This window comes from Danio rerio, chromosome 8 (assembly GCF_049306965.1).
Source record: "Danio rerio strain Tuebingen ecotype United States chromosome 8, GRCz12tu, whole genome shotgun sequence".
NCBI lineage: Eukaryota > Metazoa > Chordata > Actinopteri > Cypriniformes > Danionidae > Danio > Danio rerio.
Window position 1 is genome coordinate 13136350 of NC_133183.1, and position 121896 is coordinate 13258245.

The 121896-nt window shown below is 36.5% G+C and overlaps 2 protein-coding genes across 8 annotated transcripts; one reads left to right on the forward strand and one right to left on the reverse strand.

Annotated features, from left to right (window-relative positions):
• Nucleotides 1–11595: 11595 nt before the first annotated feature.
• fnbp1a (formin binding protein 1a) lies at nt 11596–80719 on the reverse strand. 7 transcript variants are annotated; one of them, XM_009303784.4, is made up of 18 exons: nt 80448–80719; nt 77495–77610; nt 65778–65834; nt 64779–64926; nt 60475–60537; nt 56356–56460; nt 53214–53228; nt 47638–47766; nt 44344–44490; nt 31323–31502; nt 29372–29554; nt 26580–26594; nt 25891–26000; nt 24765–24897; nt 24547–24674; nt 21790–21932; nt 18826–18984; nt 11596–15578 (listed from the first exon to the last, which is right to left on the reverse strand). In XM_009303784.4, exons 1-18 carry the CDS (start codon nt 80520–80522, stop codon nt 15571–15573), a joined length of 1914 nt encoding a protein of 637 aa, XP_009302059.1. In that variant the 5' UTR covers nt 80523–80719; the 3' UTR covers nt 11596–15570. The 7 variants fall into 7 exon arrangements, 6 of the variants coding, with proteins under 6 accessions (XP_009302059.1, XP_073765682.1, XP_073765681.1 ...); XR_012383746.1 differs by lacking the exons at nt 26580–26594; nt 53214–53228 and having other exon boundaries at nt 11596–14122; nt 15124–15578; XM_009303783.5 differs by lacking the exon at nt 11596–15578 and having other exon boundaries at nt 15919–18984.
• Nucleotides 80720–82532: 1813 nt separating this feature from the next.
• ift81 (intraflagellar transport 81 homolog) lies at nt 82533–121523 on the forward strand. Its single transcript, NM_001002313.1, is given in 18 exon segments — nt 82533–82949; nt 84577–84680; nt 85136–85316; nt 86907–86996; nt 87076–87141; nt 88693–88803; nt 88920–89004; nt 89124–89287; nt 90400–90495; nt 92342–92485; nt 102142–102291; nt 110527–110655; nt 113373–113462; nt 113607–113693; nt 114875–114946; nt 115026–115111; nt 118402–118447; nt 120656–121523. Coding segments are annotated over 18 exon segments (2028 nt in total). The 5' UTR covers nt 82533–82805; the 3' UTR covers nt 120839–121523.
• The last annotated feature ends 373 nt before the right edge of the window (nt 121524–121896 follow it).

Sequence of the window (121896 nt, forward strand, 5' to 3'; positions counted from 1 at the left end):
GACTCTATTCAAACTTAATGAACTTGTTTTGAATTCCGAGCCTACAAAATGGCAAAGCATTCCAATGGCGTGGAAATAGAGAAAGAACAAACGGAGGAAGTGATGCAAGAAATTGTGTTCTTTATCTGGCATTCCCAGTCCTCACCTGCTGAACCGATCACAGACCTTCTTTCCTTTCTTCAACCCTGAGCTTCAGGCCACCCGTTTCGTTTTTAGGAGCAGGAGGAAGCCATTCATCTGAAGCTCAGGGTTCCTGTTAGAGCAGACAGGCAAAACACCACTCATGCCCCATGTTCCTGCATTGGATGAGTGAGGAAATGACCCGTTACAGGTTGTGCTTGTGAAGCTTTCTGAGAAGAGGCGCCTCCTCAGATTTGATGTAATGTTGTTTTGCGACAAATCTCATGATGCTTAGTGTGAATTATTGGAGTAACTTCCATTAAACTGTAGCCTAAATAAATCAGTCCAAAACTGATTTATTAAACAGATACATTTATTAAAATAATATTTCAGTCACCAAACATATTTAGAAATTGAAAGATAATACAATTAAATTCATGCAATATATATATATATATATATATATATATATATATATATATATATATATATATATATATATATATATATATATATATATATATATACTGTGTATATATATAACTAAACTAAACTAAAACATTTTTTTCTTTTTTTTTCTTCTCTTGATTTTTCCTCTTTTCAAAAATTTGTATTTAATATTTTTCTATAACATGTAAATTTGGGTGTACTAGTTTTTGGACCGATATCATAAGTTATTTTGTTAGATTAGCTCCAGATTAGGCTTCAGTACTGACTAATCTAATGAATAAGCAAAAATTTTAATTTTGCATAGCTTCCTAAAAATATGAATTCAAAAGATAGATTTGTGAGCGGTGCACTTATATATGCTGAGCACTGTAACTGTAAATAAAGCAGCACAACAAACGCTTAATGCAAACCACAAAACTGACATTTATTGACTTAAATCATTTATAATAAATTAATTTGTAATCTGTGCAAATTATACAACTTAATTTGTATAAGTACCCGAGGAAAAAAAATAATATTGTCATTTGTTTTCGTACCATAAAGTGAAGTGTATTACACTTTATTTACAACTCTTTGTTGATAAATCCTTCTGCAAAGTAATAACTATAGTTAAATGTATATAGTTAATAACTATATATTCTTTATATTACTAGTCTTTACTATAAATACATGAATACTTTACATGAATTTACTATATATTCATTCATTCATTTCTTGTCAGCTTAGTCCCTTTATTAATCCGGGGTCGCCACAGCGGAATGAACCGCCAACTTATCCAGCACGTTTTTACACAGCGGATGCCCTTCCAGCCGCAACCCATCTCTGGGAAACATACACACACACACACACACACACACTACGGACAGTTTAGCCTACCCAATTCACCTGTACCACATGTCTTTGGACAGTGGGGGAAACTGGAGCACCCGGAGGAGACCCACGCGAACGCAGGGAGAACATGCAAACTCCACACAGAAACGTAAACTGAGGCGAGGTTCGAACACGCGACCTAGCAACCTACTTGCTGTAAGGCGACAGCACTACCTAATGCGCCACTGCATCGCACTGTGTTATCGCATAAATCACTGTGTTATTTTTATATTGGTTTGTAAAATTCTATTGTTTACATTATATAATTTATTTTGTTTATATTGTTTACATGATCTATCTCACAGCAAGAAGGTCGCTGGGTCGCTGGTTAAATTGTCCGTAGTGAATGAGTGTGTGTGGATGTTTCCCAGAGATGGGTTGGGAATGGGCATTCGCCGTGTAAAAACGTGCTTGATAAGTTGGCAGTTCATTCCGCTGTGGCGACCCTGGATTAATAAAGGGACTAAGCCGACAAGAATATTAATGAATGATTTATTTAAAATACTGCAAAAAACTTAGTCACCTGACACGACCACAATTTACCAAAAAAGTGTGAGATGCACTTTTTTTATCCAGTTTTGAACGCACACAGCTACTTTTCTATTCTTCCCAACTTTAAATTTTGAAATTTTCTTATTAGGTAATATTTTTTTATTAAAATTAGGTAATATTTTCTTATTTTCTTGGTTTTAAAAAGAAATATGTTTTAAAAATCTCTTTTTTTGCTTTCTATGACAAAGTAAATGGTTTGGGATTCTAGAATGTGTAACATCATATTTATCAAAAGACTGTTTCTGTGCATGTAACCCCACTGGTCCGAGCAGGGAGCGAGCCGGCAATACCGGCATGGGAGACAAATGCTCTGAGGAGGCTAAAGATTGCAGAACAACGTCTGTCGCTTGATTCAAGGAGTGAGGTTTACGCGATCACCAGCTGGCTTCAGTTACATGAGGGCAAATATAGATGACCAAAACATAATTTACTCATTTTACTTATACTCCTTTTATTACTTATAATGTCCAAGGCATTGATATTAATATTAATTGCCACTTTTGTGCCGTTCTTAGCTTTTTCTCGCATATTTGCTGGGTTAAAAATCCTAAATTATTTCATCTCCACCTGCTGGTGAAAGAGCAGCTGGCGAAAAGATGCAGAGAATACAAAATATTCATTAACTTTAAAAATATGATGTATAATACTCAAAAGGCAATTTTCAGTTCTTTTTAATTCAGTTCAAGTATTCGCTTCCATAAATTCAGTGGTTCAAATTCGACTGTTAAAATTCAACATTACATCCAGGAACTGCAGGAAAAGCAATAGATTGCATATTGAAGATGCCCAATTCCGATTTATTGCCTATATCTGATTTTTTCCCCCTGTCTGTTTACACGTTCTTTTAATTGTGACCCATATCCGATTCATGTGTTTACACTTGCCATACAATTTACAACGTCACACAAACATAAAGGCGAGTTCTAGCATCTTATTTCTACATATTAAGGAGGCCTGAAACCGATTTCTGAATATCCGAATGTATGATTTTTTTTTGTGTGTTTACATAGAATAGATCCAATCTGTGCCACATTTGAACAAAAAAATCGGAATTGGGTCACATTTAACTGGCAGTGTACTGTAAATGGGCCTTAGTCTTTTTTTTTTTTAAATTTCCTGACGTTAAAATAGATTTCAAATCCCTAAAATTTCAAGGCCGACCACATTGTGACATGAGTGCGGTTTCCCCGCCCACTGAATTGATTGACAGCTGCGTATTAACACATCATCATAGTTATGCGTATAATCATATAAAAAAACAGGACTTGAGCAAAGCAAGCGGGATTAAAAGATCTGTTCTGCTCGCTGTGATCATCAATCATCATCAAATGTGATCAAGAATGACTTTTACAAGTTTAAAATGTTTTTAAAACAGTGCATGTTTGTAATGAATTGCAGCAATTTTACTGTCTTCATCACCACAGCCGCATAATGTTAGTACAATTATAAAAGAAGATGCAATTCCAACTTCAATTCCAGTTCATGGATGTTAAATCAGATTTATTTTGTACATTAACATAACGGATATCCATACAGCGGTGGATATTAACGTGTATTCTGTCACATTTTCTGTGCAAAAACAGTGCAAAGTTAAATGTGCACCGTGTGTGTGTGTGTGCACGCAAGCGCAAGAATTTTGTAATTGTGTGTGACTTATCGTTCTCATCTACTCATTAACTCCACAATCAATACATCAAATAATCATTGGGAAAGCTCTTACTGTAGTATTTCTCACAAACGCTATGTGGGATCAGCTTCCTTCATGTCTGTCACTGTGCTGTTTATCTGACGCAGCTGGAGTTTAAGGCACACTCTGACACACGTGGGAACGGTGGGCGAGGAGAACTAGCTCATTTGTATAAAAAGGCACAGGCGACATAAACAGCTACATGTGTTCAAAGCAAACAAATCCAACATTCTGAAAGGTATAATAAATAATCTGATGGGTGTTTTGTGCTGAAACTTTACAGACACATTCTGGAGACACAAAAGACTTATATTACATCTTGATAAAGAGGCAAAATAGGTGCCTTTTAAGGTATGATGCATTGAACTGTATGCTGTTAACAAACTGAGTTTCTTGTTTTATTGCGTTGTTTGTGAATACACCTTACCTACTACAGTAATATTTGTGTAAAATCTGACCTGTTTTAAACTTTATTACCTGCTGATGATGCTAAACCTCAGATAGCAGACCTTCGCTGAATTAACATCGAATCAAAAGTTAAAAGGTTGAAACGACAACGTTGTAAAGATGATTTTCACTGATAGAAACGGATACAAAAACACAACATTGATGAAGTTGAGATAATGAAACTAGATAATTAAGTGATTATACAGCACTGTGGCTCAGTGGTTCGCACTGTCGCCTCACAGCAAGAAGGTCGTAGGGTCAGTTGGCGTTTCTGTGTGGAGTTTGCATGTTCTCCCTGTGTTCGTGTAGGTTTCCTCCGGGTGCTCCGGTTTCCCCCATAGTCCAGAGACATGTGCTATAAGTGAATTGAATAAATTAAATTGCCCATAGTTTATGTTTGTTTGTAAATGTGAGAGTGTATGGGTGTTTCCCAGTACTGGGTTGCAGCTGGAAGGGCATGCGCTGTGTAAAACATATGATGGATTAGTTGACTGTTCATTCTGCTGTGGCGCCCCCTGAAGAATAAAGGGACTAGGCCGAAGGAAAATGAATGAATGAATGAATGAATGAAGAGATTAACTGTGTTATTGAGAGTTTATAAACACCCGCTGTTAAAAAAAGCAGTATCAGTTTGGGCCTGAGGGCTCATGAGGGCTACAGGTGAGGGCTATCCATGTTGTTCCAGTACTAAAGGGCCAACGTTTTGCCATTCAGCAAACTCTTACTAAACTTGCACATGGGGGATATGTTAACTCTACGTGGGCCCATCCAGGACTAGCAAAAGCATGTTTGCAGGGCAAATCTGGGCTGTCTGAAAATCTAATTGACAATGCTCAGAAAATAGAGTATTCATCAAATAGACTCCACATGTACAGATATAATGACAGGCCAAAATTAGAATGGTTGTTTGTCTTTCAGTACAAAAAAAAAAAAAAAAGATTTGTTTAAGATCTTACCTCACACTCTTGCCATTAATATCTGAATTGCCTCGCTGGTTCTTTGATTTGATTGACCGTCAGATATTTTGACCTGAGGGCTTGACTGATCAACAGCATTTCATTTTTTAACTCTTCATCATTTTAACTATTAATAGAGCAGCATTAATATTAATTATTGGGCAATATTTGCACCTAATCATATAACCAAACTTAATACGCAGTATCCTTTAAAACGCCTATATAGCCTTTAAGCCCAGTAACCTCAAGATTAGATATGGATACCATTCTTTCTGTATTTTCTACTATTTTTCTAAAACATTTCCAAGAGATCATCATCTAGCTAGCAGCACAGTCTGATTAAAAAAGTAACATTTATGATTACAATGAAACACATCTATAATATTGACCCGTATTGCAGACTTATTTTGGGATCTGATGCCCTCTTGTGGTCATTTATTATTAGCGGGTTTCAGCTGAAAATGGGTGACCGCTGTTTTGAAATAGTTGCAGACAGCAGGCTATAAGTGCTATTTGCTTCTTTTTTTAAAATATGTATTACATAATGTTTGGTAATATTTAAAGGGACAGTTCACTCAAAATTTATTTAGACGTATCTTAGGCTACTTCTTCCATACTTGTTTGAATATCGTTTGAAGAAAGCTGGAAATCGGTAATCTGCTTCTATTGTGTTTGTTTTGTCCTACTGTGGATGTCAATGGTTAGCAGTTTCTAGCTTTCTTCAAATTATCTCCCTTAGTGTTCAACGGAAAAAAAAAACTAATAAAAGTTTGGAACCACTTGATGGTAACACTTTACAGTAAAGTCTTTAAGTTAGCCTTACTTTCATTACAGTTTTTCTCAGTCGCTTTGGTGCGTTTCTCACAACACCAGTGCATTTTTAGTTAATGCATTTCTCAAAACAATTAGTACAAACTGCAAAACCTAGCTAATAACTTGCAAAAGTGTGTCACATGCTCAAAATGGATAGTTCATTCCTCAAAAGCAAGTATCTATGTCAATCAAAGTGTCAGTATCATCAAAATGAAAAGTCCTGACACCATTGTTTATGAACAAGATAGTCAAAAGCCTTTGTCATGTTTTCATTATGACAGTTTACTCTGGACATTTTTTTTCAATGCAAAAAAAGTCAGATTTTGGTGGCACTTTCTGAAAATGCTCAAGACAGCACTTTATACTATTTGCACAGCCATTTGAAAACTACAGTAAAGTTGGACATCACTGGATTTGGTGAGGTATCTGAGTACAAGACACTGAATATGTATGTTTCACATTTTTACTCTGCATTTGCTCTTTACAATTCTAATTTATTCACAGCATTGTGCAAAAGAATAAACACACCTTATTTACAATAAACAAACTCCCTTTGGGTTGAACTGTGCACAACTGTAAACAATACAACACACACAGGTCTGTAAATCATTCATCAAATTGTTCAATTTTAAAGATATTTTCAGGAAAATAAAGATAAAATTTTTTTTTTTAATAAAGTTTGCTTGACCGATTTTGACATCAAGTTCAACATTTTTGTATGTGATGACTCAAGTTATGAAATGAGGACTGTTAGTTTTATATGGAATGACTATTCAGCATTCACAAGTTTAGTTAATTTTGACTGACATGACATAAGCAGATGATAATCTTATAAATAGCAGAGAGTAGAATGAAAGCAATTGATGCATGTCCGAAAGCATTTGCAATTTGTTGAAAGGAATGAGAAACTGCTACTAGGATGTGCACAAATGACTAATTGTTTTGAGAAATGCATTAACTGTTGTGCAAATGTAAATAGTGTTGTGAGAAATGCACAAAAGAGTCTGAAAAAAACTGTAATAAACTTGAACATTACACCTTTATGTTTCTTTATTAATATTTAAACGTGTTTTAATTGCTAGTTAATCAAAATAACACTGAACACTGTACACCGGTCTTAATACAAATTTTAGTAGAACCCATTAGTAGAATTCCCATTAATAAGAAACAATGATTAGTTTATAGTTAGTTAATGTGATGAACACTCAACTCATCACATTAATGGTCAATGATCAAATAATGGTAATAAACATGAGATTTTCATTCATTATTTTATTTATTCTTGTCTGTCAATTTCCCATTTATTTTTATTTTAGTTCTAGTAATTGTAGCACTTGCTAATCCAGTTATCTTTAGATGTCAAAGCATACATTTATCCATCTAAAATGTATATTTTATTTAAAAATATATTATTATTATTATTATTTAAACTTTATATTTTATTTAAAGGGCACCTGTAATGAAAATCAACGTTTGTAAGCTGCTTGGACAGAACTGTGTGTAGGTATAGTGTGTCCACTGTAATATTGAAACACAGTAAGTCTCTTTTAAAATATTTCCTGACATTAAAATAGGATCCAAATCCCAGTTTTTATGAATACTTTCCGGGTCCACTGTATATTTTTAATGACATTACAATATTGATGCTTCAAAAGGAACCTTATGAAATTGAAAAAAAGTCATATTAAGCTTTCATCAGAAGTTTTATCATTGGCTGAAATCAGTAAATGCATATAACCCATTATTTTTAGTGCTTATTTTGGGGACATTCAGTTAAACAAAAAGATTGTATGTCTGATGATCAGAGTGTGAATGAAACGCAAAACATTACACACACAACCATTCAATTAGTCGACAAACAGGACAAACAAATAAACATTTTCAAATGGCCTTTAATTTGTTAAACTTCTACATAAAAACTGCCCAGTTGGACAGACATACAGTTTTGACTTGTACAATATGAATGATCTGATATCGGAAATAAAACTCAATCGATGTCTACTTATACTGGTTAGCATTTGCAAAAAGTCACAAGCCTTTCACACTCGATTTGGCAGTTTCATGTTCATGAGGTCTTCGTAAGGAAAGGGAATCCAGCAAGTTCAAAAGCACAATATACAGAAAAAACACAGACAACTCAGCTCTGCAGTAGTGTTTCTTCATGAATGGATATGACTATATTCGTCACGCTCAGAACCTATTATTGAAGAGCAGCCCAAATCTATCCCGAATGAGGTAAATACTTGTATTTAACATCAAAAATGAAACATCAGAATGATTTTGATGGGGTCCAACATTAACTCTACAGAATCGACCAGTAATAAATAAGTATTCTGCAATGTTTTACTCATTGTTTATATGACAATGCAATTATTAAGTTGTTTTTACTGATATTATATACGGGGGAAAATGTGAAAGAAGAAAAACATGAAAATAAAATGGTTTTGGTATCTTAAATATAAATTAAAGTCATTAATTGTGTTATATGTGTTATGAATCACATTAAATCAGCAATTTATTACTAAGCAAGTAACGTTTAATTTACCGCATGTTAATCTTGGACCCTTGATATCAATCATTCAGACTCCAAAAAGAATCTAAAACAGTGTAAACAATCGAAAAGAAGAACTTAGGGGGGGATGTGTAGACACGAGACCATGCATATCATTTTCCCAAAAGAAATTAAACACTTAAGAAGATAAAGTAGAGAAGGAAAAACAAAACAGGCACAAACACAATTGTAAAAAAATAAAAAGCTTAAGTTCAACCATCAGAAGTGGAAGGCTTGAACTTTATAGCGAATCGGACCCCCTAAGACTGGCACACACACAGAGACAGGGCAAGCATGCATGCGTCGAAACACAGCACCAGCTGAGGACCACCATCAACATCTACTGGACTGCACCACTACAGCTACACCAGACACAGCCACAGAGAGAGAGAGAGAGAGAGATACTGTAGATAGAGAGAGAGAATATGTGTGCATGTAATGCATGTATTACTGTATGCTTCCCTACTGTCTACCACAGTAGCCTTTTTTCTGTGTGTGTGTGTGTGTGTTTTTATAGACCATTTCAATGTGTTCATGTCATTGGCCCATGGACACTTCCTGCTTGTTGTCAAACTATTTCATATCTGTAACGAGAGGTGAATCAATCATAAATGAATGATATAAAGGCTACCGTAACATTATTTATCAATACAGTATGTGGACCTTTTTGGACTCTCAGAAGCTGTGGAAATTTAAAATGTAAAACAGGAAATGCGTCAGGACCATTGTTATTGTTTACATCCCTCAAAATGGTCTATATGTTGAACACTGTTTTAAAATGTTCTCCTTTTATTTCTTACATTTGTTTATTTGAGTTTATTATTTGAATTATTATGATATTTTGTTTTTATTCTTTTATTTTGATATTTTATTGTAGTTTTATATTTGTTCTCCTGTTTCAAGCTTTGGCAATGTTGTATCACATACAGTCATGCCAATGAAGCAATTTTAAATTGAATTGAATTAATAGAGAGACGGTTGTGCATTGTATTTGGTTTTATTATATTTTAATAACATTGTTTCTCTTTCATGATCTTTTTATTGCTCAGATTAGTATTTTGTCTTATTAGTGTGTGTATTTATCACATATCAAATTGGGTTTGTCTGTATGCACAGTTGAAGTCAAAATCCTTAGCCCTCCCGTTAATTATTTTTATTTTCTTTTTTTTAAATATTTCCCAAATGATGTTTAACAGAGCAATTAATTTTTCACAGTATTTCCAATATTATTTTTCTGTAGAAAGTCTAATTTGTTTTATTTCGGCTAGAATAAAAGCAGTTTTTAATTTTTTAAGAACCATTTAAGGTCAATATATTTAGGCAATATTTTTTCGATTGTCTACAGAACAAACCATCGTTATACAATGTCTTGCCTAATAACCCTAATTTTCCCTAATTACCCTAGTTAAGCCTTTAGATTGCACTTTAAGCTGAATACTAGTATCTTGACAAAAATCTGGTAAAATATACTGGAATGTACTGTCATTATGGCAAAGATGAAAGAAGCCAGTTATTAAAACTATTGTTTAGTGTGTAGGAAAAAAAATCTTTCCCTTAAAAAAATCAGGAGGGCTAATAATTCTGATTAAACTGTATATACAGTCAAGCCCGAAATGATTCATACCCCTGACAAATTCTGATTTGAAGTTTTTGTTCAAATGTAAATAAAAACAGACATAATTTTTTTCCCCACCTGATGTGTTATAGCATGTACATCCTGTTTTTTTTAATTTGGGGTGGTGGGGGGGCGGGGGGGGGGGGGGGGGGGGGGGGGCTATGAATAATTTCGGGCTCGACTTTATGTATTATATAATCACATTACACTTTTATATTCATTGTTTATGTAATTTGCAATGCTCTTGCACGACTTGTCAAATATTGCCAAAGTATTGCAGATTACATAATTGATGAATCAAATCGTAATGTGATTATATAATACATTTACACATACAGAAAAGAAAACAAAACACACGATTAGAATTCTGATCAATACTGTACATACACAAATAAGAACGAAAAAAAGACTAATGTGAGTATTAAAATGATAATGAAAGAGAAACAGTGTTAGTTAAAATAGAAAGAAAGAAAGAAAGAAAGAAAGAAAGAAAGAAAGAAAGAAAGAAAGAAAGAAAGAAAGAAAGGAAATGAGAGCTGAAGCACTATTCAGGTTACTTGTCTCTGTGCCTATTAAGTTAGAATTATTAATAGAGTGCAGCTGGGATTTGATGAACTGATTCATATGGAATCCAGTAGCATGATAATGCAGCAGTTGGTTCAAGGATTCTAATCTGATTAGTTGAGGAGATCTCCATTTTTCACTATACAGCTCTTGGTTTCTTTCCAGCCTGAAATGTAACTATTTTATGTCTTGTCAGTTAAGTGACTAATTAGTAAAAAAATCATATTTCCTAAATTGTGCAAATGAAATCATTCAAATTAGCCACTAAAAAGTTAGGAATTCCTGTGAGATAGTGTTGTTTCTTTGTCTAATCTGAGTGGCTGAAAGAAATTCCAATAAAAGTGACTTCTAATCTTTTTTGTTGAGCAGCATGATCAAGCAACAGTTGGTTTTAGTTGGTTTTTATCTGATTGGCTGTGAAGCCATTATTATAATTATTATTTATTTTTGTCTGTTTTCCAATCTATGACTATGAAATTCTGAGAATCTGAGAGGCATTTCAATAAATGCTAACAATTTTTTTATGCTTCCAATATTTGACTATAGAACAGTTAGGTCCTGCAGGCCTCTAATCTGATTGGTCGAGCAACCTTACATTTTAATTCCATGGAACAGTTGGTTTCAGACACTCTCATTGGCTGAGAGCCATTTCGATAAACAGTGACTATTTTAGTTTTTGTCTGTGTTCCAATATATGGCCGTGGAACAGTTGAGTCCAGCAGGTCTGTAATCTGATTGGCCGAGCAACATTCCTTTTTATTACAATAGAACAGTTGGTTCCACACCTCTTATCTGATTGGCTGAGAGGCATTCCATTAAACAGTGACTTTTTTAGTTTTGTCTGTGTTCCAATATATGACTGTGGAACAGCTGAGTTCATCAGCCCTCTAATCTGATTGGTCAAGCAACATTTCATTTTATAACTGTGGTACATTTGATTCCAGGCCTCTAATCTGATTGGTTGAAAGACTTTTTCTTTTTTTTTTCTTTTTTTCTTTTTTTTGCATTTCTGACTGTGCATGCAACATTTCAGACCAGACTACACTGTAAATATTTTTTGAAAGTTGTGAATGCACATTTTAAACTATATTTCACATTTCCTTGTTCCATTTTTAAGTTGCATTTACTTTTAATGTGTTACTTATCATGTGCTAAAGTTAATTGTAAAATGTATTACCAATTTATTATGTTTATTACTTGCTTATTTAATTTGTAAAATTTACTACACATTTCCGAGTGAAACTTTTCACATTTCCAAATTTCAATGGTTTGTAAGTGGCCTTTTTTTCCAAGTCAGGACACAACTATTACTAACTTAAGTTTACAGTAATTTAGAAAGTTGGCCAAAAAAAAAACAACAACCAAAAACTGATAATAAAGATCTATCACACATTGTAATGAGGCAATTTAGCTAAAATCTAAGCAAACAATAATTACCTACACAGTTAATTAGTTATTAGTTAGTAAAATTTACAAAGAAATGCCATTTTTAGAGTGGAAAGTCTTTATGTACTATTGCATTGTAAACATACTCCCCCAATCTTTCATGGACAAATTATAAAATTATTATTTTTACATCGCAAGCTACAGCCAAAAAAATAAAAAATTAAAAATTAAACAAATTGTTCTACTATTGTTTTGCAGGAGTTTGCTTCTGCAGAGCTCAGATGTACAGAAACAGGCCAAGAAAAAAGACAAAGAGGAGGAGAAGAAGCAAGAGTTTGAGAAGAGAAGGTGAGAAGAAAGAGAGACAGAAGGAGCAGCTGTGGCTTGTGTGCACACATCGCACGAAGAAAAGTGTGAATGAGTGAGTGAGTGACTGAGTGAGTGAGTGAGTGAGTGAGAGTGGTGACACTTCTTTCTTCTCTGGGAAAGAGGAAAGAGTAAGAGAACTAGAAGAGATGCTTACCGCTTCACCTGCCGTACACAACTACTCATCTACAACAGCACCTCACACAAAATGTAGGGGATGATTATGCATTCATCAAAACCTTGAATGTTGTAAGAATTAGATTTGCATTTCCTGATGGAAATATCAGTGCTTGCAAGGCAGCAAAAGAGGTTAATGATGGCTTGAATAGGATCGAGCTTTAAAACATACACACACACGCACGCACGCACACACACCGATCGATAGTAATTTGAAATGTATAAAAAAGAAGCAATTCAGTATGCAAATATTACAATGACTTTCCAAATTTGATGAGGTTAGTTTAATAAAAAACATTCTATAGTAGACATGAAAGTTTGGGTTCAGTATCAAAAGCCGCATGAATTGATTCAGTTTTGATCAATTAAAGAATGATTGCTAATTCAAAGTATTCATTTCATTCCAAAATAAATTCTTATTGACCCCAAATCTTTTGATATGTCCAAAATACACCATCACAAGAAATAATACTGCATTTACCGAGTCATATTCATGCTCTGTGATCAGTATCAACTATTACTAACTTCATTCAGCTAACTATTTAGCTAAACTTTTGGCAAAGTAGCACATGCTATTACTTTGCAACTGTTTGTGTAATTGAGTTATTTTATTTAGTTTTTTTTTCATTTAGTTTTCACAAAATCAGTGCAATGAGAATTAAGCCTTTGTTTGGGTAATTTTGTACACAAACAAACAAAATGGGTGTAAAAACCATTTTCACTCTTGAACTGCTTGTAAAATTAGAAAGGAAAGTCAAGTAACATTTAGATAAGTGTGAAATTTTGAAGTAGCACAGCCAAAGCAGTTCATACAGACAAGATATTTTAAAAGGTCTTTAAACTTCATCTTATATTTCTTACATTTAAAATTGGGTTAATTGTATAGTATAACAAGTATTTACTCTCTAGTTTACTCACCATAAGGCCATTCAAGCATTTAGGTGATTTTTTTTTTCCTCAGTATAATGTTAAAGAAAAATGTTGGCTGAAGATGTGGTGCTCTTATTGGCTTATTGGCACTTTGAGAGTAACAATAATTCAATAAATACTGGAAAAAACTACATTAATCCCTCTTTCTTCCCTTCTGACACATTAGGGTCTTATGCTATAAATAGGTTTTAGTTTCTCTCACAAAATGGCGATTTAAAGGGCTAGTTCACCCAATTGTTTTTGTTGTCACAAACCTGTTTGAGATTCTTTTTTTGTGGTGAACTCAAAAGCAAACTACATTGAATGTCAATGGTTACAGCTTTCTAACATTTTTCAAAATATCTTCTTTTGATTTCAACAGAAATAAAAACTCATTGTTTGGGACCACTTGAGGTTGAGTAAATGGTAAGTAAAAATTCAGCTTTTTAGTAAGTTTTTTTCTTCTGTTGAACTCAAAAGAAGTTGGAAAAGTGTTGAAAACCTGTAACAATCGACTTCCATAGTATTTGTTTGCTGGTTACAGCTTTCTAACACTTTTTTAAAAATATCTTCTTTTTTTTTTCAACAGAAAAAAGAAACTCATGGTTTGGACGCTTGAAGAAGAGTAAATGGTGAGTAAATTTTCATTTTTGAGTGAACTATCCCTTTAAATGCATTTCACACAGATATTAACTTTGATTTGCCTGTATCTTTATATAAATAAATAAATACAAGAACAACTAAATGAATCCCTCATGTTTCCCTTCTGACCATTCTTTAAGGTCTTATGTTATAAATAATTTTAGGTTTCTTTCACAAAATTACAATTTAAAGGGATAGTTCACTCAAAAATGGAAAATTCTGCTTTTTTTGTCGCAATCCTTTTGGAGTTTTTTTTCCTGTTGAACACAAAAAAAGTTTGTTTGAAAAATGTTGAAATCCGGTAATCATTGCCTCTTACTGTATTTGTTTTTCCCACATTGGAAGTCCATGGTTATAGCTTTCTAACATTTTTCAAAATATTTTCTTTTGTGTTTAACACAAAAAAGCAACTCATGATTTGGCAAAACTGGCGGGAGAGTAAATAGTGAGTACATTTTCTGGGTGAACTACCCCCTTAACTGCATTAGACAAAGTCATTAATGTTGGCACGCCTGTATGTTTACATACATTAATTAATTAATACAAGAACAACTAAATGAATCCCTCCTGGTTCCCTTTCATTAAGGTCTTATGTTGAAAATTATTTTAAGTTTCCCTCACAAAATGTCCATTTAAAAGAGTAGTTCACCCACAAATGAAAGTTCTGCTTTTTAGTGAGTTTCTTTTTTTCTGTTTAACTCAAAGGAAGTTGGAAAAATGTTGAAAACAGTTAACCGTTAACTTCTAGAGTATTTGTTTTATAACCATGGAAGTCATCTATTAATTTTGATATGCCTATTTTTTTTACTCTCAAAAAAGCACCACAAAAAATGCTCTTTAATAATCTACTGAAGAAAAACATCATTAAAATGAACTTTTACTAGGGTAAATAAATAAACAATCTCATTCAATAGAGACCCTATTGAAATTAAACTGCGCCAAAAAAGAGAACAAAGCAGGACTTCAACACAGCGCCGCCTTGCAAACACTGTAACAACTGAAAAAAAACAACATTAGCCTATAATGTATAAAACAACTCCCATTTATCCCCCACATTTTTCACATAACTGAACAGTCTGCACTGACAAATATTTATTAGTTCTAATGTCTTGATGAGAAAAAACAAAACAAACCAAATAAAAACTCCTCTTGGCTCTGAAGCAAGCCAGGCAATAACATGTAGACGGCACTTACTCTGTGCCTCAAACCTAAAGGCTCGGCTCTGACGGCAAGCAGCTACGGCACACGGCTAAATATGCTAGGTCCATACGACAAGCAAGCTTTTTGCAAATAATCAGCACGCTAGGCATGAAAAAGAGCGCTTTTTTCGCGTTTCCTACGGCAGACGAGAGGGCGTTGTGTTAAAAATGGATTATCCTTTCAGTTAGTCCCGTCTCTCTGACTACAGTTAGGACGTTTCACGCAAGGACGCTTGCCCTGCCACTCCTGTGCCAGCCAAACACTTTTAGGGATCTGCAAAAGAAAGGAACAGAAAGAAAAAGCAAAAAAAAAAAGAAACAAATAAAACAAAACAAAAAACATCACACAAGACATGTTAGAGATGTTGCATATACAGTTAGCATTGAATACAATCGTTGAATCATGGGTTAAAAATGTTCAGTAAACCACTGATCTGGATATGAAGACGGGTACAGTATAAAAAACCCATACAAAATAGTTTGTATATTCAGTTTGCGACATTATTAAGCGTATTTAACAGCTGCTGATAAAGCTATGGACAAATGACGCAGCAATAAATAGCCTATAGCATGCACACAGAGCGCTTTTACCTGCTGTTTTTTTGTGACCTTCTGGGAAACTCACAATCTGTTGGCTTTTCCAGCGTATGAATATCATGCATCTTTTGAATTATTGCTTCAACGCTCACTACACTGAAAGGCATCGTGTTAACTATGGGTTGTTTTTTTTTTTTGGACAGCAGTACATTGCGAAGCTACAATAGCTAAAGTCTCATAGATGCATGCATTGAGTATTTGAGCTCTCCCCATTTAGCGATATGCATTTACATTGCATGTGTTGAAGGTCATCTGCCGTGAAATAAAAAAAGGAAAAAAGGTAATTATGACTTTTGTGTCGCACAATTGTTTTGTAAATATTTTTGACTTTATCTTGCGATTTTCAAAAGATAAATGCTCTTGCAATTGTATAAAAATCATTATTATTGTAAAGAAGAAAATTCTTTGAAAAAGTCAAGGTATAACTAATCACGCAAAATAGTGGACTTAGGCACCTGCGGTTTACTTTCACACGGCAAAGTTTCTAAATGGACAAAAATAGTTAAAATAAGTCACGTTTGACGTGCTTAATTTGTAAATTACGAGGTCCTGGAACAGATCGGGGTAGCGGATCATGGGCATGTTACCCAAGTAGGGAGAGGTGTCGCGAACGAAAGTGAAGAGCAGAGTTTGGGGGGTTTCGTGTATCTTTTTTTCATTGGATTTTCATTTTAGAAATGTATTGAAGAACAAAAATTTGCCGTTTTTTTTTTTTTTTCGTTTTTTAAATTAAAAAACGAATATTGAAATACGAGGTGTTTTTATTTTTCATGGAGAAAAATGTAAAAGCAGAATATCAAAATGATTTGATTTTCATTTTTTATTTCGAATAACAAAAAATAAAATCACCAGAAAACAAAAACAAATTAATTCCCATTTTTTTAAACCAGATCCGCCGACTCATTTACGTTGACACAATGCTGCCACACACAGGCTAGCCTGCTATTTACCTTATTCTCCATGTATAAGCGGGAGCAGCCATTTGAATCTTTTTTGGCTCGAGACTTCCGGTTTCATTCACTTCCGTTCATTTTTAGACATTAAAAACAGCTTGTTTTGCTGCTTGATGTTGCAAACTGATATTTTCTTATTATATTATTATACTTTGTCTGAATAGTCATGCAAACGCTTCTTTATAGACCAAGTAGTTTGACCATTTTCTGCCATTTATTGTTCCTAGTCATTTCTTCTAACTGAATCGGAATATCTAAAACAATCGCAAAAATGAGCGCACTTCTGTATTGAAGATGACAGGTGCGTGTGTGTAAATATCTTTTTCATCTCTGTTTACGCTTCAACATGAACGCTGAAGTCTATTTAACTCTGTATATTTTAATTACATTACAGAATCGGTGCTGTAAAAGGAACAGTATAAAATGGAAAAAAGTCATATTAACCGTTCACCAAGTTTATCAGTATGGGAAGAAACACTAGCCCTGCATATATACTATTAAGCCCTGCATGTGAGTAAACTCTCCTCACATTGGTCAGAGTTTCAGGGTTTATTTTTCACGGATTCGACTCAACTGCCAAATGTCGGTATTTTAATTTATGATGATGAGAAATGAGATTTTATAAATGAAACGGTGCGCTTTTCAGTTTTGAATTGTCACCAAATATGAAAATCATAGAAGTAAGACTTTCTCATTCATAGCCTCATTTCATGAACAAATCAATCTATTGCCTGTCATTTTTTGTAACATTAAATTAGTTATTTTAAAATTAGGATAAGACATTTCAAAACTTTTTTTCACGTTGGCTAGAATTATGCATTATAGAGGAATAACAGATGAACTGAGATTCCAGACTCCTTTTATATGTTAGCACGAGATCTCGTCACACCCCAACTTGTTAGAGTTTGAAATATGAACTTACAATTCTGAGAAATTAAATCAGAATTTTATCAGAATATTATCAGAAGAGATTAAGTAATTAAACTGGAAATGACTTAAGCTTATACACTTAATTTTGAGAGCATTTTCAGCTCTGAAAAAAAATAATAATAATCTGAAATGCGAGATATAAACTAAAATCGCAAGAAATGAATCCTGAATTCTGTTAATTTTCCCCCACAAATCTTGCAATTCTGACTTTGTTTTTCCAGCGACTTTTTTCTTATTAGTACATCAAATTGTGTGACACACAGGTTTAATCATAAGGAAAAAGTCAGAATTGTCAGATATAAACTCAAAGAGACAAAAAAGTCACAATTACCTTTGTTTTTTGTGTTTTTCAGCGGCAGAAATGAGCTTCCATATGAATGTGATTTTTCCGCCGGGAAAAGCAAACGAAAAAAAATCCTGAATGTTCAGGATTTGAGGTACAAGGATGTACATTAAAGTAAACGTACCTGAGAAAATATTCTATTCCATCTCTCATGCAAAAAGATTCTCTCAAGTCAGCTAGTGTGACGTCTTAAAAAATCCTTACAATTAAAAACACTCTTTGACTAGTTAAAATGCAGGATTGCTACTTTTTTTCTGTCGTTTTAAGGTCAAAATAAGAATCGGTTTTATTGCCAGAAAGTTTCAGAATACTGTTTTATTTCCTGCTCGTATTCTAAAGTATCTGATCGCTTGTAGATCATTAAAAAATTATGAACATGAATATCTAAATATCTCAGCGTTGTAGCAGAAAACCACCATAGCGCCAAGCTGCAATGCTAATATGAACATGATATGTCAATAAAGCAGCGTTTTTTTTTATATCTGATATATCAAAATGACACAGCAGCTGTGTCTTTATTGCCTAATTTACCCATCAATTCTGAGAGACAGATAATTGAGAATGTAAAAAAGAGCACAACTGAAACATGGCAATTTGAACGTGTAAAAACAGGAAGTGCTGTATCGGCTGTTCCTCTGCTGTATGAACAGTTAAACGGCGTTCTCTAATGATGTGGTATTATATGTATGTCATAGCACCTTTGGCATTGGTGTCCAAAAAGAGTTTGATGTAGGATGTGGGCACGTAACCCTCCTCGTCCTCATTTCTGCGCACGCGGGTCCATCCGTCCCCTTTATCCTCCTCGATTACATACAGCATCTCGCCCTCGGCCATGGATATAGTGCCTTCATTCTGACCTACACACACAAAAACATGCAATTAGGCCTGTCACGATATCTATTTTTTTGCTGAACGATATATTGCACCAAAATACATTGCAATAAACGATATTATTGTCATATTATTGCTAATTATTAACAATTGGCATTTTATGCCACTCATTATCTAATGCCAGAATGACAATATACTGTATGTGCACTATATATATATATATATATATATATATATATATATATATATATATATATATGTGTGTATGTATGGTTTACATTCTTCCAAAGTACACTTATTATTTTATTATTAATAATATTTTCTTTAATTATAGTCATTTTAACAATTAAATAATAAGGCATTTGAATCATAATGTTAAAACACATATTCTAAATAAATACTAATAAATTTTAACACAAAAATTGCAAGGTAAAAATGTAACAGAGGCTGCGATATCTGCTACCAGATCTATTTTCAGTTGTCAGGCACCCACATAAAAATATACTATAGTAATTTATAGTTAATACTATAGTGTTTTTTTAAACATAATGACACCTGCAGTAGACATAGAGATGTTGCACGATCAGCTAAAATGTTGCTAGAATTGGTTTTTATGTATGGGCGATATATATTATGTATATATACAGTTGAAGTCAGAATTATTAGCACCTCTGAATTTTTAGCCACCCTGTTTAGTTTTTCCCCAATTTCTGTTTAACGGAGTTTTTTAAAACACATTTCTAATCATAATAGTTTTAATGACTCTTTTCTAATAATTGATTTATTTTATCTTTGACATTCATTAATTTTCTTTTTGGCTTAGTCCCTTTATTAATCCGGGGTCACCACAGCGGAATGAACCACCAACTTATCTAGCACGTTTAAAAAAAAAAAAAAAAAAAAAAGGTGTAAAGAAAATCCATTTTATGGTTGTTCTTATTTAAATTATTTTAGCTGAGTATATTATTTAAATTTTTTTTGTAGATTTATTATTATCATTTTGCTTTTTTATTTTATAATTGTTTAAGATAGTTTTTATTTATTTATTTAGATAACTGAATAAAAAAATAAAAATAAAAATCCAATTCAAAATAGTTAATTATAAAGTATATTATTTTTGTTATGTTATTTGTTTTATTTATTACTAAAATATGCAATCAAAAGATTAAAACTTTAAATAATATATTTTTAACTGTTTGTCTATATTAATTTATATAATTAGTTTGTTTTTCCCTTTTAATTTTAGTTTAATTAGTTATTTAATTTAGTTTACTTTTTATTTTTGTCATTTGTTGACAATGTTTGTATTTATATTGCTTGTATTTGATATAATTTGAATGGATATTTGTCAGAAAAAAATACAAAATCAGGTTAATAAATGTCAGATCAAATTTTTTATCCAAATTTGTTCATGCTCAAATTTACTTATAACAAAAGATTTTGAACCAGTCAAAATTTATATTTGACTTGGGGCCCAATTCAATTCTACTCCTTAGCCCTTCCTCTTACCCCTACCCCTCATTTGGCGCGTTCATGTGAAGGGGTAGGGGTATCCAAATTCTCTTGAACTTGAAGGTGTAGAGCTAAGGGGATACCCCTTAAAACATAGATTTTTTTTTAGACATTGTAGTAATAATAGTCGTGGTTGTGGCTGTAGTAGAAGCAGTAGTAGTTGTAATATAAGTAACTTTCTGTAGTAGTAGTTGGTGTAGCACTTGTGATTTATTATTATTGTCTGTTATCATTACTGTTGTCCTTTCTTTCTTTTTACTTTCATTTTTACTATCATACATTAATAAGCATTGTTGTTACTCCCTACCTCTGACTGGTTTCTTTCTATATGTTTTATTTATATCTGTGACACTTGCTTTATTTATTGACTCTTATTGTTCCTTATGTATGTACTCTGACCTGTCCACCAAGTTACCTTTACATGCATACACACACACACACTCACGCACATACCAGTACCTGACTATATTGTTGTTGTTTTTGTTTTGTTGCTTTGTATTTGTTATTTGTTGATGTTTTCTTGTATTTGTATGATTTTTGCATATTCTAATAAAAAAATAAAAAATATAAATAAATAAATAAAACAGATTTTTCAGGACCACACTCGAAAACAAGGGGTTCAAAATTTTCCCAAAATACACAATCTCCAACAATAGCATGGCTGCACACTTTTTTGTAATTATTACAAATTTTTACAATAAACAAGCACATATTTGAATACATTCATAATTGCGTTTGTGTTTTACCGTCATGCTTAAAAGAAAACGCTAAAATAAAAAAACGATAAATTTTGCTATCTACAATCCATAATCATAACTCCTGTATAGGAGTCCAACAACATTCTGTCACTCAATGACACTCGAATCCCCAGTCAGAAAAGTCTAGTGGCTGCGAATGACCTTTTCACAGTGTCTACTGTCGTGTGTTTACATAGATGAATATGGCCACGGAGTAAATGCAGAGTAAAGTTACGATCTCATTGCCACATTATATCGTTATAACAACGGGATATCATTGCCTTCAGTGATTTCCTGAAGATAAATACCAAAAAATAACGCAACTGGAATAACTACAGCAGTCACGATCGTTGATTTCATATGAAGCAAGAGATCGCGATGACATATAATGGTGTGTGCAGGTGTTGTAGTGCTGTCCCATTTCTTAGGGGCACATTTTGAAGTGGTATGGATTAGAATTGGGCCTGGGCCTTAATATATTTTTGATTCTCATGATCCCCCAAACTGCACATTTTCACCATAAGCAATCATGAATTCCCAGCACAACTTAACAAATTGATGTAGTCAGTGTTTCTCTATTACCTTCAAATGGATAAAGTGCTTTGCATGTTCCAATGGTGGGTAAAGGCTCCTCTTCATCGAACTCGTCATCAAACTCAGTACTGCGGGATTTGAACTGCATCGTGTTCTCTGTGCTGGGATCTTCCGTGTAGCTGCCATCCGGACTATGTGCAGAAGACATGCAATACGTAAAACAGACTCAATTAACTTTGGCGTTATATTCAGATTACGCAGAATATGCAGGTTACAAAGCCTCATGTGAAGTAGGGCTTTGTCGATTTTTGTCTTTCATGAATATATAAATATGACCTCAATCCTCCAGCCGATGACGTCAAGTACCTGTTTGATGGGAAATTCACTGAATCATTCATTTAAATGCTTTGCTCAAAATGGCTGATTCATTAAGAACAAAGCAAGTGACTCTCTTTACGAAAGAATCACTGAATCATTGATTTACTGACTCGATTGATTTGTTCTAAAGTGATTCATATAGAACAAAACACTGCAGTGTTGTTCTGAGAGGTTGTTCACAAATGTTCTGCTCCAGCTTTGTTTGCAACTATTTTCACTCGTGAAGCACAAAAGTTTTATTATTTTGTCTAAAATGAACTTTGATGTCATAGACACAGTAATGTTACAATGTCTTATACTGCTTGCTTGTAAAGTAGTTGACATCATTTATTTATTTTTAATTTTTATTTTGTGTCTGATACAAATGAATAGCAATAAAAACCACAGTAGATGGCGGCAATATCCTAAAGTGCCAATGAATAGTGTGATCAAATGATTTGATCAAAACGGCTGATTCATTTTGAATCACCTTTTTGTTGAATAAATGAATCATTGACTCAAATGATTTGTTCAAAAAGAGATCCGTTCAGTATTAAAACACTGCACTGTTACTCATAAGGTGCTTTCACACCTGTAGATTGATTGTTTTTTTCTAAAACAGGGATTAAAATTGTTGCAATGTTTAAGTTTGTTCTTGGTGCGGTTTACTTTCACACGGCAAAGTTTCTAAACTGACCAAATAGTATAAACAAGTCATGAGGGAGTAAACTCTCCTCACATTGCTCAGAGTTTCAGGGTTGATTTTTCAGAGTCCCACAAACTCCACTCAGCTGTCGTTATTTTAATTTATGATGGTAAGTAATAAGACATTATAAGTGAAAAGGTGCACTTTAATTTTGACAACCACATACAGCATCACCAAATAGAAATCAGAGACTTTTTCATACATGGCCTCATTTTAGTTGTCAAGTTTTGCAAAAATCTATAGAATCAATCAATTTATATATATATATATATAAACGTTGGCTAAAATTATGCATTATAGACTTAAATTGTAAAGAGAAATGACAGATGAAGCGAGACTGCAGTCAGATCATGAAGAAGATGACTTTTTTTCTTTCGAGCTTTCAGTACAGAAATGAACAAAACAATAAGCTTAATACAAAATATTTATAGAATAAATATGAAGAAATGATTAGATGGTCATTTCGGTCAATTTTCCTAACGGATAAACAGCACTCGCTAATATTTCAGCATGCTTTCACTATCATACTCGATAATTCATTTGTTTTTCCCTTTTAATTTTAGTTTAAATAGTTATTTAATTTAGTTTACTTTTTAGTTTTGTCATTTGTTGACAATGTTTGTATTTAAATTGCTTGTATTTGATTTAACTTTAATGGATAAATGTCTGAAAAACATACAAAATCTGGTCGATACAAAATATTATTAGAATAAATATGAAAAAATGATCAGATGGTCATTTCGGTCAATTTTCCAAACAAATAAACAGCACTCGCTAATATTTCAGCATGCTTTCACTTTCATATTCAATGATAATCTGCTTGGGCTTTGTTTAGAACAGGGTTGGCCAAACAAAGGGCCAAAAACTGAACTTGATAGAAGGCTGTGGGCCAAAGGTAAAAATACCAAACTGTATTGCGTTAAAGTTGCTGAAGTAATTTCCTCTTTTATTTCCTAAGACTTAAAACTAATTAGAAAATAATTGCATTACCTAATGCAGTAACATTTAAAAAGATTTTATAATGAACTTATTACAGTAAAAACATAAACAATCCCCATTTCTAACACATCAGAGTTCAATGCTGAATACACTAGTTATGCTGCACCTGCCTTTGCCTTTTCTTGCCGATGTCATCATCGAGTGACTATATTTACATCTTAAAAAATCGTATTCATTTACAACATTTCATTTTAGTTCGCTTTTTTTGTACTCAACAATAAGACAATCTTTTTTTGTTAAATAAGAAATGACAATCTCTGTCAAAAGCATTTCCTTCAAACATATCCCTATTAGATAATTAAAATGTTGTAATTTATTAATGAATTATTTGTTTAAATTCTGTATATTTGTTTATTTACTTAAATGTTCTTATTTTGCATTTCTTTGTTTCATTTCTTTATTTATATTTGTGTTCCCATCTGAGAAGGTGGGTCAAATCAAATAATACCATTGGCCAACTTTGGCCTGCGGGCCCTAGTTTGGGCATCTCTGATTTAGAACTATTTTCATAGATGCAAGAAAAAAAACAGACAGTATTGTGTCCAAAATGTAACTCAGTATTAACTTCTTGTTTGTTGAACTGTTGCATAAATCATTCTCACTTCTATTTATGAAAACAGCACTCCTGCTTATGAGCTATTGCTGAACTGTTATATCATTACATGACTCCTGTAAAGAAATCTAACACATTTATTCTGATGCATTATATCATGTTTGGCCCTGCTGTCTAGTGACTGAAGTACCTCTCTCGGTTTTGACCGTAGTTGTTTGTAAGAGGTGTATTGCCCTGCGAATCAAAATGGCTGCTCTGTCTTCTTTGGGACTCTGATCCCTTTTCAAGTAACTTTCTCTCCACCTCCGTCAACCAGCCCTGAGAAAAAGCAAAACGACAGGTCATGTAAAAGGTCCTGACCACCGATTAGCATATTGTTAGAGGTCTCCGAATTTGTGAATGTCACACCTCGTATTTATGTGCCTCAAACTGCAACTTCTCCAAGCTTTGAGTGATTTCTTCTAACCGTGGATCTATACTGTCTGGATCGCCCAAGTGAGGATTCTTAATGTAGACATCTTTCATTTTAGTCAAAGCATCCCTGCAAAAAAATGTAAGAAGTTGAAACAACAATTATAAGCATATGAACTCCGTTACTACTACCATAGAGTTTGATCATATATATATATATTATATATATATATTGTTGTCCTTAAACTCAAATGATGAAGAATAAGAGTTATACAACACGATTAATAACTGTGCATTAAACACTTAGCAGCCTAGACGTGTTTGTTGCCTCATTATAAACATACATGACAAATTTCACAATATACACATTAAACTAAAACAATATATATTTTAACAGACCATATTCCTCCTCTGAGTCCTCTAAAAATAAATGTATAATCCATATATCCAGCATTTTGCGTTCTGACATGCTGTGAACAGATGGCTGGCTGAGAATTGCTCACTGGATGTGAAGTGTTGTGTCGTGCCACGTCTTTTAATATTCTTAACATTGTTGTCTATGAGTGTATACATACCGGTGCCGCCATTCAGCATCAGTTTACACTGCTTAGCAACGTACAGAAAACATGTATGAATTATACACTACGGACAATTTAGCTTACACAATTCACCTATAGCGCATGTCTTTGGGCTTGTGGGGGAAACCGGAGCACTTGCAGAAATCCCACATCAAAACGGGGAGAACATGCAAACTCCACTCAGAAATGCCAACTGACCCAGAAAGGCTCGAACCAGTGACCTTCATGCAGTGAGGTGATCATGCTACCCACTGCGCCACTGTAATGCCGACTTCGAACTTTTGAATCTTTTTTTCTTTAAAGTAGCCTATTAGCCTCAGAATTACAAATCTTTTGCAATATTATAAATGTCTTTACCAACACTTTTGATTAATTGAATGTGTCTTTGCTAAATAAAATAACTCATTTCTATCAAAATATATATAAAACGTACAGGGTTTTGAACGATAGTGAAGCTTATAAATAGTTTTCTTGATGATGGTGATGTGGTATTTGGCATAAAGGCTGATACTATTAGCAGCATGGCAGCTAATGATTTACTGTACCTCTGATCCATCTCTTTCTGGATGTCCTTGTTAACGTCATTGAGTTTGGCTTGCAGTTTCTTCCTCCTCTGCTCAGGCGGTAGATGACTGTAGTCTTCCTGGCCTGTTCCCTGTGGAGTGATATAAAGTTTGAAGTAAGATAATGACTAACAGAACACAAACAGTGCATTAAAACATGAGATAATTTAAGGTATAGCCTAGTCATAGCCCTAGAAGAAACTTCCAGTCACTGCCTCGTGTGTAGTATTAAAAAATGGTATACTTTGCATTATTAGCATTAGAAACTATTGGCTGTTTACTGGTCAGTTAAGGGCCACAGTGGGCAGTTAGTAGAAATAATAGCTAGTAGAAATGAGCTGCATATACAGAGAAATAAAAAACATAAAATATTGCTACAAAAATCATTTTGTTTACACGTTTTTCTGCCTACATTTGCTCTTTAGTGGTAGTTTTTAACTCCAAAAGATTTGTTAATAAACCCTTAATAAACAAAACAAGGTGAATAAACCCTTTATAAACAAAACAAGGTGAAGTAGTAAAAGTAGTAAGTAAAATTAGAACATTGGGACATGGCCTAATAAACCTGCGTTATCCCTAGTCTTTGGAATTCAAGTCAGACAATGTATTCCCTCACTGGTAACTTTGGTATATCTGGAAGGTTTTGTGATTTAATATCAAGTCAGACTTACCAGCTTTAGAGAAAGCTGTGAATGTTAAAAGAAGAAAGATGTGTTAGGAGAATCGGTTAATACACACACTGACAAATGTTTATGCTGCTTGTTAAGACAGATACAGTATGTTTAGGATGGCACTGACAAAAAGCATGGCAACAAGACACTTCATGCATTCACACATCACTATATAACCAAACCAAGCTTACGATGTCTTAGTCTTCAGAGTCGTCCAATTAGATCCACGGGAAAGACACACAAGCTCTGTTTACACCAGGTATTAGGATGCATTTTCGGTCATAAGCGGCTAACGCTAAGTGCAGGTGTAAATAAGAGCTGAAACACTTCAAGCTTGTCCACCATACATGACTTCTAGTTTGGTGTTGTAGTTTAGATGAGTAAGTGGTTGAATGTACTCAAACAGCTGTATTTTTTGGCCTCATTAAGCTTTTCCATTCATCATTGTAAGTTGTATTGTCCTAGAAGTAAAAAACACAATGTTCTCTTACCAGTCCCAATTCTATCACAAATTAGTTTTGTGGCTGTTAAAGCAGGAATTCCTGATTTGTGGCATGTTTTTGTTCCTAAAACACTCAATATATTTATTAATTATGTTCTAAAATATTTATTAAACAAATTGTGAATGAAAACAGCAACGTATATGCATGTTAAAACTGAAAAAGTATAAGTTCTGGCCTTCCTCTCACTTTTAAGGGGTAGGGGTGTCACAATACTCTTTAGCTTCAAGGCGTAGGGCTAAGGGGAAGGGCTAGATAGCCCTTAAAACTGAGATTGTTTAGGACCACACTTGAAAACCAAGGGTTACAAAAATTCCCCAGAATAAATGTCCTATCCATAATTCCTAATAATAACTCCTGTATAACAGTCCCACAACATACTTTCACATCTGTCAGTCGATGACACTCGAATCCCTGTCAGAAAAGTCTAGTGGCTTGAAATGACCTTTTTACAGTGTCTGCTATAATGTTAATGTTGTATTCGTGTGTTTACATAGATGAATATGGCCACGGTGTAAATGCACAGTACAGTTACGACTTGTTGTCACATTATATCATTATGATAACATGATATCATTGCCTTCAGTGATTTCCTGAAGATACATACCAAAAAATAACACAACTGGAATAACTACAGCAGTCGTGATAGTCTGATCTCTTATTTTAATAATTTGAAGTCAATTTATCAAAACTTTTATGGATTTTTTTCTTCGGTTAAACACAAAACAAGATATTCTGAGGAATGTTGGGAAAAAGCAGCCAATGACATCCAAAGTAGGAACAAATAATACTATAGAATTCAAGGGTATATTTTCCTTTGCGTTTAAATAGGGTTTGGAACAAGTCAAGGGTAAGTAAATTACGACATACTTTTCACTTTTGGGTGAATCTATTTAGGATCCTTTTAGAGATTCTTTTTTTAAAAGTTTTTTTAGGTTATTAAAAATATTATAAAATTTTGCTTTCAAGTTAGAAATGGAGAAGAAAATGATTCACTGTAAAAAATGCAGAGGACCACACAATTCATTCATGTTGACCCAACACATCCGATTAAGTTAACTTAGCACTTTAACAAATTTGTGTGGATTGAACATAAAAAGATTAAGTTGTCTCAATGAAATCTCAAAAATTGTGTTGGTTCAGCTTATTTTAAATAAGTAGTTTGAACAAGCAAAAATAAATATTTTTTTGTGTGTAGTTAAGAACAAATTTCTTCTTAAAGTTTGCGTGACCTGGAAGCTGCATCGTTTTTTTCCATATTGTGATGCAGCTCCCAGAGAAATGAAATATTAAATGAGAACAGTGGGTGTGGCTTGTTTTTTTCTACAGTGAGCTGATTGGATGAAGGAAAGTAAGTGTTTCATTCAGAAAAGGTCTTCGGGAGAGTTATTACAACTAGGGCTGTGCTATTAATTGAAATCGTATCAAAATCGTGATTTGAACATCTACGATTTCTAAATCGCCTAACAGCACGATTTTGTTTTTGCGTGCTCCAGTCCCAGGTGATGCTTTTCCCGCAATATGCTGTTTGAACCAAACATAACGCAGCCTGCATAAACAGGGGTGATGAGTTCAGCACATGAGGACTTCAAGCCCAAAACATCTGTGGTGTGGGATTACTTTGCATACAAGAAGGCTGATGTATCGTAGAACCAGATCATTTGTAAGACCTGTCAGTCACATATCGCATTCTCTAAAAGCGTGTGTAAAGTGCGAGGCACAACGCTTCCCTTAGCATTTTCAACGCGTTTTGCGCTCGCGCTCCTTTGTCGTAGGTATGCGACCATAAACCTTTGATGCTTTCAACTGGGTGCGCCTGAAATATATGATTGCGTTGCTCCTAATATGCGCGCTCCTAATATGCGCGTGCATTCACACTGTAAAACGTTTGTGTGTCAAAATCCTGATTAAAATTGAAATTGCAGCGCTGTTCAAAAAAATCGTGATACATTTATTTTGCCCATAATACACAGCCCTAATTACAACCTAACAGACACCTCCTCCTAGATGTTTCCTTTTGTTGTCATAGCGCTGTCAGGATGTACAGTTGGATGTATACCTCAAACATACATAATCTGTAAATTTTATTGAAAACAAACAGGAAGTTAATGACATTCCCAGATTAATTTTTGACCACAAAACTAGCAATGTGAGCTAACTAAATCAATACAGTTACTTTTGATTTCCTCTGTACTTTAAGAATAGCAATCTGTCTCCCTTGTGATCTGATCAACCAAAAGGCTTCTTAAAATATCTGGTGTAAACAGAGATACAGAAGTGAAGTGAACTTACCCCACGTTTGAGGCTCCGCAGGCAGTGCATTTTGTGTTTGGTGCCCATGAAGTCATTGAGACGCTGGCTCAGGGGCTCCTTGGGCTGCTGCGGGGACTGGGGGCCGTTCTGGAGGCCGTCCGGGGATGGGGAGGTGGGGGGAGGGGGAGGGGGCTGACGGGGCGATGCTAACAAAGACATAAGCTACAGATGAGGGTGTGATGGAGCACATTGAGAAGTGGAATGGAGGAAAACGAGAAGAAAGACAGTGAGGAAAGAAACAACATTAAAGGGCAAAGACAATCTTTAGACATTTTTGAGTTTCGCACATTGCAAACTATAGTTTCAAATTCAGAAACACTTGTTAGTAGTGATATTTTTGGGTGAACTATCACTTTAACAACCTGCATAAAAAAGTTATAGTAATCCATGTTTAATAGCAATGAATTAAATGAAGGCTACATCCGATTCCAGCCAGAGATTTCACTATCCAGTCTTTTTTTCTTTCCTTTTTTTTAAATAAAAAGTACCAACCCAGACTCACTCTGAAAACATAGTCCTGTGGTAATTTCTGGATACTGCAAAATACGTCCCGGGAGGTACGTATTTTTGCAGTTTTTGTTTTCACGAGTCCGTTCGCCCCCGCGCTGTTCTCGCGTGAACCCGCCGGAGGCCGATGTTGACCGACTGAATGATTGACTGGGCGACCGGCCAATCGACCGACCCACCCTCCTCCTTTCCTAAATCCAACCAATTTTACCAATTAACTCGTCCGCCCGCTTACTTCCCTAAACCCAACCAACGATTTACAAAAGCCGTCCAGAAAAAAACCAAAAACCTTGTCTGATTTTTTAACACAATTTCTGATTTTATCACATTCTCACCCTGTTGTTCACTCTTTCGCTAAATTTTTTTGGATTCTGTTTTTATCTAACCTGATTTCTGGAACCCCGGACTCGAATCTGTTTGTCGTGGTCAACTCCTCTCTGTGCCTCAAGTCCGCCGACATACACGACGAGCTAGCTGGACAATCTGGTTGCGGCAGGAAAGCCCTCTAATCGGAGGTAAGCGGTCAGTAAGTAAGCACCAAAGGGAACGACGTCATACCGCCCCGTGGCGTTCACCTAAAAAAAAATGAAATGCAGCCGAACGTACCTCCGACTACGTAATACGCGTTTGCCAGAAACGTCTGCGGGACCACATTTTTAGATTAAGCCTATGTTGAAAAGTACATTTGAAACACTGAAACTGAATATAAACAATGTAGTTTACATGTCAGACCAGTATGTGGTGCTGTAATTCTTCCACAGAGTTATTATTGATTATTAAATAGCCAAACGGAATCTAATTGTGGAATCTAACCTAACTGCGGTTGTTTCAAATGACTGCGATTGCTGCAGTTATTTTAATAGCCACAAGGGGAGACAAAATTTTGCGATAGTGAGAGATTGTGGGTTTAAATTGCCGTTGTACAGCATCTCTCTACTAAAAAACTAGTTAAAAAATTTCAAGCACATGCAATAAAGATGCAAAATGACAACTAGAGAGCCACCAATCCAATACTTGGGTCAGATATCGGCTTTGATACCGCATATTTATGCTGGATTGGGTATCGGCCAGCTGAGACCGATCTAAATCCCATTTTGCGCGTGTGCTATATTCTGTAGAATTTATAAGCCAACAAAAGCTATGAAGGTAGCCTGTTATTATGAAGGCAGGCTAAAGACAGATGTCATGTAGGTGTACTACATCTCAAATCTTCTGAAGCCATTTGTGTTACCACTAGTCTCTCTTCTATGTTTAAAAGTCTCCGTACTCATCTTGACAACACAAACACTGCTGTCGCCCTAACGGAAACCCCACCTCTGCATTTATTTGACTGGCGAATGAAAAGACGCGGCTGACGTAGCAGGTTTTTTCCACTCAAAGTTGACTTTGTTTATTTGTGTGATCAAGGCCTTGTGCTCCTTACCTTATTTCTCTTGAGTAAAGGCCACAGTTTGCTCCTGCTCCGGCGTCTGCTCTCTCCGCGGGCGTTCAGAAAGCTAGATTCAGACACTGCTCTCTTCATCGACACGCTGTAGTCCTCAAAATCCACGTCACCCGGCGGCTCGAAGCCAGACTTGTATGATTCTACGACTTGCTTACTGTCCTGAGATTGAAAATCGAATGACAAAAAATGTCAGCAAGGCTTTGTGCATTGACAAAACCAGGGAGGTTAAGATAAAACCTCATTCTGTTATTAATACTGCATTCTGTTCACGGTAACATACACCTTTTACAAGATAAACATTCCAATTTGATTATTGCCCATGCTTGGTATTGGAAGCATTATTTTATTGCATTTTTTCTGAAAAACTACACGCAGAACTAAAACTGTGAAGTAACTGCAACTTTTTAACTCACAATTTGATAGAATTCAAAACCATAAACTGAAGACACAAGATCAGCACAATTCTGAGTAAAGCATTATTAGCTGACATCGGAATTTTACAGGCTCTTTATATAACTTTATATCTTACATTTGCCTATTATATCTGCTATGTTTGACTTTATATCTTACATTTGACTATTTTTCTAATAATTTTGAGATATTATTTTGCAACTAGGCCTGAGCAATAAACTGTCCAGTTGTGGTTGTGTTAACAGTTATATAAATAACTAACTACGATGCATTACAGCACCAATAACTATAATACTAGTGTATATTGAAGAGTAATATTACAATTAATGATGCTAATGGTATCATATTAAACAAAACCTACAACCAAAATATCACATTTTCACCACATCATTTTAATACATCTATAATTTGACAGTATGTCAATTTTCTTCATTCATTCATTCATTTTCTTGTCGGCTTAGTCCCTTCATTAATCCGGAGTTGCCACAGCGGAATGAACCGCCAACTTATCCAGCAAGTTTTTACGCAGCGGATGCCCTTACAGCCACAACCCATCTCTGGGAAACATCCACACACACACTCATACACTATGGACAATTTAGCCAAACCAATTCACCTGTACCTCATGTCTTTGGACTGTGGGGGAAATCGGAGAGCCCATAGGAAACCCACGCGAACGCAGGTCGATTATCTTAGTTTACATTTAAAAAACATATTAATTGTTTTATTTATTAATATGTGTTTAATATAAACTTTTGGTCATAGTATTCTAGTCCTTATTGAACTAACATTCACTATTATACATATAATAATATGTAAAATATTATAATATTATATTTATTGCCTATACATTTGAGTAGTAACCATCTTGGTTATATTGTTTATTAAATCATAAAACATTATATTATATTTTGAAAATAAAATGTAGGTAGCAGCGATGATGATGTTGATATTACCACTACTACAAATAATAATAATAATTATTATTATTATCAAATCATGAATAATTAAGTTATATTTAATAAAATCTAAATTAAATATATATTTATTATCTAAATATTATATTTATATATAAAACTATATATATATATATATATATATATATATATATATATATATATATATATATATATATATATATATATATATAATTTTATATATCAATATAATATTTAAATATATTATCATTATTATTTAATATAAATGTATTTATTCATTTTTTTTATAAATATTTTATTATTTGTACAAATATGTATTTATAAATATTATAAACATTTCTAAAAGATATACATATTTATTTTTCAAATATAAATTTCGTATTTTCTGCTATTATTCCTTTTCTAAATATTAAATTTTATAATTTAGAAATGTTTACCAGCAAAACATATGGCGGTTCATTCTGCTGTGGCGACCCCAGATTAACAAAGGGACTAAGCCAAAAAGAAAATGAATGAATAAATAATTTAGAGATGTTTGTAATGTTACTATAATTATTAAATCATAAATACTTAAGTTCCTTGTAAAAATACAGTATGTGTTAATGTGTATATACAGGAAAGCTTGACTTTTGAAACACAGCCCACACCACTGTAAGCTACAGGTTAACCAAAAAGCAAACCTTCAGCCTGACACTATAATCACAGCAATTATGTACTACAGACAACGAGATGCACATCCACCATAGAAATAAGACTCCAAATCCCCTCAATCTAATCCCTTGACTGCACTTCAGGTCAGAACAACACACTATTTTTAGCATATCAAAACCACATGTACATGAACACGAACAAATGACTTCAAATGGCAGCTTCTTTTCATGCAGGGCTGCTTCGTATGACTAAAAACACACATGCACATACACACACACATGAAAACAAACACACAGTCCAAAAGCCACAGAGAGGCTTAAGTCTTTGTTGCTAAGCCACTTCAAATCTGCTGCAAAACCCAGTTCGTATCAGTCAATTAGCATTGCGCTGGAAATTACACTTCCCATCTGCCATATTTGGACAAACATGAGAGCGCTGGAGCAGGATTTAGCAGAAGGGACACATGACGACAGGCGACCGAGGCACATGTTTCCCCCCGCAGCTGTAAATTATTGATGATAAACCTGGATAACGATGCTTCATGGTGATTGCCGTTCAGTGGTTTGTAAGTGGGCCAGTGGTGATCAAAGAAATCCAGTCAGCATTTTTTACTGCTGTATTATTCATCCGCTGGCTTAATCTGGACGTGCTAATTTAGCCTGCGGCTGGACAAATATTCATACTGTATGTGCTGCTTCTAGAAATCGCAGTCGTGCTGCAGCAGTAAGTCGTTGTACTGAATCGCAAATATGACTTGCTATTTTCTTATTTGACTGGATTTATTTATTTGTATTTTATTTTTGATGTTAAAAAACTAACAAAAAATATTAGTATTATTACACATTTAATAATGAATAAGTATAAAATTATTGTTAGATTTAGTTTAAAAAATATGTATATTATTTCAATGGTGACAGTACATTAGGCGGAGAATAATCAGTACTGAACTTAAACTGTTAAGTTTTACCATTTCTGAATCCATTCAACCAATCTCGAGTCTGGCAGGAGCACTTTTAGCTTAGCATACATCTGTTAACTCACCCCTGCTGAAAAAATCCAGCTTAAACTAGCCTAGGCTTGTTGGCTGGTTTTAGCTGGTCGATCAGCTGGGAGATAATCAGCTAAAACCAGCTTGACCAAAGTCCCTTTTAGGCAAGTAATTTCACTCTGCGGCAATCTTTAACACGCCTATCAGGCAGTATGCTCGGGCATTGTATTTGAATGGGAAAACATCAAATTCTTCAAAACTACTTGCCAAGCTTACAGTTACATTCCATATAACGAATAACCAATAAAAATAACTCTTTAGTTTAGTTTCTACATGTTCGTATCACACAAAATCTGCAGAAACTCATGTCTGGTCCAATCCTCTCCCCTGGAGAATTGACATTCTAGATTTTGATTGGCTCCTGTATTAGAAGGTGGGCTTTATTCACCATATAGCGATTGCTGATTGGCTCCTGTACTAGAAGGTGGGGCTTAACAGTTTTAGCTTAGCATACATCTGTTAGGTCAGCACTTTTAGCTTAGCATAGATATATATTTTATATTTTAGCTTAACATGGATGTTTTAGGCGAGGCAGAGGCGCAGTAGGTAGTGTTGTCACCTCAAAGCAAGAAGGTCGCTGGTTCGAGCCTCGGCTGGGTCAGTTGGTGTTTCTGTGTGGGTTTCCTCCGAGTTCTCCAGTTTCCCCTACAGTCCAAAGACATGCTGTACAGGTGAATTGGGTAAGCTAAATTGTCTGTGGTGTATGCGTGTGACCCAGAGATGGGTTGCCGCTGGAAGGGCATCAGCTGCGTAAAATGTGCTGGATAAGTTGGCGGTTCATTCCCCTGTGGTGACCCCATATTAATAAAAGGACCAAGCCGAAAAAAAAAAAAAATGATAGATGTTATAGTTTAGCACTTTTAGCTTAACATAGATCTTTTAGCTTAGCACTTTTAGATTAGTATAGATTATTTAGGGGCTACTCACACTTTGCTATCCGAACCGTGCCCAGGCCCGTTTCCCAGATCATTTAAAAAGTGTGAGTGCTCTGAATCGGGCTCAGCATGGTTCACTTGGGCTTTGGTGTGGTACGCTTGTGTGTGAGTGCAAAACTGAGAGCTAGATGTGACATTTAAGGGATTGTTTCATATGGATTTATTAATTATTCTTATTGTTCAATGAACGCAAACGGTCTTAGGTTGACGCAGACACATCACTGCATGACAGCTGCGCATCTTCAGCAGACCTCCTAATTCCTGCAGCATGAGGACTTTATGATTGTTTATGAGCGTCAAAAGTGGCTGATCTGTTCAGCGAAATATTTGATTGCGTGTCAATGCATATCAAACCACTAAAGCGATATAACTAAAGAAATATCCACTGATGACGTAAGTGTGCCCAGGACCGAATGTATTGTGAGTGCAGGCCTTCAGGGGAGGGGGGACAAGCATGCTTAGGCCCAGTTCAAAACAACTGTACATAGTGTGAGTACTTAGTTTGGACTTTTGGCTTAATATTTTAGCTTAGGACTTTTAAATTAGCATAGATATTTTAGTTTAGCACTTTTAATTTAACATAGCTCATTTAATTTAACGCTTTTAGCTGATCATAGACCTTTTAGCTTAGCACCTTTAGCTTAGCATAGATCTTTTAGTTTAGCACTTTTAGCTTTGCATAAATCTTTTAGTTTCGTACGGGGCTGACAACTTTTGGCTTCAGCTTGGGGTGATAATTTATGCTCCGCCCCTATGTCCACAAGCCCCGCCCACACAAAACCACGCCCCCATTTATTTATAAATCTATAAAAATTCTATATTATTTTAATAAATACTTTTTATAAAATATTTATTATAAATAAAGGTAGTATTATTATTATTATTATTATCCAATTATTATTCTATTCTAAATAAATAAATAAAAATATTCTAAATGTAACTGGAAAACAATGTAAAGACTGAAGTGATATGCTAAGATCCTTTAAGAATTTTTTGCATAAATATATTAATTTCATTAGAATTAAATTCTATATACAATTGTATAGAACACAACAAAATATGTTTTATAGAATTATCTGTTCCCCTTCGGGGGGAACTTCAGCACTATAAGTGGATTTGATTGTAAAATCCACGCATTGGGAGGTTCGGTTCAGAAGCTACTCGTCTGAAAGAGTATTGAACGGGCCAATTAAGAATGAATTGGCAGCGCAAGCCTGCGCAGGTGAGCGGCATAAGCAATCAACTGAGTATATAAGCTCACCTGGCGCCAGCAGACGCTATCCTTTTCGCTTCAGAGACTTTCTGATCGAGTCGATGAGGGTTCCTCCTGCTGTGACCAGCGATTCTGAGCGAACGAGAGCATTCTCCCGGTCCAGAGTGTGTACACGCAGTGGCAGACGGTCGAGCTGGGTTTCTCCCTTGCCTGGCGTTCTTTGGGTCCGGTCCTCCAGAGCGGTGCGTATAAAGTTGCAAACTTCACAGAAAGAGCAACACAGTCGTGCAGCACGTCCTTATCAGGACGGCGCTCTGACTGTGCGTTTCTGGATGCGGTGGTTTCCTGTCCTCGGATGATGGGCGCGGGCACTGCGTTACATGTCTGGGGGTCCAGCATGTTAATGCGCTGCTCGCGGGCAGTTCATGTCGTCATTGCGATGCCATGACTGTTGCGCAAGATCGCGGTTAGCCTTTGCAAAAGGGCGAACCACCCCAGTTGTCCCCTGCTCTGCAGCGGGCACTCGGGCAGATCTGAGGGTTTCAGCGAGAGATAATCCGTCGCCCACAGGCCCGCGGACCTCCCGCTCCTCTAAGCGCTCCATCCAAGCTTCGGGCGGGGGAAGCGATCCGTCTAACAGATGGTAGCCCTTACGCCCGATGACACCGGAGACCAAATGTCCACCGCGGCATCGGAGGGTGGGCTTTCATTGTCCGATGATGATCCAGACCCGCTCGCCCCCTTCGGGCTGGTGAGCGCTGTCACTACGGATCCTGAAACGGACATGTTAGCCGTGCTTTCCCGGGCTGCTTCGGACCGACTAGAGGGGCGTTCCCTTCTTCCCGGAGGTGCACAGTAGGCTCACGCGGTCTTGTAAAGCACTTTTTTCTGCTCGTGCTGCGTGTTCCTCCACCCTAACCACTCTTGACGGTGAAACAGCCAGGGGGTATGTGGCGATTCCTCAGGTTGAGTGCGCGATGGCGGTAAATCCGCGCGGCGCCTCTTCTTGGCGGGTTCGCCTCGTCTCCCATCCAAAGCCTGTAAGTTATCTACCTCCCTCGGAGCTAGAGCTTACATAGCTGCGGGCCAGGCTGCTTCCGCCTTGCATGCGATAGCCACCTACCAGCGCTACCAAGCGCAGGCGCTGGCCGAGCTGCATGAGGGTGGGTCCAACCCAGGCTTACGAGCTTCGCACCGCCGCCGACTTAGCTCTTCGGACTACTGAGTCCGCTGCGTGTGCGTTGGGGAGGACGATGTCCACATTAGTGGTCCAGGAGCGCCACCCCTGGCTGATATGCGCAAAGTCGACAAAGTCTGCTTTCTTGACTTCCCCATATCCCCAGCCAGGTTCGGCGACACTGTCTGTGAATTCACCCAGGAATTCAAGGCGGTGAGAGAGCAGTTGGTGGGTGATGTCTTATCGGCGGTCCGTAGCCCGCTCCGCCCGCCGTGCCATTCATACCTGCTCCTCGCCGAAGGCGCCCGCCTACGAGAGCTGCTCCGCCCCCGCACACGCCTTCGGCGAAGCGAGCGCGTCGGGCACCTCGGAAGCAGGCAGCCCCCCTGCCCAGAACGCCGCTAAGTCCGGCAACGGACCGCGAAGCGCCCCTGGGACAGGCCATCTGGAGAAGAGGGAACTTGCTCTTTCCCCGCTGGAGGGCGGGGCCCCATTTCCAACGGCACTTTTTACTGCCATGAAAACATTATGAAAGGGCACTTTTCACTTCCCCAGATGTGACAGCCCGAAATCTGCCAGTCTGGGACGCTATGCTTTCTAGCTTGCAGATTCGGTGCGTTTCGCCAGTGGCTCACGAGCGCTGGGAGGACGGTCTCCTTTCTCCCACCCCTCGAGCCTCCCCTCCGGAGCTCGGGTTTGGAGTGAGAGCAAATATCTCACCTCCAGCTTTTCCGTGGGACCCGCGAGCTTCCCGGATCAGCACACCCACTCCGCGCTGCCCCACTGCTGGTACGTCAGCGATTGTAGCGATGAGTCCATTAGCGAGAGCTCTGCCTGCCTGGTTAGCGCGGGCCAGCTCTTCGTGGTGGCTCATACGCACAATCAGACTCGGCTATGCGATTCAGTTCGCGAAACGGCCCCCCAAGTCACGGGTGTGTATTCACCAGGGTCAGCCCCCTGTCCGCCCCTGTCTTGCGAGAGGAGATTGCTGTCCTCCTGGCGAAGGATGCAATCGAGCCGCTCCCTCCAGCCGAGATGGAGAGCGGGTTTTACAGCCCACGCTTCATCATGCCCAAAAAGAGCGGTGGGTTACGGCCAATCCTAGATCTGCGCGTTTTGAACCGCTGCCTGCACAAGCTGCCGTTCAGAATGCTAACGCAGAAGCGCATCCTCCGGTGCGTTCGTCCTCTGGGTTGGTCTGCAGCATTAGACCTGATGGACGCGTATTTCCATGTCTCCACTCTTCCTCGCCACCGACAGTTTCTGCGGTTTGCGTTTGAAGGTCGAGCTTGGCAATACAAAGCCCTCCCCTTCGGGCTCTCTCTGTCTCCGCGGGTCCTCACCAAGCCCGCGGAGGGTGCCTCAGCGCCCCTTCGGCTCGCGGGCATCTGCATACTCAATTTCTTTACGACTGGCTGAATTTGCCCTCTCTTTGATTATGCGCAGAGTTGATTATGCACAGAGACAAAGTGCTCTGGCACTTCCACCTGTGGGGGTTTCAGGTCAACCGAGAAAAGAGCAAACTCGCCCCCGTGCAGAGGATCTCTTCTCTCGGGCTGGAGCTGGACTCGGTCACCATGAAAGCGCCCCTCTCCGGAGAGCGCGCTCAGCTGATGCTGTACTGTCTGAGAGAGCTCTACAGTAAAATAGTGGTCCCACTGAAGCTATTTCAGAGGCTCCTGGGGCATATGGCATCCGCAGCCGCTTCATGCCGCTCGGATTATTCTATATGAGACCACTTCAGCACTGGCTTCACGATCGAGTCCCCAGACGCGCATGGCACGCGCGCGCACACCGAGTCTCTGTTACTGCGCTGTGTCGCCGCGCCCTCAGCCCTTGGAGCGACCCCTCGTTCCTACAGGCCTGGGTGTCTCTAGAACAGGCGTCCAGTCTTGTTGTCGTTTCAGCAGACGCTTCCAACACGGGCTGGGGGGCTGTGCGTTGCGGGCATGCGGCTGCGGACCTGTGGAAAGGTACCCAGTTGCATTGGCATATCGCCTGCGGACCTGTGGAAAGGTACCCAGTTGCATTGGCATATCGCCTGGAGCTGTTGGCAGTGTTCCTCGCTCTCCACCGTTTTTTTCCGGTGCTGGAGCGGCAACACGTGCTGGTCAGGACGGACAGTACGGCGGCGGTGGCGTATATCAGCCGTATAGGGGGTATGCGCTCTCGCCGCATGTCTCAGCTCGCCCGCCGTCTGCTCCTCTGGAGTCATCCGCGGCTGAAATCGCTGCACGCCATTCATATTCAGGCAAGCTCAACCGTGCAGCCGATGCGCTCTCACGGCAGCCTTGCGTCCTGGAGCATGGAGACTCCACCCCGAGTCTGTTCAGCTGATATGGGCGCGATTCGGGGAAGCCCAGATCGATCTGTTGCTTCCCCCGAGATCGCTCATTGCCAGTTGTTCTTTCCCTGACCGAGCGCTCTCGGCACGGATGCACTGGCTTACAGCTGGCCTCGGGGCACGCGCAATACGCGTTTCCCCCAGTGAGCCTGCTCGCGCAGTTACTGTGCATGGTCAGGGAGGGCGAGGAACAGGTTGCTGGTTGCGCCCCTCTGGCTCAACCGGACCTGGATGTCAGAGCTCTCCCTCGCGATAGCCCTCCCCTGGCAGTCCCTTCGAGAGAGCACCTACTCTCTCAGCGACAGGGCACCACCTGGCACCCTCGCCGATCTTTGGAGATTTTTAGACGCGAGGAAGACTTAGGTAACCTCCGATTGCGGAGGCTAATACCGTCACTCGGGCTAGAGCCCCCTCCCCGAGCGCGCCTATGCCCTGACGTGAAGTCTATTCACTGAATGGTGTGTCTCTCGCTGAGAAGGCCCCCGTAATTTGCCAGATCAGCGTTGTGCTTTCTTTACGCCGAGAGAAGCTGGAGAGCAGGCTGTCGCCCTCCACACTCAAGGTTACGTGGCTGCCATCTCATAACGCGGTGGCTGGCAGCACCGTGGGAACGCATAACCTCATCATCCGGTTCCTCAGGGGCGTTAAGCGAATTAATCCACCCCGCCCCCTCTCATGCCCTCTTAGGATCTCGCCCTCGCTACACAAGCCGCGTCAGATCCCTTCGATCCTCGACTCAGTATATTTCTGTCCCTGAAGACAGCTCTGCTGGTCGCGTTGATATCGATCAGAGGGTCGGGGACCCGGAGGCATTTTTCGGTCAGTGACTCGTGCCTGTAATTGGGCTGGCTTCTCTCACGTATGAGACCCCGCCCGCGATATGTGCCCAAGGTTCCTACCACTCCGTTTTAATACGAGGTAGTGAGCCTGCAAGCGCTGCCCTCGGAGGAGGCAGACCCAGCCCTTATTTATTGTCCAGTTCGCGTTTTGCGTATTATCCGGACCGCACTCAGAGTTTAGATCATCTGAGCAGCTCTTCGTCTGTTATAGCGGTCGGCAGCAGGGAAGTGCCGTACCGAAATAAGTTCCCACTAGATTGTGGATGCCTTCTTTCACTATCAGAGCCGAGATGAGCCGCGTCCCCCGAGAGCGCGTGCGCACTCCACTCGGAGCTTCGCATCCTCTCGAGCGCACGCACGCGGCGCCCCTCTAACAGACATCTGTAGAGCTGCGGGCTGGGTGACACCCAACACATTTGCAAGGTTTTACAATCTGCGAGTGGAGCTGGTTTCCTCAAGGGTATTAGGTAACCCTTGGTGATTGAGGAAACAATTCGGTAGGGTGTTGAAACACGCTTGCTGCGCCATTTTCCCTAACACGGAGATACGTGCGCCTTTTTATCTGTCAGTAAAGTTCCCCATCAGGTGAGCCCTGCAGATTCCTCCGTGGCCCCCAGCACTGACTCAGCGGAGGAGTCACTTGCTGGCCCACTACGTTGTAGGTCTGCCCGCTGGTCAGCCCGCGTTTTGGGTAAAGGTGCCTGCTATGCGTGGTCCCCACTAGGCGATCCCATATGCTTATTCAGCCACGGTTAAGTCCCCCCCTGGGCGGACCCGTGTCTTCCCTCCCCGCTAACCACTCTTTTGCTATGCGTACTCCCCCTTTTAGGGCTAGTCCATATGTAAATTCTGCCATCTATCCCCCCTTGGGTAACGGATGGCCTCCGCAGCGTCCTCCCTATCGGGATTGCACGCTTCCCAACGTACTGTCGTATTTTCCTAGAATTATCTAGATGCTCACGACTTCCCAAAAAAATATATCTAAATCCGTAAAACTTCTGTTGAAGTAGGATAAATTAGGGCCAGGGACACGTTGGAGGACCGCGCCCCCCATGATGTGGGTGCGTCACGCTTGCTTGACTATCTCCTCATCGGGGGTGTTGGTAAGGTGCAGTCATTATGGCGCTTTCAATGGGCTCCCAATGCGTGGATTTTACAATCAAATCCACTTATAGTGCTGAAGTTCCCCCCGAAGGGGAACGTTCGAGGTTACTAAAGTAACCCTTCGTTCCCCGAGGAGGGGAACGGAAGCACTATACTCCGTCGCCATAATGACTGTCCCTTAGCTGTTGAAAGTCTCTTCAGCTTAAAAAGGATAGCGTCTGCTGGCGCCAGGTGAGCTTATATACTCAGTTGATTGCTTATGCCGCTCACCTGCGCAGGCTTGCGCTGCCAATTCATTCTTAATTGGCCCGTTCAATACTCTTTCAGACGAGTAGCTTCTGAACCGAACCTCCCAATGCGTGGATTTTACAATCAAATCCACTTATAGTGCTGAAGTTCCCCTCCTCGGGGAACGAAGGGTTACTTTAGTAACCTCGAACGTTGTGTGTTGTCTTAGACCTGACTCATGGCCAAGAATTAGGTTTATTAAGTCTAAACTCCAAATTGTCTCTAGTGTATGTGTGTGAATGAGTGTGTATGGATGTTTCCCAGTGATGGGCTACAGCTGGAAGGGCATCTGCTTCATAAAACGTATGCTGGGTAAGTTGGCCATTCATTCCACTGTGGCGACCCCAGATTATTAAGGGACTAAGCAGAAAAGAAAATGAATGAATGAATGAAGTCTAAACTCCCTGACCTCATCCCTCTTTTCTGCTTCATGCAAAAAAAAATAATTCTATAAGGAGCCATTAGTCAAAATAAGATCATCATGTTGTTTAAACTTTATACTTGCAAAACTCACAGCAGGCTGACACCTACAGTATAGCCTACATAAAAAGCTGTTACCCCTGCATAAAATGCACCCTCTCTGAAATATGCATCTATTAACTGAAATAGATACAATCTTTTTAATAACACAGAGAACCATTGCCTTACAGAAGACTGAAAGTTCTAATGAAAGTCCATGAAAGGGGTGCATTTTTACGGCAGGGGTGCGTTTCTCAGCACAACACAACGCATAAGTGGCGTGTGAGCAGTGTATATATATTTGACATGAATGTTTACAACTGGGAACATACCCAGATCGGGAACGCGAGCAGTGCGTCAGCGCAAGCAGGAGTGGCGTGAGAGGTGAGCAGGCATGCCATCTACGCGCATGCATCAGTTTGTTTTTGATTACATGGCTTTCACCAGTCTTGATTCAGTTGCACACAGAAAATAACATCTTTATATAACGAAAAAAAAGTATTTAAAACCGTCTTTAACAAAGCTAAGAAAATATTTCACATAGATGATTTTTCTGCATGAGAAAATGGATGTGTGGTGTGAGAGCGTGAGAATATTGTGAATTGTGTGACTCTTAAGCATGGCAGCTATGGTTTCGCACCTTTATCTTAGCATAAATCTTTTAGCTTAGCACTTTTAGCTTAGCATAGATTGTTAAATCAGATTAGACCACAGTTGTCAAACTCAGTTCCAAAAGGGCCGCAGCTCTGCACAGTTTAGTTCCACCCCTAATTAAACATACTTGATCAAACTAATTCCTTCAGGCTTGTTTGAAACCTACAGGTAAGTGTGTTGGAGCAGGGTTGGAACTAAACTGTGCAGGGCTTCGGCCCTCCAGGAATTGAGTTTGACACCCCTGGATTAGATCATTAGCCTCTCCCTCCAAAAAAATCGTTCCTATTTAAAGCTGGACTCTTATGTAGTTACAGCATGTACTAAGACCGAGGAAAAAATGAAAAGTGCTGCAAAACTGCGAAAGTCATAGCACGGAGGCAGAGTTTCTTTTATCACGCCATTGTAATAGAATATACTTCCTAGTAATATCGACCCAGAAGCAACTTTTCATTTTCATCTTAGCACACGATGTAACTAAAGAATTGTAAAGCTTTAAATTTATGTTTCAAATGAACTCTTTTTAAAAATGTTATGAGCAAAATGTAATTGATCTAATCCGATTCATTGAATTATGCTAAGCTATGCTAAACGTGCTCCTGCCAGACTCGGATATTGGATGAATGAATTAAAAAATGATAAAACTGAAGTGTTTTACTATTTTAAGATGAAAAATTGCTATTTACTAATTCCAAAACTGCTGTTTTATTGGATAAAACATATTATATAGGTATTACACTTCAGACTTAAGCAGTTATCTACTATGGCTCATTAAAAGAGTCACATATCAGATGACACAGAGTAAATGAACAATCTTAAATGAACTCAGGTCTGGACAAAACTCTGCACTGCTAAATAGGTATTTTATGGCTTAAATAAAATATTTCTATTAATTAGATTATTCCAGCATTTTCAGCATAGAAGTCACAGCACTTAACGTACCATTTTAGGTTCGACTGATTCAGCTGCCTTGGTCATGCCGTCCAGACACTTGCTGACGATTGGTAGAACTTTCCGCTCCACCTCGGTGTAAACTCGCATGCTCTCTCTCACCCGGCCCACCCGCCGCTCCTCCATCTCCTGTATCCTCTGAAAACACAAAATACATACATTAAACCTCACATATCTCATTGCGAAGTTCAAGATCCATAAGATATCAAAGTGCCCACATTATGATTTTAAAGACAGAAAAAATTGTGCTTATTCTCCTAATGAGTTGTGGGTGTGTTTTGGGCTTAATGTGCATTAAACCAATCAGAGACTCATCTCTTATTCCCTTTAAGAGTCAGTTGCGTTGTGCCAAGGTGCATTTGCTATTTACATGATGGACTTTGTAAGAGGAAACACTTGAAACGCTTCACTAGCAAGAAACTCTACAGAACGAGCCTCTTCCATTTGACTTCATCATTTTGACTATGGATTCGGGAAACGGTGGTGGACGCACTCCACTCAAGACATCGATTACATATTTAATTTGGTAATTTTATTTGTTAAGCACAAAGATTTGCTTCATCACAACTATTTCTAAATTCAGTTCTAATTTCCAGCATGAGAATAAATTAACAATAACAACAATATTATATCCAAAAACATGTCCTATTTCTATTCCCCATTTGGTGATGCATACATCTCTAAAGATAGGTGGAAAAATCTAAACAAAAAAAATGACAAAAGCTAATATAAATATGCATATAGTAACTACATAAAAAAACGTAAATTGTCATTATGTAACTGGCTATAACTGAGCTGGATTCCACAAAAGCTTCCTGAAGTTAAGAAGGCATAGGTGGAGGTAGCGTTTTTTTATATTTATGTAGAGAATTTTTAATTTTTAAAATTTTTTACATTTTAGGATATTTGTGTACTGACGCACATCCCTGTGTGTCTATTAAGCAATAAGGATGTACATTTGGAAGGCACATAAAACTAAGTAACAAATAAAACCCACACACCACCAACTTTAACCAGCTTTTAGGTGCTCAATGGCGCAGTGAATTTCAGTTGCCTCAAAATATCAACACACCTACAATATGCCTTAACACACATTTCAGACCAGCACACCCATGGGTGCATAACTGCGCACGAATTCATTTGGTTTTAAACGTGGCGCAAAACATCCATGCACTGGGGTAAAACTAGCAAAAAAAATAACTGTGCCGCACTTCCCCTCCAGTTTTAAAATTGTAATTTTAAAGCCAAAGCTCTTAAAGTGTATATAGTATACGTATAATGTAGTATATAGCCTTAGTTACACCAAACAGGTACAGTTTGGTGACTGCAAATGATTGCCAGTTGATCTGTTGGGTGTAAAATAAAATGGAGCTAAAAAATAGCCTAACCATTACAATAGGTGTGAAACATTGTGGTCTTAAATAATACAGTATAGAAAAATTACATTTTGATAAGTTGAAACTTTAAATTTAAAAAGTGATGAACAAAAACGCCTGATATTCCCTGATACACTTGGACAAAAAAGTATACAAATCCCCTGACTTTCAGGGTCTGGAATACACCGTTTAAAATTCCATGATATTCTAGAAATCCCATGACCCATTGTTATGATCGCCAGCGATTTAGCAATTGCAGATTGCTGGAGGACTACAACCACTTTACCGAACTACAAATCCTATCATGCCCGGCACTCACACACCAGTTCTAAATCACCCATTGATTTCCCACACACAGCTGCAGATCATCTTTACTGATTGCTTGGACTATTTAAGCACTGCATTGACATTCATTCCCTCCTTAGTATTATTCCATGTTCATTGCTTCCATGTGTTGCAATGTCTGGTTGTTGATTCTTGGACTGTTTTAAATTTTGATGGTTTTCTGCCTGCCCCGACCTTTACCTGTTTCTTGGACTACTCTTTTTTGATTGCCATTGCTATTTCTGTTTTGACCCCTGTCTGCCTGACCGTTCACTAAATAAAGCTGCATGTGGAACTCCATCTCTGTTGCCATGACTGCATCGTTACACCTATGGGCACCCTGAAATTAAAAGCAAATTTTCATATTTGGGTGAACTGTCCCTTCGTGAAGTAAATTTATAAACTAATTTGGAGAGGATCACATGCTTATGATTGCTTGCAGCCGGCCCCACATTATTCAATTTATGATTCACCAATCAGACGATTCCTAAGCCACAATAAGTACCCCAAGTTCCATATGACAGCCATCTTCGTTTTGAAGAATCCCCCCTTCCACCCCTACTTCTCATCCTTTTCCTAGATGGGTGGCACGGTGGCCCAGTGGTTAGCACTGTCACCTCACAGCAAGAACGTCACTGGTTCTAGTCTTTACCAAGCCAGCCGACGTTTCTGTGCGGAGTTTACACGTTCTTCCCGAGCTCACGTGGGTTTCCCCCGGGTTCTCCTGTTTCCTCCCACCATCAAAAAACATGCAACCTAAGTTAATTGACTAATCCAAATCGGCATCATAGACATGCTCCTAGTAAATGGTTATTTCTTAATAGCAGTTACTAACTGTTCATTAGCTACTACAGCAGGGAAGTTCTTGAGATCTACCTGAGCTCAAACTCCCCTCTCGCCTTGCAAACGAGAGGGAGCCCCGAGCTCGAGGATCTTATGAGCTCAGGGCTTTCTCCCGGGACAGCATGCCAAACAAGCTTTATAATCAATCATCAGCTAAGTGTTAACTCTTGAAAAATAGCAATAAAGAGGCACTTTTTTAGATTTTAGCCTTTTAAAGAGGCAAGATTTATAATATTTCAAAATAAAAAATTATTAATCATTATACTATTGTAATATGATCAAGATATGAAAACCTTAAAACATCCTGAGTGTGCCTCACACAGGTGAGTGGGCTTGACAAACCACCTGTAGAAAACACACTTATTCATCTCTCTGACACTTGCACTAGTTTTGCACATTTGCTCCAAACACTTTCTTTTTTTTTGCTCCAGACACTTAATTTTTACAATTACTCCATATCTCTAAAATAAAAATTGAGCATTCATGAAGTGTGCTTCACACAGATGAGTGGGCTTGATAAACCACCTGTAAAAACCCTCTTCTCTTACAAAAAAAAAACACTCCCCCCTCCTTATTCTAGTACTAATTTCTCCATGCACGAACAGTTCTTTGGTATAATTAGCCCCGTTTGTGTGTATTGCCTCTCTCTGAATGCCTCTCTCTGAAATTGTAAGTTGCTTTAAACAAAAGCATCTGCTAACTGACTAAATGTAAAAGTGTAATAGTAAAGAGAGTCTCCTACCTGAAAGATGTGTGGTATGAGTGTGTAGTAGTGTTCATGTTGGTCCTTGTTGAATTTCTGCAGGTAGGTCAGGTACTCGTTTTTACTGTCCTCTGCTATCTGATGCCTCATCTGAGCTTGCTGTTTCGCCTACATAGACACATCACAAAAGACAGAGCCAGAAAGACATTAACATCCCATCTGTGAGGAAGACATCAGAACATAAAGGGCAGGGACTGACAAATAAAACCATCACCTTTATGACACGACACAAGAAGGCAAACACTGAGAGTCAATTAGCAGATTACAGAAAGATAGAAACATGTAGTCGGGTGTCAAGTTTAGATCGATGCAGTCTGTAATTTACACACTTAGAGAGCAAAAGAGAGAGAGAGAAAGAGGACAAACAACGCAAACATCACAGATCGAATATATATAATCAAATGTTGTACTCCGTAATTATATAACATGGCTAAAGTGCTGTTTCAGTCATTCATTCAGCAGATTTGTGGTTTCTTTAATGCATCTTTACAGATATGTGAATGACTTTCAGTACACTATTAACACATCATACACTCATATCGCAATAGAATTATTTACCTTTATAAAATGTTTACTGATGAAATTAAATATAAATGTTCTTTATCTGACTCAAAGGGCACATGACTATTTAAGTACATTTATATTTTCTAGGATTATCTGTAAATTGGGTATTTTCATAAACAGTTGAGGGCAATTTTTAAATACACTCACCTGCCACTTTAATATTTACAACTGCAAATTTCTAATCAGCCAATCACATGGCAGAAACTCAATGCATTTAGGCATGTAGACATGGTCAAGACGATCTGCTTGCAAAACCGAGCATCAGAATGGAGAAAAAAGGCGATTTAAGTGACTTTGAACGTGGCATGGTTGGTGATCCCAGACGGCTGGTCTAACTATTTCAGAAACTGCTCATCTACTGGGATTTTCACGCATAACCATCTCTAGGGTTTACAGAGAATGGTCTGAAAAAGAAAAAATATCCAGTGAGTGACAGTTCTGTGGGCGCAAATGCCTTGTTGATGCCAGAGGTCAGAGGAGAATGGCCAGACTGGTTCAAGCTGATAGGAAAAGCAACTCAAATAACCACTTGTTACAACTGATATGCATACTGGTATGCAGAAGAGCATCTCTGAACGCACAACACGACCAACCTTGAGATGGATGGGCTACAGCAGCAGAAGACCACACCGGGTGCCACTTCTGTCAGCTAAGAACAGGAAACTGAGGCTACAATTCACACAGGCTCACCAAAATTGGACGATAGAAGATTGGAGAAACGTTGCCTGGTCTGAAGAGTCTCGATTTCTGCTGCAACATTCGGATGGTAGGATCAGAATTTGGCGTCAACAACATGAAAGCATGGATCCATCCTGCCTTGTATCAACAGTTCAGGCTGGTGGTGGTGGTGTAATGGTGTGGGGGACATTTTCTTGGCACACTTTGGGCCCATTAACCTATTGAGCATCGTGTCAACGCCTCCGCCTACCTGAGTGGAATGGGAGATTGGCATCATGCTTGTGCAGCCAACAAATCCGCAGAAACTAAGTGATGTTATCATGTCAATATAGACCAAAATCTCTGAGGAATATTTCCAGTAACTTGTTGAATCTATGTCATGAAGGATTAAGGCAGTTTTGAAGGCAAAAGGGCTCCAACCCGTTTCTAGTAAGGTGTGCCTAATAAAGTGGCCGGTGAGTATATTTTTAAACTGATGATTAACAGAACATTTCCTAGTCATACCTATTATATTTTCCTTCTGAAGGAAATGTTTTCTTTAGTTTGGCTGGAATAAGAGCAGTTTTCTAATATTTTATGTCAATATTGTTATCCCCCTTAAGATTTTTATTGATTATAGAACAAAACACTGCTGTCCAATGACTTGTGTAGTTAACCTAATTGAGCCTATAGAATGCACTTTAATCTGAATGCTACTATCTTTTGAAGTCACTAATAAAATATTACGTACTGTAATCATGGCAAAACAAAAAAGTTATTAGAAATATTACATAAAAGAAATGTGCCTTCTATAGATTAAACAGCACTTAGGAAATATTTACAAAATCTTTACAATTCAGAAATTCTAAAAATGTAGTCTTAAACAGTATGGTGATGTGTTAAGATTTTAAAATAAATAAATACATTTGAACTAATTTCAACTTTTAATTATTTAAAAGATAAAACATTCAGTATTGCTTCAAAACTAATACTTAATGCCTTTTTATCAATTTATGCATCAACTATATTCTAAATGCAATTAACATCACTTCCTGTTCTTTCAAAATTAGAAATGGAAGGTCAAGTTGATTTCCGTGCACTGTGGGAAATTTCACAGGTTGAATACTTCCCACTTTGGGTAATAAAGGATCACAAAAACAAATATACTCCAGAAATAGTGAGTTGGATGATATTATGCACAGTGAAAAAGACAGTAAATGTGATGAGGTACAGACAATATATGTAGATACACGCGCACACACACACACACACAAATGGCAATGAATGTTGATTTTGTTTCAAAACAAAACATTAAAATGGGTCCAAATGAATCGCACCAGACATCCGTTCATCATGCATTCTAACTAAACACCTACAGAAGACCAAAAAAGCATTTGCAAACTTAAGTCACACATAAATTTGTGAACATCATTGCATAAAACACTAAATATTAATCCAGCTTTGCATATGGGTAGTTGAAAAACAGGCAGTAAAAAGAGCTTTTATTGGTAAAACATAAAAAAAAAGGTTATTTTTATGTAGTTTGAAGTCTGATGTTTGAGGAAATATAAGGGATACTAACTTTATCATTTTTTCAGTGTTTTTGTTTTACTTTAAACTGTACCACCAAAATGTATTATAGTGTGACATAGCATGTTTTTAGATATAGATAGATATAGATATAGATGAAAAAATGATTGCCATTTACTAAAATACTAATTTTATGAGGTGTAATTTATTGAACCATGCTTTAGAGATGCCCAAACCACTAAAAAATTGGCCCATAGTAACCTTTGATTTGGCCCACCATCCCAGCTGAGAAGATAAGGAGAATGATGGGGAGGTGGTTGAGGCGAATGCCTTAGAGAGAGATTGTCATTTCAGATTTAACCTTACCTTTTCATTCTTTATTTTTTGCTCAGCCACAAGAAAAGCTAAAATAAATTTTCCAATTACATGTTGTAAATGAAAAGACATCGGCGACCAAATCAAGTGGTGCTGGTTTTCCCTGTTGAAAAATTTGTAATTTAATTGTGGTAAAACCAGCAACAATTAAAAATGAATGATTATATGGTGTCATGATTTGCAATAAAAAATACTGTTATAATAAAATTTAATGGGGCAAAAACAGCCACAAACATAATGAAAGGGTCGCAAATTTGCCCAGAGTCTATTGTTGATTTGTTTTTTTTAGGTTTTAAAACATTTTCCAAAAAATTGTGTTAGGGCTGCAGAAATCTGGCTAAAATAAGAATCATGATTTTTTTTTTTTTTTTTTTTAATAAAATCAAGATAAGGATTTTCTGAAGATATAAAATAAAGGTTACTATGAGTGAACTATTATTATTATTATTATTATTATTGTTAAACCTCAAATATATGGTAAAACATCAATAATATTAGGCCTATGTGTAGGTCTTCTGTTTGGTTAAAACGCTCAAGTTTGTATAGACTTGGAATGGTGGACTTCAATAGACTTTAAACATGTCCTGGTTGTTAATTCACAGTGATGTGATGTTATCAGAATACAACTATTAATAATTCAGAAGTTGAATTGTTAGGTTTAAGACATACAGTATGCTTGTCATTTGTCATTGACAACATTGATAATTGTTTCACTGATTAAATGAAACATTTGTCATTAGTAGATTCCCTCTTACATTATATTTAACATTATATAGGCTAGAGTACTTATACTGACACAGTAAACATTTATTTCCATGTACAACACTTTGTGTTTGCTATGAAAGGAAAAACATATGAAATGCTTGACGTAATTCTAACTGTAAAATGCGATAAGATCATTTAAATGATGAGCGTGCCAGTTTCACTTTCACTGCCCAGTGCGGCTCATGAAATGGCTGTTGTCAATTTGAGAAACAAAACAAACATGAAAATCATCCTTCCCACATGGCTCCCAAATGATCACACATGTGCAACAAACTAAATGTTATTTACGTTATTAGCTGTTATTCACAGCCTATGCAGGATCTGTTCACTTAAGTAGACATCATTGGCAGGCATGCGCCAAACAAACAATGCATCAATCAGCTTATGTGTGATTATGCTGTGAATACATCGATACACAAATTACATTTTTGGATGAATTATACCTTATAAGTACATTATGTGATGCTTTTAACGCCATTTGGAAGTGTCCATGTTGCTGAGCATCTTACTGTATATAAAACAATGTGAAGACTTTTGCGTCCGCCTTTACGCTTCTCTCATGACCTTGAAAATGAACTGGTCAATCGTAGTGGAACTGGATTAAGATTGTGTGTAGGGTTAAATCGAGATCACAATCTTTTTTCGATTATTCGTGCAGCCTTAATATGTGTCTAAATAAGATTTGGCACCCCAAATCATTCCATTTGCTGGAACACAGAGAAAGTTGTGGCCAAATTAAGACTCAAAATCACTCCAGCGTGGATGAAGACATCCCAAACAGCACACTTGGATTAAATATTAGGAAATAAATTTTAAAATTACCCATGTCAACTTTAATTTAATACAGTTTGGTATGTTTACCTTCGGCCCAGAGCTCTTAATCAAGTTTGTTTCATTGCCCTTATAAAGATACGTTTGGGCACCCCTGCTTGAGACAGTCATTCCATAGGATATTCAAGACAAAGAAATGTTTAACCATTTACTGCATTTTAAATACTACACTAATACTGATTATATTCATTTGAGTGATAATGCAACATCACATCAACAACCCATATGCAAAAAAAATACATATTTTACTCAAGCATTTTAGCTTATTATATTACAATTGTCTTATAGATGTCATCAGGTTTTGAAATGCAGTTGCATCATTTAAATAAAACAAATTGAATTATTTTACCAGCTTGAGCCACTTGATTTAATACTGCATACAATGCAATGAAATCCATGTATTTATTAATAAGCATCTAAATGCTTTTTGGGGCCGCTGTACATAAACAACAGCATGTACATGAACCAGACAGTGTGCACAGACTCTCAGACTCGGGACTTTTTTGTGGTCGACAGTAAATTGTGCAGTAATAGGTATTGATTTTGTGAATTCAGTCTCCGCTGTAACCCTTACAACGTAGCCCATTTTCGCATTTTAACATCAGTCTTCCATGACAAGTCTTATTCTGTACATTTGTACAAGGTGAATACAGGAAAAGGTTCGCTGCAAGCATAGACGTGAACGTAACAGAAGCTAAAAAACAAGAAACAAAACAAAACCAACAAAAAAAACCAACGAAAATTACGACAAACACTCTTTGCTGATATGGGTAATACACCGAACAACTTAACAAACTCCCCACCGACAAAGACGACTCTTGGTTCAAACCTACCTTGAGAGAACACCGCTTTAAGACATGTTAAAAAACAAAGACAGAGTCGATTAGTGTCACAGACGCACTAATAACAGAAGTTGCTTAAGAAAACATCTACACATGGGCAAAACCAAAGCTGATTCTTTGGCCTTACAGTCATGACAGGTTGCTGCCATTAAAACTGTCTTTGTTTCTTATTAAAAAAAAAAAAAATGTATGGGCTTAGCTTATAAAGTTTTTAAATAATATACATTTTCCTAGTGTGGCTGATTCATATTGCATTTTCAAGTGATTTTTTAATAAGAAAAAGCTTTGAATTTTATCACTTGCAATAATCTATTATTATTCATTTTGTAGGAGTGAAAAATTTACCTATTTTTATTTATTGTGTAATTAATTGTTTTATAAATAAAAATGAAAAAAATTTATATACACTCACCGGCCACTTTATTAGGTACACCTGTCTAACTGCTCGTTAATGCAAATTTCTAATCAGCCAATCACATGGCAGCAACTCAATGCATTTAGGCATTTAGACATGGTCAAGACGATCTGCTGCAGTTCAAACCGAGCATTAGAAAGGAGAAGAAAGATGATTTAAGTGACTTTTAACATGGCATGATTGTTGGTGCCAGGCGGGCTGGTCTGAGTATTTCAGAAACTGCTGATCTACTGGGATTTTCAAGCACAACCATCTCTAGGGTTTACAGAGAATGTGGGCACAAATGCCTTGTTGATGCCAGAGGTCAGAGGAGAATGGCCAGACTGGTTTGAGCTTATAGAAAGGCAAAAGTAACTCAAACTAGAATTGTACATTTCCTAAAGAAAATGTGAGTGGGGTTTGCATGGCAAATCGATGGGGTACAAAATGGTACTAAACTGGGCAAAATAGCAGTAAATGCGGAGAAACGGTTAAATTCATGTGCTTATGTGGTTGATAGGGTATTCTAAGTGGTTGCTAGGCTGTGGCAACGACGTTTTAATAAGTGAAAACAAAAGCGATTTAATCAGCCTGCATCAAAAGAGGCCAAACCCGGTGTTTCTATGAATCCTGTGCTGAAATATGGCTTGTTTGTGTTGTTATATGATTATTAGGGGGCTTAAAGTGGTTGCTAGGGTGTGTCTACAAACTTTTGAAGTCACTACTTAATACCGACTTGATAGGCCGAGTAAAATGAGCCCACTCTCAAGCTCTCTGAATTTGGCGTCAACAACATAACAGTATGGATCAATCCTGCTTTGTATCTTTAGTTCAGGATGCTGATGGTTGTGTAATGGTGCGGGGGATATTTTCTTGTCACACTTTGGGCCCATTAGTACTAACTGAGCATTGTGTCATCGCCACAGCCAACCGGAGTATTGTTGCTGACCATGTCCATCCCTTTATGATCACAGTATACCCATCTTCTGATGGCTACTTCCAGCAGGATAACGCACCGTCATAAAGCGTGAATCATCTCAGACTGGTTTCTTGAACATGACAATGAGTTCACTTTACTCAAATGGTCCCCAAAGTTACCAGATCTCAATCCAATAGAGCACCTTTGGGATGTGGTGGAATGGGGGATTTGCATCATGGATGTGCAGCCGACAAATCTGCAGCAACTGCGTTATGCGATCATGTCAATATGAACCAAAATCTCTGAGAAATATTTTCAGTACCTTGTTGAGTCTATGCCCCGAATAATTAAGGCAGTTCTGAAGGCAAAATGGGGTCCAACCCAATACTAGTAAAATGTACCTAATAAAGTGGGCGGTGAGTGTATTTGAGACTGTATTTAACAGATATTTTACATTTCACTGAATCTGTTTTAAATTGAATGTTTGAAATAAGTAGATTGAATTGATTTTCAGAAACAAATCAAGTTTTGTACACTGCAGAACATTTGTCTGTGATTATTAGCAAAACAGACATTGCAATGACTCTAAAATACATAAAGTACATTCTTTTAATCTCATAACTCAAATTGTTGCTTATTTTATTATTTTTTAGAAAGGTATATAGTTTTAGAAACCTGCCCGAGAATTTATTTGGTTTCTTTGAATTGAAAAACAAATATAATTTAATGCATTTAAATATATGCACAATTCAACAAATGGCAAAAATGTGTGTTAATAATAAATATACTAAGTTACATATTTGCAAGGTTTCTGAAACCTGGCACTGCATTGGAAAGTATTATTAAACAAAAATATGATATAAAGATATTATCCACCTCTTTCTCATTATTGATATGTGCCCCTTTATACATTTCTGGAGAGAGCGAAATATGTCCCAGAAGGTATGCTTTTTTGCCTGCTGAATCCACCAGAGGCCACTGTCATTAGACTGACCTATTCCTTCACCCACCCCTTTCCCTAAACCCAACTGATAGTGTTTACAAAAGCACCAATTGACCCAATCACCCCCTTCCCAAACCCAATCGCAGTGTTTTCAAAAGCAATGTAGAAAAACACATTTTTTAGATCTTAACACATTCTCACCCTGTTATTTACCGTTTATTTTATTTGTTGGACTTCTGTTGGAACTTGTTGCTTTTTGTTTTACCCGCTTTCTGGAACCGTTCTTTGTCAAACTCGAACCCGGTTGAGGCGGTCAACTACTCTCTGCAGCTCACGTCCACCAACGCATATGGCGAGCTACTGGGAAAATTGGTAACAGTGGAAAAGCCGTCCATGCAGAGGTAAGCAACATACCGTCCCATAGCATCATATCACCCCATAGCGGTTGTTTTAAAATCGAAATGCAGCAATAAGTAACTATGGCTACATAATTCACACTCTCCAGAAATGTATACGGGGGTATATTTTCAAAATGAGCCTGTGTTGATATTATCTGTTTTTCTAATCACTCTAGTAATACGTCTAAATGGCAAATAATAAAGACCTATGAAACATTAGCAAGAATCAAAGTCTTGTTTATTGTCTGAAGTGTTGTAGGGTAGGAACAAGTGAGGTAAAAGGTATGAGGAGGAGATATTCACTCTAACTTTAATAAAGTTAAGCTTGCCATGGGTTATATCACCATCCGTCACCACTGCCTCGTTTCAAAGAGGGATCTTCCACACAGACTCACAGAAAAGGATGAAAGCAGTCATGGAGAATGAGGATTTGTGAAAGGATCAGTCTCTTCACACGCATGCAAACAGGGAATACGTACCTTTTCCACATCAGCTTTAGTCACGTTAATGTCCGCGTCCATCTTGTCAAAGTAATGCTGGGCGCGATCCGCTTCCTTACAGTCTCTCTCAAATCTTCTCTTACTCTGCAAATAAACAAACATATAACATGTCAGATTCATTTTATACTACTCATTGCAAACAGTTAGCGTTGATATATTTGCACTGTAAAAACAAAAGAAGTTGACTCAACTTAAAATTGTAAGGCAACTTTGCTCCACAGCTTTTTTTGAGTTAACTCAACTTTTAACCCGAGCACTGCACTTAACTCAATTTAAGTTAAGTCAACTAAAACAGCTCTGCAGCCAGTTGCCTTACAATTTTAAGTCGGATTTTTTTTGTTTAACAGTGTATTAAAGTCTTGGTAAACCAGAAGTTGCTAAAGACTTTTATTTTGGTATGATGTATTTCCAACTTAAACAGAATATAAAGTAGGGGGCGTGGTTTTTTTTTTTTGTGCTCCACTAGCAGCAAAGCAATAGTTGGAGGGCGTGGCTAAGCATATTTTAAATATGCCTTTGAACTGACGTCTGTTATGGACTAATTAATGCTTTATGTTACTACAGATTCTTTGGGTGTACTCACACTAGGCACACTTGCCTTAAACTGTGCCGGGGCACGCTTTTCCCCCTTTCCCTCTCCCCCATCGGCCCGCACTCACTCACACTGCATTTTATCTTTTGAGCTGACTTTTTCATAAAAGTCAGTGTGCTGCACGTATTAGGAGGTTTGTTGAAGATGGCAGCTGACGTGCAGCGAGGGGTTTGCATCTTTAATAAACTATTACAGTTCGCATTCATTGAAAAGTTCATTCATTCATTCATTTTCTTTTCGTCTCTTTATTAATCTGGGGTCGCCACAGCAGAATGAACTGGCAACTTATCCAGCATATGTTTACGCAGTGGATGCCCTTCCAGCTGCAACACATACACACTATGGTCAATTTAGCCTACCCAATTCGATACTACATGTTTTTAAGCTTGTGGAGGAAACCCACGCAAACATGGGGAGAACATGCAAACTCCACACAGAAACGCCAACTGACCCGACTGAGGCTTGAACCAGCGACCTTCTTGCTGTGAGGCTTAGTGAAAAGTAAGAATGATTAATAAATCCAAATGAAACAGTCCCTTAAAAGTGACATCAGATCTTCAGATTCGCGCTCAGGTTCGCTTTGCACTCACACAACATGTATACCGCACCTGAGCCCAACTGAAGAACACTCTACCACTACCACTCACGCTTGTCAAATGAACTGGGAAATGAGTAAGGGTGTAACGGTTTACGGTTGATCTGTGATCCATACAGATCACAACCCACGATTTGGAACGCATGTGAGCTGCAGATTAATCTAATTTTTTTCGAACTTGTAGGTTAATACAACATTTATAACAACTGCAGAGAAATCGTCTCCCATTTGAACCACATGTATGAAAGCATTTTGGCTGAGCTGTAAAATATAATGATAATGGAAAATGGAAAAAGTTGTGGTGGGACCTACCTGAATGCTTTCTTAGGTTATTAATTAAATGTGTTTTCTGTCACTGTTTGTTTAGCCTGCATTAATGCATTCAGCGCAAAGCTGCACAATTAGACATTAAAAGATCGTAATCTCAATTCAAACCGGCAGCAACATGAATGATAAATGACAATGATTTGCATGTTTATTATTTGAAAGCGCTGCATTCAAATCTGAGTTTGATAAAGAGAGCTTCAGATTTTACACATTTTCAGTTCGTTACAAACAATTAAATAACACAGAGGTACTGAGAGAACAGTTTATAGTTCAGATTTAAACACTGATGTTTATGGTAAAGATTAAAATCACAGTTTAATGAAACTTGACGCTGATGAATTTTGTAGCAATAACATTGTGTAACCAACAGGTGGTGACAAACAACCATCAAAATAATGTCACTGAATAGGTTTTCAAAATGATACGCCTTAAAAAGCCCATATTATACATGAAATAGGGTCATATCTTGGTTGTAAGGGTCTCCAACAACAGTCTAATATGCATGCAAGGTCAAAAAACACTTTCATGGTCTTATAATCTGCATTTATTTTTACCTAATTATTCCAGCGACTCCCGTATGAATCATCCAGTGATTCATTTGTTCCCAAACCCCTCCTTACAAGCTAATCTGCGCTGATTGGACCGATGACAGTCTGTTGCGATTGGTCGACTGCCTTCAGTGAGAGAGTGAAATGCCCAACAGCTAATCAGCAATATAAAAGTAGTCAGTTCATACACGCTCGATAGTGTAGGCGTGGATTTTAGCTGCCAGTGGGTCAATGTAAATACAGACGATGGACTTGAAAATACAGACGACTGACTATTTTATTGAGCAAAAACTCCAAAAACTGTTGAGGAGATCTCCTAGCTTGTCTCACTCTGCTCTTTTCACAGACACACACACAAACACACACACACATATTGCCCTCGTCCTTGCGCACAAACACACACACTTAACTCTGGACGACAGCGCGCGCACACACTACCCTCCTCCACGAAGCTCCGTAAACAAAGCAGCACGCGTCGCGTTTTTAACGTGACTTTTTATCGATGAATCAACCGTTTTAAACACTGTACTCTTACAGATTTAAGCCTTAGCTGGATACTTCACTTAGAGCTGTGTTACACACTACATGGAAGGGCATTTTCAAAAACCCATGATATGGGCTCTTTAAATAAACATGAAGTTTTATGTGTGAATTGAATCATTGATTAAAAATTAATATGATATGTTGTAGAAGATGTTAAATTTTTATATTTAGCATTAGTAGCAACAGTAGCAAAGATAATTTTGCATATTGAATATTTTCCGTTTTTAGCTGGTTCTTTCCTAATTTTTTTTTTTTTTAATAACAGGTTCTAAGTTCTGTTTGTTAAACCAATGTTTTTTGCTGTAACATTTTTGTATTAATGGAAAGCAAAAGACATTTGTCTCCTCCCTTTTTTGCTGATTCAAAAAATGGTCCAATCCGTGACTCAAAAACCATAGTGCGATCCGAACCATGAGATTTGTGATTCTTTACACAACTAAAAATGAGTGTCAAATGCACCCGGGCACGGCTCTAATAGCCTACTGTGAGTACACCCTTTGATGTGTACTACACAGTAGTGTTGTCAAAAGTATTGAGTTTGGTGCCTATTGGTCCTGAAGATTTAAAAACATCCATTTGTCGATAAAATTTAAGTGCTGTTGAGCTCATACTTAAACAGCGCTGACTGGCCATTGTGTTCACATCTCGCTTAACAGAAATGACTGTGATTGGCCATGACGGTCATCAGTTCACTGCACCAACTGCAAACACGGATACAAGGACACTGGATCGTTTTAAAGCCACGTCGATCTGTTGGTCTTTCTTTAGGCTGACATATGAGCAATCTGCTGACAGATCTACTGATCTACACAGCTTTGAAACTCCAGTGTTCGTATATCTGGAATTGCACTCAGTGAACAGCAATGAAGAGTGTTGAACTGATGATCAATCAGTCCAATCACAGGCATTTCTCCACAGCACTCAAATGTTGGCTGGAAATGGATGTTTTCAATATTTTAGTATTAATTGTTGTCGAAGCTAATACTTGTGACCAAAGTACTACTCAGTATTTAAAGCATGTGCTTTTCAGCCATCTATGAAGAACGCAGACTGTCAAACACACATGCAGAAGTTCACTACAGCTATCTTTTTGAACTTTCATAAATGTCTATATATGTAAAACTGTCAGCAATCCTATTCATACAACAAGTTCAAATCAAGGGCATCAAAACTGGACAGGAAATAGCCTATTATGTTTATTATGTGTTTATTATGTTTTTTTATTGTAAAAAATCTTGATAACATCAAAAGTGGTTGTCATAAGACAGTGTAAAATAAACATAAAATAGGCAGTTCATGACTCCTTTAAAAACGGTAGCGGTAGGTTACTGTTGATTGTCTTTTACAGTCAACTGTAGCTCTTTTCACACAAGCATTTATTGTAAAAGGCTGCCCAGTTCCAGCTCATATCTCCGCCAGGTGATGAAAGAGAGGCCAATATCAGGAAAAATTTGAATATCCACATTATGTTCTGTTGAGTTAAACTGACTCACCGATTCCAGCTGCTTCCAGGAATTCTCAATGTGCTGCTGCGCTCGGCGGCCATCATGGAAATGCTTGAGAAAAGAAGAGACAAGAAATCGAGTTCAAAATTTATAAACACAAAGAATAGGGTCTGTATTGGGGTCTTTTTTATAATGTTTTAATAAGACTTTTAATGTGTTTCTGTATTTAGTCATTATATTATAAATGTTTGCAGTTCATATCTATATTATTTATAAATATTTGTTTCTTTATTGGGCAGCACGGTGGCTCAGTGTTTAGCACTGTCACCTCATTCATTCATTTTCCTTCAGCTTAGTCCCTTATTTGTCAGAGTTTGCCACAGCAGAATAAACCGCCAATTATTCTGGCATATGTTTTACGCAGCGGATCCAGTTTGCAGGATTTTTTACAGTTTTTACAAATCCACTAGAGGCCACCATGTACACTTTTTTAGATCTCAATTTTCTTTCTTAAATGCCATTCGCTCCTGTTGACTGACTGACCAACCGATCACTCCACCCACCCCCTTCCCTAAACCCAAACAAATAGTGTTTAAAAGCAATCCAGAAAAAGAAAAGACCTTGTCTGATTTTTACCATGTTTTGAGATCTTACCATGTTTTCACTCCTGTTATTTACTTGTTTATTTTATCTTTTGCTTTTGTTCAATTTATCTTTGTGTCTCAAGCCGTCGGCAGCGTCATACCACCCCGTAGTGTTGGTTTTGAAGACGAAATGCAGCCATACGTAGCTCTGGCTACATAATTTGTGCTCTCCAGAAATGTATACGGGGGTACGTTTTCACAATGAGCTATACTGTTTAAGGTTGAAGTTTTTTAGACGTTATTATCAGTATTGTTACTTTTTAGTATACCTATAAGTTAGTGTGCTCCAAAACAGTGACAAAATTCATATTTTGAAGATATAATACTGATATGAACATGAAAACCTTGCAGTTTGTCACTTCCGCCGAAATGGATCAGAAATGTTTTTTCACGTCAGCTAATACTTCATTTTCTCATCAAATCCTGACCAATCAAATGTTCTCTAGCATTGCACATGGTCCACCCCCTTAAAGGTGCTTCTCATTTGCTTTTCATTTGATACGCTTGAGCTCAACCACTCTCACTGGCAGAGCTGTAATAAAACAAAACACTATTGGCTGTTTTTTTAAAAAGGGAGGAGCTACACTATGTTCCACTCTCTCTTCATGTTTCGGTTTAGATTATGTCAAACATCGAATAAAAAGTGCACATTTCAAAGCACTTCATAGGACCCTTAAAAAAATCCATGTCCCTTCTTGCACAGTCATCACAACTATCCCAATCTGACTCATTATTAAGTTGCCGACACGTCCTTTAAAAAAATAAAAAATACATTATGCTGAAAAGACATTTAATTGGAAACTAAGCTGATTAAATGAAATATGAGACAATCAAGCCAGACAGCAGCTGCCGGAAGATTATATTCCAGAGCTGCCGCTGATTCCAAATCCCTCGTCATTCCATAAAAGAATTCAATTACGGCGGAGAAGACGTGCTCCTGTACAATAAATGATAATTAACTGCAGAATTCCTCCGCTGGAACACAAATCATTTATTTAGGGGGCCCTCATTAGCAAAAAAACTTCACTGACAGCCCGGCACAGGCGATCGCTTGTGTCAGCCCACTCGCAGGCATACCACGATGAAAAATACATAAAGACCACTTTCTCTCTCCGTGACATTTTGAACACAAAAGACTGACGAAATGCATCAGCGGAGGTTGGAGGAACAGTAGAGGCGAGCGAAGCCGTTTTGCTCTGCTGTCGTATTACTTCCAGCCACCAGCTTCAGACAGAGGCCTCCTGAACCCGCTCAAGAACCTTTAGACAAGAGGGACCAATAGAGGAGGGGGAGGGCGACCTTCTCAAACTCCACTGACCTGAATACATGACCCACATTGGGCCTGAGAGCTGGGGAAAATCATAAACAAAAATAATACCATATTCCTACACGATTAACCCTGGATTTGTGCGAGGTGAGCGCTGTGCTAGAACGCAGAGGAGGAATTACTTTGATGCTTTGGTGCGTGCCTTGAAAGGGCGATTTGTATGTTATTGAGGGATTTTAATCTTTTTTTTTCTGGAAGCTGATCTCTAGAAAGTAGTTTTTTTTAAGGATTTAATCCTGTTATTGATTTTCTTATTTGCAAATAATGCACATGAATGTCAAATACAGAGCATTAACACAAAAGCAGAACAATAAAAAATAATAAATACAGTAAATAAATACATAACGTCATATATAGAGGGAAAAATAAGTATTGAACATGTCATGTTTTTACCTGGGAATAATATTTATAAAGGAGCTGTTGACATGGAATTGAACCAGATTTTGGTAAAAATTCAAACAATACAAACATAAACATAAACGTAAAACAAAACAAAAAAAACCTGACAAATTTGTTATGAGTAGGCCCGCACTGAATCTGCCCGCGCAGAATTCCGCAGATTTCTGCAGATTTTCAGCCCATTATTAATTCTGTTTATTTAATTAAGTAAATATGTGTAAAATTCATATGTATTGTTTTTAAATTAATTACAGTAATATTATTGACTAATTTGAAAATGTTCATCTGATTTATGTACGATGCAGTTTGTAAAGTAATGTTTTCTGTCTTTTAGTAGATATATTATGAGAGACTTGCTTTGTTTACTTTGTTAATCTAACTGAATTTGCATTTTAAACATTAAATAAAATTTAAATATATTATTTTTGTTTTACACATTAAGGTTTTAGTTAGGATACTCGCAGAAATCTGCAGATTTTTACCAAAATTCTCCACAGATATATCAAAAAACGTCCACAGATTCCGTCTGGTCCTAGTTATGCGTAATAAACATAGACTGTAAATGATATGGACGTAGTATCCGTGACGTCACCCATAGGTTTTTGAAGAACACAAAAGAAGCTACAAGTAGGCGTGGCCAACCGTCACCATTTTATTTGCACGTCATCGCACTGACCGGGGGAAACTAAACAAGGGCAAAGAGGTGGAGCGTGAGCGGAGCTACAAACGCCTTCTAGCATTTTGCTTTGACAGGCTTCTCTTTGAGAGAAAAGCTTAATACTTCATTACCTGCGACTCGTTTGTGTTCTGACCACATGTGCTTGGTTGTGTACTATATCAATAAAGTATTTAGCCCTTTAAAAACACTGTTGTAATACATTGAGCCACTAAACATTGTTCTTATGACGTTTTTCTACCAGAGGACAATAAAAATTACTTCCAAACATGTAAAATATAGTTTGTGTTAGTAAATGCAAGGCTACTTATGGAATCCAGGCATAAAACTGTATGACAACGTGCACAATTAAGTGCACGTAGCATGCCATATCATCTGATAATTGTAGGAAATAATTCCAAAAATCAATTGACTGTGTAAAGCCACATAAAACAAAACAAAAAACCGATGTATATGCTGAGTTCAGTGGCTAATCAGCCGGAACCAGCTGAGGTGAAGTGATGTCAACCAGCAAGACCTAGCTGTCACTCAAATGGCCCTACCCTTAATTACGCAGACTTAATATAACTTAATATATACTAAATGGATGAGTTATAAAGACCCCCCCCACTTCAGTTGTCATGAAGGGTAATATTAGTTATATGAACCAAAATCGTTCTTTGTACCAGGCTGTAAACACCTTTTGTTCTGCTGTAAAGTTGCCCATTTTAACATTGGGGTCAACACAAATCTGCTTTATTATAGAGCCAAGACTAGCGGAATTTCGATGAATTGATGTTTCAGTTACTTCCGTATTTGCTTCACAAGGGAAAGTGGGAGGTTGTTGCTTGCTAATAACAATAAAATGACACAAGGAGAAAATGCTGAACTACTCAAACGTATTTAATTTTTGCGTTTTGGATCATTGTCTTGCTGAACTGTCCACCCTGGTCACCTCGATAATGTAGATTTTAGACAGAAGCATCTAATATTATTTTACAATGACACAGCTTCTGAAGAACTACTTGGAGATTTCAGCTGCTGTCTGGGATTTCACTGCCTTTCTAAACCGCCTTCTATTTTTTTCCATTTCATTTTATTTCACAAAACTTAAATTGTAAGCCAATTAGTTTAGTTTTTGTTGCATATATTTTTGGTTGTTAACAACATCAGGGGAAAATTTCAAACCAAAAGCACATTTAGAAATGTTTTCTGAGAAAAATAGTGACGTGTGCAACACTTATTTTCCCCTCTGTTAACTGAGTAAATATAGACCAAACACAAACAAAAAAAAAAGAAAGCAATTTTTTTTGGAATAGAGACTTACCGATTTGCGTTCAGCTTTTAGTTCTTGGGTGTAGCGGCTCAGTTCAGCGATGATCTGGGAGGACAGGTTTTCCGCAATGACTTCGTGTTGGCCTGCGTAGTCGTTCAGCTCATTTAAGGTCATCAGAAACGCTCGACATGTTGTGTACCTGATTGGAAATCGGAAAAATGTAATGAAGCATCACAAAATGGCAAAAATGAAATGTGATACACATAATATCGCTTTGCTTATTTAGGACTGGTCCACTCATGATTATGACTCATAAATACAAAAGCAAATTCTACTCATATAATGAAAGCAAAATACATAGTGTTCTCAATACATGTTAATATTTGTGATTTAATGTCATGGTGATAAGTTATATTTTAACTTTAAATGTTTCAGACAGTTTTTAAATAATATTTCCTAAAGGATTGATATTTTGTTATATAATGCATTATATACAAGCATTCATACAGGCCTTGCTGAAGTGTCCAGATAATTCTAGGGTGGTTAGTAAATATTAAATTAAATAATATATATTCTGAAAAATTAATTGTCACATAAAATGTACTTAAAATTTACTGCGATCAAATCAAACAACTTTGACGTCTAAATAAAACCAATTTGTGCATATATGCTATGAACGTTTAAGTCAGATTTGTTTTTTGGAAAGAAAATATTAGTTTCTTTACCCAGGATTCAATCTATTACAACAACATTGATGATGACAACAATAATGCATTAGCATATTACAATGATTTATGATGGATCATGTGACACTGAAGACTAGAACAATTATGCAGACAATTCATTATACAAATAAATTACATTTTAAAATCTATTAAAATAGTTTTTTTAAATAGCACTTTTAATACTGACTTAAAACTAGTAAATGATAGTACATAAGGAATTAATTGTTTTATGCGAGTAAATTTGAGCCATCATCAGTAAATGATTACAGATATGATACTGATGCACATGCACATGATTTATGAATGCCAAACTGGCCTCACTCACTTGTATTCCTCCTCTTCTTTCGAGTTCTTCTTGAGCTGATACTTCTTAGACAGATTCCTGAAATAAGACAGATATGCTTCATGATAGGAGTATTTTTCATTTTCTTTCTGTAATAAAACTATATAAGTTCGCTATTAATGAATTATGCTCATTTGAAACAGTTCAACACTTGTTTAATCAATAGATTGCAATAGCACATGCCCCTATTTCCCCAAAAGCTGGCTCCTGAAGTATTTTTTACATTCATTTTCCCATGGATTTAAAAAAAACCTCTTGGTTATAGCATTATAAGCCAAGAAGCAAAGCCAATTTAAAGTCAACCAGCATTTATTTTAAGCTGGCTAAGTATATGAAAATCACCAAAAAGATAAAGATACTAGACTGTTTATTTAATGACTTTAAAGGGTTACCAAATTTGGATATTATGTTAATAATTAACCACTCTCATGTCGTTCTAATCCTCTGAAACCTCTGAGATATTCAGATATTTTAGATGAAATCCAGCTCTCTGGCCCACTACAAACTCTTCTAAGACGTTCAAAGTCCAAAAAAAAGAGCCAAAAAACATTGTCAAAATATTCCATGGGACTTCAGTAATGTAAATGTAATGTAATGTGTATTTATATAAGGGCCGATAGAGGGACTTTGGCCAGAACACCAGGGTTACACCCCTGCTCCTTCACGAGAAGTGCCATGGGATTTTTAACGACCACAGAGAGTCAGGACCTCGGTTTAATGTCTCTTCCGAAAGACGGCGCCCACTGACAATATAGTGTTCCCTTCACTTTTACAGGGGCATTAGGACTCACACAGACCACAGGTTGAGCGCCCCCTGCTAACCCCACTTCCAACAGCAACCTAGTGTTCCCTAGTGGTCTCCCATCCAGGTACTAACCAGGCTCAGCCCTGCTTAGCTTCAGTGAGTAACCGGTCTTGGGCTGCAGGGTGATATGGCTGTTAATTCAGTAGATCAACTGTAACCATACCAAACTCCAGAAACACTTTTAGGCATCCAAATACTGTAAAAATGACTTCGACTAGGTATTCCGCGTTGGATTAGGTGCATGTTTACTACTACAGGGTTTCTATAGGTTTCATCAAGTCAAATTCAAATATTTTTAAGACCTTTGTTTTTGAGACCATGAACTTTCAGGCTTACACAGGGCTAAACACTAAGCATTGTCAATGGCCCAGCAGCAAAAAAATAAATAAATTACTTTCTCCATCACAAAACTAATTCTAATTAGTACTAATTCTAATTAAAGTATCAAAACAAGCAGACCCTAGTTGTAAACAAACTAATTTTTATAAAATCTCTATGAAAATTATAATATACTAAATGTTTGCACAACAGACTCTTATAATATTAGTTATAAATAGACTTTTGCTATAAAGTTTTATTGTGTGTTGAATCAGTTGGCTAGCATAAACAAAGGAAAAATAAGACCTATTTAAAATGATTTAAGATCTGCAAGAAAATATTTCTGTGATTTTTAAGGGTGCTTTCACACCCGTGGATCGATTCTCTTGTTCCAAAGCGAGACCACCTCTTCAGGCGATTTCGGACTGCTTGATTCACATATGCCAAACGAAATGTGCCAGGTTCCGAAACAAACATCTAGGTGTAAAAGCATCCTTAGACTTTTTAGAGCCTAAATGTAAATGTAAGACATTTGAAGACTAGTGAACAAACTAGTTTTACAGTTTTTTGGTGCACACAACTGTTCTTGGAGCTTCGTAAAATTACATTTGAACCACTGAAGACAGAAAACGACTGTTTTGACAAAATTCTCTCAGATTTAAATCTGAAAAAAACCTTTATTTCTGTTTCTAAAAAGAATGAAGGACTCAAGGGATTGAAACCACATGATGTTGAATAATAAATATTTAAAATTATATTTTTTTAATTAAGTAACCCCTTGAGGGAAAAAAAGCATTTCAATCCCATAAGCAAAGCCATGTAATGTCACAGTCAAATTAATATTGATGCAATACAAAACTACTCATGTAGAGTAGATGTATCTTCACTGTAAAAAATGCAAAGTTCCACACAATTGATTCATGTTGTCCCAACAAAAATCGATTAAGTTAACTTAACACTTTTAACAAATTTATGTGGACCATATGTGGACTTATACTGTCTTTAAATGTATATTGTTAATCAGTTATGGTTAAGGGCTGCTTGATGTTTGAAAAATCTGACATTGCAAACTTTTGTTTTGCTGCGTTTATTTTATTTATTTGATTTTATTTATTCTTGAACAGAAATATCATACATAAAATATCATTAACAAAAAATACATTTCAACATGGTTGAAAATGGAGTGGGATGAAGCACAAGCTTATTATTTTCTCACCCCTTTACCACATAATTTGTCTATTACATAAACTTATTTCTTCTTTTACTTATCTCTTCTTTTTACATGAGACATATTTTATCCTTTTGGCATATTTGAGAAATTATATGTTTGATTCCATTTGTACAATTACATTTTGTAACATAGACCCAGAGAAAAAATTAACAGTACTGCAAATAGCCATTAATTACAATTTAATCATACCTTTCTCATTTTATCCTTTTTTCAATCACCTTCATCACTATATTCCTTTTTTAATAAACATTTATACAACTTTTTAAATTGATTAATATCCTAACATTGTTTGAAAGTCTGATCTAGACCAGTGGTGGGCAAACTTGGTCCTAGAGGGCCGGTGTCCTTCACAGTTTAGCTCCTACTCTAATCAAACACACCTGCTTATACATTCTAGTGATCTTGAAGACACTGATTAGCTTGTTCAGGTGTGTTTGACTAGTGTTGGAACAAAACTCTGCAGGGACACCGGCCCTCGAGGATCAAGTTTGCCCATCCCTGATCTAGACTGTTCCATAATTTCACACCACAGACAGACGTACACAAACTTTTTAAAGTTGTCCTTGTTTTCAACCTCCTAAAATATTGTTCTTCTCTCAGATTATATCCCCCTTGTCTTTCTGTGTGGAGTTTGCATGTTCTCCCCCCATTCGCGTGGGTTTCCTCCAGGTGCTCTGTTTGCGCTGCAGGTGAATTGAGTAGGCTAAATTGTCCGTTGTGTATGAGTGTGAATGGATGTTTCCCAGAGATGGGTTGCAGCTGGAAGGACATATGCTTCGTAAAACATTTGCTGGATAAGTTGGCGGTTCGTTCCACTGTGGCGACCCCAGATTAATAAAGGGACTAAACCGAAAAGAAAATGAATGAATGTGATTTGACTTTTGCAGATACACACTTTGCGATATTGATGCTCAAATGGTACATTGTTGAGCCCTAGTCAAATATAAATTGCCCAGTGGAAAAAAATGAATGGAGCTTTTACTCCTAAAATGTGAATTAATAGCATCAATTTTAGTTTAGGACTACTGTATCTGTGCAGCCAACCAACGAAGGCAGTTTGTATTTTTACAAATATAGTGAAATTGTACAAATTTAGTGAAGCTAAAGGTGCAAAAATGACCTACTTAAAAGGGTGGTCCATTACGATATCATTTTTTATACTTTAGTTCACGTGTAATGTAGCTGTGTGAACATAAACAACATATCTGAATGTAATAGGCTCAAAGTTCAGTGCAAAGTGAGACATTAGCCCCTTTCACACAGTAATAGCGGTAAATATCCAGAAAATTTCCATAATTACTTTTTTTTAAGACTATTCACACATCCATTAAAAACACCTGTAAATTCCGACATCATTAACTAGAAATGACCACTAGACGGCAGCACTTGTATTTCTAAACATAGAAGGGGTCTGCCTTTTCTTGATGGTTTCACTTTTATCTAAAGCTTTAGCATTCATACAGCTGCTTTGTGAGACATCCAAAGGCAGAAAAGCAAACCACAGCTGAATGTTTTCACACTTGACTACATTGCATAGTTCTGTGGATGGATAAGTATTGTGAACAACGTATATGAAAACATATGGAGTAACACTTTCAGATGTTGAGATATGTGTGTGTGCTGGCGCTCAACGGCTGCTTTACATGCACACGCGTCAAGCAACTGAAGCAGAGCTTGAAGGTAAACAAACAGCGATTTATCATAAGCATGTTATCAATCATTTTTTCCACAGTTGGCATTAAGAAGGAACATAGAAACATCATCTGACTAACATTTAGCAGCTAAATGTGTCCGGAAATTTTATTTTTATAAACTGCATGGATGTGAGTGTTCTGATTGAAATTCTCTTTCCAGAAAATTGTGAAAGGGGCTATAGGTAGGGCCAGACAGAATCTGTGGCCATTTTTTTAATATATAATTTTGTCAAAAATCTGTGGATTTATGTGGAAGGATTTTGGGAGCATCATAAATAAAGCCTTAATACATGAAATAAAAAATAATACTTTTAAAACTTTTATCTAATGTTTACAATGCAAATCCAATTAGATCCACCTTATTTTGGTAAACAAAGCAAGTCTCTCATTTAATATCTCTACCACAAGACTGAAAATATTACTTTACAAACTGCATTGTAAATAAAATAAGGGATGCACGATATATCGGCGGCCATATTGTTATCGGCCGATAAATGCTATTTTTAAGATTATCGTTATCGATCCAATGTCTAAATTATGCCGATATCAAATTAGGTTATTGTGAAAAACTGCCTGCCTCGCGCATGTGTGGGCAGAACTTGTTCAAACTTGTCCAGTGCACTATAATGGAGCTCTCCTTCCTTCAAAGTCCACCCTTTCTTCATGTGGTACTGCTGTGCGTTAATAACTCAGTAAGTAACCATGTTCCTTATCATTGTAGATATGTTTGATTGAGTGCCATTGTGTATTTTGGTTTAAATCATCTCAGGAAAAAAATATTACATGTGCAAACATCACAGCAGCGATGCACACGTGCTGAACTACTGGTTGGGTTGTTTGTAATCTAAAATTATTATTTGTTATTATCAACGTACCATGTGTTGTTGATGTAAGATTGTATTCAGTTTGATCGGAATATTCATAGATTAAACCGAGCACGCATGAGAGCTGTCACCTCACACACACACACACACACACTGATCAGACAGCCTTCACTGCAGCACGGGGGACAGTTGCGCCCTCAACTTGCTGCCACAGTCTGTCTTTATATTATGCTCTGTGTCATCTGCGCCCGCAGTTGAATGAAACTTACAGCAGTTTATCATAAACTTTTCATCGATCATTTTCCTGCAATAGACAGCAAGAATGAACATAGAAGCGTTGTCTCTGAATGACAAACAGCACCCACATGTGTTCAAAAGAATCTAAAACGCCAAATAGGATGAATCTATGCCACATTTTCTAAAGTAGAACTTACTATCTATATCTAGCTTTACGCTTGTACGGTGGCTCTGAACTGTCAAAACACCTCTAAAAAAGGCTTTTTCGAACATGACATATTTGTACATATGTGCATCACTGTAACACGCTTTATACACAAACATTTGAGCTGTTTCAGTCATTAGCTCTTTCATTTTTATTTTATTTAAAATATATTTAACTTGCTAGTTGATTAAATCCCATTTTGTAATTTAACTTATAATTTTTATTCAACAGTCAATTTGCATGTTAATTTGCTATAAAGAAAAGGAAAAAAAATCTATTTTTTCCATGCTGAATTATGTATAATCGTGTATAAAGGTCTATATAATCACCTTGCAATTTTGAAATTATAGCTTTTTTACTTTAAGTATAGACTATTCAGTACCTAAGAGCAGTTTAATCTTTTATAAAAGTTTGCTGTATAAAAATATAACATTTTGAAATATTTATAATTATCGGCCTATACATATCGGCTATCGGCCTTTAAGTCTGAAGAGTTATCGGTTATCGATATGGGCCAAAAAATCCATATCGGTGCATCCCTAAAATAAATCATATGAATATTTTCACATTAGTTAACAATATTACTGTACAAGTAAATAAACAGAATCAATGATAGACTAGAAATCTGCAAAATTCTGCGTGGACAGATTCTGTGTGGGACTAGCTATCAGCTTTTACAGAGTTAGCCTAGCAAAGCCTACAGAGAACGAAGTTTGGGGACTACAAAAAAATACATCCGGGCTAGTAAGATTACAAAAGCTTCAGGTTACGTGCATTCACCACGCGCAGCAAAGGGGCGTGGCCAGAGGCGCTATAATGCTGTAAAGTAGCAGAGAAAGCTAAAATGGTGTCTAAACACTGCTATTTCCACAGAGCTTGTTCTGTTTCTGTATTTGGGCTTCTAAAGGACACTACACAAGGAGATAAGTGTTTACAGTTTAATTTTAATTATGTTCTAGAGAATAAAAAAAAAATATTTATGCCTATGACAGCTATGACATCTCTCCCAGTTTAGAGCTGGATTCGGCTAAAAACTTTTATTTGTGGATTGTGAGCAACAACCTGTAAGTATCTTATTTATTAAAATTAATCTATTACATGCATAGTTTCTAGCATTAACGGTATGCTGTAGCAAGGACGTAAACAAGGATGTAAACAATGGCGGGACTTTCAGTAGAACTAGGAAATATGTCGTTTTCATGTTAGCTGAGTATGTAATCAAAGTAAGATATATGTCGACACAATAGCCTAGTGGTTAGTGCGCCGACATCAGGGCGTTCTGAGTTGGAATCCCTGCTCGAGGACATTTCCCAACCCTACCCCCCTCTCTCTCTCCAACTTCGCTTCTTGTCTCATTACTGTCTTATCTAAGAAAGGCAAAAAGGCCAAAAATATATGAAATGATATATGAAAAAAATAACATAATTTTCTACTAATGAAGCACGAGCACACATTGCTTTGCATCTTATAAACACAACCAAGCCTTAAAAATACACTCTAGACCACCCTTTTAAATATTTATTTTAAGTAAACCGCATAATTTACGAAACATATTATGTTCCGCCAAAGAGTATTTGTTTAGAAGAAAACTAGGACATTTTACTGTGTTTCAAAGGTGTCTTTGTGTCTCAGTCATTTAAATGAATGAAACCGTGCACGTCAATGACAAATCTGATCTAATGGTGCTTATGGTGCAATGCGAGGCTGCCGGCACAAACAAAAGCTAATACTGTCACCATCAGAATAATCGCGAACAAGGCATCCAATTCATAAGGCTGACCTCTGTCAATCAGACTAGAGTAATGAGTAGAGAACGACGTCAAATGACACAGTGTAAAAAAAAGAGAGAGAAAATCATTGCTTCATGCATGGATATTACGTGATTAAACTCAAGAGGGCCTATAAATGGCTTAAAATCAATTAGGATGGTGAGCGCGCATGCTGACGGTGCCGCCCCCTCGATGCGTTTTCCTGCAGCTTTCCTTCACTCCGTCTCTCGCTCTCTCTCCGCACACACCGAACGGTTCCTCCCAGGAGTCTGACGTGTTGCTAGGCAGATCACCATCTTGCAGTTTCTTGACAAGACCACACCAATGCAGTTGCTTTATTGTCTGCTAGTTTCCCCTACGATTGGCCTAAATGGGCCGCCCTATGCGTCAATACGCGCCGGCAAATGGGAAAAAGGTTGACAAAGCCATAAATAAACCCTCATTAGAATAACCCAACCCAGGACTATTATTCTTCGGACAGACAGATCCATGTCAATGCCCTTTATCGGCTAACATGTGCTTAGCGCTTAATAAATCTTTGTGAACCGAACAGAAAAAAGCCTCTGGGAGATGTTGTGCATTAAAGACTCTTTCTTGAAAACAAAATAGAGTCTGGCACAGTTCTTAAAACGAACCACAATGCCCGGATTGCTGCATAAAGAGGATTTTCTCTTAACATGCGAGCAGAAAGGGGCTGTTTGTTGCACGGCTGTGAGCTCCAGCTGTGGGCTTTATTAAACGCTGAGGTTTCTCTGCGTATGTCTTAGAGCAGGAGCGCAGATGATGCTGGGAAGTCATATGGTTCCTTGGGGTCAGTGTCTCTCCAGTGCTTAATAAACTTCCGAAATGCAGCCGGCAAAGAAATATTACAGCTTCAGCGGTGGATGATAAAAATGTGGGTCAGAGCTGTGGAAACCTAGTATCCATGGTAATACATGTCGGACATGTGACCTGTTTAATGTTGGTTCCCACTGACATAATACCTTGTCCTCATAAAACACCATCTTTAAATTGTCGTTCAGTATGATTCTGATATCTGATCTATCTATCTATCTATCTATCTATCTATCTATCTATCTATCTATCTATCTATCTATCTATCTATCTATCTATCTATCTATCTATCTATCTATCTATCTATCTATCTATCTATCTATCTATCTATCTATCTATCTATCTATCTATCTATTTATCTGTCTGTCTGTCGGTCAATCTATCTACAGTATCTATCCATACATCCTTCCATTCATCATCTATTCATTCATCCATCCACCCATCTATCTGTCTATCCATCTGTCTGTCCGTCCATCCATCCATCCGTCCATCCATCCATCCATCCATCTATTTCTATATATCAGACTGTGATCTATGTGATGATCAACTATAGTATTTAATTAATTGCTTTCTCCAAATTAGGGATTGCTGGAGGTACGTGGCTTTTAAAAATTAGTTTTAATTGAACTGCTAGCTAGGATTATTATAATATATATGCAACTATAATGATACAACATTTTATTTACACTGCTCACTGCTACAAAATGTTATTTAGATACTTACAGTTATTCTCAGTGGCTTTGGTGCATTTCTCACAACACTATTTACATTTGCACAACAGTTAATGCATTTCTCAAAACAATTAGTACAAACTGCAAAACCTAGTTAATAACCTGCATAAGCGTGTCACTTGCTCAAAATGGAGAGCTTATTCCTTAAAAGCAAGTATTGATGTCAATGAAATTGTCAGTGTCATCAAGATGAAAAGTCCTGACACCATTGTTTATGAACAAAAGATAGTCAAATGGCTTTGTCATGTTTTCATTATAACAGTTTTCTCTGTACATTTTTTTTTCAGATTTTGGTGACACTTCCTAAAAATGCTTAAGACAGCACTATATACTATTTGCACAGCCATTTAAAAACTACAGTAAAGTTAGACATCACTGCATTTAGTGAGATATCTGAGTACAAGACACTGAATATGTATGTTTCACATTTTACTGCATTTGCTCTTCTAATTACAATTCTAATTTATTCACAGCATTGTGCAAGGGAATAAACACACCTTATTTACAACAAACATAAAGTTCCTTTGGATAGAGCTGTGCACAACTGTAAACAATACTGCAGAACATTTTGGAACTGAACATACAACACACATAGGTCTGTAAATCATTAATGAAATTGTTAAATTTAGAAGCCATTTTCAGAAAAAAAAAGATTTTAAAAGTTTTATAAAATAGGTTTGACATATTTGGACAACTAGTTTAACATTTGTGTATGTAATGAGTCTCAAGTAATGAAATGAGGACTGTTAGTTTTATATGGAATGACTATTCAGCATTCACAAGTTTAGTTAATTTTGACTGACATGACATAAGCAAATGATAATGTTATAAAACAGCAGAGAGTTGTATGAAAGCAAGTGACGCATGTCTAATACCATTTGCAAGTTGATGGAAACTGCTACTATGATGTGCACAAATGACTAATTGTTTTGAGAAATGCATTAACTGTTGTGCAAATGTAAATAGTGTTGTGAGAAATGCACCAAAGCCACTGAGAATAACTGTAATATTATCTGTAATATTATTATTATATTATCAGACACACACAAAAATGACCTGAATTCAGTTGGATAATTTTCTCTTTGTAACAATGACACAGTTAATATACTGAACTGAATCAACATTGAATGATCTAATTGGTCATTATTCAGCTCAATTCAGATTCAGTGCTGATTCTTTTTAGTTTAATAATTATTTTATTGCATTTTTGCTACACTAACAGCACTATTAACCTGTTTATAACAGCAAAGGTTGATTGAAAACGTGTGCCATAAGGCTGATTTATACTTCTGCGTCAAGTGCACGCGTATGCTCCGGACTTTGCACGCTAGAATAGCCCTCGCCGTGGCTGACATCTCAGAAAAATTAACTACACGTCGTAATGACGCATAGTGCAAGCTCTGTGATTGGTCGTCTTGGTAGCTGTGACCAGTGTGGGCAATACCCAGAGCCACGGAAAGCCCTTGGATCGACTGTTTACAAGTGTCAAGTTGCATAAAGTAGCCCTAGATGGAAACTGTTGTTTTGTGTTTACCTTATGATTAAAGTTGTTGTGCGTCCGCCGGTTCCCACCTCTGAATGAGCAAGTTTTAGCTACTTGTACATTAGGGTAGCATTCAGAAAAAAACAAAACACCCATAAAGAAACTCAAAACAGAGAAATATAAAAACCTACAGCCTGCTAGCATTTCAGAAGTGCAATTGCAGAGCAACACAAACACCACGCAGAAGTATAAATGAACGAATACGCGCAAGGCAGGCGCCGTAGGTCACGCCTATCACTCGACACAGAAGTATAAATCAGCCTTTACAGATCCTGAAAAGTGAAGCCAAACATTTTGAGCACCCCCTAGTGGCTTGCTGCAATATTGGTTATAAACCCCGCCCTCTCCATGTAAACGAATGGGATGTGCATCGAACCAAAAAGACAAATAACACTTCGGCAATTTTGCTTTTTGTCATTTGGAGTTTTTATGCTCACTATCCTAATATGTTTGTTTAATGGTGCAGTAGCTGATCTTCCATAATGCTAACAGCTTAGCATAAATCTCTGAATCACAGTCCCTCCCCTGCCGTCTAGAGCCAGGCCTCTTTAAACACGAGCACAGCAAAAGAACCCTCTCTCATGTGTTAAAAGCAACTAGTGCTTGTCCGGCGGCGTGCAAGCCAAACTGACATGCGATTTCAGAGTGAATATTAGAGTTGCATGGTAAACAATATAGGGAGAGACTAGGTGGAATATCGTTATTTACTTGTGTTTTGTTGTTAAACTAATTAAAATGTACGTTATAGATGCTGTAAAAGGTCCCTTATGAATCTGAAAATAGTCTTATCAATCTTTCATCGGAAGATTTTAGTGGCTGAACAACACTTCTGTGAAGATGTAACCCATTTGTAACAACAACATATTACATTACATCAGCTTTGCGTGAAGCTAAAACAGTTTTAAAACGGAACATTACCTGTCTAAGAGAAATCCTTCAGACATTGTGAAATCCTTTCTCCAGCGTGCAAAGGTAACTCCAATATTGATTCAGGTTTTTTAAAAGTTTTGATTCAGCAGATTTTTACAGATCGTGAACGTACTCTCTCTCATGAACGGTCGGCGGAGCAGCATACAAACGGCTGCGCAGTTGTTCAAATCTGCATTTGCTGACAGACAGTTTAGCCTACTTATCGGAATTATGAGAGATGTCGGCCCGACTCTATTTAATTGGATGAACATTTTTTAGTTTTATGCCTTACCCAAAATATAAAAAAACATATAAATACATTTGGATTGTTTACTTTAATCATTACTATTAGACTGTGAAGACACTTGCAACCAACACAACAAAAAATGCATCTGAAGGCAATCACCTACTGCACCTTTAAATAAATGAAGCTAAAATATTAAACTGTGGCTCTAAATTCAACAAATAATTTAGCTTCATTTCTGTACAATGGAAGTGGAGACACAAAGTTTATTTCCCCTTTAGTTTATGACTGAAATCATCTGTACTGGTAAAATCGATAAATAAACATCACTACAAGATCTACATATCTATCTTACCTGATCTGTTTAGCATAGCTCAGTTCGATCTCAGATCGTTCCTTCACAAACTTGGTGTATCGCTCCAAAAACTCAATGCCCCATTGAGTGTGTTTCTCCAGATTATCAAACTGATCCTGCGAAAAACAGAAAACATCGGACTTGGTGATTGATCAGAATGTGTCACGTTCATATTGTCTAATGTAAAATGGACAAAATATTAAATTGCAAAGCAAGTACAGTGCCAACAACACACTTTAGGAGATAAAAGTATAGATTTTGCTTTGATGGATTTGATATAACGGTAAGAGAGAGAGAGAGAGAGGGCCCAGAGGAGAGATATCAGAATACCCTCCCAATGAAAGTCATCCCATATAATTTCATGAGTTTGCAGTATTCCCTGACATTGGCAATGTGTCAGATCCATTATTCAGCATTGTTGCTGGGCTCGCCAGCCGTAACATGCCTAACGCTTATCACTATATACACAGTACAAACTTCATCCATCACACCGCATTTAACTTGTTTTGAAACAAATGAACCACTAGGTTACGGTTACAACAACATACAGTATTGATCGGAGTTTGTCCATATATATTTGAATATTACTCATTAAACTGATGTTTTTATGTACAGCAGCAATGTCTGTTTTATGTGTAATTTGTCTTAGACATTATTTCCATATTGATCTGCTACAAAATAAAGCAGTTTTGAAATCAATAACTTGTCCCTAAAGTTTAATTGTCAGTAAAGAAGCACTGTTGTTAAAGCCTGCTAATGGATTAATGCATTCATTTTAGAAAATATAACTTTTATACCATCCACCACAAGCTCTGATACATATTTTAATTTAAACGTGATGATGGAATGCTTTTAATTAAATTAAACGCGAGCTTGCTGATTCAGATGATACTACTGTCATTTAACATCCATTAGCATGATCATAAATTACATTATGAACTTGCTTTCAGCCCTATAAATGCTTTTAAAATATTACCCCTGTAATGTTCTATAAAGGTTTAGGTCTTTTGAGGAGGGTGGTGGTGGCCATGTGTGATGATTTTCCTCCATTCATTCATTCATTCATTTTCTTTTCGGCTTAGTCCCTTTATTAATCTGGGGTCGCCACAGCAGAATGAACCACCAACTTATCTAGCATATGTTTTTCACACTCATACACTATGGACAGTTAAGCTTAATCAATTCACCTGTATCGCATGTCTTTGGGGGGAAGATTTCACTCCATAACTAGTCAATTTTTTGCAGTGTTACCACATCTTTCCTAAACATATTACACCACAAAACTAATTTTGAAATTATTTGAGTAGTAAAAAAAATGATATATTTGAAAATTTCAATGTTTAATTCAATTGTATTCATTCATTCATTCATTTTCCTTCGGCTTAGTCTCTTTATTCATCAGGAGTCGCCACAGCGGAATGAACCACTTACTTATCCAGCATATGTTTTACACTGTGGATGCCCTTCCAGCTGCAACCCATTACTGGGAAACACCCATACACTCTCACATTCAAACACATACACAACGGCCAATTTATCCTTGGACTGTAGGGGAAACCGGAACACCCACACGAAAACAGGGAGAACATGCAAACTCCATACAGAAATTCCAACTGACCCAGCTGGGACTTGAAATAGTGACCTTCTTGCTGTGAGTGCTAACCACTGACCCAGTGTGATGTCCCAATTGTATTCAGTAAAAAAAATGTTGGGTTCCACACAATTCCTTCATGTTGTCCCAACACAAATCTATTAAGTTAGCTTAATAGTTTTTAGAAGTTTAAGTGGATTGAGCATAAAACAATTAAGTCATTCCCACCAAATTACTTAAGAAATGTGTTGATTCAACTCATGTTAAATGAGTAGCTTGATCAAGCAGCAAAAGTCATTTTTCTGAGTGTTCTTGTGAAATTTGCTTAGCACATTCTAAGTAAAAACTCTCTTTTTTTCTCTCGGTGTAGAACAACTTGAGATTAAATGGGTCTTGGACTGAATCCCAGATTCTGAACTTTTTGGTTACTAGCCCAAATGTTTAACGACTAGGCTACGTAACACTCAATATATATATATATATATATATATATATATATATATATATATATATATATATATATATATATATATATATATATATATAGAGAGAGAGAGAGAGAGAGAGAGAGAGAGAGAGAGAGAGAGATTTTTTTTAACTTGTTCAAGCTACTTAATTACAATGAGCTGAAACAACACAATTCTTGGGATATCATTGGGACAACTTAATTTTTTACGTTCTATCGACACAAATTTGTTAAAAGTGTTAAGTTAATAGATTTGTGTTGGGACAACATGAATGAATTGTGTGGAACCCTGCATTTTTTTACAGTGAACTCTGTATATTTTATCCTAGACTATGATGTTGTTACTAGGTAAAGGTTGCATGATGTTAATGCCAACAAGGACACATACATTATTAGAAAATATGAAATACATATATTGTTGTTGTACTACATGTTGCATCTATTATAGTCTTATTATAACAATGTTACTTTGTATCAAGCACATTATTACAAACATTTAAAGCTGTGAAAATGCATGCATGAGAAATAACCTGTGCACCTGCTCCATTCACTTGCATGTGGTTAGGGACAAGTATTAGCCCAGGATTATTGCTATCCAGGGTATTTAGTCAGCACTGATTGCTAATAACTGTCTTGAACGAGCTTTAGAAAGCGTGCAATTGCTTATGTTAAAATATTTAAACGTGCAGGCATGTTAGATTGAGTGCTAAAATCGTGAAATGAAAGACTACTGTATCTGGATAGAAATTGCGGTCTGCAACACTGTAAAATGGGCGGTGCGGTGGGATATTTATCCATCACTATCGGGAAAATGCATGTTAATAATAAAGATTCTACTCGTTTTGTGCACTATATCGGTTAATATCGTGTAGATGCATTCGCCTCCATGTACTCACCCACAGCTCCGTCCCCCAACTGCAGCTCATGGTTTCGAGGCAGCTCCTCCGCGATAATCCTCTGTTTGAATGCATGCGTGATTCTCGCCCAGGAACAGCTTTCAGATGATAAATAAACAATACTAACTGGTATAATACCAGTGTATACCGTCAAGGATGTGTCCCTCGATCGGCGAGACCGTCCGTTTTCACCTCCGCATTCTGTAAATTGCCGATGAAACTGGAAATGTAGATAATGCCTGTGTACTCGTGCATTCACGCGCCTCAGAACTAGACGGCCACGCGCAGAGCAGCACGCAGCGCCAAATCCACCTCACAACACCAGTTACTCACTGATAAACTGCGAAGATGAGTCCTCTTGCTAGATTTAGACGACAAAAATAAAGGTAAATTAGTAGGAAAGAAATTATGTTACATGTCCTTATTTCTCACATACAAGTAAAAAAAATAATAAAGACTCTATAGAGTCTATAGTAAGTACAGAAACATACATCTGCTAAATATTATATTATATTATATTATATTATATTATATTATATTATATTATATTATATTATATTATTATTTTAAATTATATTATATTATGTTATATTATATTATATTATATTATATTATATTATTATTTTAAATTTTATTATATTATATTATATTATATTATATTATATTATATACAAGGCCTATATGATAAATGTACTAGAAAAACAAAATCAAATGCATAAAACATAAGCAAAGATTAATTTATTTTATGTGATAAATGTAATATAAAAATGCTAAAACTAGTTCTTCAATCAAGCAATAAATACATTAAAATGTAATTAATTGAACTGAATTGAATAAAAATGTTATCAATAAATGTTTTACTATTTTTAAATGTAATCAATTGTTTTGTCTAACAAACAAAACCTCATCATTAAATCACTGACTAACATTCATTAGGGTATAAAAAATAAAATAAATATTTTCAAATTAAATGTAGCATATTTTGGCTACATATTTTATATGTCTTAATAGAAGGCATACTTTTATGCACATAATGTCATAAATCCTGGTTTTTATGCAAAAAAAAAAAAAAAAATACAGCATCTTGCTTAGGTAGACATAGCCAGTTATAGTTTAAATAGTTTGTTGAACAAGCTTAAACTAAATATGATTTAACAAATGTAGAATATGACATATTTAACTAGATATCATTTTATTTTAAAAACTTATAATTTTAAGATATTTTAGATACATTATCTTTGCAGAATGTTCTTTTGTGCACATCCGGTTAATAATTAATGCATCATTGTTGTTGTTATTATTATCCTTAATAATAATAATAATACTAATAGTTGTAGCAGTAGACAAAACCTGCAAAAACAATAAATAAATAAATAAATAAATACGTAAATTTAAATAAACAACTAAATAAATCCATTAATTCTTGCAAAAATTAAAACATTAAATAAATCTGCAAATAAATAAATAAATGTATATAAAAATACACAAGTTTCAGCATAAATAAAAATTTAATTAATTAATAGTGCGGGCAGGCAAATAATTAAATAAATTACACGAATGTTGGGGGAATAAGAAAATGCTAAACTGAAAGTTTATTTTTCCCCCTTTTAAACGATTATTAAAATAAACTTTTAGTTTAGCATATTCTTATCCCCTCATGTAAATTTATTTAATTATTTGCCTGCCCGCACTATTAATTATTTATTTATGCAGGAATATGTACATTTTTATATACGTTTATTTGTTTATTTGCATATTTCTTTCTTTATTTTTTTTATTTATGCAAGACTTTATGGATTTATTTACTTATTTATTTATATATTTGCGTATTTATTTATCGTTTTTGCAGGTATCGTCCTCCATAGTTACAATGATGACTAATTAAAATATCATTTTATCCAGTTAATTATATAGTGTATAGATTCCCTATATCATAATATATTATTAATTTTTTTAAACATCTTACGTTACTGATTATTGTTTAGTTTCAAAAAGAGTTAAAAGTCTTTTATGGGGACTTTTACTTTAAAAAGTAGGAAATCTCTTCACATTGTCCAACTTCCTGCTAGCAACCGGGCCTTGTGTGACAACGGTTTCTAGGCAGGATTTGTTGACGTGAGAGGGAACGTTATACGACGTTATTATACAAAAATTTATTATCGTTTTCATTCATCTAAAATCAAATATTAAACGACATTCTGTGCTTGCGCTACAAAAGCTATAATACGGTAAATAATTCGGCTGTTAGCTGCTAACGTGAGTTGGAAAAGTTATTTTGAACACATCGCAAGCTAACGGAAGTTAACGTTGTGAGAATATTTTTGTTAGCGGTAAAAGCCACTAACGTAATTCTTCAAGATGAGCGAACAGCTTAAATTTATCGTTGAACAGCTGAACAAGGAGCCTTTCAAGAAAAACTTCAATCTCATTACATTCGACTCTCTGGAGCCAATGCAGCTTCTGCAGACTTTAAGTGATGTTCTGGCTGAAATTGATCCAAAGGTAAGTTGAAGATCAAATTTAATATGACTAATAAAACCACAACCTATAGCAATACATATCTATAATAGTACATAGTATCAAAACGGTAAATAAAAGTAGGGCTTCACGTTATTTTATTTTTCTGCAGTTTCAGAAGATGGTTTAAATAGCTTTATTTGATTGTTTTTTTCTATGCAGTCTAACAGTATTCGGGTAACAGAAATTAAATAATCACAATGTAAAAAAATGCATTTCTTAACTTGCTTTGTTTTGTCTCGTTTTTAGTTACAAATATACAAACAATTTCTAAGACTAAGTAAAGATGCTGTTTAGTTTTAATCGTCCAAATAAAGTAAAAAATTAAAAAAAATTGTTTTAAGAGTTTTATCTTTTGTTTTAAGTGGAATAATCTTGTTTTCACTTTAAATGTGGATATTTGGACTGGAAACAAGACAAAAATTCTAAGAAAGAATGTTTGTGTTTCATAAATCATTTATATTCCATATAAATACAGTAATTAAATACAATTTATTAACCATATCAACCTGCAGCCCAAGACCGGTTACTCACTGAAGCTAAGCAGGTCTGAGCCTGGTTAGTACCTGGATGGGAGACGACTAGGGAACACTAGGTTGCTGTTGGAAGTGGTGTTGGTGAGGCCAGCAGGGGGCGCTCAACCTGTGGTCTGCGTGAGTCCTAATGCCCCAGTAAAAGTGAAGAGGACACTATGCTGTCACTGGGCGCCGTCTTTCGGATGAGACGTTAAACTGAGGTCCTGACTCTCTGTGGTCATTAAAAATCCCATGGCACTTCTCGTGAAAGAGCAGGGGTGTAACCCCGGTGTCCTGGCCAAAGTCCCTCTATCGGCCCTTATGATCATGGCCTCCCAATCATCCCCTTCAACCGAATTGGCTCTATCACTGTCTCTTCACTCCACCAATAGCTGGTGTGTGGTAAGTGCACTGGCGCTGTTGTCCTGTAGCTGCTGTCGCATCATCCAAGTGGATGCTGCACACTGGTGGTGGTGTGGAGAGACCCCCCCCCCATGATTGTGAAGCGCTTTGGGTGTATGGCCATACACAATAAATGCGCTATATAAATACACATTACATTACATTACATTTACATTACAATTCTTTAGCTCCTGGTTAACTATAATTTAGACTCAACATTGAATATCCTGCGATGTGGCTATTGCGAATGCGCACATTGCAATATCGATGCTGAAACTATATGTTGTGCAGCCCTAATGTAAAGGATAGTTCACACCATACTGAAAACTTCATTTACATCATTTACTTTATTTGTTCCAAGCTGGTTTGACTTTCTTCTGTTGAACCACTGACTTGCATAGTATTTGTTTATCCCAACTTTAGAAGTCAATAGTCACAATTTTTAAGTTTTCTGCAAAATATCTACTTTAATATTTAACAGAATAAAGAATTACAAAAAGTTTCAAAACCTCTTGAAGATGAGTAAATAGTGAGCAATTTTTCATTTTTGGGTGAACAAGGCCTTTAATATTCTTTCACAGTTTCCTTTGAAACCACATTTTATTTTTAGAGAGTACTGTATAGATCTTTATTTATGTAATGTGTTCACACTGATAGTTTTTGACACTTTTTCTTTTTTCTGAATCTTTTTTCAGCAAGCCATTGATATACGTGAGGAATTGCCTGAGCAGACAGCCAAGAGAATGTTCACTCTTCTGGGAATGCTGAAATACAAACCTTCTGGAGGAATGTCTGAAGTGTAAGACAGAAAATAACTGTTCAAAAGTAGTTTATAATGTAATTTAATCATTTATTCCAGTGATTTTAAAGATGATTTTTCAACTTCATTACTCCAGTCTTCATGATCCTTCAGAAATCACTCTGATATGAATTATTATTATTATTATTGTTATTATTATTATGAATGCTATATAATAAAAGCAATAATGACTGGAGTAATAATTTCATTTGAAACTACATTTAATAAGAAAGCAGTTATTTAGAATTGTGATAAATATTTTTAAAAAGTTTACATTTAATAAATGCTACTTTGATGAACAGAATGGTTTTTTTTTTAAAACATGGAGGAAAAAAAACAATATATATATATATATATATATATATATATATATTTATTTATTTATTTATTTATTTATTTATTTATTTTCTTCGTACTTCACACATCTAATCAGCTTTAAAATGTCGATTGAACAGAAGCAGTTTTCGTCAGGGTTTGGTGTCGGGCAGTAAGCCTGTGGTGCACCCCATCCTGCACTGGCTGTTACAGAGGATTCCAGAGCTGAAGAAGAGAGCGTATCTGGCCAGATTCCTCGTCAAACTAGAGGTTCCTGCTGAGTTTCTGCAAGATGATGTCATTGCTGAGACCTACCACCAGGTATGCCTGCTAAAGTTATGGCATAGTCTAAAAAGATTTGTTTTTAGATTCTGTTCCCTCACAGTTTGATGCCATAAAAATATATATAATCCACACCAATGCGCAATAACACTCCTGTTGTAAATGCACTCTGCACTTTTGTCGGCTACTTCCTTGAGCTCTTTAGAGTTGTTAAAATGTCAAAATGTTTTTTTTTCATTCATCAACTGGTAAAATTGCATATTATATTATATTATATTATATTATATTATATTATATTATATTATATTATATTATATTATATTATATTATATTTTAATTAGTGCAGTCAAAGATTAATCATGATCAATCGCATCCTTAATTAATTTATTATGTATATGTAATTCATCCACTGGTAAAATTGCATATAATATAATATAATATAATATAATATAATATAATATAATATAATATAATATAATTAGTGCAGTCAAACGAACATTAAGGGTGCTTTCACACCTGTGAATCAATTCTTTTGTTCCGAAATAGGGATTAAAATTGTTACAATGTTGCTCTTTGTTCTTTGTGCGGTTCGCATCCACAAAGCAAAGTTTCTAAACGGATCAAAAGAGCTAAAACAAGTCAAGTGCGGGTAAACTCTCCTCATATTGGTCAGAGTTTCACGATTTATTTTGCAGAGTCCTACTCAGCTGTCATGTGTCCTTATTTTAATTTATGACGAGGAGCAATAGGACATTATAAGTGAAAAGTTGCACTTTAATTTTGAATGGTGACACCCTAAGACGTCGTCACCTAATATAAATCAGAGGTAACACTTTCTCATACACAGCAGGTGGCTTATGCATTATAGGTTTTACATTATAGAGAGAAATAGCAGATTAACCAAGACTGCTGCTTGGTCAATTTTCCTAAAGGATACAGCTCTCTTTAATAGTTCAGCATGCTTTCACTTTCGTATTTGACATGAAACTCACATTTACCGGTAGGAACGACATCCTGCCATACTCATAATTCTCTCTTTATATAGCAATATATGCCTATTACATGTCCATAATACACTGTGATACAGCATAACCTGGCTTTCTCACAACAATTGATTGGCTCCAGAGTTTGTTTCAATCGAGCCGAGACCACCTCATTCAGGTGATCTCGGACCGATTGTTTTGGATCCGAGCGCGATTGCTAGATTCACATATGCCAAACGAACCATGCTAACTGGGGAAACGTGCCAGGTTCTGAAACAAAAGTCTAGGTGTGAAAGCATCCTTAAACTCCACACAGAAATGCCAACTGACCCAACCAGGACTCAAAACAGCAACCTTCTTGCTGTAAGAAGACAGTGCTAACCACTGAGTCACTGTGTCACCCAATTAGTATCTTATTAAAGATATATATAATTTCATTGCTTCTATAATTCCTCAAAAATAGTTTTTACATTAATAACATTTAAAATTGAAGTGCAGACAAAAATTAATACAAATCTGTTCCGAAAATTTTGTGATAAGATTGCAAAAATTATTAAATATTTTGTTTGTGTACTTCCTATAGATTCTGTATATATTTGTGTACGGTTTTTGATTAACAGACATTTCCATTTTTTTGTTTTCTTAGTATGAGGAGCTGGTGGAGGGCTTCAAGAACATCCACAAAGAGTGTGAACAGTTAAAGAGTTCTGGGTTCTCCACTGCTGAGATTCGACGGGTAAGAAAGTCAGTGCTGCCAAAGTGCTTTCTGGTTATGTAGTGTTCTGTGTTATTTACACAATAATTTGTTGCTGCAGGACATTGTTGCAATGGAGGAGGAGAAGGATCAGCTCATCAAAAGAGTGGAACGTCTTAGAAAAAGGGTATGGAGCTTAAATTATGTATGTGAAAAAATGTATTATAGAAATATACCTGCAAAATTTTCACTCTTTAAAACGCCTAAAAACAAATGTTAAGCCAACTTTCCACAATCATTTGTGAACAACTGTCTTAATATTATGGAAGCCTGTCGCCACCACTGAATATCAATAAAAAAATAAAATTTGAAAAAGTATTTCAGAGTTCTGAAATATAAAGTTACAATTCTGAGTTATAATGTCAGAATTCTGAGATATAAAGTTGCAATTCTGAGTCATGATCAGAATTCTAAAATATAAAGTCAGAGTTCTGAGATATAAAGTCGCAATTCTAAGTTATAAAGTCAGATTTCTAAGTCATAAAGTTAGAATTCTGAGTCATAAAGTCAGAATTTTGAGATATAAAGTTGCAATTCTGAGTTATAATCAGAATTCTGAAATATAAAGTCAGAATTCATTCATTCATTTTCTTGTCGGCTTAGTCCCTTTATTAATCAGGGGTCGCCACAGCGAAGTGAACCGCCAACTTATCCAGCAAGTTTTTACGCTGCGGATGCCCTTCCAGCCGCAACCCATCTCTGGCAAACATCCACACACACATTCACACACACACTCATACACTACGGACAATTTAACCTACCCAATTCACCAGTACCGCATGTCCTTTGACTGTGGGGGAAACCGGAGCACCCGGAGGAAACCCACGCGAACGCAGGGAGAACATGCAAACTCCACACAGAAACGCCAACTGAGCCCAGGCTCGAACCAGCGACCTTTTTGCTTTTGACCTTTCAGCACTACCTACTGCGCCACTGCTTCGCCATAAAGTCAGAATTCTAAGATATAAAGTTGCAATTCTGAGTTATAGTCTAAATTCTGAGATATAGTCGCAATTCTGAGTTATGATCAAAATTCCGAGATATAAAGTCAGAATTCTGATATATAAAGTTGCGATTCTGAGTTATAGTCAGAATTCTGAGATATAAATTCGGCATTCTGAGGTATAAAATCAGAATTCAAGATATAAAGTCAGAATTTTGATATATAAAGTTGCAATTCTGAGTTATAGTGAGAATTCTGAGTTATGAAGTCAGAATTCCAAGATATAAAGTCAGAATTCCAAGTTATGAAGTTAGAATTTCGAGTTATAAAGTCAGAATTCTGAGATTGAAAGTCAGAATTCTGATATATAAAGTTGCAATTCTGATTAATAAATCAGAATTCCCAAATATAAAGTCAGAATTCAGAGATATAAAGTCAGAATTCAGAGATATAAAGTCAGAATATAAGGTCAGAATTCCGAGTTAGAAAGTCGCTATTCTGTTGTTTTAAATTGAACAGAAAGTTTAATTTAATGTCTGTTAGCAAGATATCTACAATAAGCAAGATGAATCAGTTTTCATAAATATTTATTAATGCTTTGGCTAATGTGATCATTCTTTCAGCCTGTAATACATGTGTTTGTTGTGTAATAAACCATATATACTGCTAAATAATAACATGACAAGTCTGCAGATTCTGATTTATGGGAACTTGCGATGCTGTTCTGTCCACTAGGTGGAGGCAGTGGCAAACCACCAGCGCATGCTGGACCTGGCCAGACAGTTAAGAGTGGAAAAAGAAAGAGAGGAATCACTCGCTCATCAGAAACAGGAGCAGAAAAACCAGGTAGAGACCAAGAGTTTGCATGTTTGCAGGAAATCGAAGAGTTATTATCTATTTTCAAGTATCAAGTATCTGCTAGGCATTCCGATAACATAGATTGTGTTTCGTCTCTTCTGTAGCTCTTCCAGGCAGAGCAGAGACTGCAGAGATGTCAGATCCAGCTCAAAGACTTACAGCAGGCAGCAGCAGACGAAAAGCCAGAGAGTAAGTTAATTCGCCTAAGGAAACCTTTCCCTGAATGACTCATTACTTTGGTTAATAATAAGATGCCTTCAGTATTTTACTTTTTCGAAAGGTAACATGCATGTGTTCTTAAACCATAGGCCTTATGAAGAGACTTGAGGAGGACATTAAGTTCAACTCCTACATGGTGTCTGAGAAGCTCCCCAGAGAGTTGGAGAATATGAGAAAGGTGGTGCAGTACCTACAGAAGGTGGCGTCTGAGCCTGCTATGGGCCAGGCAGAACTGAGGGAGCTTGAGGACAAGGTGAGCTTTTAAAGGGATAGTTCCTATTTTACAGGAGATACTCAAACTGTTCAAACTGGTTCTGTTTATACACCTACTCACATATCGTATAATCAACTAAATGAAACAAAGTAAGTATCTAAAGACTTTTTATTATAAGTTTTAGTCAAGAAGACATATTCTGTTAAAGGGATAGTTGACCCGAAAATTGAAAATAGTAGGAAATACTATTGAAGTCAATGCTTACAGGACTCCAGCTTTCTTCAAAGCTTGTTCTTTAGTGTTTAACAGAAGAAAGAAACTCAAAAAAGCTTTGGAACGATATGGGTGAGTAAATTATAACATAATTTTCAGTTTTGGGTGAACGGTCCCTTTAAGACGGAAGTTTGAACTTGAGTACTCTTCCAGTAAAAGTTTAAGATTGGTAGGATTTTTTTACCATGAAAGTTCAGTATAATCAGTAATATTGTGAAAAAAGCAGACATTCATTTTTTTTTTCAGCTTAGTCCGTTTATTAATCTAGGGTCGCCACAGTGGATGCCCTTTCAGCTGCAACCTAGTACTAGGAAACATCCATACACGCCCATTCACGCACATATCTTTCCACCTTTCATACCTTGTTGCCTTTCCAACTTACCTAATTCACCTATACCACGTGTGTTTGTGTTTGTGGGGTAAACCGGAGCTAGAGAGAACACAGGGAGAGCATGCAAACTTCACACAGAAGTGCCAACTGACCCAGCCGAGGCTTGAACCAGCGACCTTCTTACTGTGAGGCGATTGTGCTACCCACTGCGCCATCGTGCTGCCCCTTTTATATATTACAAATTTAATTTGTTCTTGTCATGCAAACTAAAAATTACCATGATTATTTTTCTGGTCTTCAGTGTCACATGGTCCTTCACACCTTTCTAATATGCTCAGGGTTTTTTGTGAATAACATGATTTTTTTAATTGACAGAAAGATCAAAGATTAGTGTTTGTTTGAAATGGAAATCCTTTATCACATTACAAATACCTAAGTCACTTTTGATCAATGCAATGTACCCGTACTGAATTAAAGACTTTTTTACTGACCCGAAATGTTTGAACGCTTATAAATATGGCACTGGAATATGTCTTTTGTTCATTAGATAAGAGAAACCAACACTGAGATCAATCATTTGATTGAAAAGAGGATGATGCGGAATGACCCAATGGATGATAAACTCTCTCTTTTCAGGCAGCAGGTGAGGCGTCATCCCTCTTTTTCCCTTTTATCACCTACTTGACTTTGAAAGCTCGAACAGGTGTTGTTCTTCACAATTTACCTGATGAGTCACATTTATTTTAGGCAGGGTGATCACCCTGTCTATCTTTATTCATGCAGGGTTGAGTAATGTGTGATTTAGTTTTGCCCCTTAGCTTTCTCAGAATTGAAACACGGGGTATAGGTGACCACGTGGACTCTGGGCTTCATACCCGTATGGAGAGATGATGCACTTGTCCTGTGTGTCTTTGAACTTAAAAGAATGTTTGATGTTCTCTGATTTGCTAATGTAACTGTGCCAGATGTCTATTATCATATTGTATTACAATACTCTCTCAAAATCAGATTTGCCCTTCTGATAGCAGATGCTTTTGTATAACATCTAGGCTGTATAATTGACGTTTGTCTGATGCAACTGATCTTCCTACATAGCGGTTTCCAAAAGTCCATGGGGCAATTTGCACTGAACATGCTTTTGTATCTAATGCAAACCACAAGGTGGTGATATGTGATGTGCTTTTTTACACTTCAATTTTTTATTCGTGCATTCATTTTCCTTTGGCTTAGTCCCTTTATTCATCAGGGGTAGCCACAGCGGAATGAACCGCCAACTTATCCAGCTTATGTTTTACACAGCGGATGCCTTTCCAGCTGCAACCCAGTACTTGGAAACATCCATACACACTCATTCACAGAAGTACACTACAGCCAATTTAGTTAATTCAATTCACCTATACCTCATGTATTTGGACTTTGGGGGAAAGCGGAGCACCTGGAGGAAATCCACACAAATATGGGGAGATAATGCAAACTCCACACAGAAATGCCAACTGACATAGCCAGGACTCGAACCAGCAACCTTCTTGCTGTGAGGTGACAGTGCTAACCACTGAGCCACTATGATGCCCCTCTCCAATTGTTTTATTTTTGTAAAACTTGAGTAAATTGAGTAACAATTTTTTATTTATTTTTTATTATGCAAGAAAGAACATTTACAAAGACACAATATGAACAAAGTTCATCATCAGCTGGCCACTGGTGTACCTCAGGGATCTGTTCTAGGTCCCCTATTATTTTCTATTTACACCACAGCACTGGGAAGACTAAAAGGGTTACATAAATAAATGTCAGCAAATTATACACGTTCACACCAAGAAAGAGTTTTACATGCAATATAATTGTTCAAGTCTTTTAAGAAGTTCACTTTTAAATCTAAATCTTTTCTGAAATTAAAAAGGGTGTTTCTTTGCAAATGTACATTTATGGATGTAAAATTTTGCCAGAAAAAGCAATACTTTAATAATAAATTTACTATGAGAGGGGTGTAGGTTAAAAGAGTAACGGAATAATACAACATTTGGGATATACAAAAGTTTGGAAATTATTTATTTTTTCATAAAATTGGAAAAGCCCGCCCAAAACACTTTACAGTAAGTAAGTACATTTCCAAAATAAATGATTTAATGTTTCTTCATATTGAGTACAAAATGAGCATTTGGTGGAAATAGTGTTATTAAATGTAGCTAGTTTGAGATTTACTGGGAAGCAATTATGAATGATTTTAATTGATACTTCAGCAGCTTTATTAGATAGAGATGTGCTATTTAAAAGTTGAAGATCTTTTGACTTTTTTAAAATAGCAGGTTGGATATTTATTTTATGTAGGAAAGCAATGTAAAAGCAGTGCAAATTTATATTTGTATAGTTATAAAATATATTAAAACCATAAACTAAAATTCATTATTTGTTATGGAATGAAATAAACAACTTACAAAAAAGTTGTGAAAGAAGAATACATTTAAAATGCAATGAATTTGTTCCTTTAGGCCGCTATTATAGTCCGTAAGAAGGAAACAAAGGTGGAGGAGTTGCAGGAGGCCCGTGAGGAGCTGGCGGCAGTGGAAAGAGAGCTGAACATGAAGACCAGTCAGGCACAAGAGCGAGGAGGAGAGCTGATCCGTGGAGATGAGGTAATGAACACACACAGTCATCATCTGTAACGCCGAAACACTGCTGCATGTGCTTCAGAAACTCCTAGACTACATGGAAATGTGACAATAAACTTAAAAGAATTTGACAATGAAAAAAAGGTAAACATTTTCGTAAGGGATAAACACAATGCACAGTATGCACACGGTTTTAATATGTTTTCTGGTTTTTAATCGTTTTTTGAACTTCCTTAAAGGTGACCTATTATGCCCTTTCTAAAAGAGTTATAGTAAGTCTCTGATTCTAAAAGAGTTAGAGTTAGAGTAAGTCTCTAGAGTGTGTATGTAAAGTTTCAGCTCAAAATACCCTACAAATAATGTTTTATAACTACCCCTTTTAGGCTTTGAGACAAATTGTGCTGTTTTAATGACTGTCGCTTTGAATTCAAATGAGGTTGTGCTCTTTTCAAAAGAGGGCAGAGCTACAAATGCCTATGTGTCAGTATAGTGGCAGATTCAAAAACAAGACTAATGTCCTATGCCAATGAGGGAGAGCTTGTCACTAATGGGCGGGGCTTTCCCCCTCTGATGACATGTGCAACAGGAGAATGCCAATTAAACTGTTTTGCAGACTTCTTATGAAGTGTGATTATAATTTGTAAAATTAATAACATTTTTACAGTTTGGAGCTGGCTATATTTACCAACTGTTCCCACACAACTGTTTATACCTATTATAATAGGGATTTTTTGCATTATAAGCCCTTTTCAAGGCTAAATTCAACAAGTTGCTGGAAACATTTCTTGGCCCATATTGACATGAGAGATTTGCGGTGTTACTGCAGATTTGTTGTTCCAGCACATTCTAAAAGATTTACATCTAGTGACTCTGGAGCACATTTAGAACTTCCTGTCATGTTCAGGAAACCAGCTTGAGATGATTTTTGTGTTACCATACTTGAATTAGCCGTCACAAGACAATTAGACTGTGGTTACTAAGGTATGAACAAGAATACTCGAGCAGGCTGTGGTGTTTAAACTACGCTTAACTTGCACTAAGAGGCCAAAAGTGTGCTAAGAAAACATTCCACCACCAATAGCCTGAATCCATGATACAAATCAGGGTTGATCCATAATGCAACAGAGGAACATTTTTTACCCGAGAGCTTTTCGCATCTGGAAAAGCTCCTGAAAAAGCGTCTCCTTTAAAAAAAAGACGTGGCTCCAGTTGGTGTTGATTGTCCTGTCTCTACAGATTTGGTAAGTGTGTGTGATCAGTGCCCTTTGTTTGTTCATGTAGATGGCAAAGTTAGTTCATATCGTCAGCAATACTCTTACAGTTTTTCCAGACATACCTTAGTCAAAATGATTTAGTTACTAAGTTTACAGCAGGTTAATATCACTGCAATATTATAGTACAATAATATGAACTGAAAGAATGTAAACATGTAAACACCTTAATCAAACATTTACCGTCGTGTAGGATTTTTGCTGCATTTTGTGACAGGATGGTCTATACACACAGGACTTTCTGACAATATGTTACCTACCGAGTGCATCTAAGTTACCGAGAAATGCAGAGTTTTTTTTTTCAGTATCAAACATACCATCAAAACTACACTCTCCAGCAGTTCATTCTTGCATCCAATGTCTAATTTGTCACGGGGAGCATACATGAAATGTTCCTAAATGAAATTGAAAGTGCCAAACTGCAGTTAAAGTCTACAAATTAATAATTTGGCAATACATTTGATTATTGATGTCCATATAAACACATTCACTGTCTTTCTCCCCTGCGTCTGTGTTTGTTTTGCCTTTGTGAAAATCAGCACGTGCTGAAAACTCACATTTTTATGCAAAATCTTCCCTCTTTCTCTCCCCCGACACTCCCACCTAAACCAAGCTAGACACACCCAGTTTCCTGACTTTTTCCAAACTAGATGTGTGAAAGCAACCTGCTGAGACAAGGGGGTTTCGTGACCCTTTAAGTTGTTTTTGGGGCAACCTAATTAATATATGTTGAATCCACTTCAATTTGTAAAAATTATTGTTACTTAATCGATTTGTATTGGGACAGCATGATGGAATTGTGTGGAACCCAGCAATTTTTAGAGTGGACTCTACAAAAATGTCTGCAAAATTGTGGCAAACAATTAATTTGTGTTGAATTTAAACTAATTAAATGTAGTAATGTTCAACTTAATTTCTTTAACTTCAGCCCAAATAAATTGTTTATAAACACTTCACTTAATAAAACAAATTGTAAATCCAAGAAATCATCTTTGAATCATTTTTTTTATTGTATGATAAATTCAGACTACCGTTTTAATTTCTGAAATACTCAGACCAGCCCATCTGGTACCAAAAACCACGCCATGCAGACAAATAGATGCCTACATGTTTTGGTCCCATGTGATTATCTCATTAATCATTTCTATAAACAAATAAACAGGTAAGTGGCTGATGAAGATCAGAAAATGTCTTTGAAATTATATAAAATATAGAGTTTTGACTGGTCATGTAGGACCAATTCCTAATTTTAGGACCGTTCTTAATTTTGTTCTGCACAGACATATAGAGTAGCAGAGGTACAGAACATAGGACAGGTCAATGTTACATCAACAGGCTCAAACTTTCTCCCAATCAAAGCCGTGATGGTTTTTTCCAGGATGTTTCCCACAGTGCCTGTCAGTGATGAACAGGCCGGTGTCAGTTTCTGAGACCTGTGAACTATCCTGTCCTCGCTTTTTGCTGTCCGTCTGCATTTTTTTCCCAGCCTCTGCCTGAGATATTGACCGGCCGTGCAGATAGAGCGGCACCCTTGCTAAAATAGCCACCATCCATCCTCCAATCCTGGACTTTCTTCAGTTTTATCAGCTTCCCCATGATAATGCTTGCGTCTGTCTGTGGCTCATCCAGAACAGTAATAACAAAATGATGGATAGCTGAAACTGTAGAAAGAGTGTGTGTCTCTGTAGATGTGATGGGGATGTGCAAATCTGAGTTACTGAAATAGACAATATCCATGTATGGTCAACATGTTCAAGATAAAAGAAAGGAAAAAGGATTTTGTATTTTTGAGTTTACCTAAAACATTTTGTAAGAATTAGGAAAACTTGTCTAAATTATCATTTTATATAGGATGAGGCTTTTTGATATTTGTAGTTATTTAAAATTAATTATTTTGTGAGGAGGTAAATCTTAATGTTGTTCATTTATATCTAATAACTTGATTCAACCCACTACCCTTTATTTAAGAAAAGTTTTTGTAGGCTTTTAAATGTCATTGATGGATGGATATATGTTTGTTAGACACAACGGACCCTATCATACACCCAACGCAATAAGGCACAAGAAGTGTATAGCCTTATATGTTGCTATTTGCAGACCAGCAAAACTGTAGTTTTCACATTTTCTGCCACGTTTTGTAAAATGACAAATCCATTTGCGTGCTTTTTGTGGACTTATGGGTGTTCCGTTCTAAAATGGTGGTATGTCAAGGCGCAATTTTGGCACGTTGCTATGTTGAGGAACGCACTATTGACCGTCTAAACTCCAGCGCAGAGTACATTAGTTATGCGCCTATTCAGGTCCAGAAATTTAGACATTGCTTAATACACACAGGATGCACTACACAAATATCTTTACATATGAAAAAAAATTGATGGATAAAAATTTCTTATGTTCTACCTAAATATAAAAACCACTGCCAGCGTGCTTTTACCTTTTTTCTGTTTATTCATGACAATTTGCATTTGTATAATGTTATTATTATTATGAGCATTATTTATTACAGGGGTCATCAACCTTTATGAAACTGAGAGCTACTTCTTGGGTATCAATTAATGTGGAGGGCTACCAGTTTGATACACACTTTTCAAATAACATTTGCTCAATTTACTTTTAATTATACTGTATGTCATTGTTAATAATTATTGATATTCATCTATGTGAAAACACTGATATTGTGATACTCACAATAGTTATCAACAATGATTTAACAGGATAGGAAACAGATAAATATCAATGTGCAAAACTTTATTTTTTATATATCTCTGCAAGTATTTACATTTTTATTTTCACTACTCTGTTGTTCCATGTTTGTACAGATTATCAATTGTGTAACATAAATCAACATTCAGTTGTAAGTTATCACCAAATCTCCTGCATTTTTAACACTCTTCTAACCATTGTAGTTGCCCTGAGTTGGACATCGAAGAGAGTGGAGAATTACATCCACTCTCATCTTTAAGCACAGGTTTGCTTTCCTGTCTGAAAATGCCTTGTTTTTTTATTTTTAATTTTTTTTATTAAAAAAAATGTGTAGCTCTAAATGAGGTTTCGGTTGCTGTTGGTGAGGTTTTCACCTGACTCGTGAAAAAAGACTGCTGTTTTCACAAACCTTCCAGACTTTTTCCACTTGTAGTGTGGTGCCCGGTGTGGGTTAGCATGGTAACATTGCTTGTGTGACACATTCTGAAATGTCTCTCAATATTGTGCCGCTTTGCTGTCACCAAATGAAGTAAAAAATAACTCTTCTTCCTATTCACTGTGAAAATCATCAGTGCAATTGTACAACCACTGCAAATCATCTCCTTCTCTTTACTGCACCCGCAACCTTTGCTGTGGAGACCAGCTAGCTCTGATCTAATATGAGATATTTGTAAAAGTTTTTTTATATATATATAGCTCAAATTTACACCTTAGCAAATGTGATTTAGGAGTAGCTACAAAAAGTATTAGATGCAGCTTACTGATAAGTGACGCTATGGTGAGCTATTTTTAGAACAGGCCTGAGGGCAACTCATGTGATCCTTGCGGGCTACCTGGTGCCCGCGGGCACTATGTTGGTGACCCCTGATTTATTACATGCAACCCGTCCACCTGTCGGGTTTTAGAAATGTATGCATCCCCATATAGGGCATAAGAATAGGACGCGTGTTTGCATATAACTTCGTTTTTGGCTGCCCTTCGTTATTATTGTTTATGTATTCATTTGCTGGAAATCAGAACTGCATTTAGAAATAGTTTTAAAACAAATCTTCGTGCTTAACACACAAAATTAAATATGTGGGCTAATGGATGTCTTCAGTGAAGTTTACATCGTTTCCTTATCCACAAAAGTAAAGGAGTAAAGAGTAAAAGTAAAGTAAAGAGAAAGTAAAAAGGCCAAATGGAGGAGGCTTGTTCTTTATCCTCAAACAGGTGGTCTGTTTAACTGTTTTCTCAGTAACATTCAGTTTTTCCATTCAGTTTTTCCACTTACAAAATCTGCCATGTAAATTGCAAATGCGTCATGGCGCGATGCAACTGACTCTTAAAGAGAATGGGAGATGAGACTCTTACTGGTTTAATGCACATTATACTCAAAACACACCTATAGCTTAATAGATTAAGCACAACCCTGTTAGACCACACTCCGCCGGGGCGCAGAGCATATTTTTCTGTCCTTAAAATAGCAAAAGTGGATTCAGACACGCCCTTAATGCTTTTGCACCATGCACTTTACACTTTGCTCCTGGATCCTTAAAATAGAGCCCAATATGTCTCATAATGCTATGACAATCCAGTAAAGCACATGGTTAGAGAGCTGTCAAATAACAAGACTAGAAAATTACCAATTTTACAAATCTTTTTACCATAGCACCACAATGCCAGACTGGCCAACACCATCGACTTCTATTGATAATATGTATTTTATTTTATTTTTATTTTTGATTTCAAATTTAGTTACATTTTATTTTAAGGTGTCATTGTTACTGTGTGACTATTTATTGAACAACTGAGGAAAATTAATTAATCATATATTAATGTAGTTACTATATGTATTAATGTATTACACTGGACAAGCCAAATGCATATTTTGAAGTGTTAAGTAAAACATGTGACGAATAGAACAATGATACAGGAAAATGTTTATTATTTATCCTTAAAAAAAGACCACAAAGTATCTCAAACGTTTCTGTAACCGAATACATTTTGGTAACACTTTAGTTTAAGTAAATATTCACCCCATTTACTACTCGCTTATTACCTGCCTATTGTTACGATATTAACTCTTTATTAGCACTTATAAAGTATGATCTTATTTTAAATCCCTTATCCTACCAAATACTAGGGATGCAATGATTAACCAATTTCACTATTAACTGCGATTTCATTTGTCACGGTTAATTAATCGTAAAGGTTTCTCAGCATCGCGTTTCTGCTTGGAACAAAACTGCTCTAACTAAACAAAGTTATGCCAACTGTGCACAAGTTCTGAGCTTGTACACCGTGGCATATTAACTATGGCTAAAGCTTTTAATGAAGGGATATTCAAATATTTTGCCTTTTTGGTGCCCAAGTTTGTTATTTCCAATGGAGGCGCTGCATGCATTGTGATTCACACTTTCCAGGTACACCTAGTTGAAAGAATGTAGCAAGCACACCGCAAGTCACATGACACGAACTGGACCGTTCAGCTTCATACTTTGTATGGAATATACACATTTATACTCCAAAAAGAAAAAGAAAAATACCAAACCGTTTTGTAATATAGTTGATTAAAAGTGCCTTTCAGACAGATTTTCAGCAGCCTTTGACTACATTTATTCTCTTAAAAAGGGAAATACTTAGCTAATAGCTTAGATTTACATTAGAAAAATACTATTTTTTATTTATTCCAATTTATTTTTGAATTTTTTATTCATTGTTCTGTCATTTAATTTTTAGTGTAAAACTATTACTTCTGTTTAAATGCTGAAACTTTTTTTTGCCACTTTTTTCATGTATTTTTAGGAAATAGACTACTGTTTGTTTTTAATAATTATTTTGTGCTGTATTATTTGGTTACTGAGCAAAAATAAAAACACCTTAAAATATAAGGTGTTTTCATGTGGTTTTCTAAACTAGGTGTTTTTAACCTAAGGAATACATAATAATCATGATAACCGTAAAACCGTGATTATTCCTCAAACTATAATTGTACAACCAAAATCTATAACCGTTGCATCCCTACCAAATACATAACCCCAACTACAACCTTACTAACTATTAATAAGTAGCTAATTAGTAGTTTATTGAGCTAAAAATCTTAGATATTTGCTTGTTAATAGCATGGATTATACACTAAAATAAAGTGTGACCTAAAATTTTTAAAATAACTCTTTAAAGTTTAACCAGTATAATTCATGTGTGATTACTTTTTTTGCTTAAATCCTTTTTTTAAATAAGCAAAACATGGGACAACATGAAATTATTCTTGTGGCAATCGACATTCTGCAACTAATGCTGTCGGTTGAACTTAACTTGTTTGGAAACCCGCAATAACACATTTAATAGTGTTGCTGCTTGTATCATTTGCAATTAGAACACGAGAACACAGCACAGCATTATTGCAGCTCCCCTCCCAACCCGCACCAACCTTGTCTGCCCTTGCTGTCCCAAAATACACAAAGAATAAACTCTCACACACAATCTCTGCGTGCCCCAAGTTACATACAGCACATTGTGTGATTTTCTGAGTTTGCTCTCTCAACATTTATAGCCATTGGCAGTACTGACAGAAGAATAGCCTGAGCGCGCTGCCAGATGAAGATGTTTTTTGTCCCTCTGGCTACATGCCTCCGGGCTCAGGTTTCTTTTGTTGCGAACCACCGAGATGTCCCAGCGGCACCCTGGTTTGCCCCTTCTTCACACCCCATTCATTCAACTGAGCTGATTCTCACCTTGCTCTCACCTTACCACAGATGAGCCGAGGCCACAATGTTCTCCTGACTTTGTCCTTTTGCATCTTTTAACCCATCATCTCAGATGGTGCTTGGACATCAATACCATTTTCTAATGCGAGACGGGTGGCTTTGCGCTGTTTGCGGTCATTAGTGAGACATGGTCACTCAACCAGGACTCATTGTGTTTGGGATCTGTCTGAAATATCCAATGTCGCATTTTCTCATTGCACAGCAGATATATTTTTTGTACCCTTTTATATGATGTTGGAGTTACTTCAGTATTGTATTGTATACATGTAATTATTTACTAACTGTCAATTTTCTATATTTTTTAAGTTATGTTATGTTTTAAGTATATTATTTGTTGATTATTTAATAAGTTGTTGACATGAAGTAGACTTGTCTTTGAGACTATCCTGCTTTGTGACATGTTTACTTGGTAGAAAAATAATATTTTAAATGGAACTTTGGTCTCACGATATTTTAATATAAAGTTCATGCTATTAACAAGCTTTTAATTTAGACTTTTAGCTCAATAAACTACTAATTAGCTGCTTATTAACAGTTTGCAAGGTAGTAGTTGGGTTTAGGTATTGGGTAGGATTAGGAATGTAAAATAAACAGGTAATATCCAATGATCTATTACAGATTTGTGGTATTATCTTAATCATAGGCAGGTAATAAGCCAGACTTCATGTTTTCTTGTTATGCAGATTTAATTACTTAAAATGAATCTACGATCAATTGTTCTAAAAAAATGTATGTCACACCACAGGACCATTTAAAAATAGAAATAAAACAAAAGTGAAACAGAGATTAAATTAATGGAGAAAAGTTCATTTATTTAGATTTTTATTTGCATTTTTGACAATAAAAATTATTTATTTATTTGTTTATTTATTTATTTTTCTTTAGGTCCTTTCAAAATATTTAACAGCCCCCTCATAATGTGATTATAATGAGATATTGGCTATACATGATGATTAAGATTGACTTATTTTAAAGTTGCAGTATGTAAGTTTGACACCCAGAGGTTGAACTAGATATTGCACTCCTGTTTCAAAACACAAGCAAGTGTAGGTTGCCAGATTGAGGATTAACTGGAGTGTCTGACCATTGAGCCTAAAGGCTGCTTTAAGTTGTGTTTTGAATAAAATACAACGGTCTGCTATAGAAGGAATATTTCCTATATTAAAAGCAGTTTTTGTTCTAACCAACACCAGAAATGTACATTTTTTTAAATAGGCGGCTTCTATTTCTTGCAGCTGATCAACAGAAAACTGACAATGATCACCTCAAGTACACCTAATATGCTTTATTCAGTGTTAAATGCTAGTAATGTGAGTTTGAATGCCATTTTACATGATATTTATTACCATACTACTGAAAGCAGCATGAGATAGTTCACCTCAGATCTCGAAAAGTTTTGAAAATAGTTTTGAATTTAACTGTTACTCCTAACACCTAATGTTTAATATTTAAATTATTTGCTAATTAATAACCACCTCATGCGGAACTTTAAATCTGCGTCTCATTTCTGAGGCTGCTTTACTGTCCACCGGATAGTAAAGACAGACGTTCCAGCATGGAAATCCCATTCTCAAAGCTGAATATCTGACTTAAGCATTGTTTTGCAGATAAACAAGTATATTCACTTAGCATGTTTCTTAAATATCTGCAAACATATTATGGTACTTTTATGCTTTAGAACAGTCCAAAACCTACATACAGCACCTTTAAGTAAAATTCTCTAAACTGTGAAGTAAGCACAGTATCTGGATTTTACTGTTCTAATTAAAGTGCACACATTTACACATACATATATCATAACATAATACTGTCATTGTTACTGTCAAATTTTTGTTCATAATTGCGTTAGCGGTGCACGTTAACATTTGTTTGTGGTCATTTATCAGGATTGTGTTTGTTAATGATTGCCTATTTTCATGTCCTAATTAAAGTTTGGATTTTCGTTTGTCTCTTTCAGTTTAAGAGATATGTGGCCAAGATGCGTGGCAAGAGCAGCACATATAAGAAAAAGCGTCAGGAGATAGCTGAGCTGAAGGCAGAGTATGGTGTGCTACAGAGAACCGAAGAGATCCTGAGAGAACGACACACAGCTGGACAACAGCAGCTGGTAATATCACACATCTTTTTTCTCTGTCCATAAGGCCGGCAAATATTTCGATTTCCTCAGTTTTTTTTAAGCCAAGGACCACAGTTTTACCTAAAAAAGTTTTCCAGTGTTTTGGTGTAGAAGAAAAGTCACCTACACCTTACATAGTCAGAGGGTGAGTAATTAAAAGTCTGCGTGAACCGGAATTTGCTGAGATATTTATTTCGTGTTGATGTACTTCTAACTGATACGGAATATTCAGTAGGAGGCGGGGCTTTCCCTCACAGCAAACTAATGAGTATTATTAATGTGCAGTTGCCATGAAAGCCCTCAGGTTGATGTCAACAGAAGCCACAGCAATGCAGAAGCAAATGGTCAGACTTTAATGGAAGATTATTAAAACAAACTTTTTTTTTCAGTGGATTAACTTGCACAGATTAATTATTCACCTTAATAATAACAAAAAATGAGCTAGCAAACTTTTTTCAAGCCAAGGACCACAGTTTTAGCTAAAAATTTTCTTCAGTGTTTTGGCTCAGAAGAAAAGTCACCTACACCTTACATAACCAAAGGGTAAGTAATTTAAAGTCAGCGTGAACTAGGAGTTGCTGTGACATATATTTCAGTTTGTTGATGTTTTTCCAACTGAAACAGAATATTGAGTAGGAGGCGGAGCTTTCCCTCATAGCAAACTAATGGGTATTAAAATGTAGTTGCTTTGGAAGCCCTCAGGTTGATGTCAACAGAAGGACCACCACACCAGATGCAGAAGCTAATGGTCAGACTTTAATTGGAGATTACAAAAACAAGCAAATTTTTTTCAGTGGATTAACTTGCATGGATTAATTATTCACCTAAGAACTAACAAAAAAATGAGCTAGCAAGCTTTTTTCAAGCCAAGCACCACCGTTTTAGCTAAAAATGTTCTTCAGTGTTTAGGAGTAGAAGAAAAGTCATCTACACCTCAAATAGCCAGATGGTAAGCAATTAAAAGTCTTCGTGAACTGGTAGCTGCTGAGACATTTATTTCAGTATGTTCAAGTATTTTCAACTGAAACTGAATATTGAGTTGGAGGTGGGGCTTTCCCTTATATTAAACTAATGGGTATTAATATGCAGTTGCCATGGAGGCCCTAAAGTCAACAGAAGGACGGCCACACCAATGCAGAAGCAAATGGTCAGATTTTAATTGTAGATTATTAAAACAAACTATTCTTTGTGGATTAATATTAATAACTCCAAATGTGAATTACCAATTAATTAAATATTACTGAAACAAACCAATTTTTTAGTGGATTTACTTGCACAGATTAATTATTCACCTTAAGAATGACAAAAAAATGGTAAATTTAGATTTCAAGCCAAGTTAAACAGCAAATTCCTCTTCTTGGGTATAAAATCCAGGATATCCTGGATTATCCCTATCCACTATCCCTATAGTTGTTATCGTTTTCCCTATACGGCATTCTTTACATTAAAAATTGTATTATTAAATACAATGTTAAAAATCAATATTAAATACGATATTAAAAATTAATATTAAATACAATATTAAAAATTGATATTAAAATCTATATTAAGCATGATTTTTCTATATTAAATATGATTTTTATATGATATTAAAATCAATATTAAATACGATATTAAAAATCGTATTACAGTATTATCATTGCAATTCAATTTCTGCATCAATTAAAACTTCATTTAAACTCCTTTACTTTCTTTAAATAGTGTACAACCCATTTTGATGCCAACCGATGTTCTGGTTGCATCTATCAGCATATCATTTCAACATCTTATACGCACTGACACATAATCTACCTTCCCTGTACCCATCCCCTGTCTATTCAAATTGTGTTAACGCTGAAGTTACAACACCTTCCTGGAAATGACTTCACACCTCTGAGCCCTCCCTCGGACTGACTTGCTGATAGCCCATTTGACGCAGAAAGGCTGAGCTCGGGCTATTTGTGAGATGACATTTGCTCCCTGTCTGCATCCCATGCTGTTATTTTTCGAGTAGGGGAATTTTCCTCCTCCGTTTGCGGTTGGTTTGCAGGAGCCTGGGCCACCCGTCCGGTTGGCACCTGATCCTCTGTTCCCCTCAGACAGCCTGGGCATCAGTTAAACTCCTGCCAACACACTCGTCCCACATGTCATTTCATGTGCAAAGTGCATCTGTATCAAGACTATTACAGATACATCAGTCAGTAAAGTCTGTCCTCACATCTAGTGTCATGGAAAATGATTGTACGCACTAGAAACCAAGGAACTGGTTACTGTACTGTTTTGGCTTCTGTTGGTAATCTCACTGTTTGTCTCTGTACATATTAATTGGCCTGAAGTGTTGTACTGACAATTAGAATACTGTAGCAACATGCCTAGTAAACTCTTGTAGCCTTATATCCCACTGAACTAAATGTTTTAGTCGTGTTTCTAGTTTAAATATTAAAATAAGATTCTAGACAAGTAAAGATATTGTTTTGATTTCAATAATAATAAGTCAGAATTAACTGAGCTTTTAACAATGTTCATACGGTCATGGAAAACCTGAAAAGCTTTTTCAGGCCTGGAAAGGTTTTGGAAAAAAAGAAAAACCCACTAAGTTTTGGAAAAGTCATGGAAATTATTCATTAATTTATTAATTTTCCTTTGACTTAGTCCCTTATTCATCAGGGGTCGCCACAGTGGAATGAACCACCAACTACTTTGTTTTACATATGTTTATGTATATGTTTTACTCAGTGGATGCCCTTCCAGCTGCAGCCCAGTACTGGGAAACACCCATACATTTGCATTCACGCACATTCATACACTATGGCCAATTTTGTTTACCCAATTCACCTATAGTGCATGTCTTTGGACTGTGAGGGAAAACGGAGCACCCGGAGGAAACACATGGCAACACAGGAAGAACATGCAAACCCCACACAGCCGGGACCCAACTGTCGCCTTCTTGCTGTGGGGAGACAGTTCTAACCACTGAGCCACCATGCCGCATCATGGAAATTAGTTTAACAAATATTTGTATACTTGAATATAGGTTAGTCATCGTTACTTCTTTTCTGTCCTTGCTCTCACATTATTAGTGCTGTGTAAGTTTTATCTAAACAAATAGATATAAAAAATAATTTAAACTAAAGGGATTGTTGCGTGTTTTATGATATGCTGTAATAAATTTGAAAGTGCATTGTTTTTCATATTACTTACCATTCACACCTAGACAATGAATTAAACATTAGGTCATGAAAATTTACTTGAAAAATTATAGAATTTTAGTACAAAAAATATGTGTAAACCCTGATTTTTCTTTAAACAAGCAAAGTAATCTGCCAGTGGGGTAAGTAAAATAATCTTGTTTTTGGTTTGAAATAAGTATATTTTACTTACCCCATGGGCAGATAATTTATCTTGTTTTAAAGGGCACCTATGATGAAAATCATCTTTTGTAAGCTGTTTGGACAGAACTGTGTGTAGGTATAGTATGTCCACAGTCATATTGGAGTGATTTAAACACAATAAGTCTCTTTGTAAATTTCCTGAAGTTAAAATACTATCCAAATCCCTCCCATTTTGAGGCCCACCACAACGTGAGGTAGTAATGTTGTTTCCCCGCCCATCAAATTGATTGACAGCTGCGTATTAACATGTCTCCGTTGTACGAGAATAATCATATTCACAAGACAGGACGTGCACAAAGCAACTGAAATTAAAAGATCTGTTCAGCTTGCTGATCATCAATCATTATCAAATGTGATCAAGAATGAGTTCAACAAGTTTAAAACGTTTTTTACAGTGCATCTTCGTAATAAGGACAGTAAAATGTCTACGTAATTCAACACCATGGCCGCATAGTGTCAGTTCAATTATAAAAGTAGACGCTTCAATCCCGGTTTGTGGACAAGAAATCAAGTTTATTTTGTACATTAACATAGCTGATATTCATACAGCAGTGGATATTGACAAATATGACAGGATACATGCTACGCAAAAACGTGTGTGCTCGTTTTTATAACTTCATATCGACATTGTGTGTGACTCATCTTTGTAGAGAGGCTTGAATCAACCCCACAACAAAATTTATCAAATTTTACAGTTGGGAAGGGTCTTACTGTAGTGAGGGAGATCTGCTTCATTCTTGTCTGTCACTGTCTGTTTATGTACGTGCTGGTTTACGGCTCTGACACATACGTGAAAACCAGCTCATTTGCAATAAAGGCAAAGGCAACAAAAACAGCTACAATTTGATAACAGCTTAAATTTCCCAGATTTAAAAAGGTATAGTAAATAATCAGATGGGTATTTTGTGCTTAAACCTTGCAGACACATTCTGGAGACAAAAAAACTTACCTAAAATCTTGAAAAAGGGGGTAAAATAGGTGCCCTTCAAGAAAAAACAATTTTTTTTTTTTCTAAAGACAAAAAAATAATTGTACTTGTCTAGAAAATGCTTTTTAATTTAAGTAATGTTTAAAATTTAGACTTGAATCAAAAACTTAAAGTTTTAAAAGCATTTTTTGCAGTGCATCCCCTTTGACACACCCTAGCAACCACCCGAGCACTCTAGCCATCTGTCTAGCAGTAGCAAAACACTTTGCTCTAGCAACCAGCCAAAACACTCTACAGTAGCAACCAGTCAGAAAAATTGTACTATCTGTTTGTAACACCCTAACAACCAGACAATCGCCCTAGAAATGCTCTAGCATCCAGGCAAAAAAGGCAACCACCTAGAATGAAATCCTCTGACTATCGGGGCTCTCTACTAGCGGGGCTTCCAGCTAACTCTATCAAGCCTCTTCAGCAGCTCCAGAACGCAACAGCACGAGTGGTCTTTAATGAACCTAAAAGAGCACATGTCACTCCACTCCTCATCCGTTTGCACTGGCTGCCAGTTGCTGCTCGCATCAAATTCAAAGCTCTGATGTTTGCCTACAAAACGACTTCTGGCTTTGCTCCTTCTTATCTGCTCTCACTTCTGCAGATCTATGTGCGCTCCAGAAACTTGCGTTCTGTGAATGAACGACGCCTCGTGGTTCCATCCCAAAGAGGGAAGAGATCACTTTCCCGAACGCTCGCGTTCAATCTGCCCAGTTGGTGGAATGAACTCCCTAACTGCATCAGAACGGCACAGTCACTCGCTGTTTACAAGAAACGACTAAAAACTCAACTATTTAGTCTCCCCTTTACTTCCTAATCTGCAATTGCCTCTCTGTATAACCACTAACTGTAATCAAAAAGAAAAAAAAAAATTACTAATACTTTCCTTCTTAGACTTTACAGACCTGAAACTTGCCTATAGCACTTATTCATTGTTGCTCTTATAGTTGTGTAAATTGTTTCTTTGTCCTCATTTGTAAGTCGCTTTGGATAAAAGCATTTGCTAAATGACTAAATGTAAATGTAACCATCTGCCCAGCAACGCCCTAACAACCAGCCAGAATACACTAGCAATGCACTTCCATCCAGACAGAATATCCTAGCAACTACTTTGAAAGCTTTATTTTACTATCAACATCCTAACAACCAGCCAGAAAACCCTAGCATATCCTAAGAACCACCTGGAATATTTTTTTCTGTCTGCCTAGCAACATCCTAACAACAAACCAGAAAGTGCTAGCAATGCTCTTGTCTTGTACCACTGCATTCATCATTTTTACAAGCTTCCTCTTTTTCCCTGACTAGTCTAAATGTCTAAAATGTCTAGATGAAAGCAAGTTGAGTCATATTGAAGTGTCAGAATGGGATTAGTCATGTAATATTCCCAGGATATAGTGCTCAGCACATTTCTGGCCTATTATAAAACCAAAGGGCATTAGTTTGAGCCTGACCTGTAAAGTTCCCTCAGTAGAGAATAATGTATTTGTGACTTTGAGTATTAGATGTCTATAGACATACAGCAGTATTCAGTAATTTAATTAATTAATTAATTAAATAATTCATTCATTCATTCATTCATTCATTCATTTTCCTTCGGCTTAGTCCCTTATTTATCAGGGGTCACTACAGCGGAATGAACCAGCAACCATCCCAACATATGTTTTACACAATTGATGCCCTTTCAGCCGCATTCCAGTACTGAGAAACACCAACACACTCTCACATTCACACACACACACTCATACACGACGACCAATTTCGTTTACACAATTAACCTATAGCACATGTCTTTGGACTGAGGGGGAACCGGATCACCCAGAGGAAACTTACGTAAACACTGGGAGAACATGCAAACTCCACACAGAAATGCCAACTGACCCAGTTGGGACTTGAACCAGCGACCTTGTTGCTGTGAGGCGACAGTGCTAACCACTGAGCCACATAATGAACATGCACAATATTGATTTTGTGGCTTATGACTTCCGGTTTTGTGAAGATGCTCGTTGTCTAAGCTCCGTGTTATTACATGTAATTTCTTCGTAAATACCCTGATTTACCAGTGTACCCAATTCGTGGTCATTGTTTTTTATTCAGAGTACACGTCTTCGAACGATCCATTTGAAATGAGCAAATTCATGAAGACTGGTGGCAAACAGCAGACTCAAGTTCAACATGCTTATTCCTGTCAGGAAAGCAGCGCTATGGCAGCGGGGTTAAGTTGGTTTTGTTTTCGATAATCCTGACACATTCAGTAATAGACGGCAAGAACTCAAAAACCTCTTACCCTAAAAGATCTTAACTGTGTTTCCTAACCCAGCTCAAAAAGGCAGATAACGAACCCGCATCATCGCAGCTCACAGTTAAGTCTCTTGTCAAGGAGCTTGAAAAGTTTAGAAAGGACATGACTGGGGAATTTGTCACACTTTTAAATAAGTCTCTGAAACCAATCCGCTTTTCAGTCGAACCTTCGGTGCATCACAAGTAGCAACGATCGCGATAGAAGTGAGCCTTTCAGACCACAGCGACTGAATAATTCAGCTCGAAAATGAAGTAAATGTTCTTCAATTAATGCTGACTAACACAGATAAGGAAAACATTGCTCTCAAGGCCAACATCAAGGACCTAGTGTCTTGCTTAAAGTGCCAAAATATATGAATTGTAAGGTAACTAGAAGAAATCCAAGAGAAAGAACGCAAGGGGGAGTATATGATCAACCTGCCCTCTGATCTTCTGAGCAGAATCGCCAAAACTGGATCTCATTTACACGAGCCCCCGTTTAAGAGGTGGTTTCACTTTCTCTAGAGACTTTTTGTGCGCGTCTATATTTGGTAAATAACAAACTCATTGAGCTGATGAAAATAACGTGCGCATGCTTCTGACATCCAATTTTTTCAGAAACAGACAAACGTGAGACCGAAGTGCAAAAAAACAAAGGAGCAAATGATTCTTTCAGCAACTTAAAACATGAACAAACTGCCATGTTTAATTATCATTATTGCCTTTTGGACTATTATGAACTTGGAATGACAAGGTGTTAACATTCCATGTGCTGGTGAAGAATAAAAATGAGAGGTTTGTACTGACTGTGTATGTTTCATATTGTTTATGAACCCAAATAAGACGTAAAAGTATGTTTTGAGTAATTTTGTTTTGTACTGTAATTGGTAACATTTCAGAGACTGTAAGGATCTGTATGGTTTCATATATATACATATATATATATATATATATATATATGTGTGTGTGTGTGTGTGTATTCTTTGGCAGTGGACACACAAGCCTGATAAAAGTGACCCGTACTGTACTGTACCGTACCAAACTGAACAGAACAGTTCTATGAACTCTCTGAACAGTTCTCGGAACTAAGAACAGTTCTTAGTGGATACGAGGCATATGACTCAAAATCACATCAGGGTGGATCCAAACATCCCCAACAGCACAGAAGGCTTAAATATGACACTAAACATGTCGAAACACAGCAGGATAACATGAAACAACACTCTTTCATATATCAGAAAGCAATCAGTACTTTCTAAACCAATAATCACATTAATATTGGCCTCTATTGGCTACCTATGACATCCCTGCTTAGCATTGTTTTATTAAGAAAAGTCATTTGAGATTCATATCCCTTAATTACATCTGACAAAATTGAATGAAAATATTTTTATTTAAGGTCAATTTGGAGTTCATTACAAGGTTGTTGACGCAATTGTGGTACAGATCTTGTTTGATTTGTCGCAGCTTAAATGCTTTGCAGTAGCGCTGATTGTTTACTCTTTGCGAATACCATTACAGTAAGTAATCTAATCAAATCGACAAGGCGAATAAACATTTGTTCTATTTCTGCCGTTTGTGTGTGTGTGTTCTGGTGTACAGCAATCTCTGGAGGCTCAGCGGGGAATCTCAGGCTACAGCGATACTCAGGAGGAGTTGGAGAGAGTTTCTGCTATCAAGAGCGAGCTGGATGAGATGAAGGGAAGAACACTGGATGACATGTCTGAAATGGTGAGATGGAAGATGATGCACTTGCTTATTTGCTGAAGTGTGGCTCTTTGGGGTTTGATAGATTGTTTGTTTGTTTCCCCTTTATTGGCCCAGAATGGAATTTTGCCTTTAACACTGGTGACATAAATACAACCAGTTAAAACACACACATAATAACAGCACACAATCAATTGCAATTTTTTTTTAAAACTAACCCATATATTCTCATTGACTAACGATCTGATTGAAGCCCTATGGAGCGAGTATTTACAAGTGTTGAGTCCTGTGAAGGAGCTCCAGATGGAAACTTTTGTTTTGTGTTTACCTTATGACTTAAGTTGTTATATGTCTGCCGGTTCCCTTCTCTGAATGAACGAGTTTGAACTACAAAACACCCACAAAGACACTTGACACAGAGGAACATCAAACCCCAGTGCCAGCTAGCCATTCGGAAGTGTTATTGCAGAGTAAAACTAACACCACGCAGAAGTATGAACACACAGCTACTCACAATGCAGGCCGTAGGTCACGTCGATTACTCGAAGCAGAAGTATAAATCAGCCTTAAGTCATTTCAGAGGTCGCCACAGCGGAATGAACCGCCAACTTATCCAGCAAAAGTTTTACACAGCAGATGCCCTTTCAGCTGCAACCTAGTACTGGGAAACACCCATTCACACACACAATCACACACTACGGACAATTTTTTTCATCCAATTCACCTGCGCATGTCTTTGGATTGTATAGGGAAACCAGGTTGTTGCTAGATCGGATATGGATGTGGCCGGAAATTAATTTGAATTATTTATATTATTTATTAAATTTCCCATTTATTGTATTTTATTACTGTCTACCCCAACCCTAAATCCAACTGTCACAGTAATGTAAAAACAGTAGTTGTACCAAGAATTATTTATGCTATTTCTTAAATGACCAAAAATTTTTATTTTTTTAACAGTTACCACTAACCCTAAACCCAACCGTCACAGTACTATAAAAATATTAATTATTATTATACAGTGTCATAAAAAATGCTGCTATAATGATGTGTGTATTGCACTTCTGGCCAGCCGCGTATCCAGTCTAGACTTTAACGGGAAACTGGAGCACTCAGAGGAAACCCACGCAAACACGGGGAGTACATGCAAACTTCACATAGAAACGCAAACTGGTCAAGCCAGGGCTCAAACCAGGGACCTTCTTGCTGTGCGGTGACAGTGCTAACCACTGAGCCACCGTGTTGCCCCTGTATATGCTTGAAATAAAAGATATTACAAGCTTAAATTAATACATTAAAACAAACATACTATACAAATGAAATATATAGTGCTTTGATGTTTTCTAAAGAGTATCAGTTGACGTACAGTAACAAAATAATCAAATGTAAAATAACACTGTGGGGTGACGCGGTGGCGCAGTAGCTAGCACTCTCGCCTCACAGCAAGAAGGTCGCTGGTTTGAGCCTCGGCTGGGTCAGTTGGCATTTCTGTGTGAAGTTTGCTTGTTCTCCCGCGTTCGCGTGGGTTTCCTCCGGGTGATCTGGTCTCCTCCACTAGTCCAAAGACATGCGGTACATGTGAATTGGGTAAGCTAAAATTGTCCGCAGTGTATGAGTGTGAATGAGAATTTCTGGGTGTTTCCCAGATCCCAGTGATGGGTTGCAGCTGGAAGGGCATCCGCTGTGTAAAACATATGCTGGAGAAGTTGGCGGTTCATTCCGCTGTGGCGACCCCAGATTAATAAAGCAACCAAGCTGAAAGGAAAAGGAATGAATGAATGAATGAATGAATGAATGAATGAATGAATGAAAATAACACTGTATACAGCAGGGGTCACCAACCCTGTTCCTGGAGAGCTACCTTTCTGCAGAATTCAGTCCCAACCCTGATCAAACACACCTGAACCAATTAAAAGTACCTATAGCAGCACTTGATAATTACAAACAGGTGTGATTGATCAGGGTTGCAACTGAAATGTGCAGGAAGGTAGCTCTCCAGGAACAGGGTTGGTGACCCCTGATATACAGTTTAGTCAACATTTGAAGTGAATCAAAATCACCACAAAAATCAAAGTTGTCCTAAAGCTGTTCAACAACATCCATTCTTGTTTGATCCTCTTTTTTTTAATCCACTTCAAATGTTGACTACTGTCTTTAATGTATAAATAGATACAACTAATCTCTGTTAAAGCTAAAAATTGAATTATTTCTTATGCACAAATTAATTTTAAATTAAAAAATAAATATTTAAATTTAAATTATAATCCCAACTTACCATTGCAGATACTGTGATGTAAAGTAACTAGTGCAGATTCATACATTGCGATATCCATGCTAAAATAATACATTGTGCAGCCCTGTTCTGTGATACTAAAGGCTTAAGCAATGATGCTGAAAATGCAGCTTTGCATCACAAAAAATAAATTACATTTTAAAACATGTAAATGTCGAACATAGTGACTTTTAATTTTTAAAATATGTCACAACATTAGTGTTGTATGTTCCTTTAAATTAAAATAGTGTATTGTTCTTGTGATTTCTTTAAGGTTGAAGTGTTTATTCCTTTAAAATGTATTAAATGATCATGACATAATCCTCAAAGTGTCATTTCATTTATGTTTAAAGTGTATATTAAGGAAATGCTTTAAACTGAATGTGTTTCTTGGACTCACTCATGTGTATGCGTTTGATTGATTCTCTTCTGGGTCATCATCCGTCATGAAGATTTGTGTTTATTTCAGGTAAAGAAGCTGAATTCAGTGATAGCAGAGAAGAAGTCTGCTCTATCTCCGCTGATAAAGGACCTGAGAGCTCTAAGACAGGAACACGCGGTGAGTGACTGTTTAGCATCAAGTGAGACACAAAGCCATTTGTTTCTCTCCTCTATACTGAGAATCACTCTCAACTACAAAGAGCCAATCAGCTTATCAGCTCAGTCGGAATTGCATTCTCTTTTGTTTTGCATGTTAAAACAGGAGCTCGCACCAGAGTACGAGGAGAAAAAGGCTCAGTATGAAACCTGTGCTGCAGGACTCGAGAGCAACAGATCCACGCTGGAACAGGTATTTAGACAGGGTTGGGTTGCATTATTATTGAGACATGCTGGAAGAGAATGAAGAGTTGTCATTTGAATTCAAATCAAGGATTGAAATTAAATGAAGTGAAAATCAAAGTTTTTTTTTTATAGGTTTTATTATAAATTAATAATTTTTTATATGAATTACTTATTTACCCATGTGTTATACAGTTGATGCCAAAATTATTAGTCCTCTGGTGTTTTTTTATTCTTTTCTTTTTCAAATATTTCCCAAATTATGTTTAACAGAGCAAAGATTTTTTTACAATATTTCTTATAATATTTTTTCTTCTGGAGAAAAAGTGCAGTTCGGTTGAGCTTTGGCGCGGTACACAGTGTATGCAGAGTGAGTGCAAACTGAAGACCCTACGTCACTTTTAAGGGACTGATTCATATGAATTTATTAATAATTCTTACTTTTTAATGAACACGACCTGTCATGCCTTATCATAGATACAAACCCCTCGCTGCATGACAGCTGCCACCTTCAGCAAACCTCCTTATAACCGCAGCACGATGACTTTCATGAACATTTATGAGGGTCAAATGTGGTGGATCTGTTCAGCAAAATAATTGACTGTGTGTCTCTGCAAATCAAACGACTTAAAGTGAAGTTTCACAAACTAATTTCAAAAGAAGCACGTGATATGATTGTCTGCAGCTGGTCTCATCTACAATCATTAGTTAGCCAGATCAGATTAATCCAAACTCACTATAAGTAGCCTAGCAAGAATTTCTCCCTTGTCTTCGTTTTCCAAAGAAATCCCCCATCCATCCCCTTTACCGCTTTCCTTCTTTACCACGGGTAGCTCTCTGCTGTGTAAAACATATGCTGGATAAGTTGGCGGTTCATTCTGCTGTGGCGACCCCAGATTAATAGGGGAACAAGCTGAAAAGAAAATGAATGAATGTATGTGCCTGTCCACTGGTAATTCTTCCTGCAAAATTAAGTGTTGCATTTTAAGTTTTTGCACTGTATTTCGAAATATCTCACAAAGACGTTACACTTGTTGAATTTATTTTAACCTCAAGTCTAATTTAGATTCAAAATCCTGTATGGCCAAATTGGCACAAATTCTTACTCACAAATCGTGGTGGTGAAATGTTATTTGCGTCATATGATATAAATATGAACATGCAGTGATTCAATCTCCTGATATTAAACAGGAAGTGAGAACACTCAGGGAAGAGACGGCACAGGAAGAAAGCCGATATCATCACATTAACTGCGAGAGAGAGGTAAAAAGCATCTTCCTCTTAGATGTCAGATGGTAGTCCTGTGCTTTTCTCTTACTCTTCTCTCGGCTTCTCTTCACAGATCATTGAGAGTCAAATTCAGAGAGCGGCAGAACAAAGCAAGATCAGTCAGTCAATGGACGTACAGGTGCGGAGGACGGCTCTCAGGTACGAAACTGGAGATATATCTGCTACAGATAAACCTGACATGCACAAATTCATGCTTCATGACAAACAAATATTTCCAGACAGACTCTTTTCAGCTCACAGCTCTCAGCGCCTACCACTCAGAACACTTGTTTTTTTTTTCACGTCTTTTGTTTCAGTTATGCTTCAAGTGTCTATTCACCCATTCCTGATCCATCCCGCCCACACATTTGAAAAAGTTTAGCAGAAATTCTGATAAATGTGGAGGCGGGTGGTTGAGGATTTGAGCTGTTCACACAAAGGTTGTCGGTTCAATCTGAAGTAAGAGTGACTCAACAATTGATGTAATCATAATAAGTCAGAAGTTCTCTTATCATTATTAGATTATATTTATTCCTTCCAGGTAGTGCAGTGACATTATATACTGACGCATGATTAATAGAATTAACTAAGTGTGACATTAGGTGTAGTTCACCTGAAAATTTATGTTCAATTATGATTTTCTCGACCTCATGTTGTTCAGAAATTTTAATTTAAAACAATTTATAAATGGCATATAATATTCAGTTTTATTAAATTACAATTGTCAATTATACAATTTAACACAATTCAAATTCAGAACTGTATTATGTTTAATAACTTTATTATTTAATAATATTATGGTTTATTTACAATCATTTATTCATTTTCCTTCGGCTTAGTCTCTTATTTATCAGGGGTCGCCACAGCGGAATGAACTGCCAACTATTCCAGCATGTGTTTTATGCCGCAGATGCTCTTTCAGCCACAACCCAGTACTGGGAAACACCCATACACTCTCATTCAGACACACAGATACACTACGGCAAATTTAGTTAATGTAATTCGCCTAAGGCTGATTTATACTTTCGCCTGGTGCCGCATCGCGCAGCTTTGCTGAGTGCGCACGCACCTCACGAAACAGACAAAGCTTCTAGACTTGACTCATTCACCTTTGAGATATTCTTTATAACGACAGGGGATGGTCAAAAGGAACCCACTGTAAAGTCAGACTGATAAACATAGAAGTAGAATGTTTCCGGAACTATGTTATATCATTACAATTATTAAAGCTTTTTAAACTAAATTTATTTGTAATATTGTTATTAAATATTTTAATTATTATAAAGATTTTTATAACCATTCAAGATTTTTTAAATCAAACTTTGATGGATCACTTTTTTTTGTACATATCGCTGACAGTTCCATTATAGTTTATTAAAATATGAATAACAAGAGAACATGGGTTGCTCTACAAATATATTGTTTATTATGGCAAGAATAAAAGCAGATATATATATTTATATACAGTTGAAGTCTATGTATATATAAGTCAGTTGAAGAGTTATTAGCCCCCCTGATTTATTAGTACACATTTCTAAACATAATAGTTTTAATAACTCATTTCTAATAACTGATTTCTTTTGTCTTTGCCATGATAACAGTAAATAATATTTTGCTAGATATATTTCAAGACACTTCTATACAGCTTAAAATGACATTTAAAGGCTTAACTGGGTTAATTAGGTTAACTAGGCAGGTTAGGGTAATTAGGCAAGTTATTGTATAACGATGGTTTGTTCTATAGACTACCAAAAAAAATAATAACTTAAAGGGGCTAATAGTTTTGTCCTTAAATGGTGTTTAAAAAATTTAAAACTTTTATTTTAGCTTTTATTCTAGCTAAAATAAAACAGATAAGACTTTTTCCAGAAGAAAAATATTATCAGACATACTGTGAAAATTTCCTTGCTCTGTTAAACATAATTTGGAAAATATTTAAAAAAGAAAAAAAAATTAAAAAGGGGGTTAATAATTCTGACTTTAACTGTATATATACCTACTGACGTTTTTTTAATAATATTTTTTTTTAGCCCACTCCACAGTTCACTAGTTTTTGTCCTCTACTGATATGCTAAAAAGACAATAATGGTCCAACATTCCTGACCATTATCACCAATTAAACCTAGAAAAACAAGGCATAAGTATGTTGTAAAACCGATAATTCAAATATTCCCTTTAAGTCATCAAAGAAATAATTTGTTCCTTAATTATATTAAAATTATATTATATATTATTATATATATATTATATTTAAATTAAAAACAAATATATACATCAGTATAAAACCTATAAATGGTGGAAAAACATATTCTGTAATTGTGTATTAAAAAGATCCTGATCCCCCCCACCCCCACCCCCCTAAATTATTTCCTAACATTTCAAAATAAATAGAAAACATTAAAAAACTTTGAGTCATATTAACTAATGCAGTAAATCTTTTTAAATTATTAACTTTTTACTTTTATTGCAATAAAAACATAAGCAATCCCATGATAACACAGTGGAGTTCAGTGCTGAATAAACTCGTCAAGCACTCACCTAAGTCTCTGCATTGTCGGGTGACTGTACATCTAATTTTAGTTAGCTTTTAACAATAAAACAAACAAAGAGTTGCAGTAAATTTGAATCTCTAAACCCTCTCCATCATTCTTTTTTCTTCTCAGATGGGATGGCGGGCCAAATTAAAGGTTATCAGGGGCTCTTTGGCCCTAGTTCGGGCATCTCTGACATAGATTTTATCAATATCGATACAAAGTCCAATACCACTTATCAATTTTTTTATTGTTTTTTTTATTATTATTATTTTTTTTTACTGATAGTTATCCCTGTCATTTATAAATCTAAAATTTCCATATGTGTAAAAAGCTTGGGGTAAAATTGCATGACAGTATGTATTTTTATACATAATATTTGTTGGTCAAACTTTATTTTGATGGTCTGTTTGTTGAATTTAAGTTATGTTGCATCTACATGCCAACTAATTCTCAATAGATTATAAGTAGACTGTTAGGTTGTGGGGTTAGGGTTTGGGGAAAGGGTTAGTGTAAGTTGACATGTACTTGCTAAGTTTCTATTAAAGTTGGTTAAATGTCTGCTGAAGGAGCAGTATCAACAGATATTAAGCAGACAGTCTACTAATACTCAAATGGACCATCAAAATAAAGTGTTACCAATTTGTTTACTAGCTTTGTCTGAGAAATAAGTCAAAGCTGAAGTGGGTCAAATTATTTAAATGTGTGTGTGTGTGTGTGTGTGTGTGTGTGTGTGTGTGTGTGTGTGTGTGTGCGTGTGCGTGTGCGTGTGCGCGTGTGTGTGTGTGTGTGTGCGTGTGCGTGCGCGCGTGTGTGTGTGTGTGTTTTGCATGCTTAACTTTACCTTTCTTAATCTAAGATTTGTTTTACTGAACTAAAACCACCATTGCTTTAAGGAGTGTTTTCTTGTCATTGCAGAGAGAAGTACATTGCAAACACAGCAGAGCAGGAGTCCTTGGGCAAGGTGAGGCAACTCTCAAACCTCTCTGATTCATAACCAAGTTCCACCAGGTTTACTTGATTCTGCCTCATCTGTTGTGGTCATCTAGGAGTTAGTTAAGAGCTGGGTTTAATATTTCTGCCAAACTGCGCAGAGCATGCTATCAGTGTCACGCCACATCATGCCAGTGTTAGAACAAAGCTTGTGTAATCATTGCCCTGATGTACAACTAGCAGACCACCCTCTCAGCACACTGGAAGAAGAGACAACAGTATGCCAAACTCTTCCATAAATGCCCGTCATGCCCTTTCACTGTTTACTGCTGCAACTTTACAAGCTTTCTGAATCCATGAACCTACATTAAATTTGACTGCCAGTACTGGACTCAAAAATTTAAAGGGAACTTTTTACAAGAAGTCTCTGATGTTCCTAGAGTGTGTATTTGTCGTTTGAGCTCAAAATAATCCACTAATTAGTTTTTAGATTAGTTTTGAAACCACCCCTTATAAGCTTTGATTCAAATTGTGCCATTTTGGTGACTGTCATTTTAAATTCAAATGAGGTTGTGCTCCCAGCTCTTTTTTTCTAAAAGGGGTGGGGCTATAAAGCCAATGTGTCACCTTAGTGACAGATTATAAACTCTAATGGGAATGGCTGCTTCTCACTCATGGCTGTTTATGCTAATGAGGGAGAGATCTTCACTTAAGGGCGGGGCTTTCCCCCTCTGATGACACGTACAAAGGGATCAAAGAGTTTTTACATACTGTTTTTTTACGAAGTATGATTATAAAAAATAGAATTAATACATGTTTACCATTATAGGCTGGCTGTATTCACACAACTGTGTTTAAACCTCTTGACAAATTGATTTAGCATATTATGTCCCCTTTAAAGTCCACTTGAAATCACAATGAAAGTTGTTTTGGGTGCTTGTAACGATATGTTATTCTTGAGGTTATCTATAAGCTAATGTGCTCCAAAGCAATGACAAAATGTACTTTTACAAGATATAAGCATTCAAATCTTTTAGTTTCTCACTTTTTCCGAAATGGTCCAAGCTATTTTTAGGATTTCACTGCTAAGGATGAGTATCGTTAAGATTTTTATCGATTCAGTGCCGGTTCTTATTATGATATTGATACTATTTTCAATAATTTGATGCAAAAAGATATTAAAATATGTTGAAAATTGAAAGTTTCTGATGGTTGTTTTCAAAAAAGAGGGGAGGGGCTACTTGATGTGTCCCGCAATGTCTTCATGCTTGAATTGAAATTATGTCACACATTAAGCAAAGCTGCACATTTCACAGCACTTCAGGTCCCATGAAATTAAAATAACATTTTTTAGATAGCAAAAGAAAGTCCAAAAAAGTATTTTTTCCAAATTTTTGAGTGCCTTGGACTTTCTTTTGCTGTTTATTCTAAGCAATCCCTTACCCAAAGACCACCTATACATTAATTAAGCTACCCCTGAGCTCATTTTTTTGTTTGATTTTAAAGTTTTTTAGATGTTCGTATCAGTATTGTTAGTTTGCAGGATATTTATAAGCTGGTGTGAAACAAAACAAAGACAAAATTTGCGTTTAGAAGATATAAAACTTATATAAACATGCAAGTGGGGGTGTCAAAATTCATTGTTTCTTCAGTGCACCGCGATGCAGACAATTCGGTATCGGTTCAGTAATAATCATAACTGGTTATTGTGTACTGACGTCATTTATCTTATATGCGCCGTAGCTTACTATGGCGAGGGAGGCAAGCGCGAGTATAATAACCGTAACCAAACCGTACCGTGGGACAAGTGTAGGTTCACTCCTCTACATGTAACGCTTGTAGTTTGTCACTTCCGCCTAAATGAATCAATGTTTTTTTTCTTCTTGTCACCCCATACTTAAGTTTCTCATCAAATCTTGACCAATCAAATGCTCTCTAGTATCTGACATGCCCCGCCCACTTCAAGACGCTTAACATTTGATTCACTTGAGCTCAACCACTCTCACTGACAGATCCGTGTTCACCTTCTCCTCGTGTTTCAGTTGATTACGTCAAACATCGCATACAAATACACATTTCAAAGCATTTCACAAGACCTTAAATAGGAATTTGAAATTCGGATTTGATATCATGGGGTCAGTTTTGTGCACCAACCAAGCTTTACATATGTAAATAACATTGGTGTGCAGTTAGCATCTGAATACATACAGTAGAACATTGTGTCTCTGTGGACTTGCAGGTTCTCCGTCAGCAGGTGAAGCAGGTGCGAGAGAACCAGGAGCCCAATATGAGACAGATGAAGATGTGGAAGGATCTGGAAACGCTGCTGGAGTGCAAGAAACAGTGCTACCTCAAGGCTCAGAGCCAGGCGCCTATTGGGCACGTCATCCAGGATGTTGGCAAGGATATGCTGGTTCTGTGATGCCATTTGCCTTGTAAATGTTGTTCCTTTTTGTCATTGATTATTACAAAGACACTAGGGAAAATTATTTATTTAATAGCATAGTTTACCCAACAAATTTTGTTTACTCACACTAAAATTGTTCTAACCTTTTATAAATATCTTTCTTCTAGACACAAAACAAGATATTCTGAAGAATGTTAAAAAAGCAGCAACTGACATCCATAGTAGGAAGAAAAAATGCTATTGAAGTCATTAGCTGTTTGTTTTTCTTTGTAGTTTTCAGTATATCTTCATTTGTGAATTTAAATTCTTCAGAAATTTCAGAAGAAAGAAATTAAACATATTTGGAACAAGTAGAGGATGAGTAAATAATGACAGAATTTTCATTTTTGTGGGGAACTGTCCCTTTAAGAGACCACTTCAAAATTCTCTGTTTATCTGTACATCTGTATTAGATGTGGGTTTAAGTGAATTGTTTATATTTGTTTAAATCTATAAATACCTGATGAAATTAGTTTCAAATTTCAAAAAACCTTTTGTCATTAGAGCATTATTTTGTTTGTTCTCTATATAAACATTTCTGAAAGCATGGCACCTTTGTTATTTCAAGCAAAGAAATGCTCTAAATGACAGCATTGTTGTTTGAAATATTTTTGGAAAAAATGGCATCAGTAGTTCACAGAATTAAAAAAGACTGAGTAACTATACATTGCAAATCTAGTGGTTTCTTAACTCAATATACAAATACAGTTGAAGTCAGAATTATTAGCTCCCCTGAATTATTAGCTCCCCTGTTTATTTCTTTTCCCCAGTTTCTGTTTAACGGAGAGAAGATTTTTTTCAACACATTTCTAAACATAATAGTTTTAATAACTCATATCTAATAACTGATTTATACAGCTTCTATACAGCTTAAAGTGACATTTTAAGGCTAAATTATGGTAATTAGGTTAACTAGGCAGGTTATGGTAATTAGGCAAGTTATTGTGTGACGATGGTTTGTTCTGTAGACTATTGAAAAAAAAATAGCTTAAAGGGGTAAAAAAATAAATAATTTTCTCCCTAAAATTAAGTTA

What these genes read in the sequence shown, in the direction of transcription:
- fnbp1a (XM_009303783.5), bottom strand. Translation starts at nt 80,522, where the DNA reads ATGCATTCAAACAGAGGATTATCGCGGAGGAGCTGCCTCGAAACCATG. An exon ending in AAAGAAGAGGAGGAATACAA is followed by an intron (nt 64,927 to 65,777) that starts GTGAGTGAGGCC and finishes ATTTCCAATCAG; the next exon opens with GTACACAACATGTCGAGCGT. An exon ending in TAAAAGCTGAACGCAAATCG is followed by an intron (nt 60,538 to 64,778) that starts GTAAGTCTCTAT and finishes TCTTTTCTCAAG; the next exon opens with CATTTCCATGATGGCCGCCG.